At 38.1% G+C, this 144,179-nt stretch overlaps 1 protein-coding gene across 2 annotated transcripts; it reads right to left on the reverse strand.

Annotated features, from left to right (window-relative positions):
* Positions 1–9,141: 9,141 nt before the first annotated feature.
* FUT9 (fucosyltransferase 9) lies at positions 9,142–116,847 on the reverse strand. 2 transcript variants are annotated; one of them, XM_043890507.1, is made up of 2 exons: positions 116,775–116,847; positions 9,142–10,242 (listed from the first exon to the last, which is right to left on the reverse strand). In XM_043890507.1, the coding sequence occupies exon 2, from the start codon at positions 10,232–10,234 to the stop codon at positions 9,155–9,157; it is 1,080 nt and encodes a 359-aa protein (XP_043746442.1). In that variant the 5' UTR covers positions 10,235–10,242; positions 116,775–116,847; the 3' UTR covers positions 9,142–9,154. The 2 variants fall into 2 exon arrangements, with proteins under 2 accessions (XP_043746442.1, XP_043746443.1); XM_043890508.1 differs by lacking the exon at positions 116,775–116,847 and adding an exon at positions 65,165–65,260.
* Positions 116,848–144,179: the final 27,332 nt, after the last annotated feature.

Consider the following 144,179-nt stretch of genomic DNA (forward strand, 5'->3'; position numbering starts at 1 on the left):
ATCCTTAATTCACTCTTCCTTTCCTTGTTTCTTGTCATCATTTTTCTCCTTTTTGAGCTTTGTGAACTTCAGTCTACCTGCAGACTTGCCAGCTCTTTATTTTTTCCCTTTAAAAACATAATACACAAGTTGTTTTGGATTCAGAATAAACCACAGTATTCCAATGAAGATGGTAAATCTCAATAATTCCATTCAAATAATTTTGACCAGTTGCATTTTCTCCAGCAAACATTACTTCTTACCTTCATCTGACACAAGATTTATAGAAAAAATTTACAATGATTCCACTAACCTTGACTCCTGCTGAACCCAACCTTAACCAGAAAAAAAAAAAAAAAAGGAGAAAGATAAAAGAATGGGGTGGGTGGAGGGGGAGGGGAAGACACACAAATAGATACATTATTTGTGAAGGCTGCCATCATACTGATTGCTCTAGAGATTAAATTTTTATTTTAAGAGTTAAAAGGCATGGTGCTATTTTCACAGTTTTTTTTTTTTTTTTTCCCCTGTCTCTATTTCCAATGGATTACACATAGTTTGCTAATCTTCCAGGGCAAGAGATTTTATTGATTTGAATATAGAACATCTACAAGCTAAAGGAGACTTTTTGTTTTCTTGATGTTCTTTGTCCATGGATTCATTATGTTAAAAATATGTAAAATATGTGAGATATGTCATCTGTTATCTAAGAAGTGCTCTGCTCCCAGTTTTATACAGACAACCAGATATTCTCATTTTGCTCAAGAGCTTTTGAAAACCAGTGTATGAAAGGCCTGATCTTATTACAGTCCCTGGAGACACATATCCTACATTGGATGATAGTGAGCTCTCTTCCAGCAAAATTGCCTTGGATGAGGATGGCATCTTCAGGATTGTCTCATCCGAGGAACCAAAGGTGGCTAATGAGGCCCATCTGAGGTCAGGGGATGCGCTGTTGTAACTCTGGCACATATTTCTTGCATAATGAGTAGTACTGGGTTATTAATTTAGGCTGGGTACTGTTTCTGCCGAGCCTGCTTTCCCATCTCCTGCACTCATTAATCAAAATGGAATGCAGTCATGTGTAGAAAGCCACCACTGTTAATATACCTCTGTGTAGAAATCGCTTTTAAAATTTTTCAGATAAAACTTATGTTTTTCACAATGAGATTTAAGCAAGCTCTAACAACATTTTTTAAATATACTCTTAATTCAACAAATTGGTTGCCAGAAAACTCAGAAAAATGACTTAATTCAGTTTTTGAAATTTTCTAATGTATCTGAAATGATAAATGTTTCTAATACTTTTTAAAGCAATACAACTAGAAACTACTTAAAAATACTATTCTGAATATCATTTTTCTACACATTAAAAATTTTCCTTAAGTCTAAGTTTTTGTTTTCTTATAGTACAACTTAGAAATTGTGCACACAAACAACTGAGATTATTCATGTCAAAACTCTTTTTATTATGCAACTAGCAATTAGAGGAGTCTTAAGCACACTCTGGCTAAGAATTATTTTATTTCTGCACCACTAAACAAATATATTCCTGCTTATTGAATGTATACCCTAATATTTTAAAGGAATCTTTTAACATTTTTAAAAAACTTTATGAAAAGTAGAGACTTGATTCTGTTTCCTAACTTGTAGTTCTGTGGCTACACTACTGGACAATTGAAATGAACGATTAAGTCAAGTTGTTGAATATTTCTAGGCACCTTTCCTTACCAGATAATGATCTCTGAGAATCTTCCTGATATTCCATTAGCTGATTGAGCCATGCCAGGTAAATTGACTATTAATTTACTGATTGTTCATAAGTATGGAGAGAAAACTAGGTTTGCTTTGGGTTACAATGATTTTAAGAAATTATGTGTATGTTTAGTAATGCAAATAATGCCTACATACTATGACTGTCAGCTCCCCCACCCCATGCATTACAGAAAATGTGGATGCACACTTCCACACTGTTTGTTTCACCTCTCCTAAAGAGTATTCCTTTGGCTTCCTTAAATTTGCAATGATTCTTATACACTGTCTTCTTAATGTTTTCAGAGTCTCAGAAATGAGATTGTGGAAATAATTTTGGATTCCCCACAATGATCTTTCATTATAGTGGTGGTGGTGGTTTAGTCACTAGGTCATATCTGACTCTTGTGAGCCCATGGACTGTAGCCCCCCAGGCTCCTCTCTCCATGGACTTTTTCAGACAAGAATATTGGAGTTGATTGCCATTTCCTTGTCTAGGAGATCTTTTCAATCCAGAAACTGCACTGCAGGCAGTTTCTCTACTGCTGAGTCACCCAAACCGTATTAATCGGACGCCTTGTATGGTCACTTAAATATCATTTCATTTGTCCTCACACACACTAAAAAAACATCAGGAATATGTTATCTCCACATGCATGTTACTGCCACATGCAAAATCTGAGGCTAAGAGAAGTCATATAAATTGCACATAGTGAATGGAAGAGCTAAGATTCAACTATAAATCTGTGGTCATCAAAAATCCATGTACTGTACAATATAAACTTGTTGTTTATTGTGTACATCACAAGAAAAGATAGCCATTATTTTGTAATGTAACTTTAAATGGCATACGTCTATAAAAATGTTGAATCACTATATTGTACATCATCTACTACATGTATGCATGCATGCCATGTTGCTTCAGTCATGTCTGACTCTGTGATCCTATGGACCACCAGGCTCCACTGTCCATGGGATTCTCCAGGCAAGAATACTGGAGTGGGTTGCCATGCCCTCCTCCAGGAATTGAATGAATCCAGGAATTGAATCTTCATCTCTTATTGTAAATCAATTTGCTATACTTCAATTAAAAGATTTTATGCATTATACCTTGCTACTATTTTCCAATTGCAAATTACTTTCTACTCATCAAGCAAGGACTTTGGAATATGGGAAAGCTTATCCTTTATGTGTCTCTTAAACACATATAGCAGATAAGCAGATCACAGAAGCTTAAGATTTTATGGCTATAAAGAATTTTAGTAATCAGATAGTCTAGTCCTTTCATTGCAAAATATATACATGAAGTTATAACCCAGAAAGAGAATGAGAGGTTTTTTCCAAGATATATAACCTTTTCTTATCCTAACCTTTTCTTATCCTACTAATTCCTCCAGGCCAAGAATTGTTTATGTCTTTGGTGTAGACTGGTGGCTTCCAGAGGTGGCATCACCTGTGGAGACCCTGCATGGAATAATTAGGCACAGACAATGCTTTGGATCTTGAAGTAGAGGAATGAATACTTTACGGACATATTTGAAAGATTCCAGGTGAACTCAAGAAAGGTGATAGCTCCTATCAACTGAGCAATAGAATACTTCCCACTTAAGAGGTGGCTAAGAATCAGACTTCAAAAGCGAGAGTGTATCAGAACCATCTGGGGAGATTTTAAAAATACAAATTTCAGCTCCCATCTCAGACTCAGAGAATCAGAAGCTCTGCATTATTAACACTTTTTAAAATGACTCTCATGAAGTTCCAAAGACATGTGTGTGTTGGAGAACCATTGTCTTACGATGGCTCACAAAATATAGCATGGAACAATCTAACTTAGAACATGCATTAAAAGCATTTTTTTTAACTTACATGAAGAGATTCCAATTGCATTAGCTGGACCTAGGAATCAGTATTGTTCATAAATACCTCTGGTTTTTCTAAGTCAGGTGACCCAGGAACCAGGCTTTTCACTAATATTGACAAAGGCAGCTACTGTTTGAGAGGTTCTTTTAAAATTCTTCTTTAAAATATATTTAATTTAAGTCAAATGAATAAATGTATATTAGCCATGAGTTTAAAAAGTAGCTCAATTGTCCAGATGTATTCAACCTGGCTTACTCAAATTAGCTCCCCTATTTTACTGTCACCTGGGAATTGACTATGCAGGTCCACTACCTCCTTGAAATTTTTGCATCAGTAAAAAAATTTTACATTATTCTGGTAAGAATGTGGATAGTATAGAAAAATCTAAAATATTTTAAAATAATGCCCAATATATGGTTATTTTTCTGCAGGCAATTAAGGTCTCAGAGAATAGTGAGTACATGAATTGCAAAGGAAGTTAGGTAGAGAACTAAGATGAGGAAAGAGTTAAAAGAAGCAGGCTTAGTTAATTGAGCACTTGCTATATTCAAGCACAGGATTAGGGTTCTTTCCAAATATTAGATTAATAATCAGTTTTATACTTTAAATACCTATTCAGAGAAGTAAAAGGCAAATCTCTTGGAATATTTACCTTTAAAATATTATTTTATAATGGTCATTGGAATTGCATTTGCAAACACACACATACATCTATTTAGATCTTAGATGAGACAGTAACAGAGGTAAAAGGAACATTACAAACAGCAAGGTCCAGAGAGGTTAAGTGGTTTTCTCAAATTATAGTTTTTTGGACCAATAACCCAGCTAGCACTACTCATATTTCTGATTTAGCAGCCAAAGTCTCATTTATGTTGCGGATGCGTTGCGTGTGTGCTCAGTTGTGTTTGACTCTTTGTGACCCCAAGGACTATAGCCCACAAGGCTTCTCTGTCCATGGAATTTTCCAGGTAAGAATATTGGAGTGGTTCATTTATGCTGTAAGCTGCTTTATATAATGCTTATGGATATGAATTCATTCAATATGAATTACTGAGAGGAAGAAGACTTTTGGTAGTAGTGGAGCTTACCCATTTGTAAAATGTTACAAAATCTCTAGATGAGAGACACCAGGAAAGAAAAATACCATCTTAATTGACTGATGTTTGTGATATTAAAAAAAGTGCAGTTAGGGAGGAAAGAAAGATATTCCTCACAAGCATAGTTTGGGAGAAACTTGCTTTATATTCTGCTTGCATTGTATATTCTTCTTAAAACTAATTATTCTTCCTATTAGAAACAGGTAGTATGTTAATATTTGAAAAGAATGTCAATATGTTCCAAGTTCTTAATCTTTCTTGCACTGTTACTTCTTTGGGGGTCGTAGAATGCAGTAAGACTAGAAAGACCTTAAAATGTCTTTCTTTTGCATTCAGGCAGCAAACTGACCAATGAAATAAGTATATCACCTCAGGTGGGTACCAAGAAGCCGGAACTCATCACATTTAAAAAAATATTTTGCATGTTCTCTAATGCCATGTTTATTCATTCAACAAATATTTGTTGAGACCCTCCTGTATATTAGGCACTGGATTTATTTTTTAGATCCTAAAGTTTATTGTGTTTAACAGCTTGATTATAGTTAATGTATTAAGAAATTCCCTTAAACGAGATCAGAGTTTAAGGGCACTGAAAGATATGATAAAGCATAAAGTCATAATGTAAGGATCTAAGCCTTGTTTTTGTAATTAAGTCATACAAAGACATTTTATGGATGATTACCTCAAGACTCATCGAATCTAGTTTGAAAATAGGTAGGCAAAAAGATCTCAAAACTATAGTTTCCAATTCTTTTCATATTTAACCCCCAAATGAAGGCAGGAATTTAAAGGCTCAGCAAATAATTTCTAAATATTTGGTTAATTTATACCTCAAATGCTCTGAGCTTTCTAAGCCCTCACAACAGAAGGCATTTCTATACATTCTGGGATTATCAGAATTTATGTAGTAAATATATGATTTTTAAGTGGATAGTGGTTTCTTATTTAGATAATTCTTTTCAGTTTGTACTTCATGTTGTCAAATTTATGGCTGTCATAAACTATGACTGTCTTTTTTTTTTTTCCAGATATGCCCTACTCCTGGATTTGGAGAATTAAGTACATGTTCTTATTAATACAACCTATAATAATTAATATTTATATTTCTTTACTAGTAAGGCCTATAGTGAATAACATTTAAATATTTAGATAATTGAAAGTAAAAGATTTTTGATATTTTTAAATAAAACTTTTTGAGTGGACTTTTTTTTTTTTATATTCAGTTTACCTCCTGGCAAGTTTGTTTTTATAACCAGCAGTTTTACCAAATCTTTATCTTTCACCATGAGATATCCTTAAAAAGTATTGCAATCCACAGGATTTATTAAAGAAGTAGCAGAGAAATAGTCACCATCTTGAGGGTTGCATTTCACTTAAAATGTAGTGAAAGCCTACTTCCCTCTGCTAATGCTCAACTCCTAAGATACTTAAACCAGAAAGAATTCTAACAAGTTCCATGTTTTACTGACCATATGTAAATATATTTTTTAAGTCAAAGTGCTTCCACATAGAGTATAACATTCTACAACTCCTAATAATACCAATAAGATATTCACATTTTTAGAATTGAGATGTACTTCAGTGATAAGAATATGATGAAAAAGAACACAGAACTGAGGGAGATAGTACTTTGAAATTCTAATCTTGGCTATGTCAATATAGCTCTGGGGTGTTTGTGTGTGTGTATGTGTGTGTGTGTGTGTGTGTGTGTGTGTGCAGTATGTGAACATATGTCTTAAATAAATATTATCTTTGAATCTAGTTACCTCATAAGTAGAATGAAGGGATTTACTTGTAAACATTGCTATAATTTCCTCTAGTCCTAAAACCCATTGATCAATGAACATAGAACTGAAGTTGACTCATTCATTTTTGGCACTTCAAATTAAGAAAACTTATTCTTTGGAAATTTGATGATGGATTTTTAATATATAGATGTGCTAGTTAGTCACTTAGTATTATTATTGCCTTAGCTTGAGCCATATTATCAGAATATAATTATAGTCTCAGACTGAGAAAGAGACCAAACTCATAGTTGACAATAAGTAATTATTAGTAATGCATTCTTTTTAGATCCCTACAATTTTTAGTAGGTCAAAAATATAACAATGTAAACAAATGTTTGAATCTATCTGAACATGATGAAATAAATGAGGGTGGAAATCTTTCCTTATCTAGGAGGGCATCTACACAGACATGCCATTTCTGGATGCTATCCAATTATAAGAGATAATATGACAGGCATCTTCCATTGGGTCAAATGAATAAACAAAGTTTGTGGCTCAGAAACTGGTCAAATAGCTACAGTTGGAGAAATTTATTATCTTATTTTCATTAAATCAGCAGTGACTCATATAAACTGCATTGAGAGTAATATGTGCCTACACATAGACTCAAAGGAAGTTTTCCTTATCTCTCGACTTAATGGTAAGTTCCTTTAAGGCAGTGATGGTACCTTGTTCATCTTTATCTCTGGTTAGGGCCTTGCCTGACACAGGGAGCCTGTTCAATCATGGGTAAAAGAATGAACCTGAAGATCAAACAGGTCTTCAACCAATGCAGTAATTTTCCTCTGTTCAAATCCTTCTAGTGGTACTGAGAGCTCATTTCCTCACAAGTCAGACTGTATTGTTGGACATAAACTCCTACTTTCTGAATTCAAATTTGCCTCTCTGTCTATCTTCCAGTTGATGTAGAAAATTGTGGATTTGAGTTCTACTGATGTAGAGGACTATTAGAATAAGTCACAAATAGACTCAAATATGTCATCAGTACATTCTAACACTTTTGATGGGTTTTTGATCTGACTGGAATAAAGTCATTAAAGACTCTTTTGGGAAATGCTTTCTTTGAGAATTCTTAGAGTCCCATCTTTTCACATCTACTGTTCTCTGCTTATATCCAGTCCTTAACCTTATGGAGGAGAAACACTGTGCAGCAACGGCAATTTCAGGGGTGAATTCTCTAAAAACCTAGTGTAATGAAAGTTTACTCTGGTTCTGTAAAAGCCTGAGGGTGATGGTCATATCGCCATTTATGGATAATTACAAAAATGGATATAAAACATCATCTCAAGTTAGCAACTCTAGACTACAGCTGTCTCTTTATTGGAATAAGCAAAGCTTTTCTGATGACATTGAATGTCATCCATTTATTAATTCAACAAATATGCATTGAGGTCTCATTTTGTGTTAGCATGTATTCCCTACTGACTCCCACTTTATTGTGTTTAACATTTTATACTTAACACCTTGATGACAATTTTATAGCCAAGTTGCTCAGTTGTGTATGACTCTTTGTGTCCCCAAGGACTATACCGTCCATGGAATTCTCCAGGCCAGAATACTGGAGTGGACAGCCTTTCCCTTCTCCAGGGAATCTTCCCAACCCAGGGATCAAACCCAGGTCTCCCTCATTGCAGGCAGATTCTTTACCATCTGAGCCACCAGGGAAGCCCTAATTTTATTTAGGCTCTTTTGAAATAATAGGACAAACATCTAAAATATTATGTCAATTTAGATGCCAATATGGTATAAGGAAAATGTTTTAGACATTGGGCATTTGGAAAAAAAATTTTAAATTGATATGTTAAAAACTGTACATAAATGTACCATTTATAAACATGACATATCTACACTTACCCTTTTCCCTTGTCATTTGATGAGATTATTTGTTTTATTATAATAATGAGTGTTAAGATCAGGAAGAAAACTATCTTAGCTTTTCTTAAGTGTTACTAGGATTATTTCCCAGGCACCAAAAATCGCCCCAAATTGGATATTTAAAAATACTTAAGTAATTTAGCTTAATATCATGAGAACAAGTGACCGTATTTGCAAGTCAACTTAATGAAAATAAACGAGAAGCCTAACAACTTCCTGAAGAGAACAGTTCTGCTCCACTCTCTGGCTTATTCACTACATGAATAATTCTGCATTCACAAACATAACAAACAGGTGGAAAACAGATCAAATAGACAGAGCTATACATTGTTCAACTTCAAAGTCAAAGAGGCTAGAATTCAATTACAAATTGATTCTCCTTTGCTTCGTTATGCCAACTTGGAACTAGAGATGATAATGTTTAATGAAAATATTTCATATTTGAAGATATGTGTCTTCATTCACCAAGTGGATGAAACAAATGTTCAGTGTAGGAGCAACAATCAAATCACAGTTACATTAGAGATAACAACAAAAATGTGAAAAAAAGAGGTTTACAAATGATAGAGAATAATAAATTATTTTTCAGTGCACATAATTAGGTATATATAAGATAATTTAAAACCAAGTGGAGTGATTGCTGATGCTGCGCTCTTAAAAATCTCCATCAAAATATACATGTCACCCGAGAGAGTGATACAAATAAATTATGACATGAAAGCAGAATAATGTCTCTTCTCATCCTTAAAACCTGGATAATATCTCATCAAAATGATTTGCCAAATGTGCAAATGATGGAAAACTTTAATTCCAAAACCATTTCTCTAAATTACCAACGGATTTATACTCTTGATGCCTTTTCACATGGTCACAAGCCAAGCATGCATGTGATTCCCAAAATCGAGGAAGATTTACTGTGAAATCTTTCCTCCAGTTAAAGTAACTAAGGTATAATTTATTGTTTTTGTCTACTTCCTTCAGATACTTAGCTAGCTCACTGGGAGAGTTATAATCTTCCACATGAATGAATGAATCTGCTGGAATATAATTCTCATAGTTTTCCCTAGATGGCCCCAAAACAACAGGCACAGAGCCAGCCAGAAAAGCATTGTAGAGCTTTTCTGTGATGTAATCTTTGTGGATTGAGTTTTCAAAGGAAAGATAAAATTTGCAAGTAGATATGGTAGGAATCAAATTTTTATCAGTCACGTATTCTCCAAATGCTTGCCCATAGGTATGGATTTCAATGCTTTTGCTTAGCTCATTGTAATACTTGACCCTGGCATGCTCAGGGTTCCAGTTACTTACAACCCAGCACACTAACTTCTCTTTGCTTGGCACTTCAAACACGAAGGGGTTTGTGCTCACGGTCAAGAAACCATAAGGCACTTGGATATCTGAGTCGCGGCGATAAGTCAGCGTCAGGTTGAACAGGTGCTCTATGCCACTCTTCTGTGGTGTGTGAGTCGGTGATTCCAAATTCATCCAAATCCATTTCTGGAAAGGTGGCCTCGCCTGCTGAGGTAAATTGGTCAGATCCCAACTGATGTCTCGGTGGTGGATCAGAACTGCGTGAGACTTGTTGTACAGAGAACGGTCTGTCGTGAGATGGCATCCTTGGATGTTGAACATTGCTTGGCAAGATGTAAGGTCAAAGGTCTGCCCAAATGGCCACACCCAAATCAGAATAGTAGTTTCATTAAAATCACCAGTTTTGGTGGAGAAGAAATTTTTCATTTTCAGCACTGAGCTGGCTGACTCCATCGGGCTGAAGATCCAGCTGTTGGTGGGCTTGATGTAAATGAACAGACACACCATGAAGCAGGCCAGGATAATGCAGACAATTAAAAATGGGCGGAGAATTCCTTTGGATGCTGAGGTCATAATTTTTTCTGTGAAACAGAAAGGGAAAGATAGAGGAGTAGGTAGAGGTAGGGATGAAGAGTTAATCACAAATACATTTTGAGATAAATAGGTGGTACATCCTAAAATACACTTAATCACAAAATCAACTACATTTTCTTTTCCAGTGTTACCAAAAACTAAACATGGTGTCTGCTCAATAAAATCAAGTTGCAAGCAGTACCTGTTTCCTAAAAGCTCACTCTCAACTAGGCTTGGTGACAAGCACTTTGAACACATTACCCCTATCAATGAGGTCTTTTATCACCTCTTCTTTGCAGAATGAGGAAACTGAGGGCCAAAAATAGGTAGCTTACCCATTGAATTATTCTGTTTCTTGCCTTCTAAAATCCTAACACGAGCATCAGTAATCCATTGAGGTGCATTGGCACCTCAAGTTTTACTGTCTTGATTTCTCTAATCTCTGCCCTTATATAAGTGAGGGCTTCCCTGGTGGCTCAGTGGTAAAGAATCTGCCCGTCAATGCAGGAGATGTGGGTTCAGTCTCTGGGTCAGGAAGATGCCTTGGAGAAGGAAATTGCAACCAACTCTAGTATTCTTGCCTGGGAAATCCCATGGACAGAGGAGCCTGGTGGGCTACAGTTCATGGTGCTGCAAAGAGTTGGACACTATTTAGTGACTAACACTACCACCATTTACCCATGAGTTAAATTTTGATCAGTTTCCCTTAAGAAGAACAATACCTGACACTTATCTGGGGCTCATTAGTGCCATGCATTAATATGAGGACTTACATTAACAATATATGTATTAATTTATATATTTACACAAGTGTGTGTATCTCTTTGTAAGTATCTGTACTAACTCATTATATTCTCATCTCATTCATGAAGAAACTAAGGTCCCAAATGGTTAACAAACTCCAAAGTCACGCATAGTAAGTGGCAGAGCATTCTTTTAAACCCAGGCTCTGGGTCCAGAATCTGGGCACTTGATGACTGCATTTTTATAATCATTGATTCCGTAGGCTGCAGCTAGAGAACACAATCATCTTGATGATGCCAGAACGTAAGCTGCATGAGAAGCTTTGTTTCTCACTGCTATATCCTCATCAACAGGTTACACTAGGTGCTTAATAGATGCTTAGAAGATGCTATGAATACTGCATAAATGAATAGGTGGATTGCTGAGTATCTTGGGTGGATTCTCAAGGTATAAGCATTGGTAACTAGATAAGTAAAAATAAACAAAATACGAATGAATGAAATTATACTTAGTTGCTTTCTTGGTATACTTAACACATATCACTCTATAAAATGAAATGACTGACAGGTATTCTTACCAGTAGTTGAGCAAAATTTCCCAGTTTTGACTCTCTTTGTTGCATCCCAAAGTTGGCATATAGTACATTTTAGTCCCACAACACTATTTGACCAAATGGGAAAAACTGATGGCTAGGCAGACACAATATTCCTTCCATTATGTGCCTCTCAATTTTCCTGCTTCTTGGGCATTTTGAGTTTCTTGAGGTTCTTCTTGTTAACTCTGCATATCGTCTATCCTCTCAACTTTCCACTGGTATTGGGGTCAATTACTAAACAACAGAGCTGTTACTCAGTAACACCTGCTTTGTACAGAAGCTGTCAGAAAACTGCCTCTTGGAGCCAAATTGACTTTCCCTTGACAAGAACTTTTTCACCTATTCCTCATTACTAAAATTCAGTTGGACACCTAACATGTCTTGAATTTCTCATATAACCTATATTTAAAGGACTTGCAGTTTGTTACTATAGCTTTCACCAGAGACAGCAATACATATAAACATAAAGCTAATTTTAACAATAAAGAGTATAGTTTAAAGACTACAGCATTAAAAATAACAGAAACTTCAGTAAAAGTATTACTTGTAAGAATTAGCATGTGTATAATTGCATTCTCCATAAAGAGACCTTTGGTCATACTTTAAGAATGATCTACTGAACATTAGAGGATAGAAGAACTTGGAAAACAAAAGGTTCAGGTTGTGATTTTCAAACCATAACTATACTTCAATGTATTAGGGACAGAAACGTGAAACTAAGAAGTCTTTTTCAAGGTGTGGTAATTCCACTTTTGCATGTGTGTGTTTTGAACCTTAATGGAAACAACAGGAATATACCTGGAAAAGATATAATTTGAAAAGATACTTGGAGCCCAGTATTCTTAGCAGCACTATTCACAATACCTGAGACATGGAAGTAATCTAAATGTCTGTTGAAAGATGAATGGACAAAGAAGATGTGACACATATATACAATGGAATAGTACACAGCTATAAAAAAGAAAGAAATAATGCCATTTGTAGCAACGTGGTTAGACCTAGAAATTATAATACTAAGTGAAGTAAGTTAGACAAAGACAAATATCATACGGTACTATTTATGAATCTAAAAAATGGTATCAAAATATCCTATTTACAAAATAAAAATAGACTCACAGAAATAGAAAACAAACTTATGTTTACCCAAGGTGAAAGGGAGGCGGGGATAAATTAAGAGTTTTGGATTAACAAATAAACAATGCTATATATAAAATAGATGAACAACAAGGCTCTACTGTATAGCACAGGGAACAAAACCTATAACCGAAAATAATCTGAAAAAGAATTCACTTCAGTTCAGTTCAGTCACTCAGTCATGTCCGACTCTTTGCAACCCCATGGACTACAGCACACCAAGCCTCCCTGTCCATCACCAACTCCTGGAGTTTACTCATACTCATGGCCATTGAGTCGGTGATGCCATCCAACCATCTCATCCTCTGTTACCCCCTTCTCCTGCCTTCAAATTTTTCCAGCATCAGGGTCTTTTCAACTGAGTCAGTTCTTTGCATTAGGTGGCCAAGTATTGGAGTTTCAGCTTCAGCATCAGTCTTTCCAATGAATATTCAGGATTGATTTCCTTTAGGATGGACTGGTTGGATCTCCTTGCAGTCAAAGGGACTCTCAAGAGTCTTCTCTAATACCACAGTTCAAAAGCATCAATTCTTCGGCGCTCAGCTTTCTTTATAGTCTGACTCTCACATCCATATATGACCACTGGAAAAACCATAGCTTTGACTAGATGGACTTCTGTTGGCAAAGTAATATCTCTGCTTTTTAATATGCTGTCTAGGTTGGTCATAGCTTTTCTTACAAGGAGCAAACATCTTTTAATTTCATGGTTGCTGTCTCCATCTGCAAGTGATTTTAGAGTCCAAAAAAAGTAAAGTCTGAAACTGTTCCCACTGTTTCACCATCTGTTTGCCATGAAGTGATGGGACCAGATGCCATGATCTTAGTTTTCTGAATGTTGAGTTTTAAGACAACTTTTTCACTCTCCTCTTTCACTTTCATCAAGAGGCTCTTTAGGTCTTTGCTTTCTGCCATAAGTTTGGTGTCAGCTGCATATTGATATTGCTCCTGGCAATCTTGATTTCAGCTTGTGTTTTCTCCAGTCCAGCGTTTCTCATGATGTACTCTGCATAGAAGTTAAATAAGCAGGGTGACAATATACAGCCTTGACATACTCCTTTTCCTATTTGGAACCAGTCTATTGGTCCATGTCCAGTTCAAACTGTTGCTTCTTGACCTGCATACAGCTTTCTCAGGAGGCAGGTCAGGTGGTCTGGTATTCCCATCTCTTTCAGAATTTTCCAAGTTTGCGGTGATCCACACAGTCAAGGCTTTGGCATAGTCAATGAAGCAGAAGTAGATGTTTTTCTGGAACTCTGTTGTTTTCTCGATGATCCAGCAGATGTTTGCAATTTGATCTCTGGTTCATTTGCCTTTTCTAAGTCCAACTTGAACATCTGGAAGTTCATGGTTCACATAGTGTTGAAGCCTGCCTTGGAGAATTTTGAGCATTACTTTACTAGCGTGTGAGATGAGTTGCAATTTTGCAGTATATGAGCATTGTTTGGCATTGCCTTTCTTTGGGATTGGAATGAAAACTGACCTTTCCCAGTCCTGTGGCCACTGCTGAGTTTTCCAAATTTGCTGGCATATTGAGTGCAGCACTTTCACAGCATCATCTTTCAGGATTTGAAATAGCTCAACTGGAATTCCATCACCTCCACTAACTTTGTTCGAGTGATGCTTCTTAAAGCCCACTTGACTCCACATTCCAGGATGTCTGGCTCTAGGTGAGTGATCACACCATCATGATTATCTAGGTCGTGAAGACCTTTTTTAGATAGTTCTTCTATGTATTCTTGCCACCTCTTCTTAATATCTTCTGCTTCTGTTAGGTCCATACCATTTCTTTCCTTTATTGAGCCCATCTTTGCATGAAAAATAACCTTTATATCTCAAATTTTCTTAAATAGATCTCTAGTCTTTCCCATTCTATTGTTTTCCTCTATTTCTTTCCACTGATCACTGAGGAAGGCTTTCTTATCTCTCCTTGCTCTTCTTTGGAACTCTGCATTCAGATGGGTATATCTTTCCTTTTCTCCTTTGCTTTTCACTTCCTTCTTTTTTGTAGCTATTTGCAACGCCTCCTCAGGTAGCCATTTTGCCACTTTGCATTTCTTTTTCTTGGGGATGGTCTTTATTACTGCCTCCCATATAATGTCATGAACCTCTATCCATAGTTCTTCAGGCACTCTGTCTATCCAACCTAATCCCTTGAATCTATTTATCACTTCCATTGTATAATCGTAGGGGATTTGATTTAGGTCATACTTGAATGGTCTAGTGGTTTCCCCTACTTTCTTCAATTTAAGTCTGAATTTGGCAAAAAGGAGTTCATGATCTGAGCCACAGTCAGCTCCTGGTCTTGTTTTTTCTGATTGTATAGAGCTTTTCCGTCTTTGGCTGCAAATAATATAATCAATATGATTTCGGTTTTGACCATCTGATGATGTCCATGTGTAGAGTCTTCTCTTCTGTTTTTGGAAGAGGATGTTTGCTATGACAAGTGCATTCTCTTGGCAAAACTCTATTAGCCTTTGACCTGCTTCATTCCATACTCCAAGGCCAAATTTGCCTGTTACTCCAGGTACTTCTTGACTTCCTACTTTTGGATTCCAGTCCTCTGTAATTTAAAGGACACCTATTTTTGGTGTTGGTTCTAAAAGGTCTTGTGGGTCTTAATAGAACTGTTCAACTTCAGCTTCCTCAGCATTCCTGGTTGGGGCATAGACTTGGATTACTGTGATACTGAATGGTTTGCCTTGGAAAGAAACAGAGATCATTCTGTCATTTTTGAGATTGCATCCAAGTACTACATTTTGGGCTCTTTTTTTGACTACTCTGTCATTGAAAAAGAATATACATATATATAACCTTAGTCTGAAACTAACACATTATTATAAAGTAACTATACTTCAATTTTAGAAAAGATAGAAAGAAACAGGGATATACTATGGACTATTATACAATACTTGCCTAAAAGTTTAAGATAGAACAGAATAGTTAGATTTGTAACTTGCCACTTGGTCTTTATTCCGAGTTTGCAGTCACTACGCTCCTCTTCAACCCACCTCTCTATTTCACACTAGCTAGGATGTGGGGTTGGAAGAGGTTCTTCTCTTATGCCATTATGAGTCCTTGGGTCAACATGTTTGATAATCCCTATCTGTTACCTTTTCTATATGTTGTGCAAATTCATAATCAAACTACTTCTGTTAAGGCAAAACTTTTTAATCTTCAGTAAAAATGCATAAAAATCACAAACCCTTTGAACAGAACTTTGGATCTATTTAGGTATCTAGAGATCAACTCAGATCAACCCCAAAGACCTAAATGAATCACCAAAAATTGATAAGTGGATTGAAATTAGAAATGATTTAAAAAAGGATTGCCATATATAGTCACATTGCAACTTCTTTCATGTTATACAAAGTAAAAAATTTTAAGGTGCTTCCTATAGTGTCTGGACCATGCTGCTGCTGCTGCTAAGTCACTTCATTCATGTCCGACTCTGTGCGACCCCATAGACGACAGCCCACCAGGCTCCTCCGTCCCTGGGATTCTACAGGCAAGAACACTGGAGTGGGTGGCCATTTCCTTCTCCAATGCGTGCATGCATGCTAAGTCACTTCAGTTGTGACAGACTCTGTGTGACCCTAAGGACAACAGCCCACCAGGCTCCTCTGTCTACAGGATTCTCAGGCAAGAGTACTGGAGTGGGTTGCCATTTCCTTCTCTGTCTGGACCACAGAAAGCACGTGTTTGCTATCACATTATTATTTCTTGTTAGTCAAGAATCAGAGTTCTCATAACAGCTGAAATTCTTTTGGAATAATAGATTCTTTCTGATTTCTGTGCAAATTATTACTATTTCTAACTACATACATATAATCTCCCCTAAGTACAAAACATAACTCATTAGTATTAATGTCTGGATAAAATACATAAGGAAACAAATTATAGTTAACTAGCAGCAGAAGCAGCAAGCAGAGTCTTTCAATAGTTCATGAAAACAGCCTTTTCACAAAAGGTTGCTTTGTAAGCATATTGTGTTTAGATTCTGTGGCAGATATTTCCTGGTTTTTACTGTCTGGCAACCACTCACTTTTCTTCTGATAATAGCATCCCAATTGCCTATCAGGATATACCTCTCCTCTCCTGTGTGCAATCTCTGTGACTTTTTCTCAACCACTGTTGAGGAGGGACGCCAGATCATTCAAACTCTCTCTCTCTGGGACTTTAAAACTTGCATGTAAGGGCCAAGAGAGAAAAATGTTGGAGATAATTAATCACAGTGGAGTTCCCTGAGAAGACTTATATAAACTCTGCTACCTGCCAACAAGGAGCTACTCAGGACCCTGCCTTCCTGGGCTTGGTTCTTGAGATATTCCTTCAGTTCCAAGAGCTACTCCATAAGCACAATAATTTTCTTTTTGTTTACATTAGTTATAATTGATTATATTTCTTGAAACAAAGAAATCAAAACAAACAACAAAAACAAGAGCCCTAAGCAAGCCAAAAATGGAAAAAAAAAAAAAAACAAAAAACCCCAAACCCAATTGATTCTGTTTTCTCCCTTTTTTCTTTCTGCAGCATATGAAGTATCTAACTTAAATCTTTCAAAATATATCCACAATTATCTGGATCATGGTGGAGAGTTCTGATAAAATGTGGTCCACTGGAGAAGGGAATGGTAAACTACATCAGTATTCTTGCCTTGAGAATCCCATGAACAGTATGAAAAGGCAAAAAGATAGGACACTGAAAGATGAATTCCCCAGGAAGGTAGGTGCCCAATATGCTACTGGAGATCAGCAGAGAAATAACTCCAGAAGAATGAAGAGAGGGAGCCAAAGTAAAAACAACACCCAGCTGTGGATGTGACTGGTGATGGAAGCAAGCCTCTTTACTGATGCTGTAAAGAGCAATATTGCATAGGGACCTGAAGTGTTAGGTCCATAAATCAAGGCAAATTGGACGTGGTCAAACAAGAGATGGCAAGAGTGAACATGGACATTTTAGGAATCAGGGAACTAAAATGGACTGGAATGGGTGAAATTAACTCAGATGACCATGATACCTACTACTGTGGGCAAGAATCCCTTAGAAGAAATGGAGTAGCCATCATAGTAAGCAAAAGAGTCCAAAATGCAGTACTTGGATGCAATCTCAAAAACGATAGAATGATCTCTGTTCATTTCCAAGGCAAACCATTCAATATCACGGTAATCCAAATCTATGCCTCAACCAGTAATGCTGAAGAAGGTGAAGTTGAAAAGTTCTATGAAGACCTACAAAACCTTCTAGAACTAACACCAAAAAAGATGTCCTTTTCATTATAGGGGACAGGAATGCAAAAGTAGGAAGTCCCTTGTGGCTCAGACGATAAAGTATCTGCCTACAATGCGGGAGACCCAGGTTCGATCCTTGGGTCGGGAAAATCCTCTGGAGAAGGAAATGGCAACCCACTCCAGTACTCCTGCCTGGAAAACCCCATGGACGGAGGAACCCGGTAGGCTACAGTCCATGGGGTTGCAAAGAGTCGGACACGACTGGGCGACTTCACTTCACTTCAAGAAGCACCTGGGGTAACAGTCAAATTTGGCCTTGGAGTACAGAATGAAGCAGGACAAAGGCTAATAGAATTTTGCCAAGAGAACACACCGGTGATAGCAAACACCCTCTTTCAAGAACACAAGAGAAGACTCTACACATGGACATCACTAGATGGTCAATATCGAAATCAGATTGACTATATTCTTTGCAGTCAAAGATGGAGGAGCTCTATACAGTCAGCAAAAACAAGACTAGAAGCTGACTGTGGCTCAGATCATGAACTCCTTTTTGCCAAATTCAGATTTAAATTGAAGAAAGTAGGGAAAACCACTAGTCCATTCAAGTATGACCTAAATCAAATCTCTAATGATTATACTAGAGTGGAAGTGAGAAATAGATTTAAGGGACTAGATCTGATAGACAGAGTGCCTGATGAACTATGGACAGAGGTCTGTGACATTGTACAGGAGACAGGGAGCAAGACTATCCCCAAGAAAAAGAAATGCAAAAAGGCAAAATGGCTATCTGAGGAGGCCTTACAAATAACTATGAAAAGAAGGGAAGTGAAAAGTAAAGGAGAAAAGAAAAGATATACCCATTTAAATGCAGAGTTCCAAAGAATAGCAGGGAGAGATAAGAAAGCCTTCCTTAGTGATCAGTGCAAAGAAATACAGGAAAACAATAGAATGGGAAAGACCAGAGATATCTTCAAGAAAATTAGAGATACCAGGGGACATTTGATGCAAAGATGGGCTCAATAAAGGAAAGAAATGCTATGGACCTAACAGAAGCAGAAGATATTAAGAAGAGGTGGCAAGAATACATGGAAGAACTATCTAAAAAAGATCTTCACGACCCAGATAATCATGATGGTGTGATCACTCACCTAGAGCCAGACATCCTAGAATGTGAAGTTGAGTGGGCTTTAGGAAGCATCACTACTAACAAAGTTAGTGGAGGTGATGGAATTCCAGTTGAGCTATTCAAATCCTAAAAGATGATTCTGTGAAAGTGCTACACTCACTCAATATGGCAGCAAATATGGAAAACTCAACAATGGCCACAGGACTGGAAACGGTCAGTTTTCATTCCAATCCCTAAGAAAGGCAATGCCAAAGAATGCTTAAACTACTGTACAATTGCACCCATCTCACTGGCTAGTAAAGTAATGCTCAAAATTCTCCAGGCCAGGCTTCAACAAGACATGAACTGTGAACTTCCAGAGTCAAGCTGGATTTAGAAGAGGCAGAGAAACCAGAGATCAAATTGCCAATATCCACTGGATCATTGAAAAAGCAAGAGAGTTCCAGAAAAACATATATTTCTGCTTTATTGACTATGCCAAAGCCCTTGACTATGTGGATCACAATAAACTGTGGAAAATTCTTAAAGAGATGGGAATACCAGACCACCTGACCTGCCTCTTGAGAAATCTGTATGCAGGTCTGGAAGCAACAGTTAGAACTGGACATGGAACAACGGGCTGTTTCCAAATAGGGCAAGGAGTATGTCAAGGCTGTATATTGTCACCCTGCTTATTTAACTTCTATGCAGAGTACATCATGAGAAATGCTGGGCTGGAGGAAGCACAAGCTGGAATCAAGATTGCTGGGAGAAATATCAATAACCTCAAATATGCTACTGACACCACCCTTATGGCAGAAAGCAAAGAAAAACTAAAGAGCCTCTTGATGAAAGTGAAAGAGGGGAATGAAAAAGTTGGCTTAAAACTCAACATTCAGAAAACAAAGATCGTGGCATCCAGTTCCATCACTTCATGTCAAATAGATGGGAAACAGTGGAAATAGAAGCTGACTTTATTTTTTTGGACTCCAAAATAACTGCAGATGGATACTGCAACCACGAAATTAAAAGATGTTTACTCCTTGGGAGAAAAGTTATGACCAACCTAGATAGCATATTAAAAAGCAGAGAAGTTACTTTGCCAACAAAGGTCCATCTAGTCAAGGCTATCGTTTTTCCAGTAGTCATGTATGGATGTGAGAGTTGGAGTATAAAGAAAGCTCATCGCCGAATAATTGATGCTTTGAACTGTGGTGTTAGGGAAGACTCGAGAGTCCCTTGGACTGCAAGGAGATCCAACCAGTCCATCCTAAAGGATATCAATCCTGAATATTCATTGCAAGGGCTGATTTTAAGGCTGAAACTTCAATACTCTGGCCACCTGATGCGAAGAGCTGACTCATTTGAAAAGACCCTTATTTTGGGAAAGATTGAAGGCAGGAGGAGAAGGGGGAGACAGCGGATGAGATGGTTGGATGACATCAGCTCTATGGACATGAGTTTGAGCAAGCTCTGGGAGTTGGTGATGGACAGGGAAGCCTGTCGTGCTGCAGTCCATGAGACTGCAAAGAGTTGGACATGACTGAATGACTGAAATGAGTGACTGATGTCTAACTTGGGCTTCCCTGATGGCTCAGCAGTAAAGATCTTGGTTTGGTCTGGGTCAGGAAGATATCCTGGAGGAGGGCATGGCAACCCACTCCAGAAGTATTCTTGCCTGGAGAATCCCATGGACAGGGGAACCTGGCAGGCTACAGTTCATGGGGTCTCAATGACTCAGACACGACTGAAGTGACTTTGCACACATGCACCCATGATGTCTAACTTAATGATTAGTAATCTCTTTAGTCAGGCTCAGATAACAATTGCTCCCCATATAACCATTATGGTGTTTCCGTTCAGTTCCGTCGCTCAGTCGTGTCTGACTCTTTGCGACCCCATGAATCACAGCCCGCCAGGCCTCCCTATCCATCACCAACTCCCGGAGTTTACTCAAACTCTTGTCCATCGAGTTGGTGATGCCATCCAGCCATCTCCTCCTTTGTCGTCCCCTTCTCCTCCTACCCCCAATCCCTCCCAGCATCAGGGTCTTTTCCAATGAGTCAACTCTTCTCATGAGGTGGCCAAAGTATTGGAGTTTCAGCTTCAGCATCAGTCCTTCCAATGAACACCCAGGACTGATCTCCTTTAGGGTGGACTGGTTATGGTGTTTAGCATCATGCTATTAGTATCTAGGATTCTGCAAAAGTCTTCTGAACACTACACTGTATGTTCATAATTAAAATTGCCCCTCCAAAAAAATTGTGAGTTTTCTTTTTAGTGTTGTTTTGCTTTTACTCTTCCTTACAATTTTTATGCTAAAATCCTTTACAAGAATAAAAATATAAGCTTTCTATTTTCTACACTATATATTGAGTTATATTCTGCCTCAAAGTACTGTAGAACTTTATATATTCATCGCTTTACTATCAAAGACTCCCTTGACACCTCACATTCCACTAAACCTTTCTCATGGGAATTCCCGCTCTGAGTTTCCACAATTCTCTGCATTAAGTTCCTGAGCCAAATGCCTCCTGCCTTTGGGAGAAAAGCCATTTACTCTTTGGCAAGGAGACACCGGTCAATTCCTGGAATGCTATCAAATTGTGAACCATTTTCAAAGACCTTTGGATACAATCTCTGGTATTTCTAGGCATATGCTTGTGTTTTACTTCTTCCAAACACCAGAGAAGCTGCCACCAAAATATGCCAGCTTTGGTCACCAACGCTTTCCCTGAGTATTTCTTAGCATATATTCTGACAGAACTAACAGTTTCCTGACCTATTTCTATAGTGGTTTCATTGATCTTACCTCCAAATACTCAAAGACTCGTCTCTACCCCCTGCCCCCTGCCCTCCCCCACCACCTCGGCTTTCCTTTTTGTCTCAGACATTTGTTTCCATTGGAGTGCAAGCTGCCAACTGTCCCCTCTGCACTGTACACTTTTTTATCTTGGGAAGTTTCTACATTCAGTCTCTGAAATTTTCTTTTCAATTCAGGTGTTAACTTTTTTTTTTTTTTCAGTTTGATCTTTCATCTGCTTTCTTCTCCCTACTTGTAATCACTAGTTCTTAATCACTGTCTTGATTCCCTTTAGAAACTCTATTTACCAGCTTTGTCTGCAGCTAGAACAATCAGATCTGACCCTGAGCCCAAGTGCCACCTACACATAGGAACACCCAGACAGGACAGGGGCTGGTTTCTGGCACTTCCTCAGAACACGCTTTCTGGCTTCCCTTGAGGTGGTCTTTTTATAATTTGTCAGCACAGTGTTTTCTAAGGGCTTCCCTGGTGGCCCAGACAGTAAAGAATTCGCCTGCAATGCAGGCCTTGCTGCTTGATCCCTGGGTCAGGGAAAATCCCATGAAGAAGGGAATGGCAACCCATTCCAGTGTTCTGGCCTGGAGAATTCCATGGACAAAAGAGCCTGGCAGGCTACAATCCATGGGGACGCAGAAGAGTTCGACACAACTGAGTAACTCACACAACGGCAGCAACAGGGCTTTCTATAACTGTCGTCAGAGTTTAGAACACAGCAGCCAGCCACCAAAGGTCAAGAGGCCTTTGAAACAACAACAATGAAAAAGTCAAAATTCTCATTTTGGACCAATACATTACTATGTGTTTCTGACTCTGAGAGTTCCTTCCTTTCCAATGACAAAGTAGAACAATTAACTCATTGGAATTTTCTTGATGTTTTCCTTTCCTTTAAATCCACACCCAACCCAGCGCCAGACTTGCCAATTTTGCCTCCTCAATGTTCCTTAGACTGGTTGACTTCTCATTTCCCCAGGTTAAAATGCACATCATTTCTTGTATGGACCATCATCATTGCTTTTTTAAAAGGTCCACTTGGCACTCACTTTTGATCCTTTCAGTTCATTCACAATGCAGCAGACCAGTGGTTCTCAAAGTGTGTTCCCAAAACCAGAAAGGTTAGCATTAGCATCTCCTGTGATCTTGTTAGAAGTGCAAATTCTCCCTCCCAAATCTAGACATATGTAATCAGAAACTCTAGGGTGAAGTCGAGCAATCCATTTAAAAAAGTCCTCCAAGTGATGCTGGCATATACTTTTCAAACCATAGATCACAAGTTATACTTCTGTTTAAGTATTTCATTGGCATGAATTCCAATTGCTTTTAGGATAAATTTAAAAAATCTTAATGTGGCTTAAACAGTTTTGGATAATGGGGACTTTGCCTCAGTCTCCACCCTTAATGCATGATCCTTTTGCATTGTCTGCAATGCTGTCCTTGGCCTTCTTGCATGGGATCATTACACCAGCTCTTCTGTCTCCCTGGACAGTTTCCTGCTCTCTTTCTTGATTTACTTTTTCCTTTCCAGGTCCAGCTTCGCTGGTGGTTGCTTGTGGAAGGGTCCCGGACAATCTGCCAACACGCCCACCGCCCCCCCCACCCCCCCCACCCCCCGCCACTGCCCAGCACACACACATCTAAGTATGTATCTCAACCATGTGTCATCTTTACACAGCACTTAGACAGTAGCAAGTTTACCTTTACTTGCGTGGGTATTTGATAAATATTTTGCCTCTGTTCTACCTCAAATGTTAACTTGTATGGTAGCCATTGGGTGTTTTTCCTCACTATTTAATCCCTAGTGCCTAGTCAGACCTGGCATATCTTTGCTCTCTACAAATGTTTTTAGAGTGACCACACAACTAAAAATTACTGAGCATTTGCAGGGTTCTGGGCACCAGGCTAAAAGTTTTATATAGATTTTATCATTTTGCACTCAGGAAAAATATACTTCTCTTTGTTAATTTAACAAATAAGTATGCATCACTGTCTCTGTGACATCATGGTTCTAAGCACGTAACAAATATTAACTCCTTTAGATCTCACAATTCTCAGATGAAACATACTCTACAACTATATTCATTTTTACAGATGAGGAAACCCATGCCTAGCTATCTGTCTCATGTCATACAGTAAGTGGTCAGTCAAAATGTGGACACATACCTGTCAGTCCAGTGGTTAAGACTCCTTGCTTACACTGCAAGGGGCATGGGTTCGATCCCTGGTTGGGGAACTAAGATCCCATATGCATGCAGCATGGCCAAAACAAACAAACAAGAAAGATGTGGACTCTAGTGGCTTGACTCCAAAGTGTGTTGCTTTAAAAATACATGTTAAGTATTGAGGTTCCAGCTGATAATTGCAGAGAATGCCTTGAATTATAGGAATAAAATTTTATGACATATATTATTCTGGAGCCATTGTTCATTGGAATAAACTAGATTCATCAACACTTCTCTCCTGACTTTTATTCTAGAAAACAATGTCTGGAGACAGTGGATCTGGAGTACTAGTAGTTTAGGTTACTCTCCTCCTGCTCCTAAGAGAGTGTGGAGAGGTAAATCAGAGCAAGGGTGAGTCTAGGACTTTCTTTTTTAAGATTTGGGTGTTTATAAAGCAATTTAAGAAATACCAAGGATATTGACACATTTTTTATTTGCTAATCCAAGGCCTCTCTGATAATTATATTCCTGTTAGCCATACTCTCTTTCAGGTGAATTCCGTGTGTGCTGCTTTGTTGACTTAGCTTTGAAATTCAACTAACTTCAAAGAGTTAAACTGGTTAAAAACAATAAGGGTAGAGAAAAGAAATCATTTAAATAAAAGTTTCAGTTCTATCCAATTTTGTCCACATAATGTCCTCAGTTAATATTTTTAAAGGATTTACAAGTATTTATTTTAACCATTCCTTCAAACTTGATATGGAATTCCTTCTCTATAAATTTTTATATTCTTAATTCCCTAGCTCTCACCAGATTACTATATAGGGCCATATGCTTTGAATCACCAGTTTGATAGTTTGATTTCCATCAGTTTTACTACTAGGAATGTCTCTTCCTCAAGATGTCCCTCAACTGTTCCTGTGAAAGACACCCTAGTTTCATACGGACCCCAACTGGTCTGGCAGTAGCAGCCCCCATTTACAGTTTGTCTTTCTTCATCAAGTGGGTCTACTAGTTTGAGAATCTACTTGATGCAGCCTCACTTCTCCTCCTAATCACCCAATGTGTGGACCTAGAAACACAAATGCAGATTTTCCCTGACCTTGAACCATCTGAGTACCAGTTTCCGGGTTCATGTCGCAGTTGGAAAACCAGCTACTTGAATCAAGCTTGGTCGCTGACTCCAGTATTTTTGAATGCACTGAGACACTCACAACATCTCTCCCAGACCATTTCCTTCAATTTCTGGTCCTTTGTCTGCTAACATTATAGGCTTTATTCTAGTTTACAGAGCAAGTGAGTGAATCCACAGAAAATAAACAGCTTTGTCTTCCCTGGCTATTTCCTATACCCTTATCCCCAACATTAAATTCTTGTTCTTCCAGCTACAAAAAACAGAAATGGAAACAAAAACAGAATACCATCATGCATATCAAAGGATGTTAACAGATACTAAGAAAGAGGCTGTCAGAATGAAAGAGAGAATATCTACCTATAGACAGAAGCATTGTACTAGATGGGGCATTGCCATGACAACAGTTTCTGCACCACATCAAATTTTGCAGGCTGATCATCTTTTGAACTCATGTGAAACTAATTAGCACCAGCTTTACTGGGATTAAATAAAAACAGATCACTGTAGTTAATGAGGAGCTTCTGAAACTTCAAGTTAAATCTACAATAAAAGAACTGGCCAGTAAGAACTAAAACAGAAAGAATGAGCCATAAGAAGTCAACAGTTTAAGAGACAATATGATAAAAGCGTGGCTAAGAAGATTACAGAAAAAAAGAAAGTTGCCAGTTTAATCAACTTGCAACTGAATAACTTGAAAATCAACTGATTGATTAACATATTCAACAGAAGAAAATATTATTAGAAGGACGGTAGAAAGGAAGAAATTAGGAGTAAAAATGCCTGGGGTGAGAAAATTTTAATCTTGGAGATATAAGTACTACAGTCCTTGGAAGTGAAACAGAGCAGGACGTTATGGTCCTTCCCCCTCATGTCCTCTGCCTGCCTTTTGTCTGTGGAATACTTTAGTCATATAATAAGTTTAATGGGAGAAACGAGAACATGCAGAAAGAAAGGAAAATAGTCAAAGGAGACCAAATAATAATAATAATGTACTCATTAAGCAGAGTCAAGGACTTTTCGTTCCTTCTCAAGGGCTATAGATAATCTTCTGAGCCATATCCTGTGAGCTGTCTTATAGATACTGAAACCCTCACAAGGTGGAGAAGTTAAATACATGATGACCAGACTTTTCTCACAACATGAGCTGCCACAGTTCCAAGAAGTAACCTCAAAGAAATGGAAACAAACTAGATGTCAGGCGAGTGAGTGTATGCTCCTTGGTTTTGTCTCGTCACCACAAAGACTTGGAGCGATGGACATTAAAGCCTTCAGCGTGTCACAGCTCTTGGGTCTTGGACAAAATGTGTTATAGCTCTTAGACAAATCAGTGTTACAGCTCTATTTTATTTAAAAGTTAGCAGGAGAGTCCATCCTCAAAGTGTGAGGGCATGCCAACCCAAAGACGCAAAGAGAAGAGAGTGGAGGAGCGCGCCAGTGTGCCGGGGGGAGGGAGGGGAGAGGGAGAGAAAGAGAAAGAGAAAGAGCACATGAATGCGGGGGTTAGAGAGAGAGAGAGCGTGCGTGCGCACTTTGCTTCCTCCTTTTATATGTTTTTCCCTCCCCTTGGGTCTGCCCTATGCAAATTGGGCCAGCCAGGAGTGCTGTTTGTTCTACCTGAAGTTCTCACTCTGGTCCTCAGATCTTCCTTTGTTCTATTTTTGCGGGCTTTTCCCTTCCATGTCTTTTAGCCACTGCCATTTTGGACTCCTGTTTCCTATTTTAACTACCTAATATCCCCCCCTCAAGAGATGGGAGGCCCAAATCTTTGGGAATAGGGGTGTCGAGGTCATTCTGGCTAATTCCTGCTGAACTGGGTCAGTGAGGGGTATTGGGCCTCCCCCTCTTGCTATTCTCAAGCCTCAGAGTCCTCGTAGCGGTGTCCATCTAAGGGTGAGTGATATTTTCTGTGGTGGGCCATAGTTTCATATCTTTGTTGAACTGGCACTGCATGTTGTAGCTTGTTGACCTGGGCAGAGACAAAACATGTTAGACAATTGATAATACATGGAGCAATCATAAGCAGCATCAATATGGTATAACAAGGACTAGTATCATTAGCCAATTCCAAATTCACATTGCTAGGATGGCTCAAGTCCCTCCCTGTTCAGGGATCAGAAGATCTATCTCCTGTCTGTTTTGGAGTACAATCCCTGCCAAGCTGTGTTGGCTCTTTAGAGCTATCCTGAGAAATTTTATCCCCAGAAACCAGATTTTGGGGGTGTTCATTAGAATGGCACTCATTTGTAGTCCTGAATAGGTATCTGAGATCTCCCAGTGGCTCACAGGTGTATTGAGTGTCCTCTTCTGTTTTCTTCCATGGCTTGACTTGTGAGTAGTGAATCCAGGAGTCATGTCCTGGTACCTTGACTGCTGGTGGCAGAGGCTTAGCTTCTATGATCTCAAAATTGGAGACTACTACATATCCAGCTCTTCTTTTTCCATCTAAGACAAAGCTGCTTCCATCAGTGTACCAGATTTCCTCAGGATTGGTCAGAGGATCTTCTGACAATCCTTCTCGGGGTTTTGTTCAGTGGTCCAAGGTTTCTAGAGAAGAGTGAAAGGGGAGAGCATTCGGAGATAGGCAGGAGGGTGGCTGGGTTAAGAACCTCACAAGGGGATATAGTGAGGCCTGGATTTTCCATTAGCATCACTTGATATCTGAGGATTCTTTGATCAGACATCCATAAATGGCCTTTCCCATTTAGGAGTTGCTTTACTTGGTGGCTGGTAAAAATAGTTAGTTTGCCCCCAAAGGAGAGTTTTAAAGCATCTTCTATCATGATTGCAATAGCTACAAGATTTCTAAAGCAGGGGGGCCAGCCTTGGGCGGTTGGATCTAGTCTCTTGGATAAGTAAGCTACAGGTTGGGATTCAGATCCTAACCTTTGAGTTAACACTCCCAAGGCTATTCCCTCTCTTTCATGGACATAAAGTTGGAATGCTTTTTCTGGGTCTGGCAACTTCAAGGCAGGTGCTTGAGTTAAGGTCTGTTTTAGTGTAGCCTCTGCCTTCTTTTGAGGAGTTCCCCACATCAGTGGGATTGAATCATCCCGTCCCTTTACGTTTTCACATAAGGGCTGGGCAAATAGACCATAATGGGGTATCCAGACTCTACAATACCCAGTTAGCCCCAGGAAAGCTCACAGTTGTTTTTGAGTCGTGGGGGAGGGCAACTGGAGGAGTCCTTGTACCCGATCAGAAGACAGCCTCCTAGACCCATCTGTATTCTGAACTCCCAGGTAAGTGACATTTGTCTCGACCATCTGTGCCTTAGCACGGGAGACTTTATATCCCCTTTCTGCCAAAAAGTTTAGAACCTAAATTGCATGTTGTCGGGCATTTCCCTCATCTGGAGAGCAGATTAGTAGATCATCTACGTATTGTAATATTTTCCCATTAGGTCCCAGGTGCAGATCTAGGAGATCCTGCCTAAGGGCCTGTCCAAACAAGTGGGGGCTGTCTCTGAACCCATGAGGTAATACTGTCCAAGTCATGTGTTGGTGTTTTTCTCCTGGGGCCTCCAACTCAAAGGCAAAAAGATATTGGGATTCTTTAGCCAGTGGTATGCAAAAAAAAATGCATCTTTGTGATCCAAGACTGTAAACCACTTGGCACTGGCTGGGATTTCTCCCAAGATTACATAGGGATTGGGTACTGTGGGATGGAGGGGGACTACAGCTTCATTTATGATCTGGAGATCTTGAACCATTTGCCAGGTTCTGTCCCTTTTCTTTACTGAGAAGATTGGGGTGTTACATGGCGAACTGGTGGGGACCAATAGCCCACAAGCAAGGAATTTATTTATTAAAGGCTGTAGTTCCTCCTGAGCCTCTCTTTTGAGGGGATATTGTTTCCGGTTAGGAAACCAAGTGGGATCTTGGAGGACAATGATGACCGGTTCAGTTTGGTGCGCTCGTCCAGGAATTCCCTCGTCCTACACCTGGTGGTTAATTTTGTCTTTCCATAGTTTTTGGTCCCTCTCTATTGGAGAGGGTATAATGGGTTCTTCAGCAGTAACCAGGAGCTGTAGAGCTCTAGGGACTGAAAAACTTCCCATCACAAGGGTGGCCCCCAATTTAGTGAGTATGTCTCTTCCCATTAAGGCAGTAGGACACTCAGGGGCCACCAGAAACTGGTGGAGAAATATTTGTCCATCCAACAACAAAGAAGTGCTTGGGTGAATCTTTTAGTAGTTCCTTTTCCTGTAGCACCCAAAATGGTACAGGTTTGGGAGGAGAAGGCTCCCGAGTAGGAGATCAAGACACAGTAGGTAGCCCCTGTGTCAACCAAGAAATTCTCTGACATACCTGCCACATCCAGTTGCACCCTTGGCTCCAGCCCCGTGATGGTTATCTGTGACAGGCAGGCTGGATTGAGCGGGCTGCTTCAGTCCTCTTGAACCATCGTGAGGAAAGGCTTGGTGCTTGACCTTGAGGCTCCTGGGTCCCCAGGGCAGACAGCCGCCCAGTGTCCCAGTTGATGGCATTTGTAGCAAGCCGTTTTAGGAGACTTGTCAAGGTTTGGACACTCTTTGGCCCAATGCCCCGCCTGTCTACAGATTAGGCATTTGCCTCGTGCCTTGTCCTTTGGAGTTTGTTATAAGGCTTCCCTGGAGTGTGACCAGCATCTGGGCATGCCTTGTCTCTTTCCTTCTCTCCCTCTCCTGGGCCTTGGCATCCTTCTCCTGTTTTCTGTTATAAAAGGTATTGGTGCATGTCTGGATCATCTCATCTAAAGAGGCAGCAGAGTCCTGCTGCTGTAGTTGTAACTTAATTCTGATATCTGATGCACACTGGGACAGGAATTTGTCCTTTAAAATCACCTGTCCCTTGTAAGAGTCTATGTCCAGATTGGTAAACTTTTGGAGGGCCTCTTTTAGCCTTTCCAGAAAGGCAATGGTGTTCTCATTGGACTCCTGAGTTATTGCTGAGACTGGGCACAACCCCACAAGTAATAGGCTTCCTTCTATTTCCATGGGTGGACTTCCTTAGGGGTGAGTCTTCCTGAAGCTTATCCTATTGCAACCTGAGAGCCAGATGTCCCCGGGTCAGGGTGCAGATCCCCAGGCAGGCTGAGGTGTGACAACCTCCTGGAGATCGAATCCCTGGGCAGGTCGAGGCGTGACAACCTTTTGGGGACCAGATCCCTAGGCAGGCCAAGGCAGGTTGATCTCCTGGGACCCCTGGACTGGAGTTGGGCGTCCCCAAGATCTCCAGCATGACCAGTGCTGGGCAGGATTAAGGGGTTGGATATTATACAGTATTTCCCTCCCAAGGCCAGGTATTTTCTGGTTGTCCCTCCAGAAGATTGTAGAGGCAATATTATGGGCCCAGAGGGGGCTGAAGAAAGGAGAATGAAACAGGAGGGAATGAGGCAGAGCAGAACCTTTGAAAGAATGACATAACACAGGGCATAACGTAAACTGATTAAAATCAGTTGGGTCCAACATGATAAGTCAAATTCAAGTAAACCTTAATCGCCAATCTGTAAGCCAAAAGACATATCCAGAGGTGGCAGAACAGCTATAGTTGAGTTCAGTTCAGTCGCTCAGTCGTGTCCGACTCATTGCAACCCCATGAATCGCAGCACACCAGGCCTCCCTGTCCATCACCAACTCCTGGGGTTCACCCAAACTCATGTGCATTGAGTTGGTGATGCCATCCAACCATCTCATCCTCTGTCGTCCCCTTCCTCTCCTGCCCTCAGTCTTTCCCAGCATCAGGGTCTTTTCAAATGAGTCAGTTCTTTCCATTAGGTGGCCAAAATATTGGAGTTTCAGCTTCAACATCAGTCCTTCCAATGAACACACAGGACTGATCTCCTTTAGGATGGACTGGTTGGATCTCCTTGCAGTCCAAGGGACTCTCAAGAGTCTTTTCCAACACCACAGTTCAAAAGCAACAATTCTTCAGCACTCAGCTTTCTTCACAGTTCAATTCTCACATCCATACATGACCACTGGAAAAACCATAGCCTTGACTAGATGGACCTTTGATGGCAAAATAATATCTCTGCTTTTTACTATGCTCTCTAGGTTGGTCATAACTTTCCTTCCAAGGAGTAAGCGTCTTTTAATTTCATGGCTGCAATCACCCATCTGCAGTGATTTTGGAGTCCCCAAAAATATAGTCTGCCACTGTTTCCACTGTTTCCCCATCTATTTCCCATGAAGTGATGGGACCAGATGCCATGATCTTAGTTTTCTGAATGTTGAGCTTTAAGCCAACTTTTTCACTCTCCTCTTTCACTTTCATCAAGAGGCTTTTTAGTTCCTCTTCACTTTCTGCCATAAGGGTGGTGTCATCTGCATATCTGAGGTTACTGATTTTTCTCCCGGCAATCTTGATTCCAGCTTGTGCTTCCTCCAGCCCAGCGTTTCTCATGATGTACTCTGCATATAAGTTAAATAATCAGGGTGACAATATACAGCCTTGATGTACTCATTTTCCTGTTTGGAACCAGTCTGTTGTTCCATGTCCAGTTCTAACTGTTGCTTCCTGACCTGCATATAGGTTTCTCAAGAGGCAGGTCAGGTGGTTTGGTATTCCCATCTCTTTCAGAATTTTCCACAGTTTATTGTGATTCACACAGTCAAAGGCTTTGGCATTGTCAATAAAGCAGAAATAGATGTTTTTCTGGAACTCTCTTGCTTTTTCGATGATCCAGCGGATGTTGGCAATTTGATCTCTGGTTCCTCTAATTTGATCTCTGTTCCTTAGAACAGCTCTAAGGCACTGTCCAAAGAGAGAGGAGTGGGTGGTTCCCCAATGGTTGGGATGATCCTCCCACTCATTAGCATATGAATTCACCCCACTTTAAAACCTAGCCAGGCGGGAACCCAAACAAATCCACCTCTTACTTATTGCTTTGTCTTTCAGTGAATTTTTGCAATGAGACATTAGAGCCTGAGCTTCATTAGGTCCTGAAGCCAGGCATCCTGGGTTTTGGCTGGGCTCGAGTCCCGGGAGAGAGTTGAAGGACAGGAGAAAAAAGCAGTGGGAAAAACGTGCCAAGGTATCCCCCTCATAGCCTGCCGGAAAATCTGCTAAATTCCTGACCTGTGCTCACAGTTGAGAAGAGAGTGCAGGAGCGCGCCAGCGCGCCAGGGGGAGAGAGAGAGCGAGAGGGAGGGAAAGAGAAAGAGCACACGCACGCAGGGGGAGAGAGAGCCGGAGAGCGCGCGCTTTGACTCCTCCTTTTATAGGTTTTTCCTCCCCCTGGGCCTGCCCTATGCAAATTGGGCCAGGCAGGAGTGCTGTTTGTTCTCCCCGAAGTCCTCACTCCGGTCCTTGGACCTTCCTTTGTTCTATTTTCTCGGTCTTTTCCCTTCCTTGTCTTTTAGCTTCCGCCATTTTGGACTCCTGTTTCCTATTCTAACTACCTAACACTGACTCTGGAACTGATGATCAACTATACCTAAAACAATCAAAATGACGCTGGTCAGAGCACCGATGACCAATCTGAAAATGACCGTCAGAGCTGACTGTGCTGTTTCAGCATGTAGCCCCCTCCTTCTCTCTATAAAAGCTCTCGCCTCACTGGTTGCCAATGGGAGGAGTCAACCTTTAGACAGATGTTCGCCCTTCCCTTCCTTCCCCCCAGTTTGCTGGAATAAAGCAAACTTTCCTTTCTACTAACCTGGCCTGTTTATTGGCTTTGGGGGAGCAAGCAGTCATAAGTCATGCCTTTTGGTAAGAGAACGGCCATATCATGGTGATTCATCTGGCCTCTATGGTTTCTTTCTCTGTAGCCTGAATGAAACATCCTCAAGGGTCACCTGTCTTATTCTGATATCATTCCTAATAAATAATCTTTTGAATATTTAGTTTAACACGTAGTTGGACACTCAGAAGAAAATGTCATTATTTGGTGAACATGATAGAGAAAATAGAGGACACCAAAAGAAAATACTTGTCCTTCCTTCCCCCACAGTGAAAAAGACATCTGTCTTCACATCTACAGCTTATCCCTCCTCATAATTCTGGAATCTGAATGAGTAAAGTGACCTCATTCCATTTATTATGCCTGATTTTTCCTACAGCATCAATTTCGACATATCTCTAATTATTGTTTTCCATTAGTATTTAAATATAATCACATTTCTCTTATCTTCCATTAAAGAACCTTTACCCTCTTTAGGAGGGCACAAACAAAACTTTGTGCAAACCAGGACCCAGAAAAAAGGAGCAGTGACCCCACAAGAGAATGACCCAGACTTGTCTGTGAGTGTCCAGGAGTCTCTGGTGGAGGCCTGGATCAGCAGTGGCTTGCTGAGGGTCGGGGGCACTGAGTGCAGCAGTGCGTGCAAGGAGCCTTTTGAAGGAGGTCAGCAGTGTCCTCATCACCTCCACCACAGTTTGGTCTCAGGTCAAACAACAGGGAGGGAACACAGCCCCACCCATCAACAGAAAATTGTATTAAACATTTACTGAGCATGGCCCCATCCATCAGAACGAGACCCAGTTTCCCCCTCAGTCAGTCTCTTGCATCAGGAAGCTTCTTATCCTTATCCATCAGAGGGCAGGCAGCCTCTTATCCTTATCCATCAGAGGGCAGATAGAATGAAAACCACAATCACAGAAAACTAATCAAACTGATCACATGGATCACAGCCTTGTCTAACTCAATGAAACTATGAACCATGCTGGATAGGGCCACCCAAGATGGACAGGTCATAGTGGACAGTTCTGACAAAACGTGGTCCACTGGAGGAAGGAATGGCAAACCGCTTCAGTATTCTTGCCTTGAGAACCCCATGAACAGTATGAAAAAAGCTAGGACACTGAAAGATGAACTTCCCAGGTTTGTATGTGCCCAATATGCTACTGGAGAACAGTGGAGAAATAACTTAAGAAAGAATGAAGGGATGGAGCCGAAGTAAAAACACCACCAAGTTGTGGATGTGACTGGTGATCAAGTAAAGTCTGAGGCTATAAAGAACAATAGTGCACAGGAACCTGGAATGTTAGGTCCATGAAACAAAGTAAATTGGAAGTGGCCAAATAGGAGATGGCAAGAGAGAACACTGACATTTTAGGAATCAGTGAGCTAAAATGGATTGGCATGGGTGAATTTAATTCAGATGAGCATTACATCTACTACCATGGGCAAGAATTCCTTAGGAGAAATGGAGTAGCCCTCATAGTCAACAAGAGAGTCTGAAATGCAGTACTTGGATGCAATCTCAAAAATGACAGAATGATCTCTGTTCATTTCAAAGGCAAACCATTCAATATCACACTAATCCAAGTCTATGTTCCAACCAGTAATGCTGAAGTAGCACAGTTTTATAAAGACCTACAAGATCTTCTAGAACTAACACCAGAAAAAGATGTCCTTTTCATCATAGGGAACTGGAATGCAAAAGTAGGAAGTGAAGAGATAATTGGAGTAATAGGCATATTTAGCTTGGAGTACAAAATGAAGCAGGGCAAAGGCTGACAATTTTGCCAAGAGAACGCACTGGTCATATCAAACACCATCTTCCAAGAATACAAGAGACAACTCTACAAATGGATATCACCAGATGTTCAATACCAAAATCAAACTGATTATATGCTTTGCAGCCGAAGATGGAGAAGCTCTCTACAGTCAGAAAAAACAAGACTGGGAGCTGACTGTAGCTCAGACCATGTACTCCCTATTGCCAAATGCAGACTTAAATTGAAGAAAGTAGGGAAAACCACTAGGCCATTCAAGAATGACCTAAATCAAATTCCTTACAATTATACAGTGGAAGTGACAAATAGATTCAAGGGATTTGATCTGGTAGACGGAATGCCTGAAGAACTATGGACAGAGGTTTGTGACATTGTAAAGGAGGCAGTGATCAAGACCATCCCTAAGAAAAAGAAATGCAAAAAGGCAAAGTTGTTGTCTGAGGAGGCCTTACAAATAGCTGAGAAAAGAAAAGAAGCTAAAAGCAAAGGAGAAAAGGAACAAAATATATCCCTTTGAATGCAGAGTTCCGAAGAACAGCAAGGACAGATAAGAAAGCCTTCCTCAGTGATTAGTGCAAAGAAATAGAGGATAAAAGTAGAATGGGAAAGTCTAGAGATCTCTTCAAGACAGTTAGAGATACCAAGGGAACATTTCATGCAAAGATGAGCACAACAAAGAACAGAAATGGTATGAACCTAACAGAAGCAGAAGATATTAAGAAGAGGTGGTAAGAATACATAGAAGAACTATCCAAAAAAGATCTTAATGACCCAGATAACCACGATGGTGTGATCACTCACCTACAGCCAGATACCCTAGACTGTGAAGTCAAATGGGCCTTAAGAAGCACATCACTATGAGCAAAGCTAGTGGAGGTGATGGAATTCCAGTTGAGCTATCTCAAATCCTAAAAGATGATGCTGTGAAAGTGCCGCACTCAATATGCCAGCAAATTTGGGAAACTCAGTAGTGGCCACAGGACTGGAAAAGGTCAGTTTTCATTCCAATCCTAAAGAAAGGCAATGCCAAAAAAATGTTCAAGTTACTGCACAATTGCACTCATCTCACATGCTAGCAAAGTAATGCTTAATTTTCCATGCCAGGCTTCAACAGTCCATGAAGTGTGAACTTCCGGATGTTCCAGCTGGATTTAGAAAAGGCAGAGGAACCAGAGATCAAATTACCAACACCTGTTAGATCATAGAGAAAGCAAGAGAGTTCCAGAAAAACATCAACTTCTGTTTTATTGACTCTGCTAAAGCCTTTGACTGTGTGGATCACAACAAACTTGGAAAATTCTGAAAGAGATGGGAATACCAGACTACCTTATCTGCCCCCTGAGAAATCTGTATGCAGGTCAAGAAGCAACAGTTAGAATTGGACATGGACCAACAGACTGGTTCCAAATCAGGAAAGGAATATGTCAAGGCTGTATAGTGTCAACCGGCTTATGTATCTTATATGCAGGGTATATCATGCAAAATGTTGGGCTGAATGAAGCACAAGCTGGAATCAAGGTTGCCGGGAGAAATATCAATAATCTTAGATATGCAGATGACACCACCCACATGGCAGAAAGCAAAGAATAATGAAAGAGCCTCTTGATGAAAATGAAAGAGGAGAGTGAAAAAGTTGGCTTAAAACTCAGCATTCAGAAAACTAAGATCATGGAATCTGGTAGCATCACTTGATAGATGAGGAAACAGTGGAAACAGTGACAGACTTTATTTTTGGGGGCTCCAAAATCACTGAAGATGGTGACTGCAGCCATGAAATTAAAAGTAACTTGCTCTCTGGAAAAAAAGCTATGACCAAACTAGACAGTGTTAAAAAGCAGAGACATTACTTTGTCAGCAAAGGTCAATCTAGTCAAAGCTATTGCTTTTCCAGTAGTCATGTATGGATGTGAGAGTTGGACTACAAAGAAAGGTGAGTGCTGAAAAATTGATGCTTTTGAACGGTGCTGTTGGAGAAGACTTTTGAGAGCCCCTTGAACTGAAAGGAGATCCAACTAGTCAATCCTAAAGAAAATCAGTCCTGCATATTCATTAGAAAGATGGATGCTGAAACTGAAACTCCAATACATTGGCCACCTGATGCAAAGAACTAACTCATTTGAAAAGACCCTGATGCTGGTAAAGATTGAAGGAAGAAGGGGAAGGGGATTACAGAGGATAGATTGTTGGATGGCATCACTGACTCTATGGACATGAGTTCAAGCAAACCCCAGGAGCTGGACACGGAAGCCTGGGGTGCTTACAGTCCATGGGGGTTGCAAAGAGTTGGACACGAGTGAGCGACTGAACTGACTTACTACTGACTGACTCTTCCTCAAACTAGTTCTCTTTTCTATCTTTGCAAATAGTCACATCATCCATATACCTGTCTAAGTCTCCAACTGGAGATTTATTCCTTCCACTCCCTTAACCTGACATATAGTAGATTACACCTCCTCAATTAAAATGCTGCAGCATTTATTAAATCTCACTCTCCTCCATCTTTTTGCAGCTTCATTGTTTAAGTCTGCATCACTTATTTCCTGGATTATATAGTAATCAACTGTTACCAATCCTACTCATCTTGCTTTCCTCCAAAACACTGTGGCTTCTCCCCTACCTCCACCTTCCTTTCATTCTCTCTCTTTCAAAGAAGTTTTATTATAGAAGTTGTGTTGGGGAAGAAGAGATTAAAGCAGCTGGACTGAGATTCCTCCTGATTACCAGGGAGATGCTCCTAGGGAATGGGAAGGAAGGCAGGCAACCTGGTCTAATGTTCTTAAAAACCTGACAACTTGACATCTGGGCCAGCAGAGTAATATTTACTGGAAGGAAGAATTTTTACCTATAAAATACTTTCAGGAAGATGTTCTTGATTTAGAATTGCTTACTGTAAACAAATGTACACTTAAACGGATTTATGAGGCATGGCTCCCTGGAGAATGTCACATAAGCTATACAACTCTCTTAAGTTAAAAGAGAGATGTTTTCCTTTGCACACTGTTTTATGATGCCTTATTTACCAAAACATTTTCAGGTGTATGTCTGAATTTACTTCAAGGGTATCTATTCTATTCTACTGATTTGTCTGTTGATTATAGCATACTTTAAATTGTTTATATAATTTTCCTCCTTATAATTATTTCCTTTAATTGTATATAACCTATTTATTCTTCCAGATAATAATATATCTATTTTCATCTAGCCCATCTTTGAAAAAAATTCTGTTAGTATTTTCGAGAAATATTTCAATGTGTCTATTTAAATTATTGGAAAAAGATAACATACCAAAAGCATTTGTTCTTCTCAATGAAAACATGCTATGTCATTATTTTAAAATGGTTTATATTCTGGGTAAAGTTTGCTGGGATCTTATGTATAGAATATTTATTTCTCTGAGGCATTTCATGTTCTTGCTGGCTTTGTCACTGCTATGTAGAATATTTTTTCTTTCCCCTCATGTTACTTGATTATTTCTGAAATAGAAAAAAAACTAATGATTTTACATTTTTATATCTTATTGAAACAGTTTACAGAACTCATTAATTTTAAGAATTTTTTGTTGATTTTACTGAGTTATCAAGATATATTAGCCTTTGTAAATAATAATATTTTCTTTACAATTTCAATAGGTAAAATACATAGTGAATGGCTTAGAAATTTTGGAATGACATTAAATAATAATAATGGTTGGCTTTTTTGGCACATTTTTATTTGTAAGGACTGTGTCACTTCTGGCCATTTTATAATATAGAGATACTGTTGTCATGTTAAGAAAGTTACTTCCTAGTTCACCTTTAAATCAATTACCAAAGCTAGTTTTTCATTTGTTTGCTTTAATTAAGTGCTTTTTCTTCTACTAAAAGTATCATATGATTTTTAATTAGGTCTTTGATTTGTTATGATATTAATATATTTCCTTATTTAAATCTTCCTTAAATTATTGGCATGCCACTATTTTTCTGTACAAATTAGTACTGACTTTTATTTAGGTATTTTTGTCTACATATCCAGAGGTGAGTATGTATTATTTTGTTATGGGGCTCTCTTCATTAAGTTTTGATACTAAAGCTAGACTATCTACACAGAGGATTAGATAATATAAGCATTGTACTGTTCCGAATACATTCTAAGTACAAATAAATACCAACCATTTTTATTAATATGTTTCAGACATTAGCTTGTATTACTGAGAAACTTTTGTAGCATGAGGATTATTTTTCCTTGAGAATTTGAAACCAATTTATTTATCCCCATCCCCTTCTTTCTTAGTCATTTGATGAGCTCCAATTTCTTTTATTTATAATTTAATTTTTTTATTACTTGAGTTAATTTTGATCATTTGTATTATCCTAGAATTTTCCATGGCATCAAGATTTTAAAATATTAACGTCTCATTGCATGTAGTATGATAGATTTTAAAAATAACAACAGCAGAGCAACAACAATAACCTCCTCTGATTTTGTTCTTATGTCATTTCCCCTGTGTCTAATTTTATTTATCCTTAAAGAAATCAGATGCAACATCACCTTCTGTTATAGACTGATGTTTATGTCCTCCCAAGAGTTCTATGTTTAAGCCTTAATTCCCAGCATGGTTGTATTTGGAGTTGGGTCCTTTAAGGAAGTAATGACAATTAAATGAGGTTGCAAGGGTGGGACCCTGGTCCAAAAGGATTGGTGTTCTTATAAAAGAGACACAGAGAGCTCGGGCTCTTTCCCCTGCCCTTGCAGACCCACACGCAGGCGGTCATGCAAGCACACAGCTAGAAGGTGGCTGTCTGCAACCTAAGGGGAGAACGCTCACCAGGTACCAACCCTGTTGACACCTTCATGTTGAACTGCTAGCCTCCAGAATTGTGAGGAAATACATTTCTGTTGTTTGAGACCACTCCCAGTCTGTGGTTTTTCATTATGGCAGCCCTAGCAAACTAATGTACCTCCTCATCCAAGTCTTTTACTTGTTGACACTTCTTTTATCATCAATGTTTGTCATAGCACTTTATTGTATTGCTCAATCAATACATCTTATATGAATGAAATAAACAAAAACTTACATCCCTCCTTTTGGATGAATAAACTCACCATTCAGTTACTTGTGTGTATATGTTAATGTGACCGATTGCCTCTAGGTACATTATGACAATCCTGAATGTCTTCCCTTTGGAGTCTGAGGGCCAGTAGGTGCCAATGTCATCTATTTGTCTCTGTCTAATTTTAAAAGTAATAGTCCAAAAGTAGTACATACAAAGGTAACAAATGAGTCACTCACTTTGTGTTCACCCATGACTCAAACTTGTTTCTTACTTTTACACAAGTGCTAGCTTGTATCTTTCCCACTCCAGTACTCTTGCCTGGAAAATCCCATGGACAGAGGAGCCTGGTAGGCTGCAGTCCATGGGGTCACGAAGATTTGGACACGACTGAGCGACTTCACTTTCACTTTTCACTTTCATGCGCTGGAGAAGGAAATGGCAACCCACTCCAGTGTTCTTGCCTGGAGAATCCCAGGGACGGGGGAGCCTGGTGGGCTGCCGTCTATGGGGTCGCACAGAGTCGGACACGACTGAAGTGACTTAGCAGCAGCTTGTATCTTTAAACAACTGCGAAAAGGAAGACCACCCACTGTCTTGTGGCCCCTGTGTGGAACATGGCACATCATTCTGTGACTGAGAACATCTGCTCTGCACACAGTAGGCCATTTCCAATGCTGAATCTACCTCTTGCTCTCTGTGAAGCTATGTAGCAATATCCTCAACCTTTCCATATGTCAGTTATTCATCTAAAAAATAAGAATTCCAACCCGTCAGACTTGTGCATGTAAGCTGAATTGACACACGTAAATTACCTGGAATGACCCCTGACACATAGCAAGCACCCAGTAATTACGGAAACTGTAATATTTGCTACGTACACATGTGCAGGGCCTAAGACATACGTTTTTTCCATTAATGAATATAAAATTGCCACATACAGCAGTAGCAATAATACATTTTGCACTTCCTCTGAAAGACAGAGTTGCAGAGGATTTTTCATGGTATAACCTAGTCACTTAGCCACTGAGCAGTCAGTCAGTCACCTCTAACAAAAAAGAAAGTGGTATTTTGCAGGATGAATGTGTCACTACTTGTCATCGGCCACAATGCAAAAGGCAATTTGCTCCATTTTAATTTGATTTTGTTCCATCTTTTAGAGTAATTACTGGACAATTATTTTGTCATAAGCTGTATGCTCAATAGGCAAATCTGGCTTCATGAGATTAAGAAACTCATTTTCTCTGATGTGCTTTGCCCCTCTTTGACCTTCAGTTTCTGAAAACATATTTTTCAGGTGTTCTCTTTAGAACTGATTTTTTTTTTTACCCTTTTTCGTTTTCCTGTCACTGTTTCTCTTTACTGAAATTCCTTTTCTCTTACAGCCAGCAAGCTAACTGATCCCAAGCTTTGCATATAGCAAATGTTCATTAAATATTTTTTTAAGTTCCTGTGTTTATCTAACATGGTGTCATAAATGGAGGCACAATGAATGTCATAAGTGGCCTTAAAGAACTCATAAGCCAAAAAAAAAAAAAAAAAAAAAGAAATAGTAAAGTAAGACACAGATCCTGCTGGATAATATATACTTTAAAATATTTTATCTTAATAAGAAAGACTCCTCCTCTGGGCCCTCATAGCTATTCTGTATCTCTCCAACATGGCACCATCTACTTAGAAGGGTGGTTATGAAGAAACATGAAGTAACAGAAAACAGAGTAATAGTTTGAAAGTTCTGTGCACATTTTTCTTTTCCAACTTTCTCCATGCATACCTTTATCCTAGCTGACCTGCCCTATCTATCCTATCTTGGGGGTGAAGTGGGGTAGGTAAGTTAGGATTTATTTGACAAGAAATGAGAACGTAATTTTCAGCTTCTGACAAGTAGTACCAGATGCAAGTTCGATTACTATTTTGAGAGGAGATTTTTCAAATGTATTTATTCTGTTTTTAACATATCAAGGTCTAAGATTGAAACAAGTTCTCTGGGCTTTGGCTTAAGTCGGCGGTATCAGATAATTGAGGTGTGATATTGAAATCAGAGGCAAGAAGGGAGGCCTCTTAAGAACCACAGGAAGTGTCAAAGTCAACTTGATCAGGGTGGTCAGACACCTGAGATCTTGAGGGACAGGTTCTCCAAGCATCTCTTGGTTCATCTCCAATATAAGTGGATGAGATGCGGCTGGGAAGCTTGAGGGAGGGGTGTCATGATGTGGTGAGGTGGCCCCGCTGGTCAGCAGAGCTGATTGCCTGGTCTGAGACTCGGTGGCACCCACAGAACCCTGAAAGTTCTCAGTACTTGAGAAGTTGAAGGAACCCATGGCAACCAGACTGCTTCACTGCGTGTCATTACTGGTGATGATCATATTTTTAGATAAGAAAATTTAAACATTTTTATCTGCTTGTTTGGACCTCTTCCCTCCCCTCCAGTGTGCTATGTACATCTGCATTATGCATTAGCCAGACCAGCCCAATGGCAGAAATACCTGCTCAACCATAAAGATCAGTTTTTCTTTTTCTGCTGCCAACCATGTAACTCCTTAGAAGACAACATTTCTTTCTCAATCGCATAAATGGGCATGCTCACCCTCTTCCATGGAAACATTTTCGATGAACTTTACAAACAATGCTGATATATCATTTCTCTTAAAGACAACAATTGGTTGTTGTTGACCAGAACAGACTGGTCAGATGGCCTGGGGAGATACCGGGGTGCACCGATTGTAAGGTCTTAGCTTAAATACTTACTTATGACCTTATTAATGTTACTATGTCATATTCTGCCTATTTAACAAGATTGTTTCCTGCATTACCAGATGTGCGACTGAACCTCTGATAAAATTAATAATGATTCAGTTCCGTTCAGTCACTCAGTCGTGTCCGACTTTGCGACCCCATGAACTGCAGCACGATAGGCTTCCCTGTCCATCACCAACTCCCAGAGCTTACTCAAACTCATGTCCATCAAGTTGGCGATGCCGTCCAACCATCTCATCCTCTGTCGTCCTCTTCTCCTCCTGCCTTCAATTAGGGTCTTTTCAAATTAGTTAGTTCTTTGCATCAGGTGGCCAAAGTATTGGAGTTTCAGCTTCATTATCAGCCCTTCCAATGAATATTCAGGACTGATTTCCTTTTGGATTGACTAGTTGGATCTCCTTGCAGTCCAAGGGACTCTCAGGGGTCTTCTCTACACCACAGTCCAAAAGCATAAATTCTTCGGCACTTGGCTTTCATTATAGTTCAACTCTCACATCTATACATGACTACTGGAAAAAGAATAGCTTTGACAAGACGGACCTTTGTTGGCAAAGTAATGTCTCTGCTTTTTAATATGCTGTCTAGGTTGGTCATAACTTTTCTTCCAAGGAGCAAGCGTCTTTTAATTTCATGGCTGCAGTCATCATCTGCAGTGATTTTGAAGCCCCCCCAAATAAAGTCTGTCACAGTTTCCATTGTTTACCCATCTATTTGCTATGAAGTAATGGGACCGAATGCCATGATTTTAGTTTTCTGAATGTTGAGTTTTAAGCCAACTTTTTCACTCTCCGTTTTCACTTTCATTAAGAGGCTCTTTATTTCTTTGCTTTCTGCCATAAGTGTGGTGTCATCTGCATATCTGAAGTTATTGATATTTCTATGATGATTAGGTGACTTGAAAGAAATAACCAAATATATAGTCCTATAAGATCAATGACTGAAGTAGTATAACTCTAGAGACAAAGGAGCAATACCAGGGAGTCTTATCTTGGACCATCACAGGCTAGTAAGACAAGTGGTTCAAAGACTTTTTGGATACTGTCAACAAGGCTAGTCCAGTAATAGCACATTGAGTGACTTAACAAGGTAATCCTAGCCTGATTTGGGAATGAGCATTTCTAGTACTGTGGTACAAATTGGTCACAAAATGCCTCTCAAACATCCATTGAATGCAGACTGAAATGGAAGGGACTTTAAAATAAAGACTAGCTCACCCTCCAATTCTGTAAGAATCAAGTCATTAGCCACTGCAGTCACTGACCTATAGTACACCCTGAAAGGAATTCAGGGTGAAGATCAAAATGAGGCATTTTGTGTTCTAGGAAAACTTACAGAGCTGACCCTTAGATAGTTAGATTTCTCTCTCTTTCTCTCTCTCTCTCTCTTTTTTTTTTTTTTAACACACAATGAGCTTTATTGTGCAGTGTTTGGACAGGGGTGCATAAGAGGGAAGGTTTCTCATGGCGTGAGTCCATTCAGAGGCTATGGTAAGTGGGCTAGTCCCAGAAGAGGAAGAGGGTAATAGACCTTCTGGGGCAGAGGGAGATAGAAATGGGAACCTATGTGTCTAAGAGATGTCAAGATAGATGTTTTAACTTGAAAATTTTAAGGACCCAGCTCCTTATATCTTCCTAAACAGAAAGAAGCAATGAAACCATTGACTAAGATATCTGAAGCTGAAGCTGAATACTTTGGCCACCTGATGTGAAGAGCCAACTCCTTGGAAAAGACTTTGATGCTGGGAAAGATTGAGGGCAGGAGGAGAAGGGGGAGACAGAGGATGAGACAGCTGGATGGCATCATCAACACTATGGATATGAGTTTGAGCAAACTCTGGGAGACAGTGATGGACAGGGAAACCTGGCATGCTGTTTAGTCCATGGGGCCACGAAGAGTTGGACATGACTTCAATTGAACAAAAGTATCTGTTCTCATGAATAGCAGTAACTTTCTACCAAGGTGTGTGCTTGACTCAGCAATCCCACCACTGGGCATAGACCCTGAGAAAACCATAATTGAAAAAGACACACATACCCCAGTGTTCATTGCAGCACTATTTATAATAGCAAGGACATGGAATCAACCTGGATGTCCGTGGAGACAACCTATACGTCTGTCAACAGAAGAATGGGTAAAGAAGTTGTGGTACATATATACAATGAAATATTACTCGGGCATACAAGGGAATGAATTTGAGTCAGTTCTAGTGAGGTGAATGAACCTAGAGCCTGTTACACAGAGTGAAGTAAGTCAGAAAGAGAAAAGCAAATTATTGCATCTTAATGCATACATATGGAATCTAGAAAAATGGTACTGATGAATCTATTTGCAAGGCAGCAATAGAGACTCAGACATAAGAGAACAGATGTATGGACACAGCAGGGCCAGGGGAGGTTGGGGTGAATTGAGAGAGTAGCACTGGAATGTACACATTACTATATGTAAAACAAAGAGCTAATGGAAAGTTGCCGTATAACACAGGGAGCTCAACCTTGTGGTCTGTGACAACCTAGAAGGGGGGGATGGGGTGGGAGATGGGAGTGAGGTTTAAGAGGGAGGGGACCTATGGCTGATTCACACTGATGTATGGCAGAAACCAACACAACATTGTAAAGCAATTATCCTTCAATTAAAAATAAAATTTTAAAAAAGATGTGTGCTTGACTGCACATACACCTTTGTCAAGATCTAATATATACTGCCCTCCCCTTAGCTCTTTGGGAAGTTTCTCAGAGCTTTCTGAATGACTGCCTCCCGGGTTATGATCCTCAACTAAAATTTTCCATCTCTTTCTCAGATGACTATTGATTAATTTTTTGTCAACACTGGGAACAGAGTCAAACTTAAACCTTCAGAGCAAGCCAGAAGCAGGTAGATAAGAAGCATGGCCCTGAGGCTGGAAGGTGTCAGACAGAAAGATGCTTTCCCATTTCCTCTTGCAAGGAGGTTTTATATGATGTTTTTGAGAAAAGAAGAGGAAAGGAGAGAATATATAAGAGAATAAAATATTTCAATTGATAAAAACAAACTGCTTCAATCAAGGGGCAGCCAACTATATGCCTGGTGGTCAAATCTAGCCATTGCCTATGTTGTAAATAGAGTTTGGCTGAGAGCAACCACATCCATTTATGTACTGTCTATGGCCACTTTTGTGCTATAAGGACAGAGCTGAACAGTTTCAGCAGGGATCCTATGGTTCACAAAGCCTGAAATATTTATTATCTGGTCCTCGGCAGAAGACATTTGCAACCCCTGGTCTAAAGCATCAGGTAGAATTTATTTTAAAATGTAATGTGCAGTTATTTCTCTTGCTATTTGATAGCTTGAGTGGAATTCTAGAGTTCAGCAGTGAACCTTCTCTTTACTGCTAGTAAAATATATGTTAAACTAAGTGCCCATGACATCTGTATATAATTATCACTGCTAGCCACAGAGTAGGTATAATATTTGGTGACTGGATTTATATTATTTTTCTCTGCTTTTTCAAGATAACTATATTTCTTAGCAGATACTGTAGTGTTGGAAACGTATTTAGTTGAAATAGAAGGTGAGAGTGGGATGAGGAGAAAAAGAAAATAGAGTTCCTTGTCTTTACTCAATGAAGGCAGAGCTGAGCATGCTGGCAGTGAAAGAGGTGGGGCCATGGCCTAGAAGCACCGTAGATTTTCTCTTTGAGGAGCTCTAGGATTTATTTCGGAAACTACAGCCTCAGGGAAGTGGGAGCCAAGGGGGCACTCCTTTAGTCTTAAATAGTCTCTGTAAGAGTCATGATATCTTGTTGAGACATTTTCTCAGTTCAGCTTCAAGGAAGAAGTCCAGAGACTTAGTTAACTTCTAACTCTTAAGGTAAGTCATGTTTGGCATATCAACACAATAAGTCCATGGCAAGGCTTTGTGTCAGATGCTGAAACATTTTGGAATAAAAAATTCCTTTGGATACAAGAAAACTTTAGAACTTTATCCTTAAAAAAAAAGTAAGAAAAAAAAAAAAACTCATGTATACGAAATGGTTTGTATTCCATTTCAAGGGACTTTTTTGTGGGATTATTTCAGGTTAATTTGTTCAGAACTGGGCATGTATGGAAGTAATACCATTATTCACAGATCACTTTCTGTGAGTTCTTCTTATCTTCCCAATTTATTTCTATCTTCTGCAACCTCTCTAACCTACTCACAATTTCTGTATTGACTTTATCACTCCCCCGCTCCCCGGTTCCACATAAAAAGTACAGTGATAAAAGGAGAAAAATAAGATGACAATGTGTATATCTTGTCACTGTGGCAGTGGTCAGCTTTTTTAAATTTGAGGACCCTTGTATCTACTTCTGGGGTTTCCCAGGTGGTGCTAGGGGTAAAGTCCCTCCTGCCAATGCAGGAGACATAAGAGATGTAGGTTCAATCCCTGGGTCAGGAAGATCGCCTGGAGGATGGTATGGCAACCCACTCCAGTATTCTTGCCTCGAGAATCCCTATGGACAGAGGAGCCTGACGGACCACAGTCCACAGGGTTGCAGAGAGTTGGACACTTCTGAAGTGACCACTGCACGCATGCACACACATGTCTATTTCTAGCCAGGAGAAAACCCTGGCAGATACTATTTTGTTTAACCTGTGACTTCAAGTGATCCTACACTGAACTAATGAAAGATAATTGTTCTGTTTCAAGAAACTTCTGCTACAGTGGAGAAGGGTATTTTTTAGGTATAATTTTCATTTTTCTTGATGCAATTTGAAACCATTTAATTTGTTTATTTCTCTAAGTAGATGGAAAACATCTGACCAACCTTTTAACAGAGATTCTTATATTCTTGATAATAGTTACTAACAACCTTCAGCTATCCTTTCTTCAATAGTAATCTAAGTTTCTGTAGTATATCTTCATAATGATTGGCTGCTCTTTAAGTACAAAGCTGTGATTGTTAGGACATGAATATCAGTTTTTTGCCAACTAAAGAATGTCACTTGCCGTCTGGTTCTATAAGAATAAAGTCACTAGCCACTGCAGTTTCTAACGTTTAACACACCCTGAAAGGAGTTCAGGGTGAAGGTCAGGAATTAGGTACTCTGTGCTCTGGGAAAAATTGGTAGAATAAGGCTTCAGATAGTTAGGTGGTTTCAGGAGAAAATGTTATGAACCCAATTTCTTATATCATCTCATACCCAGAAAAGCACTAAAATCATTAATAAGAGATATCTGCTCCTTGTAACTAACAGCAACAATTTTGTGACTAGCAGCAACCTTCTACCAACAAGTATGCTTGATTGCACATATTCCCTTCACCAAAATCATATATACATTGATCCGCCCTAGCACTTTTTAAAGACAATTCCTCAAAACTATCTGAGAGGTTGTCTGCCAGACTATAGTCCTCAGTAACCCCCCAATAAAACTGAACTCACAGCTCTCACATTGTGCGTTTTTTTCCTCCAGTCAACAGTTTTGGAAACCACGAAGGAAACCAGAGCAGACTTCTTTCCTTTGCCTGAACTCTGTGAAGATCTGATCCTCGGTATCAGCAGAGGCTTCTTGTGTCCATTCACCTCCTTGGAGAGTCCAGAAGACTTTCAGTGAGTCTTTCCTGGTTCTCTGATCGGTACTGCTCATTTGAGAGACAGTGAACAGTCTAAACTGGGTGATAGGTGAGGGGCTGGCCTAACATTTTTCCCAAATGTGGGCATATCAGAAAGCCAGCCTCCAATAAACACTCCAGTCAGGTTTATGCATTTACAAAACTTATACTTACAAGTAGTTACTTGAGAATTAACAGGCAATCTTGCATTGAAAATGGCCAAAACGCGGCTCTTTTACCGCATATGCGGTGAAGGAAAGTCAGCTTTATAAAACATCTTCTTGGAATTCTGACCCTGAGGGAACAGGTTGTCAGGGAACGTTTAACAGGAGGATTCCTACGTGCTGTTTCTCGTAAATCCTCTGTTCCTTATCAGTTCCTGGCAACAGGAATGAGTGGAACGGCTTGCCGCTCCCAGGACTGAGGTCATAGGATGAGACACATGCATGAATCTCCTTCAGTAAACATTCTCCTTACGACAAAACTGCTTAGTCTCAATCCTCTTTCTTGAGATATGAATTGTCTCCTGACCTTGTGACCATTGTTAATCCCTTGTTCCCTTGACAAGGGTTGCTACATGTTTGGTTTTCTGATCTTTATCATTGTCGAAAGAAATTCCTTGTACAATAGCCTATATACACTCACAGAAAGATCATTAAAGCATCGTTGCTCCACCAGAGGCTTGGGTCCCCGTGTCTTTCTTTCTCTCTCTCTCTCCCTTTCTCTCTCTTCCTCCCTCTGGCTAATTCTCTGGAGCATGGAAACCCACCGAGCTCATTCTCCTGCCCAGGCTTTCAAGACCTCCTCGAGAGGGCGCCCTGTGCCTTCGTGAGTGGTGCAAGCCCTGTTGTAGGGTTTTATTGGTTGTCTGCGTAACCCAGGGAATATTAGCTTCTTTCTCTCTTTCACTTTCTTATCGCCGACTCCGGACCACCAGGTTCCGGTCCATTAAAGGACTGCAACAAGTCTTTATAGAAAAACTTGCATTTCTCTCCCCATGCTTTGTGATGCAAATGCTCTCTCTACTAGCGCTTTCAGGAACATTCATCTTACCTAGATCATCTCTAACTCCCGAGACTGAGGGAAAAAAACCAAAACACACACAGAGAGAAACCTGTCTTTTTAAACTTGTCTTGTTCCAACTGTTACTATAAACTGCTCAGTCACTTCAGTCATGTCTGATTATTTGCAATCGCAAGGACTGTAGCCTGCCAGGCTCCTCAGTCCATAGGATTCTCTAGGCAAGTTTACTGGAGTGGGCTGTCATGCCCTCCTTCTGGTGATCTTCCCAACCAAGGGACTAAAACTGTGTCTCTTGCTAAGTTTAAAAAATGAAGCTATGAGATTTCTGATTGTGTCTGTCTATGTGTGCATTGTAAATACATGTCTACCTCCACCAGCTACTACTAGAATTAATTTGTGAATGAGTGTTATTTGTCTTAAGGAAAATTAAGCAATTATATAAACTCTCAGAAATATAAAAGAAACTAACCCAAATGAATTTCAGTTTCCAATGAACTTGGAAATATTCAGTATTAAATTAATGTTTGGTATTGAAGTTAGTTAAAATTTGTTGGCTTAATCAACACAACCATGCCTTTAGAATCATCAATAATAAATACAATATTTTTATTGTAGCTAGGTTTACTGGAAGTTAAGATTTTATATCTGTTGCAAATGTCAGCAAGAAAAATAAATTGGTATGGTGAAAACTTTCATAAATATATGTAAATGAGAAAAGACTTTTTAGATAAGCTCTTTTGGAATAATTATGTTTTAGAAATGTCTACTTAAAAATATTCTCTCCAAATATTTGGTAACTTGAAACTTTAGCATTTTGTCAAATTAAGTTAAATGACTGATGCTTATTAAATATCTAGGTCATTCCCAAATAAAATAAGATACTGAAATATTAATCACTGAACACTAGCTTTCTTTTACAGAGAAATTAAAGATATTTATGAATATTAATAAATACCTTTGGTGTCACACTGATTTTTTTCTAAGAAAACATGTTTTTAAAAATTATTGATAATATAAGCTTGATAATATATGAATTCTAATGTAAAATTGTTTACTTTTCACTAGAAATTGTAAGAGTTGAAGATTCTAATTTAAATATGTAATTAAAGCTACTAGAAATAATATGGGAGACATTTCAGTATACAAGGGAAATAGGATGTGTGTTTCCAGTAAAAGAAGGTATGAGAAAAAAAAAAAACATTTTGTTAAGAAAAAGCAGGCAATTTGCCTTAAAGCTGGCTATTTCTAAATAGGAGAGAACATGCATTTGTGGTCAGTCATGTCCAACTCTTTGTGACTCCATGGACTGTAGCCTGTCCATGGGATTTTCCAGGCAACAATATTGGAGTGGGTGGCTACTTCCTTCTCCAGGGGATCTTTCTAATCCACGAATTGAACCCATGTCTCCTGTTTCCTGCATTGGCAAGCAGATTCTTTACCACTGAGTTACCTAGGAAGGCCATGATAGAACATGAGGAACAAATTAATGTGGATATAGAAAGCTGTAGAAGGTTTGTGAGATGGACAAAAAACCTTTAGGATGGTATTGTTAGGTAGTTAGAATAGGAAAAAGGAGTCCAGAATATCACTACCTCAGATATGCAGATGACCCCATTTTTATGGCAGAAAATGAAGAAGAACTAAGAGCCTCTTGATGAAAGTAAAAGAAGAGGGTGAAAAAGTTGGCTTAAAGCTCAACATTCAGAAAACTAAGATCATGGCATCTGGTCCCATCACTTCATGGCAAATAGATGGGGAAACAGTGGAAACAGTGGCTGACTTTATTTTTGGGGGCTCCAAAATCACTGCAGATGGGTGACTGCAGCCATGAAATTAAAAGACGCTTACTCCTTGGAAGGAGAGTTATGAGCAACCTAGACAGCATCTTAAAAAGCAGAGACATTTCTTGCCAACAAAGGTCCGTTTAGTCAAGGCTATGGTTTTTCCAATAGTCATGTATGGATGTGAGAGTTGGACTTATAAAGAAAGCGGAGCACTGAAGAATTGAAGCTTTTGAATTGTGGTGTTGGAGAAGACTTTTGAGCATCCCTTGGACTGCAAGGATATCAAACCAGTCTACCCTAAAGGAAATCAGTCCTGACTATTCATTGGAAAGACTGATGCTGAAGCTCCAATACTTTGGCCACCTAATGTGAAGAGCTGACTCATTAGAAAAAACCCTGATGCTGGGAAAGATTGAAGACAGGAGGAGAAGGGGATGACAGAGGATGGGATAGTTGGATGGCATCACTGATTCAATGGACATGGGTTTGGGTAGACTCTGGCATTTGGTGATGGACAGGGAGGCCTGGCGTGCTGCAATTCATGGGGTCGCAAAGAGTCAGATACGACTGAGCGACTGAACTGAACTGAAAAGACAAGGAAGGAAAACGCCTGCAAAAACAGAACAAAGGGAGGTCTAAGGACTGGGATTGAGGACCTCAGGTAGAACAAACAGCACTCCTGGCTAGCCCAATTTACATAGGGCTGGCGCAGGGGGAGGGAAAAAAACATATAAAAAGAGGAGCCAGCGGCCGGGGGTCTCTCTCCCGTGTGTGATTGCACTCTCTGTCTCTCTTTCTCTCTCTCTTCTCTTCACGTTTTTTGGGTTGGCATGCCCTCATGCCTCAAGGATGTATTTTCCTTTGTTTTCTAAATAAAACTGAGCTGTAACACGGAGCTGTAACATCGTCTGAGAGCTGTGACATGCAGAGGGCTTTAACGTCCGTCGCTTCAAATTTTTGTTGTGACAAGACAGAACCAAGGAAATTACACAATCCCCTGACAGAATTCTATGTGTGGTCAGAACTGATTAAGAGTAGAATAACTTTAAATGAGTTTTAATGTTAAAGGCAAAGTGGTGTAAACCTGAATTTCTTTTCCCTATTAAGAGGACAAAGTTTTCTTAAAATATCAATCTGTTTTTGATAGCAGATTTTAAATTTTCTTTACCTTTAACTGGTAATCTGTTATAACATTCTATATTTGCCTTTGAAATCTTTTATTGTTACTTTGGTTAAGTGAATGAGCATCATTTTACAGTGATGTATGATCCTATTTGACTAGTGTTTTAAATCATTTTGATTTTATTTTTTTTTGATGAATTTCCCCAAATCAAATTGTAATGAAGTTCCTTTGATCTCTAGCTAACTGGTATGCTTCAAAGGGCCCCTAACACATAGCTCCAAAGGGACATATTAAGCTAATTAGTCTCATCAATTAAATCACATGGGAAGCATTGTCAAATGAGTAATACATCTTCTTAGGTTATATTGTATGGGTAAATATTATTTACCTAAATATTCTAGAAATTATATGGAATTTCTAACTATTTGGTATGTCTTGGAAAAATGTTGTGATCTAGTTATCAACAAAAAATGTGTGTCACAGCAGTAATCAACTTTGTTTACCAATTGCGTTGTAATCAGGTCTTTATCTTTGCCTTCTCAAGTCTTTGGTCAGTCATAGACAGTTTTCGTTTTACTCTGATGACTTTGCAAACATGCTCCCTCTTCAAGAAGATTCATAGCAAGGACTTTTTTTTTTTAAAGTACAGGTTTCTTATAACTTTCAAACCATACCACTGAATTGGATAAGATATCAAAGAATTCTAATGGGAAACTTGACTTCATTAAACTGTTAACTAAAAAGGATTAGTTATATAAAACTGAGTGTATTGGTGAATATGATAATCATTTTTATGGTTTCTGTCTGAAACATTACTGACTTTTAACCTATATTTTCCAGATATAATTATAATTATACAAAGTTAATTATGACTTACAGCAATATGGTAAATTGTACCATTGAAAAAAGAATTGAAATATATATCTTTTCTCTCTACCCAATCTCTCTAGAGATTTGAAACTCTTAGGTTTCCAATAGCCTTATTGAGTGAATAAATAAGGCCACCTCCTGACAGGTGCAGGAATCTCAAGAGACTGAGAATCTGGAGAAGAGAGGAATTCATCTAAATCTGTAGCTATCACAGGTGGAATCTGATGACCCACCCTTCACATGGCTTTTCTGGCCTTGAAAGTCCTTTTAAAGATTCAATCTGAGATTCCTTATAAAAAGTTTCAGCAAAGTCAATTTTAAAGGAGCCCGTATGATTAATTGCACTTATGTAAATAATCAGGCCAAGTTTATTGAAACTAGGCTTATTTTGCAAACAAATTAGTCTTAGTTTGGCTCTGTTTAGTAGAAATTAGGGTGATTTTAGAGAGAAAAAGTTTATGTCAGTAGATATTAAATTCTAATTTTGTTAACCTAGATTTGTATTTACCAGCATTCACTTCCAAGATAGTTTCCTGTTGTTATGCTATATTATTGCAAAATTTAATCAAATTATTAAAAAGACTATTTTTTTTTCTGAAACTTATCTCAGTAATCTATCTTTGGATGAAGATCAGGTGCTCCATGACCTGCAATGAGGAGATTATGCCTACTGGAAAAAACATAATTTAAAGGACTATCTTCAACCTAGATGGAAGGACAGGTACTCCTAACTAGCTCATGCAGAGTGAAACTGAAGGGAATTGACTCTTGGATTAGTATTTCCCACTTAGGAAGGACCTCTACACTGGACTGGTCATAGAGAGAACTGTTGACCTTTAAGTCACCTTAAAACAACTCTCAAACAGAGGAGTAACCACACCATGATAAGATCACAACATCAAAAGTAGAGAGCTATCCCAAGATGCTGGATTTGACTCTTATGATTATTTCTAGTGTTTTCTTAATTTCTTGGGCTTTCACAAATGTATCAAATGTTTTTCTATCACGAGCACAATCTTATGAAGAATTAAAAAAATTAATCCAGTTGTTGGGTTTATGATCAATTAACTATATCTAGTATTTCTGGGTTAGCTTTCTCTGCTCCAAAGCTCTAGTTGGATGGTCCTTAGGGAATTTATTCTAGAAGAAAGAAGATGTAGCTCTATTGGGCCACTCTTGATATTACTATTAATAGCTCCCTCACTTGGCCAATCAATCATACTTGCTCTGACCATGGCCATAAATATGAATTTTCTTTAAGGTTGCTTAAGCTCAATCAGAGCAAAGCTAAGGTTTGTCCAAAGAATATAACCTTCCTCAGTTGCGGGGTAAATTTATATGGCTAACACCAGGCTATGGTCATTTAAGTTTACGGCTCCTCTTTGTTGGGGGCAATTAAACCATACTAAGGATAATCAGTCTAATACATTAGAAAATTGGGCTAGGTGCTTAAGGGCAATGTCAACATATCATTTGCCTTAAAGATAAAGGCTTCTGTGGGAGAAGGTGAAGGTAGGATGTTTCGAGAGAACAGCATCGAAACATGTATATTATCTAGGGTGAAACAGATCGCCAGCCAGGTTGGATGCATGAGACAAGTGCTCCGGCCTGGTGCACTGGGAAGACCCAGAGGGATCGGGTAGAGAGGGAGGTGGGAGGGGGGATCGGGATGGGGAATACATGTAAATTCATGGCTAATTCATGTCAATGTATGACAAAAACCACTACAATATTGTAAAGTAATTAGCCTCCAACTAAAAAAAAAAAAAAAAACCTAACTCACACACACATACAAAAAAGATAAAGGCTTGTATGGAACAGACTAAGTCAGACAAGCTGGGGATACTGGGCTGCACTAATGAAAGTGGCTTAAATGTTAGCTATAATCTTATTAATGTTACTAGCTATAATGCTTGTATTCTGCCTATTTTACAAAATTTTTGTTTCTTGCACAACCAAATGATTAACTGAGCCTCTGATAAATGATAACTAGGCAGCTTGAAACAACTGACCAAATGTATAGTTCTATATAAGATCAATGATTGTAATAGTTTAAGAGTTAGGAAGAAGCAACAAGAGGGAATCTTATCCTGGACCATAACAGACTAGTAAAATAGGTATTCCAGAGACCTTTGGCTCATGTTAACAGGGTTAGTCCAGTAATAGGGTTAGTGGGTTACAGGGTTAGTTCAGTAATAGCCCATCATGTGACCTATCCTCCCCTGACCTGGAAATGAGCATTCCTAGCACTGTGGGACAAACTGATCATGAAATTTCTCCCAAATCATGGTTGAACTTACGACCATGAGATGGCAGTGCCAACTAAAGAATGTCACTTGCCATCTGGTTCTTTAAGAATGAAGTCACTAGCCAGTGCAGTTCCTAATCTTTAATACATCTTGACAGGAGTTCAGAGTGATGATCAGGAATGAGGCCCTCTGCATTCTAGGAAAAACTGGCAGAACAGGCTTTCAGACAGATATTTTCAGGAAAAAATTTTATGAACCCAATTCTTGCATCTTCTCATACCCAGAAAAGCACTAAAATCATTAATGGAGACATCTGCTTTTTGGAACTAACAGCAACAGTCCTGTGACTAGCAGCAACCTTATACCAATGTGTGTCCTTGATTATACATACCTCCTCCGCCAAAGCCAGATACACAGTGACCTCCCACCCCCACCCCCAAGTAATTCTGGGCTGTCTTCTAAACTATAGTCCTCAGTAAAGCCCATATAAATCTGATCTTACGGCTCTCACACTGTGTTTTGTTTTGTTTTTTAAGTTGATATGTTTCAGACAGTGGTGAAAGTTTGCATCCACCCAATCATATCTTTTATACTTCAATCTCTACTGTGATTGTGCATTTTAAGAGCGGGACAAGTACAAGTCTATAAATTCCAAGAGATTTATTAGATCACGGGATTCCATATTTCCTGTCTCAACCAAAAATTCCTCATTTTAGAAGTCCTATTAAATACTTGTATTAATCTTATCTGTATTCAGAGGATAAAATTCTACATTTCTCTTTAGAAAAGAAGAATCAATGGTCAACACAAATTATTAACTACTTCGTTAGGCAAATGGATTAAAAATTTTTTAATGACAACAATGTGGTAATCATTTTTATTTAAAGACTTAAAATTCTTAGTAATGCTATAAAATGATAGCAGATCTCCTGAAATAGTAGTAGGAAAAAAACAAAAGAAAATCGGTAGGATTTTTCTTTTAAATGTTTGTAATACATGTTAAATGATCATATTGTAAACATAAAAGACCAGGTGTTCTATCCTGCCAAATGCATACCTTTGTGAGAGAGATGCAAAAATATTTTTATTTAATAAATATTCATTAATTTTTGCTTTGTTTTAATGCATAGACTTTAAATGAAGCAAGAACATAGTCAAGAAAATCTCTAGTGAACAGAGACTTTGAGAAAAGGACACACTCAAGTCCTACCTCCCATCAAGTTAATGTGGTTATATGTAGTAGACTCATCAATGAATTCAATACATATGATTTGTTACCAAGGTCATGTTGAGCTCTATTCAAGCTGCTGTAGATACAGCAAATAAAGAAGATAAAGTCCTCTTCTTTCACATTGCTAACACTTTAGTAGGGAATGATAGACAATACAATAAAGACAAGTAAACAAGACAGTATCAGTTAAGGCAAGTTATTTGGAGAAAATAAAATATACCACTAGAGAGTGACTGGTGCCTACACAAATAAAATGATATAGAGATATTTAAGGGCAGACATATTAGAAGAGTAGGGGCCAGCTCTTCAGTGATCTGAAAAAAAGCAGCAGAGAAGAACTAAAGGAAATAGAAAACACCATTGCAACTGGGCAGAATGCTGTGTGCCTTGTGGAACTGTATTCTTCTCCACAACAAATACATTTCCTGCCCCTCTCTACCAGTCCAAATTCAAACCTCTCATTTTCTACAAATACTTTTCCCAATTCATAAAACCATCTATTTTGTCTCTCTTAAAAATTTTTAAGTATCTTTCAGTGGTACTGGAAAACCAATGCTAAATAAACCAATGCAAAAATAAATGCTTCTGCGTGGCTCTCTGATGTCCTCAGGGTATATAATCATCTCTTCAAGAATGAGAATTGTGTCTCTTTACTTATTTTGTCCTCACAGTGATAATCCTTACAACATATGACATAAACAGATTAAGAATCCTGAGACTTGTTTAAGATCTACCAGGATTTGCCATTTAATCCTGGAATTCTGATTTACTCATTAGATTTTCTACCTCTAAAACAGTTTTATAAAAAGAAGAAGGAATGCGTCTGGGGATAATAAGTGCAGTACCTTGCATGTAAGAGTATAGTAGTTGAAGCTACTCAGATTGAGCATATTTTCCAGTGCATTCTAGAGACTTAAGCCTTGGTGTAAGGACTTAAATTTGCTTCTTAACTGCTGTTGTCAGTTCTCAGCCTTAAACTTTCAATGATTTTCTAGTGTTTTTCAATAGGATCTTCTTTCCTTTATTGTCAGTTTTTGGCAGCAATCCCTAAACATTGGTAGTTTTATGCAGAAACTTACATTAGAGGCTCTAACCTTCAAGAAAGATGATTACAAAGGTTACAACCCCTGCAAAGATTACAGGGGTTTCATAGTTAATAAACTGAACATGCCTCAGTGATGTAGTGCTATTTTCTAAGTACAGAAACCAAACAATTATTTGAAATTGTATCCAGATCCATATTCAATCTTGAACAAGCATCTTGGCAGGAACAAAATGCATAAAAAATGTGTATGATAGCAAATGACAGTGCCCCTAAGAAAGACATTAATGTAAAACTTTCATTCTAGTTAGTTCCCACTGATGATTGAGGAGATTTTTTTTTTAATCTTTAGAATCATCAAATAATAGTCAAACAAAAATAGTATCAAGTATTAAAAAATATTATTTATCCTGCTAGGTGTTTTAGGAGAGGATCTCAGGATAGTGCTTTAGGTCACTTGTCTAAATTACAGGTTGGGATAAACAGGGGAAAAACCAAGAATAGGCATTCATTGAGTTGATAGGAGCCCCTGAATAAGGTATAGGGATTCAAAATTTTGCTGTATGGACTCTCTTAAAAGGTGTGTGTAGGTCTTTAAAGTTTTTAATGTAAAAGATATCTGTATTTTGTTTTTATCTGATTCCAGAAAATAACTGTCATACATCTGAGATAAATATGCTACTCTCAACATGCCAGAAAATTTGGAAAACTCAGCTGTGGCCACAGGACTGGAAAAGGTCAGTTTTCATTCCAGTCTCAAAGAAGGCAATGCCAAAGAATGGTCAAGCCATTGTACAGTTGTGCTCACTTCACATGCTAGTAAGGTTGTCCTCAAAATTCTTCAAGCTAGGTTTCAGTAGTACATGAACTGAGAACTTCCAGATGTACAAGCTGGATTTCAGAGAGGCAGAGGAACCAGAGGTCAAACTGCCAACATTCACTGGATTAAGGAGAGAGCAAGGGAGCTCCAGAAAACATCTACTTCATCTTCATTGATAATGTTAAGGTCTTTGACTGTGTGGATCACAACAAATGGTGGAAAATTCTTAGAGATGCCAGTACCAGACCACCTTACCTGTCTCCTGAGCAACCTGTGTGTCAAGAAGCATCAGTTAGGACTAGACATGGAACCTCACCTGGACTTGAGGTTTGAGAATGAGAAATCTCACTAGAGATTATTTTGGAACACAACACTGGTTCCAAAGTGGGAAAGGAGTATGACAAGGCTGTATATTGTCACCATGCTTATTTAACTTTTATGTAGAGTACATCATGGGCTTCCCGAGTGGCACTCATGCTAAAAAAACCCAGCTACCAATGCAAGGGACACAAAAGAGGCAGGTTTGATTCCTGGTTCAGTAAGAAGCCCTGGAGGAGGTCATGGCAACCCACTCAAGTGTTCTTACCTGGAGAATCCCCACTGACAGAGGAGCCTGGCTGGCTGCAGTCCACAGAGTCACACAGAGTTGGACATGACTGAAGCGACTTAGCATGTACAAACACAAATCATGCCAAATGACAGGTGGAAGAATCACAAGTTGGAATCAAGATTCCTGGGAGAAATATCAGCAACTTCAGATATGCAGATCAGTTCAGTGCAGTCGCTCAGTCATGTCCAACTCTTTACAACCCTATGGACTGCAGCACGATAGGCCTCCCTGTCCATCACCAACTCTGGAGCTTGCTCAAACCCATGTCCTTCGAGTCTTTGATGCCATCCAACCATCTCATCCTCTGTCGTCCCCTTCTCCTCCTTCCTTCAATCTTTCCCAGCATCAGAGTCTTTTCCAATGAGTCAGATCTTCACATCAGGTGACCAAAGTATTCGAGCTTCAGCTTCAACACCAGCCCTTACAATGAATATTCAGGACTTATTTCCTTTAGGATTGACTGGTTGGATCTCTTTGCAGTGGGGACTCTCAAGAGTCTTTCCCAACACCACAGTTGAAAGCATCAATTCTTTGGTGCTCAGCTTTCTTTATACTCCAACTCTCACATCCATACATGACTACTGGAAAAACAATAGCTTTGACTAGAGGAATCTTTGCAGGCAAAATAATGTCTCTGTTTTTTAATATGCTATCTAGGTTGGTCATAGCTTTCCTTCCAAGGAGCAAGTGTCTTTTAATTTCATGGCTGCAGTCACCACGTGCAGTGATTTTGGGGCCCAAGAAAATAAATTCAGTCACTGTTTACATTGTTTTCCCATCTATTTGCCATGAAGTGATGGTATCAGATGCCATGATCTTTATTTTTTGAAAGTTGAGTTTTAAGCCAGCTTTTTTCACTCTCTTATTTCACTTTCATCAAGATGCCCTTCAGTTCCTCTTTGCTTTCTGCAATCAGGCAGAAACACAAAAACAGGATGGCATTTGTATTTCTGAGGTTTTGATATTTCTTCCAGCAATCTTGATTCCAGCTTGTGTTTCATCTAACCTGGCATTTCGCAAGATGTACTCTGCATATAAGTTAATTAAGCAGGGTGACAATATACATCCTTGAACTACTCCTTTCCCAATTTGGAACCAGTCCATTGTTCCATGTCCAGTTCTAACTGTTGCTTACTGACCTGTATACAGATTTCTCAGGAGGCAGGTCAGTGGTCTGGTATTTCCATCTCTTTAAGAATTTTCCAGTGTGTGTTGTGACACACACTCAAAGGTTTTGGCATAGTCAGTAAAGCAGAAGAGGATGTTTTTCTGGAACTCTCTTGCTTTTTCTATGATCTAATAGACGTTGGCAGTTTGATCTTTGGTTCCTCTGCCTTTTCTAAATCAAGCTTGAACATCTGAAAGTTCTCAGTTCACATACTGTTGAAGTCTCACTTGGAGAATTTTGAGCATTACTTTGCTAGCGTGTGAGATGAGTGCACTTGTACAGTAGTTTGAATATTCTTTGGCTTTGTCTTTCTTTGGGATTGGAATGAAAACTGAAATTTTCTAATTCTATGACCATTGCTGAATTTTCCAAACTTGCTGGCATATTAAGTGCTGCCCTTTAAGAGAATCATATTTTAGGACTTGAAATAGTTCAGCTGGAATTCCATCACCTCCATGAGCTTTGTTCATAGTGATGCTTTCCTAAGGCCCACTTGACTTCACACTCCAGTATGTCTGGCTCTAGTTGAATGATCACACCATCATGGTTATCTGGGTCATTAAGATCTTTTTGTTATAGTTCTCATGTGTATACTTGCCACCTTTTCTTAACATCTACTGCTTCTGTTAGGTCCATACTGTTTCTGTCCTTTATTATGCCCATCTTTGCATTAAATGTTCCCTTGGTATCTCTAATTTTCTTGAAGAGATCTCTAGTCTTTCCCGTTCTCTTGTTTTCATCTATTTCTTTGCATTGATCACTGAGGAAGGCTTTCTTATCTCTCCTTGTTATACTTTGGAACTCTGCATTCAAATGCATATATCTTTCCTTTTCTTCTTTGCCTTTAGCTTCTCTTCTTTTCTCAGCTATTTGTAAGGCCTCCTCAGACAGCCATTTTGCTTTTTTGCAGTTCTTTTTCTTGGGGATGGTCTTGATCACTACCTCCTGTACAATGTCAGGAACCTCTGTCCATAGTTCTTCAGGCACTCTGTCAGATCTAATTCCTTGAATATATTTTGTCACTTCCACTGTAATCATATGGGATTTGATTTAGGTCATACCTGAATGGTCTAGTGGTTTTTCCTACTTTTTTCAATTAAGTCTGAATTTGGCAACAAGGAGTTCATGATCTGAGCCACAGTCAGCTCCCGGTCTTGTTTTTTCTGATTGTATAGAACTTCTCCATCTTCAGCTGCAAAGAATATAATCAAGCTGACTTCAGTACTGACCATCTGTTGAAACCCATGTGTAGAGTCTTCTCTTTTGTTGTTGGAAGAGTGTGTTTGATATGACCAGTGCGTTCTCTTGGGAAAACTATGTTTGCCTTTGCCCTGCTTCATTTTGTACTCCAAGGCCAAAGTTGCCTATTCCTCTAGGTATCTCTTGACTTTCTACTTTTGCATTCCCACCCCCCATGATGAAAAGGACATTTTTTTTTTTCAGTATTAGTTCTAGAAGGTCTTGTATGTCATCATAGAACCTTTCAACTTCAGCTTCTTTGGCATTACTGGTTGGGGCATAGACTTGGATTGCTGTGATATTGAATGGTTTGCCTTGGAAATGAATAGAGATCATTCTGTCGTTTTTGAGATTGCATCCAACTACTGCATTTCAGACTCTTTTGTTGACTATGAGGGCTACTTCATTTCTTCTAAGGGATCTTGTCCACAATAGTAGATATAATGGTCATCTGAATTACAGTCAGATAATGCCACTTTAATAGCAGAAATTGAAGAGAAACTAAAGAGCTTCTTGATGAGCATGAAAGAGAAGAGTGAAAAAGTTGGCTTGAAATTCAACCTTTAAAAAACAAAGATCATGGTATCTGGTCCAATCACTTAATGGCAAATAGAAGGGGAAAAAGTGGAAACAGTGACAGATTTTATGTTCTTAGGTGCCAAAGTCACTGAGGACAGTGACTGCAACCATGCAATTAAAAGATTCTCACTCCTAGAAGGAAAGTTATACAAACCTATACAGTGTATTAAAAAGCAGAGACATCACTTTGCTAACAATATCTGTATAGTAAAAGCTGTGGTTTTTCCCAGTAGTCATGTACAGATGTGAGTTGGGCTATAAAGAAAGCTAAGCACCAAAGAACTGATGATTTCAAACTGTGGTGCTGGAGAAGACTCTTGAGAACCCATTGGATAGTAAGGAGATCAAATCAGTCAATCTTAAAGGCCATCAACCTTGAGTATTCACTGGAAGTACTCATGCTTAAGGTGAAGCTCCAAAACTTTGGACACCTGATGTGAGGAAACAATCCATTGGAAAGGCTCTGATGCTAGAAAAGATTGATGGCAGGAGGAGAAGGGAGCAGCAGACGATAAGATAGTTAGATGCATTAGTGACACTATGGACATGAGTTTGAGCAGACTCCGGGAGATGGTGGAGGACAGAGGAGCCTGACGTGCTTCAGTCTAGGGGGTCACAAAGATTTGGACACAAGTTAAGTAACTGAAGATCAACAGCAATAACATTTGAGTTAAGGTCCCAGTGGTATACAGAGAATGACATAATGACGTGTTTGGGGGCCCCTGCCAAGGAGCTGAAGAGAGTCTAGACTGCACGGGGAAGATGTGTGTCACAGACAGCTCTAGTTCCGTACTTCACCATGCTCCGAGCCCCACCTGCAACTCAACCTCTGCTGCAGTGAGGCGAGCATCTCCATGCACCCCTCCATTGGCTCTGGAAGATGCAACCCAACAGTTTCTTTCCTTGGGTCACATAGCTACCAATTACTGCTCAGAGACTTCTTTAACATGTTGAGTGCGGGATATTCTTGGTATCTTGCAAAGCATTCAGAAAAGCTGGACACTTAATATCTGAGGAGTCAGCCTGTCCAAAAAGTGATGGGAATGGACAGATTGAAAGGCTTTTGCCTTTCAATCCCAAAGCAAACAGCTCTGACATTTCATAAAACTTCTGTGAATGTGTCATAGGCTGAGGAATGGTCACTTGTTTGGTGGCCAAATTGGTAATACGCCCTAGAATCAACTTTTGCATTTTTCCTTTTTCATCTCCTTTCCTGTTCCTTAAGCTCAGATGCTCCTCACAATTGTTGACAATCAAGTCTTTGTCTCAGGCTCTTCAGGAGAACTGGAAGTAAAACAGTGGGATTATAGGAAAAGAAAGAGAAAAAAATAAAGGAAGAGGAATTAACCATGTATTGCCCTTAAAACAGTAGACAATTGATTTGTGCCCTAAATTAAAGCAGCAAGTAGCTTAGAGCAAGTGAGAGGGTTTTATAGGTAACTGGGATTTTCTTTGAATTTCTAATTGACTCAGAGCACAAGCCCCCAATGCCCCATTCTCTAGGGTTTCAAATGTGTGGCCTGAATGGAGACCTAGAAAAGTATATTTCCTTCTAATCCCAAGATTGTTTGTCATTATTACATACTTCATGAATTTTATTAATTTACAACAGAAACCATAGGAGCACCATTATCTTCAACCTGTGAGGCAAGGATTCTGACAGTAATATTATTTTCTTGTTTTATTCCTACTCATCAGTTTGTGTTTGTGTGGAGAGAGAGAGACAGAGAGAGATTTGGTTCTAGTTTAACTGTTTTTAACTAGTTCATTGGCTATTCTTTGTATTTAACAAAAAAGAGACAATTTCAATACAATGTAGTTCATGACTCATATATTAATGTGGTCTATTTTCAGTTTATGGTTGATATAAATCCCTTAATAAATATTAAGATTTATTAACATTAAATTGTATTTATAACCTATTTAAAATTTTTGCAAAATGTAATTTTACGTTTCTGCATTTATCGAATAAAGCATTTAATTGTCATGGATCACAGCATGAGTTTGACCTACTGAGGACATCACCAACTACTTATACTCCATTCCCATGAAATTTAGCATCTCCATGAGATTTGTGTGGAAATTCAATTTTCCTGTATTATTCCACATCACTGACTTATAAGTAAGATAAATCTTAAAATGGCAGGGTGAAGTTGAGTTTCTTAGGATATGATATAGGCCCATATGTTCTATGAAATATTTTATTTGTAATTCCATTAGACATTTCAAAACACATCAAAATGAAAACATTTTTCAGTATCTAGTTTAATTGGAACTGCAAATGAGTCCTATTTGTTTTCGGGGTTGGTTTTCTTTCATTAAGTCAGAATTACTTGTTTTATAAATACATGTGGAAACAAAGAGCCTTTTCAAAAGCTAATGAAAAAAATCACTCACTCGACTTTATTCCATATTTATATGGCTGTCAGAAAGAAGGAATCTTTCATTAACCTTCACCATAAGAAATTCATTTCTCTGTCTCAACACAATGAAAACTTTAATATAAATTTTTTCAAATCAGTCAAAATCATAAACATTTTGAAGAGCAAATGAAAAAAAAGTTGTAAATATACACCATTAAATTTGAACACGAGAGAAATAAAGTTTTATTTACAATGCCTACCCATTTTAGAATATTTCTTCATTTAAAAAATCTAACAAGAAAAATCAGATGTCTAAATTTAAAATGATTGTGTATCTCTTCAATAAATAGAAATTCTCCCCAAGAAATAAGTCTAATTCTAACCTTGATTAGAAAGAAACAAACCAGAGCAAAACAAAATCATAAACAAAAACAAAACCAAATTTCTATCTCTGTCTCTTACACACTCACATACACACACACACTTAGCAATAGTAGAAAAAACCAGTGACTTTCTATGAGCTATAATTTTGCTCTTTATTTAGCTTTACTGAGCTTGCATTTATTAAGTACTTACTATGCGCCTATATTCTGCTGAGTATTTTATTTAGACTGTTTCATTGAATCCTCAAAGAACTCTATCCTCCATGATAATGGCATTATTTTACTATACTTAACTGGGGATGAATTTAAAATGCAACTGAAACCATCAGCACAGCTTAATTTGAAATTCGAATGGACATAATTATACTTGCTACATGTTCATCAGAATTTCCATGGGCAATAATACTAAACTGCCCCTTGGCAGATCAGTTATTCACTAGCACAATACAGCAGTTTAAAATATCCTTATTCAGCACTCCGTGGGTCACTGTAGTGAACACTGGGATATCACTCAGCATCCACCTCTAGTGACCTTGGCATTCACTTACTTCCCTTGTTGCTGGGCCTGTTGGCTACCGGCAGGTCATGGCAGAATCCCTCCACAGCTGAGAACTTCTCCCAGATTTGCTCCTATATCTACTGTCTTATCAAGGCAAGAGTACAGAAACCCCTAACCAATTCAGGCCCTTTTGAAGGGCTATCCCATCCCTAGAGCTACAGCTTACCCGCATGCCAACAGGACTGAAGGTATAAAATCAGTGGATTGCAGCTGAAAGTGCTGCAGGAGGCAGGATCCGTCTAGCAATAGCTCTGAGGGAACTCTAAGAGAAACAAAGACAAAGACAGAAGAGGAGGCACAACCAGGGCACGTGCAGAACGTAAGCACGCTGGCGCTATAGCAGAGGACAAATCCCTACAGCTCTAGCAACCACCAGTCAACTCCAAGCCAGACGGACGTGAAACTTCACACCAAAGACAGGGATAAATACGCTGAGTGAAGCCAGAGCGGTTAAAAAATAGCTTACCTATTAAAAAAGCAAAGATAATAATTAGAGTGCACTTTATACCAAAAACCTGATAAGCATGAATCGAAAGAAGTGAAATATTTAGTACTAAAAAAGAAAAAAAGAAACCACCTCACCATCCTAGAATTCTAATTCCTGAGAAATTATTTTTTAAAAAGTGATAAAGACATAAAGATTTTCTCAGACAAACTAAAACTAAGGGAATTCTTTGCCAGTAGACCTGCCCTTCAAGATATGTGAAGAGTGCTTTCAAGATTATAAAAAATGATTATGTTGGAAACTTATACCTACATAAGGAAAGGAAGAGTGCTGAAGAAGGAAAAAATGAAAGTAAAACACAATTTTTTATTTTTATTATTCTTAAGCTAAAAGATAACTGTTTAAAGTAAGAATAGTAAAAATATATTGGGTGATCTTAGCATGTGGGTAAGTAAAATTAATGACAATTGTGTCATGATGGACAGGAGGGAGGACTTGGTAGTGCTCTTATAAGTGATCTTCACTGCACATGAACTGGTATAGTGCTATTTGAAAATTGATTTATATTATTAAAAATGTATAGTGCGAACTCTAGGACAACTACTAAATTGTTTTCTAAAGAAGTAAAATTGATATGCTAAGAAAAGAGACAAAATAAAGTCATGTCCAATTAAAATCCAAGAAAAGCAGAAAAAGAAGAGATGGAAAAAGAAACAAAGGGCAAACGCAATGAATAGAAAACTGTAGCAAGTGCAGTAGATGTTTACCCAGTTATATCAATAATCACCTCAAATGTGAATGATCTAAATGCACCAGTTGAAAAAACGAGACTCTATATTATGTTGCTTACAAAAATCCTACTTTAAATATAAAGACTCAGCTTAAAAGTAGAGGAACGCAGAAAGATATGCCAAGCTAACAATAATTAAAAGAACACTGAAGTAGTTATCTTAACCTCAAACACAGTACTTCATGTTATTATGGATAAAGATATATGTTATGCAATGATAAACTTCCCTAGTGATGATAAATGACTTCCCTAAATATAGATGATAAATGATAAAGGGCTTCCCTAGTAGTTCAGATGGTAAAGAGTCTGCCTACAATAAGACCTGGGTTCGATCCCTGGGTTGGGAAGATCCTCTGGAGAAGGAAATGGCAACCCACTCCAGTATTCTTGCCTTGAAAATGCTATGGATGGAGGAGCCTGGTGGGCTACAATCTATGGGGTCACGAAGAGTTGGACATGACTGAGTGACTAACGCTGTGATAATAAAGCAGTCAATTCACCAAGAAATCGTACTGGGAGAAATAAACCAACACATGTTTATTTTGGGGGACTTGAATATCTTTGTTTCAGTAATTGATAGATTAAGCAAGTAAAAAATCAGTAAGAATGTAGTTGATCTGAATAGCACCATAAATAGCCACACGTGGCTGTTCTGTATAGTAGAGTTCTATTCTCTCGCTACTCAAAAAATGGTCTTTGGATCAGCAGCATCGCATTGCTCTGGTGCATGCATAGTTGCTCAGTTATGTCCGATTCTCTGCAACCCTCTGGACTGTAGCCCATCAAGCTTCTCTGTCCATGGCATTTTTCAGGCAAGAATACTGGAATGGGTTGCCATTTTCCTCCTCTAGGGGATTGTACCAACCCAGGGATTAAACCTATGTCTCCTGTGTCTCCTGAATTGCAGAAGGATTCTTTACCTGCCATGCCACTAGGGAAGCCCACTTTGCTATGTGGCTTGTTAGAAATCCAAACTCTCCAAATGTATTGAATCAGAATTTTCATCTTTAGCAAAACACTCAGGTGATTTGATATGAATGCAAGTTAAAGTTTGAGAAGCACTGATTATGAGAAAACTGAAGCATTCTCCAGGATTAGACTAGGACATCTATTACTGTGAATCATTCTAATGATTATTTCTATCCATTGGTAAATATCATTGGATCACATTTAGAGATAAGAAACAGTAATGATAAGAAGTATTGGCATCTTCTGGAAGTTTTAAGCAATACATCTTTATTTCTAAGGGCAATCATGTTTGCAAGCTTCTAAAAATACTTTCATGCTGTTCATGGGGTTCTCAAGGCAAGAATACTGAAGTGGTTTGCCATTCCCTTCTCCAGTGGACCACATACTGTCAAACCTCTCCACCATGACCTGACCATCTTGGGTGGCCCCACATGGCATGGCTTAGTTTCACTGAGTTAGACAAGGCTGTGGTCCTGTGATCAGATTGCCTAGTTGTCTGTGATTGTGGTTTCAGTCTGCTGCCCTCTGATGCCCTCTCTCAGTGCCTACCATCTTACTTGGGTATCTCTTACCTTGGACGTGGGCTTACGCTGGGCTGGAGGAAGCATAAATTGGAACCAAGATTGCCAGGAGAAATATCAATAACCTCAGATATGCAGATGACACCACCCTTATGGCAGAAAGTGAAGAAGAACTAAAGGGCCTCTTGATGAAAGTGAAAGAAGAGAGTGAAAAAGTTGGCTTAAAGCTCAACATTCAGAAAACTAAGATCATGGCATCCGGTCCCATCACTTCGTGGCAAATAGATGGGGAAACAGAGGAAACAGTGGCTGACTTTATTTTTCTGGGCTCCAAAATCACTGCAGATGGGTGATTGCAGCCATGAAATTAAAAGATGCTTACTCCTTGGAAGGAAAGTTATGACCAACCTAGACAGCATATTAAAAAGCAGAGACATCACTTTGTCAACAAAGGTCCATCTAATCAAGGCTATGGTTTTTCCAGTAGTCATGTATGGATGTGAGAGTTCGAGTATAATGAAAGCTGAGCACCGAAGAATTGATGCTTTTGAACTGTGGTGTTAGAGAAGACTCTTCAAAGTCCCTTGGACTGCAAGGGGATCCAACCAGTCCATCCTAAAGGACATCAGTCCTGGGTGTTCATTGGTAGGACTGATTTTGAAGCTGCAGCTCCAATACTTTGGCCACCTGATGCGAAGAGCTGACTCATTTGAAGACACTCAAGCTGGGAAAGATTGAGGGCAGGAGGAGAAGGGGATGACAGAGGATGAGATGGCTGGATGGACATGGGTTTGGGTGGACTCCAGGAGTTGGTGATGGACAGGGAGGCCTGGCATGCTGCCGTTCATGGGGTTGCAAAGAGTCAGACACGACTGAGCAACTGAAATGAACTGAACTGAAAAATACTTTCTACCCAAAACTACTTATAGCTGTGCCTAGAGTAGATTATGCACAAATATTATACACATTATCCTTGCTCAAATCATATTTTATTTGTGGCAATAGCTCAGATATATGAAGTGAATCTTCTGAATGATCACACATATCAGAGTCAGAGGAAGAGTCACAGGGGTGGGAGAGTGATTAAAAAAAGTCATAGATTTATGAGATCATGTATACAATCAAGAAATGTAGAAGAGTGGATGGCCTACATAATACAATATGATATCAGCAAACAGTTTCCCAAGTAAAAAGAAAATGGATATTTTTAGTGAGTGGTAGACACTGAAATGCCAAGCCACGCAGAGAACAGAGCCCATGAAATATAGGGAAGAGGGTAAAATAAATAAACTGTGGCATTTGGCCCTCGCTAACAGATACAACTACAAGAAAGAACAAACAGCATACACTCTGAAGAGCTGTGAGGAGGCATGAGAAAAATTGAAAACATTTACAGTAGAGCAAACTGCCCTGAAAAACCCCAGCATCCTCAGAGGAATTGCAGAATCTTAAAGTTCTGCAGTACCTAAACGGTCCTAAAAATATTTGGTGAAGCAAGCAAACTACATCCTAATACTTGTCTCAGAGAACATCACGGTCTTTAGCAGGTGGCTTTTGTGACTGAGTCCCAAGCTGAACACACCACTGTGGTACAGCCCCAGAGACTCTGCCATTTATCGAGGTCCCAGCCTTGAAAAGGTCCCTTGCCACCAGGGAACCTACACATGCAGCAAAGCCCAGCCAACTCTCCAGAGGTGCCACAGGCTTACAACCTTTCTTATCTGCTGAACAGATGAAAGGGTCCCTCATCTTTGTGCACTGTCCCATTTTGTCAAGTATTTTAATAACTGATTAACTGAGCCTATTTTGCTGGGTCTTGATGGCTTTTGTATTTTACATTGAGACTTCCTTTAAATTGCTGGATGTACTTGCTAAGAAACCATCAGCAAATCATCATACTGCTGAATGATATTAGATCTTCTTAGATAGAACTCATTACTAAATAGTTTCCCTGAAGATTAGTATAATGCCAGATAAGCCAGTCTGGAAAAAAATCTCTAAACATTCTACCGAGCAAAGATTTGCAAACCAGTCATAAGTTTAAGCAGAAGGACTTGTTTGATTTCTTGAACATGATAATATTTTTATTTTCCTTAAAAAAGAAAAAACATTTATTGTTTGGAAACATTTCCTTATCTTAGATTTTTGGCATATTTTACTAGAGCTCTAGTGGATATAAGCAAGTGCTTTGAATGATAAAGGCATTGTTTTGTAAATGGTATTGCCTGTTATTTGTGTTCCAAATACAAGATTCTGTCAGTAGAATGCTCTTCCTATTTCAATCTGGCAAGTCCACACTTTTGCTGCATCAACTGGTGAACTTACTCAGAGGAAACAGTGCTAGTCCTTTGTGATATTTCACTATCTTACTGTGTGACCTCCTTGGCTCTGGATATCACTAAGAACATAAAATTTTATTACAAAAGAGACTCTAAAAGAAACCTAACACATTATGCAGACAATATATAAAAATTTAGAGCACTGCAGTTATAGTGTTCAAATATTGCTTGTACGTGCTACAATTTTTAAAGTCAAGTGTTTTCAAAGTTTGGAGAATCCTATGATCTTCCTGGGTGTCAAAGGATGACCATTTTTATGATTAAATATGGACAAACTGGATTAAAAGATGCAGAATTTCAACAACTGGAATGCATAAAAAAGACCAAATTCTACACCAACATTCTAGAACAAAAACATGTTATCTGAAATTAAAAACTCATTTGATATGTTTAAGAGTACACTGTGTTTGGAGTAAAAAACTAAAAAAAAAAAAAAAAATCTGCCAGCACAAATTCTTGGAATGGTGAACACCTCTCTTTCATACCCCATAATAAAAGGCATAGAGGAGTCAGTGCATCTTCTTAGAGATACCTGGCATTCACTGTAATATAGAAATGATAGGGACTACTCTATTTTGTCTATATGTTGTAGTTTTTATTTAACAGAAATATGAATTCATAGTATAGCTAAGTGTGTTAAGTTGTGTTTAGATCCATAAATATTTTTATGGTCCACAAATATTCCTGTTCACATTCCAGTAGTCACCTCCTGTACTGAAGCTATTTACTCTTCTTTCCAAGTAAGTTAAATCCAATATGTCCATGTTTGTATCTATATCAGTATATTCATATCCAAACGTATCTATATCTATATAGCGATAGGAATAAAACCTCTCCTTTGAGCTTGATCTTTCTTGTGTTAATTTTTGTTTCTCTACTGTGTCACAAAATTAAACTAATCCAGATTTCCCTTTACTGAAAGAATATATCCCTTAAGTATATATTCCTTCTATATATCCTATAGAAGTAGATGGAAGTTATCTGGGGATTCATAGTTTGCTTTTCCACAATCATAATTTAGGAACATTAATATTGTTTTTCTTTAACTTTCCTCTTCTTCCATTCTTTCTTCTCTTTCATTCTATTTCCCTTTCTTATTCCTTCCCTCTCTTCCTTCCTTCTTTCCTTCTTCCTCTCTTTCTTTCTGTCTCTCTCACACACACACACTCTCACACTCATGAGCATCATCATCACACTAAGTAAATAATACATAGGATTAGAGAAAAATCCACATGTATTTTGGATTTTTCCAAATACATGGAAAAGTATTTGTATTCCAAATACAAATACATTTCCAAATACAAATACATGTATTTGTAATACAAACGCATTTATAGATAGATCTACATTTTTACTTTCTCATGGTATTTAATACCATTAAAGCCCATTTCCACAAACAATTAAGAGCTAACTATCTATGATGGTGAAATTATTAAAAATTATTAATAATCATTAATATACATTATTAGGTTGTCTTTCCCACATTTTTAACTGATCTGTGACAATTCAGTGAATTATCGAGTTGAACAAATTTTTATCATTACATATGAACAATCTAATAAATAATGCCTTAAAATTTTATAGCACTGAATACTTTTTGAAAGCTTTCTTATATATTATTCCAACTACAGTGACCAATTATTTCACTGGGTTGACCCAGTCTATTACTGAAATCAGTAAACAAAACTTTTGTTATTAAACTAGAAATACAGTCAGTGTTAGAAATTAAAGCTATTGATTCTGCAAATGAAGACAGCATAACTATACATCATTCACTAAATAAACAATTAGTTGCTTCAAGGACTAGGTAATCCATAATCTTATACAAAATTTCCTTCCCACTTCCAATATTTCATAGAGACACAATCTTATCACAGACACAAGTTTCAGAATTCTCAATAGTACTACCCACATCATTTTAAGCTTGAACCATCTTTTAAGTTGGAAACACAGTATGCCATTATTTTTTAAAAGGTAAGTCAGAAAGCCTGTATAGATAAAACTAAATCTTTTATCTCTAGGTAATTAAGAAGTGTCCCCATGATTCTTCTACCCTTCTCTAATTTTATATAATTTTCAACCTAATTCAATTTTGTCTTTTTAAAAATTATATAAATTTAATATATCCAAGGAATGATCAGTGAATATAAAACAGAACAGAAACTAGTAGCTAAAGCAGTAACAAAAAGTATATGCTTAACTTTATTGCTTTATGCTTAAAGCATAAGTTAGTAGTGCAATTCACCAAGACTATACATTATTTCTAAAGCCAGTAGTAAATGTATTTGGAACCCTGTTGATGTAACTCTCACTTAAGAAACTATAATGACTGATTCATCCAGTCATTCATTCAACAGACACTGGTTTTCTATTAAGCCCTAAATTAAAGTACTATGATAGGGATTGAGATAACAGAAAGATGACTTGGGTTCTGGCTCCAATAGAAGACAGTTTAAAGCACAGAGTAATTTGAAATGCCATGGGAAGGCTTTTTATGAGTGAAAGAGAACAAGTCAGAAAGATTTAGTCAGCATATTTAGCCTGAATATGAAAACCTGCTTGAGGGAGGCATTTTTACAAATTGTACATATTTAAGGGGCTTCCTTGGTGGCTCAGTGGTAAAGAATCTGCCTGCTAATGCAGGAGACCTAAGAGACCTGGGTTCGATCCCTGGGTTTGGAAGATCCCCTGGAGGAGGAAATGGCAAACCACTCCAGTATTCTTGCCTGGAGAATCCCATGGACAGAGGAGCCTGGTGAGCTACAGCTCATGGGGTCGCAAAAAGTCAGACATGACTGGAGCGACTTCACATGCACACATACATATTTAAAACATCTTACAGACCAATAGTTCTAGCAAGGCATTTGGACTTATAGAACTCACCTTAATAACTTATACTTCAATTGCTCATGTCCTATCCCATTCTATGATTTTGGAAGGGGATTCTTGAAAAGAGTTGTTTTTAATTATTATTTTTTCCTTTTGGCTCAACTTAATGGTTGAGTGCTTTTGAACTGCAGTGTTGGAGAAGATTCTTGATAATCCCCACTGCAAAGAGATCCAACCAGTCAATCCTAAAGGAAATCAGTCCTGAATATTCATTGGAAGGACTGATGCAGAAGCTGAAACTCCAATACTTTGGCCACCTGACTCATTTGAAAAGACCCTGATGCTGGGAAAGATTGAAGGTGGGAGGAGAAGAGGACAACAGAGGGTGAGATGGTTGGATGGCATCACTGACTTGATGGGCATGAGTTTGGGTAAGCTCCAGGAGTTGGTGATGAACAGCGAAGCCTGGAGTGCTGCAGTCCATGGGGTCACAAAGAGTCGGACATGACTGAGTGACTGAACTGAACTGAACTGAATGGCTGAATGCAAAACCAAGTATGTGCAGAGTGTAAAGCCAAGGATGCTGCAGATATTTATGAATAAGTGCTTAAAAATAAGTTTAACAAATGATACTAACATTTGGAGGATTCAAGTATATGTAAGGAGAAAGGAGGGAGAACTTGAGTTTTATTCATTAATGGTAGAATAAAGTCAGGGGTGATGTGTGAGGGTGTCACTTGGGGCGATGAGCCAGAAAATCTAATATCATGGAAACAGCAGACTTAATTAGAGATACTTTAAGTCTTCCCAGAATATGTGATCATCAAAAGATAAGATCAAGCTCCTCATCTGAGATCTGGTCTCACAGTCAAAGAAGTAGTGGTTACGGAAATCAAGAGCAATCTCCTTTGCCTTGCAAATGGTTCCCACCTGAGAGACGTTAATATCTCTTTTGTGAGGTCATAAGTGTTACTAGATTGATATTTTATATATAAACATAGAAAGATTAACTGACATTGTACAGTGTTTACTAGTTCAGTATCACACACTTACAGAGTAAACAAAATTCTTCTCTCTGGCACATACATTATGATATGGGGATGATCAATGACTACTATGATTTCACTCTGTCTTGGAAATATATATTAGAAATGGAATCTGCTAGAGTATGCCTATTTATTTATTTATTTAGAAACATGATACATGAAATATAAAGTTAAGGCAAATAGTATTATGAAAATTGTGGTAAACACTAATCGTATTTTCTTCTGAACAATAGGCTACAGAAGTACTACTTAAAAGTCATCATTAATAAGGTCATGTCTCATTATCTTTTTAATAATATTTATTTTATGAGTGATACTTAAAAATTGGATAATGTTATTGATACAAATGAAATTTCAATTTGGAGAGAAAAAGAAATATTCATAGAAATCATATTTGTTATAAATATATTTCTTTCATCTGCATTATATCATTATGGGAAAATCTCTATATTTCTTTAATGAGCTTGCATCTAGAGAGAAGACAATTTGAAAAGAAGCAATCTTTGGATTATCATAAGAAAAAAATGGTCTGTATTAATAGGGTATTAATTAAAATTATAATTGCAAGACTGAATAGTTCTAAGAAGAGGATTCATTTCCTGTTTTGGAAAATATCTATATAAAATATATAATATTTTAAAATAATCATTTGAATTGGATATCTAGTCATCATTGGCATTTATGAGGTTTAAATGTTTAAATCCTTTTATACCATTTTTGCTTCATTTAAGAGTTATTAAAATCTTGAATGATTTTTATTTTTTTATTTATTTTTTTTAATGATTTTTAAATGTCATCATTCGTCTAGAATAAATTCTAAATGAAATAAATTCTATTAAAAAAACTAGAATTTTTAAAATAACTGACATAAACAGACTCAAATCAAAGGACTTTGTTCAGCCTGATTCATAGCACATTCCCCAAGTAGTTATTAGGCAAGCCCGCCCAAGAAAAAAGAAACAAAAAGAAATTCACTAGAATAACAGAAAAATTATAAAAGACCCAAACATCTTTACATTTTTGCTTATTTAACACCTACTTAACAGATTTTGAGGAGCTCAAAGACCTCCTCTGAGATACTTTCAGTGATTTTGGTAATAGGCTACTGTCAGTACAGACAGAACTTGCACATACATTTCATAATTCCATAAGGAAATGAAGGCTAAGGTATTGATACTATTTTATAGAATCAGAGAATGAATACCAATCACAAGATCTGGTTTAACCGTATAGCTAGTCATGCTTTCTGTAAGGATGAGTATAGTTAAATCAGTTCTTTGGGGGACAAGGTTTTAGGTAGGAGCTTTGCCTTTAAGTTTTCTCTCTCTTTTCTTTAACAACAAGCCAATCCAACTTAATGGGAGCTGAGGGAATAAAAGAACATTTCAAACTGGCTTTTCCTGCCCATAATTTCATTTAATAGTAGTTCTTTAGATATAGGCAGTCACAATTTAAGATCCAAATCATGGTGCACAGTAAAAAGGAGATCTTTCATTTCTATTTTACAAGAACTGAGCCTATGATGAGATGAAATGAAAAGATATAGTAGTTAAAAAAAAAAAAAAAAACACAACAAGAATGTCCCCAAGGCTCCATGGAGAAAAGATAAGCTAATAACAACAAAATTAGAAAGAGATCATTGCTACAGGTATGATAACTCATAGATCTGATCCTCAAAATATTTGCAGGTTGGAGGGAAAATTACCAGTCCTGGACCAGGATAAAAACTTAAAAAGTTTCTAGGAGCGTTACATATCCCATTGGTGAAGAGAAATGTAACAGCCTCACCAAGAATGAGAAGTATCACTTGAATCGCAGCAAAGTAATTACTTCCTTCTGTAAAATTAGCTCCCCTCGCTGCAACCATAAGACACTAAATTAAACAGAGGGGAGAGACAGCTTGGTTTTATAGGCTCCTGTTACATAAAAAAGCATAGCCAACTTCAGGAGAAAAGTCCTAGATCAGAAATGGTTAGAATGCACCTAACAAAGGCATGGTAAGCAACAAAACTGGAAATGAACGGCTTTAACAATCAGATACAGAAAGTAAATAACCCTCCTACATTAGTTTGCTAGAGCTGCCACAACAAAAGACTAGAGACTTGCTGACTTAACCAACAGAAATTAATTTTCTCACCATTCTAGAGACTGGAAGTCCAAGATCAAGGTGCCAAGAGGACTGGTTCTCCTAAGGCCCCTCTTCTTGGCTTGCAGATGGCCCTCCTCTGCCGCCTCTTGACAGTTGTTCCCTTGTGGGTGCCCTTGATGTCTCTTCCTTATTTATAAGAACAGTAATCATATGGGATTAGGGCCTCACCCTAATGACCTCACTTTAATACCACTTTAAAGACCTTATTTCTGAAAAGGTTCTCTATGGGAAACTGGGGATTGAGACTTCAACATATAACTCTGGGGTGGACACACTATCGCCAGTAACAGCTTCTTCAAAAGACAAGAAAAAACTTTTATAGTAAATCATTTGACTCTTAAGTTTTCTTTTCTCTCCTAACTCCCAATTAGTAACTTTCCAGATTTCAAAGAAATCTAGGAAGAAGTTTTTAAAATCTTTATAAGCTTGCTAAGAACACACACACAAAAAAACAGATGCTACAGGCAGGAACGGCTTCCCAGGTGGCACAGTGGTAAAGGATCCACCTGTCAATGTAGGAGATACAAGACACGTCGATCTGATCCTGAGTCAGGAAGATCCCCTGGAGTAGGAAATGGCAACCCATTCCAGTATTCTCGCCTGTAGAATCCCATGGACAGAGGAGCCTGTGGGGCTATAGTCCATGGGGTCACAAGAGTTAGACATAATTGAGTGACTGGGCACATAGATAGGAAAGTGAATCCCAACTGCTGTAGAATTGAGAGGTCCTCTGCTCTGCTAATTGTAGGCAATCTTCCTGTATAATAGAACTTTTTGTGATAAAAATGAGCCCATAGAAGTGTTAAGCAAGTATGGATAAGTACTGAGACTGTCATGGACTTCACATTACATTGCAGACAAGCATTTTGGAGGACTGTCCCCATGGGACAATTTCCATGAAGTCTAATCCAATTCCAACTCCTATTTTACAATCTGTATACATAGGACTTGTTTAGTTACAGCGACTCATTCAGAAATAGACACATGAACTACTTTGGTCCAAGCAGGATGAAGCCCAGTATTTCTGGCTACAGGGAAAAGAGATATTCTTTCTTTCTGAATAATATGTTGGGTGGAAGTAATCTTTACAACTGCAGTAACCATTTTGCAACCACTGGAAAAGTAAGTCTAAGAATGAAAATTAAGGCAGAAAAAAAAATAACTGATAGAATTATTAAAACCAAAACAAAACACTGAGTTAGACTTGATCAGACTGTTTCCAAAGACCTCACCTCTTGATTCTTGTTATTAAAAGGGCTTTCCTGGTGGGTCCGATGGTAAAGAAACTGCCTGCAATGCAGGAGACCTGGGTTCCAACCCTGGGGCAGGAAGGTCTCCTGGAGAGGCAAATTTCTAGCCACTCCAGTATGCTTGCTGGAGAATTCCATGGACATTGGAGTCTGGCAGCCTATGGGGTTGTGAAGCCTTAGACTGTACCCAACAAGCTCATATCTTGATCCTTAGGTTATGTAAGCTAACAAATTCTTTTACTTTTTAAGAGTGCTTACTCCTTGGAAGGAAAGTTATGACCAACCTAGATAGCATATTAAAAAGCAGAGACATTACTTTGCCAACAAAGGTCTGTCGAGTCAAGGCTATGGTATTTCCAGTGGTCATGTATGGATGTGAGAGTTGGACTGTGAAGAAAGCTGAGTGCCGAAGAATTGATGCTTTTTGTTGGAGAAGACTCTTGAGAGTCCTTTGGACTGTAAGGAGATCCAACCAGTCCATCCTAAAGGAGATCAGTCCTGGGTGTTCATTGGAAGGACTGATGCTGAAGCTGAAACTCCAATACTTTGGCTACCTCATGCAAAGAGCTGACTCACTGGAAAAGACCCTGATGCTGGGAGGGATTGGGGGCAGGAGGAGAAGGGTTCAACAGAGGATGAGATGGCTGGATGGCATCATCAACTCGATGGACATGAGTCTGAGTAAACTCCAGGAGTTGGTGATGGACAGGGAGGCCTGGCGTGCTGCGATTCATGGGGTCGCAAAGAGTTGGACACGGCTGAGCGACTGAACTGAACTGAAGAAGAACATTCTGTTATTTGTAATCAAAACCATCTTTACAAATATATCTTATAATTTCCAACTAAAACCTAAGAGTTGTTTATTTTCTTTTTTATCTCTGTTGCAACTTAAGAAGAACTATAATTTTTAAAAATAAAACTTGGTTAGATAATTATAACTATGTAAACCATTAAGAGAATCAGAACTGAAAACTCAGACAGTGGGTCATCAATTGGGAAAATGATTTAACTACCCTATGCCCTTGTACTTCTTTTATTTTTACCAATATCCAACTCCAAGGAATGTGATGAATATTACTAAAGTGCTAGCTTGTAAACTACTTTAAGATATTTATAATTAAAATTTACAGAGTAATACCAAGTATAATATTAGTATATGGAAGTATAAATACTGTGACAAATAAGATTAACCACTGGGTTGAAAAGCCTCTATTCTACTTTCTTCCACTTTTCACATTGAAAATGAGTCCTGAAATAAGGTTAATGGGGTAGAAATAAAGTGTTTGATAATCAAATCCAGAAATGAAACATAAACATAGGAACTCCCCCTCCAGGAATATTAAGAATCCAATCATTCTCTTTCTAGATTGAGACTGACTTCTAATCATTACTAGCAAAAGAAAGGTTTCTAAAAGTGGGAAGAAATAAACTGCATGGCATATAGACATAAAGACATTTTATATGTATAAAGTCATGTCCAACTCTTTATGACCCCATGGATTGTAGCCTGCCAGGCTCCTCTGTGCATGGGATTTCCCAGGCAAGAACACTGGAGAGACTGCCATTTCCTACTCCAGGGATCTTCCTGACCCAGGGATAGAACCCGGGTTTCCCACATTGCAGGCAGATTCTTTACCATCTGAGCCACCAAGGAAGATCCATATATTACAAAACGATCACCAAATAAGGTTAGTTAACACATCTATTACCTCATATCATTATAATTTTTTAGGTATGGTGAGACCTTTTAAGGCCTACTTTCTTAGAAAATTTCAAATATATAATATAGCTAAATACTTTTGTGAGTACCCCCATTGGAAATCCAAGTAATAGACAGGAAAAAAAAACGACAGGCTTATTTTAAGGCACTCTATTTTATAAATGAGAAGTACTAATGATCTCTCTATTATGTATAGAGTTCTGTGTTGATTTAGCATTCTTCCTAACTAGATTTACACAGATTCCCCAGGAAGTATTAAGATGCACTTTGCCTATCCTCTGTAAGGCAAAGCTCAGCTTTCACTGAACCATACATATGGGAATAAAAACACTTTTCGTACTATTCTTTTCAGGTATGGCTTGGAATGCATTTCTAGCAACGTTCCTCTGAAAAAGCAATAATTCCCCATTTACAACTTTATCAACTGAATGGGCTGTAATATTAAATTATTTGTAATTGGTAGATTTTTCATAGACAGAGTCACACAGCAAATCACAGTCTAAAAAGACCATATAGAATGACTCAGAGTGCGTGACCTTAAGTAGATAGGCACATCGGTAAGTCCTAATGCAGCCCTCCATCTTAAATAGTGTCTAAAGAGCAGATTGGGGCTTCCCTGGTGTCTTAGATGGTAAAGAATTCATTTACAATGAGGGAGACCCAGCTTCAAAAAAAAGGGTAGATCGCTTCAGGACATTTAAAGATACTGTACGAAAATGGTCTTAATGACTTGGATAACCATGACTTTGTGATCACTCACTTAGAGTGTGAAGTCAAGTGGGCCTTAGGAAGCATCACTATGAACAAAGCTAGTAGAGGTGATGGAATTTCAGCTGAGCTATTTCAAATCCTAAAAGATGTTCTGTGAAAGTGTTGCACTCAATATGCCAGCAAATTAGGAAAACTCAACAGTGGCCACAGGACTGGAAAACGTGTTTTCATTCCAATGCCAAGAAGGGCAATGCCAAAGAATGTTCAAACTACTGCACAACTGCACTCATTTCACATGCTAGCATGGTAATGCTCAAAACCCTTCAAGCGAGGCTTTAACAATTTGTGAACTGAGAACATTCAGATATATAAGCTGGATTCAGAAAAGGCAGAGGAACCAGAGATCAAACTGCCAACATCTGTTGGATCATAGAAAAAGTAAGGGAATTTCAGAAAAACACCTGCTTCATTGACTACACTAAAGCTTTTGACTGTGTGGATCACAACAAACTGTGGAAAATTCTTAAAGTGATGAGAATACCAGACCACTTTACCTATTTCCTGAGAAACCTGTATGCAGGTCAAGAAGCAGTAGTTAGAACCGGACTAAACGACGGACTGGTTCAAAATTGGGAAAGGAGTGTGCCAAGGCTCTATATTGTCACCCTGCTTATTTAACTTATATGCAGAGTACATCATGCAAAATGCTGATCTGAATGAAGCACACAGTGGAATCAAGATTGTTGGGAGAAACATCAATAACCTCAGATATGCAGATGACACCACTCTAATGGCAGAAAGTGAAGAGGAACTTAAGAGCCCCTTGATGAAAGTGAAAGATAAGAGTTAAAAAGCTGGCTTAAACTCATCATTCACAAAACTAAGATCATGGCATCTGGTCCCATCACTTCATGGCAAATAGATGGGGAAAAAATTGGAACAGTGACAGACTTTATTTTCTTGAGCTCCAAAATCACTGTGGATGGTGACTGTAGCCATGAAATTAAAAGATAATTGATTCTTGGAAGAAAAGCTATGACAAACCTGGACAGCATATTAAAAAACAGAGACATCACTTTGCTGACAGAAGTCCATATTGTCAAAGCTGTGGTTTTTACAGTAACTATGTACGGATGTGACAGCTAGACCATAAAGAAGGCTGAGCGCCAAAGAATCGATGCTTTTGAACTTTGCTGCTGGTGAAGACTCTTAAGAGTCTCTTGCTCAGCAAGGAGATCAAACCAATCAATCCTAAAGGAAATCAACTCTGAATATTCATTGGAAGAACTGATGCTGAAGCTGAAGCTCCAGTAATTTGGCCACTTTATGCCAAGTGCCGACTCACTGCGAAAGACCCTGATACTGGGAAAGAACAAGGGCAGGAGGAGAAAGGGAATGCAGAGGATGAATGTGATGGTTGGATGGCATCACTGATTCAATGGACATGAGTTTGAGGAAACTCCGGGAAGATAGTGAAGGACAGGGAAGCCTGGTGTGCTGCAGTCCATGGGGTCACAAAGAGTCAGACACTACTGAGCAACTGAACAGCAACCAGCCCTCCCAGGGCTGTGGTCCAGTGAGAGAGAGGGGCAGTGAAACGGCCCGGTGAGATTAATATGAGGAGTTCCCAGAGTAGAGACAGAGTACTGTGGAAGACAAGGACATCTGTGTGCATACCTAGGCCACTGTTGTCTACTGAAAAAAAAGCAAACCTAAAAGTTGAGAGTTATGCTTTATTCGGAGGACAAAGGTGAGCACTCAAGCCTGGGACACAGCATTTCAGATAACATTGAGAAACTGTTCCAAAGAGGTAAGGGGGAGAGCCAGGATATACAGAAGTTTTTTTTTTTTTTTGCAACAAAAGACCAGATTGATTACTGTTAATAAAGGAAAGCCAGATATTTCAAGTTAAGGAATTTAGTGCTTTTCTATATATGGTAAGATACAAGAGCCTGGGGTCACTGAAATCATTCCTTTGATGTGCACCTCAGCTACCTGGGGCCAGTGCCCTAAGTTTTCTCATCCTGAGTCTTCTCAGGGTGCACCATCAGGGGTAGCTGCAGTGGTTGACTGCTAGATGGGCTTGGCAGTGGCAGCCCGTTTGTCTCCATCCTGAGTGCCTGCAGGGATCACCCTCTGGACAGCTATAATGCAATGGACTGATGGCTGCAACATCCTTCCTTACTGATATGGCAGGCAAGTTTTTTGCTCACTCTTCAAATCTTAACTTCAGGGGTCAGATCTGAACTGAGTGTACAGACTTCGGTGTCACCAGCATATACACTGTGTAACAGTCATAACCACGACAGAGGAAGAGGCTGACCCACTGAAGGGCCCGTCTCCAAAGAGAGAAACCTGGGTGACATCAGGCTTTAAAATGCAGGCTCCGTCCCTGCGGTTTCTCACATTATACTGCTCTCACCCTAAGCAAAGCTGGGAACAGTTTCAGTGGCATTAAATATATCTGATAAATTTTCAACAGGCTTTGGCATCAAGTGGACCTGTGAATAAGAGTGCTCCTTGATCCTTTTTTGAATGCTTCTCAACTTCAGCTCTCTAATTCATTGCTTGTATTTTTTCAAGATTGCCATTGTCTATTTCCAATTATGAAGCTTGAGCAATCCTTTTTTTTTTTTTTTTAAAGAAACTGGCTCTGGTAATAAAAAACATTTTCAAAGTTCACAGTTATGTCTCAATTATGTAACTCCTTTTATATCTTTGGTTGCTTCCTGGAGAAAGAAAAAGGATAAAAATCGCTTCTTAGGTCCCAAATCTCCTGGCTGTAATCAAAGCTCATGATTGATGATGATAGTGAATCTGTATATAACAAAACTCTCTTCATTGCTCTGTGTAACAGGTCTCTTGAGAATTTAGAGTTTTGTTCTACATAACTTTGTCAAGAGAACTAGCATATGCATGTGCTCCGAGGACATTTACAGTGCCCTGAAGCAAATAGGAAGGCAAGACTGATGTCTTTACCTAATAACATCTTTCGGGAAGTCTAGTCTCCTTAAAGAATGTCTGCATTTGATCTGATAACAGGCAAACAATTTCACTTCACCTTAGGCAGTGAAGACAAGAAAGGAAAGTATAATTTCTCCCATTCTCTTTGATGGATTTTCTTTTCTCTCTGTTAAAATGAGATTATCTCCTTTAGACAGAGTCATACATCTGGGGGGGAGCTCTAAATTTCTATTATTTATACTCTATGACCTGACCCATGGAATGAGGCTCATCTGAAGTAGAAGTTACCCCAAGTATTACTTGCTATCTAGTTTATTCAAGGCAATTAAACCTCAAGGAAGCAGGGGTCTCCTCACTTTAGAGTCCAAATTTCACATCTATATTAGCCTTCAAATGACTTTAGCTTAAAACATTTTCTTGCTGTTACCAAGTCTTTGAAAATTGCATAACCAAAATATCAATTAATGTTCTATGTGCTATCTGCAGATCTAAATTATGGAATCGGACTTTTCCTTTCTGTAGCCTCATTTATAAAGGTAGGATCATCAGAGAGCTGCTATTAGTGGCACAGCTCAGATCTCAAGATGAATTAAGTAACTTACTATTATAAAACTTCAAAATTTAAAATAGGAACAAAGAAAGAGTTGTTTGAGTCTTCTCTTGCCTTTTAACCCAACCCTAGGAAATTACATGCTCCAACAACTCAAGCATAGAAAGCTTTTCACTGTTCATGAATTTGGTGTATGTTGGAAGGAGGTAGGCGGTCTTTCTATTGTGTGCTACGTCGTGGAGGGCAGGTCAGTTTTTGGTGGCTCGTGGAGTAGGTGCAACTCTGACCTCTTTAGCACCACCTCCTTCAATCCATCCTACACATGGCTACCAGAATAAATCTCCAAAGCACAGTTCTTGTGCTGTCATTCCCCTCCTCAAAACCCTCTATGCTTGTCCAAGTCTGGTGATTACAGGCTGGGGCAGGTATCCAAGGAGCTCCATCATTTGGTGCCTTATTGCCTACTGTTCTCTGACATACATGGGCGATCCTCTCAGTACACGCCTCACACGTCCCTCATCCCTGGCTTTCCCCCACACTGCTCTCTACTTGGAATGCTACATCTAACCCCACCCTCTAATTTCCACACTCTGATAGTCCAGGCCTATCAAAAATGCCACTTTCTATACAATGACTTCTTTTTCTAAATATAAAACTGCAACATCTTTAATTCAGATTTTGCCTGGCATAATGAATACATATTTTACAGTGTAACAATGAATATGCCCTCTAACTGTGTAAAATTATATTAGGTGCATCACTCTTTACTTGGTTAAATTGTTGTTTTTGGTTTTGCTTTTACAACTTCTTGATCCCTGATCACTTCTTTTGCATTCTCATGGTGCTTCATCTGAAAGTCTCTAGCTTACATTCTTTCTTTCCTATATTGAGGTTACTACTGGATATGTCTTGTCTCTCCTAAAAGAGTCAAGATCCAGGTGGGCAGAGATTTATCCATCGCTCTATAATTATAAAAAGTTCAAGCCAAGAAAGGCTTGCTTTTGATGGGACTCACAGCTGTATTTTTTCTAGCAATGTCCATATTCCAATAAGGTTTATTCTTGGCTCTGCTGAGGATTGTGAATAACTGAGTTATGCCTGATGTTGATAACACAAACCTGATTTAAGGCAATCAAATTAGGCAATCAACTTAGTAAAAGAAGAGTACTTTTTTAAGAAGGGTTATTAAGTGAAGACATTTGTTTTAGGCATTAAGAAAATTTGCCTATTTTTGGTTGCAAGGCATGATGGGATAAATTTTAAGTCAATATTTCCATTTTGTCCCCCAACTGTTCCAATGTAGTTTCCAGCAGAGTGTTTTTTTTTTTTTTGGTCTATCTTAAACTCTTGCATGTCATCTAAATTCATAATCATGTTGTTCATTAAACCAAAAGCACTCTGGTGGTGGTAGAAGAATTAAATTCAATTTAGCAAAAATGCATAGAGTACTGACTGTGTAAGATGATGTTAGGGAATTATATAATGAAAGCAGTCTATTTACTCAAGTGGTTCAAAATTGAACGATCCAAGTTTCCAGTTAGTCACACGAAAGCAGCTGTAGAACATTTGGTCAGAATTTGTGGAATGTATTGCATTAGAATGAAGACATTAGATTTGTTTAAATCTTCATTTATTATTATACACATACTGTGTGTGTGTGTATGTTCATGTGTTAGTTGCTCAGTCATGTCCAACTCTTTGCGACCCCATGGAGTGTAGCCTGCCAGGCTCCTCCATCCATGGAGTTCTCAAGGCAAGAATACTGGAGTGGGCTGCCATGCCCTCTTCCAGGGAATCTTCCTGACACAGGAATTGAACCTGGGTCTCCTGATTGCAAGCAGATTCTTTACTGTCTGAGCTATCAGTAGGAGTACTTATTTGATTTTTTCATATTTAAATGTCTTTTCAACTCTATTGCAAAATACATACCCAGAGAAATCCAGATTTGGGGCAATACAAAATTGTTACGACCTGAGCTTCCCCATGGCTACTCTGGGCTTTCAAATATTATGTTTACCATCCTCAGAGAGTCAATGAAAGCATCAAGAAGCCAGAAACCAACAGCCTTCTGAGCACCTTTCCTTAGCTCAACTGATTACTAAAGCAAGATATAATTTTTAGTAAAAGCGAAATGGGTAAAATCTGAAAGGGCTAGCATTCTGAGTCTGCTTTTAATGTGCTACAGATCACTTATCCCTTATCCACGTCAGTGGTGGGGCTTTTTTGATGACTGTTTACTCAGCAGTCTCCCCAGTGGCTCACCAGGTAAAGAGTTCACCTGCAGTGAAGGAGATACAGGAGATGTGGGTTCTATCCCTGGGTTGGGACAATCCCTTGGAGAAGAGCATGGCAGCCCACTCCGGTATTCTTCCTGGAGAATCTTAAAGAACAGAGGAGCCTACGGGCTACAGTCCATAGGGTCACAAAGAGTTGGACATGACTGAGCTTGTTAACTCAAGTTCTGATTATTTGGTTTTGGTGGGGGTTGTTGATTAGCTTTTATCCTTCAAACTTCCCAGACTCTATGGAGCCCTTAGATTTGAAATAATTTTGGAGATAGGAAGGACTTGCTGATCTATTTAGCCCTAGTTTTTAACTCTCCAGGTAGGATTCTGAGACATAGAGCAGTTAACTGCTCAAGGTCATTTTGTAATTGACCATGACTAGAACTTTTTTCATATTTCTAGCTTAGTAACTGATTAGTCTACTAGGAGAAGCAGTTAGAAAGAATTCCAGTTATCATCAGCTCCCTGAGGTATGTGGTAGGTTAAAAATGGTTTTTAATGAAGGACCAGCCTTCAATTAATCTCACATGTGCTGTTCACCTTCAATACTCCACCCCTCCCCCAATATAAATGTTTCTTTTGAAAGCTTCTCTTTGTAGTTGTCTCTAAAACTAATATTCCCTTCAGTGCTCTTTATCCCGTGTTCAGTGGTCCTTTTACCTTTATCTTTGGTGTAAAACCATATCAATTGTACTTTTTTGCCCTAAAATATTAAGTGTATCTCAGTCACAGAGTATCTTTTATCTAGCGCAGCTGTGATATCTTCAAAGTATTCCTGCAGATTAGTTATGCAAGCCTGGATCTACCTTGACTAGCCACCTTCAAGTGATGCTTTAGCATTTTGCATGAGACGACTGTTTGACGAACACCCTGGTGTCTTCATCATTTCAATTAATACAGGAGGGTTGGAGAGAGAAGAAATTTTCACTGGAGATACTACTAGTGAATCTTTGTATTGTTTTCAGATGTTAGAAATCTTCTGTCTTCTGCTTAAGATTTATATGTTTTCCATAACTTGGTTTTTCTCAGAAAACACATCAATATCCCTAGTATTTCTGTATCCTACAGTTGCTTATCCTTTTGTTTTGCTTTTGCATAAAGATGAGAATAGTAGGTACTTTTACACGTTTGGGAGAAAAGACTGCTATTCTGATATTGGGAAAGAAAAAAAAGGAGCATTGCTTTATCTCCTATGTGAAAAGGTAAATTGTGTTTGTACTGATTGTTACTCTTTGGCCTGTGAATTCTTTCCTCTCTATTTAATTTCTGGAAGACAGGCATTTGCTTGTAAGATACTTTATATTTCATTATGAAATAATAAGAGAGCTCAAGCAAGCTTGATTAAATTACAGCTATCCAAAGAAAGAGAATTTTCAGTTCCAAATTTAGTGTTGTACAATAGGGCCTGTCAATTAAAAGCAATAACACCACGGTTGGAGCAGACCCATGAGCATATTTAGCTGGCTCCTGGACGCATCCTTTGAAGTAAATTTAAGCTTCATTTTATCATTTTATAAAAAACTAAATCTTTCACCAAGTAGTAATGCTGTTCTATGGTGACATGGAAAAGTATGAGAAGGTTCATAAAACAGACATTTAGAGATATCCCTTTTTTCTGTAACAAAGTGGCTCCAAAATCAATTTATTCCTCTTTAATGTAGTTCCAAAGAAGTAAAAGTAAAGAATATTTACCATATGCATGCTACATCAAGAGAATTTTTTTACTATCATCAAATGAATTTGTTCTTTAGGTATTTAAACTGGATTATAAAGAAAGGGTCTCTTGCGTTTTCCTTTGTAGGTTCCAAATTTGTCATTTTTGTCTTTTAATTAGAGCCATATTTTAGTTTTGCTGCATAAAAGTTCAGTTCAGTTCAGTCGCTCAGTCGTGTCTGACTCTTTGCGACCCCATGAATCGCAGCTCTCCAGGCCTCCCTGTCTATCACCAACTCCCGGAGTTTACCCAAACTCATGCCCATCGAGTTGGTGATGCCATCCAGCCATCTCATCCTCTGTCGTCCCCTTCTCCTCCTGCCCCCAATCCCTCCCCGCATCAGGGTCTTTTCCAATGAGTCAACTCTTCGCATGACGTGGCCAAAATATTAGAGTTTCAGCTTCAGCATCAGTCCTTCCAATGAACACCCAGGACTGATCTCCTTTAGGATGGACTGGTTGGATCTCCTTGCAGTCCAAGGGACTCTCAAGAGTCTTCTCCAACACCATAGTTCAAAAGCATCAATTTTTCGGTGCTCAGCTTTCTTCACAGTCCAATTCTCACATCCATCCATGACCACTGGAAAAACCATAGCCTTGACTAATGGACCTTTGTTGGCAAAGTGATGTATCTGCTTTTTAATATGCTATCTAGGTTGGTCATAACTTTCCTTCCAAGGAGTAAGTGTCTTTTAATTTCACCACCATTAATAAATACTTTCCAGTGTTGATTGCATACTAAATACTAAAGTAGACAAAAAAGCTTTTGAGTTGCCTACAAACCAGCAAAGTGATAGGATACAAACAAAAAGGAAATTGGAATTGTCTTTGGAACTATGATTTTCTTAAAATATATTTCTGAATCCTATGTAAGAGCTACCATGTTGGGCTACTTAGAGAAATGTATAAACTGCCTGGTCCACAGTAGTGCCTCCATTTAGAAGCTCACATCTGAAATAGATCATTTCTCTTTTGTTCAGAATCAGCCAGTTTCCCAAGTCACTATGCTTAGAAATCAAATCCTTACTGTGACCTTGAGACCTAGCAGGTCTAACAGAATAGTACCTCCCCCACCCACGTTCCATCACATCCTTGCCATCTAACTGATGTGTTCTTTCAACACAAACTTCCCAGGCATGAACATGCTTCAGGGCCTTTGCATAACTGCCTAAGGGCTTTCACCTGATAGCTATGAGGGCAGCTTCCTTACTGCATTCAAATCTTCACTCAAAGCTCTTCCTGGTGAGGTCTTCTTTGACCATGATCTTTAAAATGAAAACCCACTCCTACTTCACATTTTCTATATATTTACCTTCCCTCACATTTTTTAACACACAACACACTATATACTGTACTTATTTATTTTTTCATTAACCTTTTTCAAATAGTTGGCAAGATCCTTGATGGAAACTTTGCCTTTCACATTATCTGCTATGTTCCCAGTGCCTGAGATGCTGCCTGCCACACAGCCAGTGCTCTGTAAATATCTGCTTAATGGACGAAAAATAATACAAAAAAAGGTGTGTTCACTAACAGCTATGACACAATAAATAATTATGAATGCACAAAAAGAGGATGGACTTAGTCCATTAAATTATGCAATTATACTAATCAGTGTTTGGGGACGGCCTTCAGCAAGTGGAATTCTTTCAATCTCTGTTGTATTTCTGTGAAATGGGATTATGTGATTAATAAAGTGCCTTCTCCCTCCTATAAATACTGATGGCAGAGTGCTACTATTTCTTTAGATTTTTTTAAATTTTAAAGAGAAGCTAGGAATATACCTATTCTTTTCTGAGAGCAATTATGAAAATGCATCTTGAATTGTTATGAATAATTCTACTTTAAAAATATACAATGTTTGATAATAGATCTTAAATATGAAATTAATTTCTTCTTTTCTAATCAGCCTCTTCCTATTTGGAGTCTTAATAGCTGAAATAACAGAGATCCATCGTGTTTTTAATCAAATTAGCAAGCAGATTTCCTCCTTTATTGCCCTTCCATAAAAATCTATTTAGCATAAAATAAGGATGCTGTAACATTTCCAGGCAATATTTGATTATGTACAGAATTAAATGCTTCCAATTCTAACCAATTATTGGAGGGTGCATCTAATTATATCTTTGCTGCTAATTCAGCAATCTGTTTTTCCAGTTGTTTCAATCTGGCATATCACTCTTTTTTTCCTCTCAGCAGAAAAACCTTCTAATAGCCCTGCATAGCATCGATCAAGCAATTTCCCTAAATGAATAACTGGTGTTCTTTACAGGCAACACTGGAAGCTGCAAACAAATACCATCATTTGTTCAACTGATTGGAAAAACTATCACAAAGGAAGAAAGAGGATTAGAAAACTACTGCCCACAGTAAAAGTCAGAGATGTGAAATGTGTACATGCATGTGTAGGTGAGCACACGTGTGTGCAATACAGGCTAAGGTCCTCTGTTGTGAACACATAGTCAGGTGACAGTATGGAAGGACAGAGGAGTAAACAGGAGACTCCGATGGGAGGGGAAGAGCACGCTCATTAAGAAGTTCACATCACTGTTTATGTGCAAAACACCAACTCTTCACTGGCTGAAGAGTTTCGGAGACGAGTGCACAACCAGAGTTAGCTATCTTCAAGAGGCAAATAGCAAAGTGGAGAAGATGGGGAGGTGGGGGAGGAATCTGCTTAAATTATTTAGATGATGTCCTTTCAGTAACCTCAGTCATAAGGTTCCTTCCTGGCTTCTAACAGGGCAGTATGTTTCCCTGGAAATAATAACCCACTCCAGACACTAGCCTGGGAAATCCCATGGACAGAGGAGCTTTGTGGACAACAGTCCATGGGGTCTCAAAGAGCTGGACATGACTGAGCGACTGAACACCAACAGACTGGAATGCTGAGTTCTAGGAAACACTTCCTAAATCTCCAGAACTTTTCTGCCCACTCCAGCTTAATACCTATAGAATCTATGCTCAACGTTTCTATCTTAATTATTGAAATAAATTAAGTTTTCAGGTTCCTCTGGAACCCTTGCCTTAAGTCCTAGGTTCATACTTGAGGCTCCTCATCCTCCTGTACACTACCAGCCTTAGAATCCTTTCTCCTTTAACCATGTCACCACCAGTGACATCCATCTGAAAGCTCTACCAGCATCTTCAATAGCCAAGGAGCATGACCTGTGGCTTTACTTTGGAAATCTTAACACTCAAATGTCCTATAACTTCTTAGACTCCCACCTTTCTCATTTTCTCACTTCCACTATATGTGCTATCGAATTTGCTTGAGCCGTAAACCTTCTGATTTCTACCTATTCCTTCCTTTCTTAGACATTATCTCATCAAAACTATCAGCTCCTTGGTACTGTGATCCTGGGGAAGTCCAACAGGTTTCTCATTTCCTGCATTCAGACCACTGATCACTTATAGAGAAAATCACGCAACCAAGTAGCGTGGTGTCAATACAGACCCATTGTTCCTAACTCAACTGCGTCCTCAATAGCCTGAAAAACAAAAAAGCCCCTAGTCACTCATCCATTCCTCAGAGTGGCTCCTTTATAATCCTCAAAACTTTTCTAAACCCTCTATGATTTAAACTTCTTTTCATTCCTCAGTCAGTTCAGTTCAGTCACTCAGTCATGTCCGACTCTTTGCGACCCCATGGGCAGCAGCACGGCAGGCCTCCTGGTCCATCACCATCTCCCGGAGATTACTCAAACTCATGCCCATTGAGTCGGTGACGCGATCCAACCATATCATCCTCTGCCGTCCCCTTCTCCTCCCACCTTCAATCTTTCCCAGCATCAGGGTCTTTTCAAATAAGTCAGCTCTTCGCATCAGGTGGCCAAAGTACTGAAGTTTCAGCTTCAACATCAGTCCTTCCAATGAACATTCAGGACTGACTTCCTTTAGGATGGACTGGTTGGATCTGGTTGCAGTCCAAGGGACTCTCAAGAGTCTTCTCCAATACCACAGTTCAAAAGCATCCATTTTTCAGTGCTCAGCTTTCTTTATATCCCAAATCTCACATCCATACATGACCACTGGAAAAACCATAGCTTTGACGAGACAGACCTTTGTTGGCAAAATAATGTCTCTGTTTTTTAATATGCTATCTAGGTTGGTCATAACTTTTCTTCCAAGGAGTAAGCGTCTTTTAATTTCTAGGCTGCAATCACCATCTGCAGTGATTTTGGAGCCCAGAAAAATAAAGTCTGTCACTGTTTCCCCATCTATTTGCCATGAAGTGATGAGACCGGATGCCATGATCTTAGTTTTCTGAATGCTGAGCTTTAAGCCAACTTTTTCACTCTCGTCTTTCACTTTCATCAAGAAGCTCTTTAGTTCTTCTTCGCTTTCTGCCATAAGGGTGGTGTTATCTGCATATCTGAGGTTATTGATATTTCTCCTGGCAGTCTGGATTTCAGCTACTGCTTCATCCAGCCCAGCGTTTCTTAAGATGTACTCTGCATATAAGTTAAATAAGCAGGGTGACAATATACAGCCTTGACGTACTCCTTTTCCTATTAAGAATCAGTCTGTTGTTCCATGTCCAGTTCTGTTTCTTCCTGATCTGCATATAGATTTCTCAAGAAGCAGGTCAGGTGGTCTGATATTCCCATCTCTTTCAGAATTTTCCACAGTTTATTGTGATCCACACAGTCAAAGGTTTTGGCATAGTCAATAAAGCAGAAATAGATGTTTTTCTGGAACTCTCTTGCTTTTTTGATGATCCAACGGATGTTGACAATTTGATCTCTGGTTCCTCTACCTTCTCTAAAACCAGCTTGAACATCTGGAAGTTCACGGTTCACGTATTGCTAAAGCCTGGCTTGGAGAATTTTAAGCATTACTTTACTAGCGTGTGAGACGAATGCAAATATGTGGTAGTTTGAATATTCTTTGGCATTGCCTTTCTTTGGGATTGGAATGAAAACTGACCTTTTCCAGTCCCGTGGCCACTGCTGAGTTTTCCAAATTTGCTAGCATATTGAGTGCGGCAGTTTTCATTCTTAGCAGAAGAAATTGCCTTCTACTCCAAAGAGAATATAAAATCTGACAGATGAAAAATACTTTGATATTATGCATTTAAACTTCAGTTATATGCTGAACTTATTTGCAAAACAGAGACACAAATGTAAAGAATAAACTTATGAATACCATAGGAGGAAGGGGTGATGGGATGGATTGGAAGATTGAGATTGACAAATATATACTACTATATATAAAATTTCATTCCAATCCCAAAGAAAGGCAATGCCAAAGAATATTCAAACTACCGCACAATTGCACTCATCTCACACGCTAGTAAAGTAATGCTTAAAATTCTCCAAGCCAGGCTTCAGCAATACGTGAACCGTGAACTTCCAGATGTTCAAACTGGTTTTAGAAAAGGCAGAGGAATCAGAGATCAAATTGCCAACATCCGTTGGATCATCGAAAAAGCAAGAGAGTTCCAGAAAAACATCTATTTCTGCTTTTGACTATGCCAAAACCTTTGACTGTGTGGATCACAATAAACTGTGGAAAATTCTGAAAGAGATGGGAATATCAGACCCCCTGACCTGCCTCTTGAGAAACCTATATGCAGGTCAGGAAGAAACAGTTAGAACTGGACATGGAACAACAGACTGGTTCTTAATAGGAAAAGGAGTACGTCAAGGCTGTATATTGTCACCCTGCTTATTTAACTTACATGCAGAGTACAACATGAGAAACGCTGGGCTGGAGGAAGCACAAGCTGGAGTCAAGATTGCCGGGGGAAATATCAATAACCTCAGATATGCAGATGACACCACCCTTATGGCAGAGAGTGAAGAGGAACTAAAAAGCCTCTTGACGAAAGTGAAAGAGGAGAGTGAAAAAGTTGACTTAAAGCTCAACATTCAGAAAACTAAGATCATGGTATCCGGTCCCATCACTTCATGGGAAATAGATGGGGAGACAGTGGAAACAGTGGCTGACTTTATTTTTCTGGTCTCCAAAATCCCTGCAGATGGTGATTGCAGCCATGAAATTAAAAGATGCTTACTCCTTGGAAGGAAAGTTATGACCAACCTAGACAGCATATTGAAAAGCAGAGACATTACTTTGCCAACAAAGGTCCGTCTAGTCAAGGCTATGGTTTTTCCAGTGGTCATGTATCGATGTGAGATTTGGAATATAAAGAAAGCTGAGCACTGAAGAATTGATGCTTTTGAACTGTAGTGTTGGAGAAGACTCCTGAGAGTCCCTTGGACTGCAAGGAGATCCAACCAGTCCATCCTAAAGGAGATCAGTGCTGCGTGTTCATTGGAAAGACTGATGTTGAAGCTGAAACTCTATACTTTGGCCACGTCATGCGAAGAGTTGACTCGTTGGAAAAGACCCTGGTGCTGGGAGGGATTGGGGGCAGGAGGAGAAGGGAACAACAGAGGATGAGATGGCTGGATGGCATCACCGAGTTGATGGGCATGGGTTTGGATGGACTCTGGAAGTTGGGGATGGACAGGGAGGCCTGGCGTGTTGTGGTTCATGGGGTTGCAAAGAGTCGGACACGACTGAACCTTTAACAACAACAGGAACCTACTGTATACACAGAGAACTCTACTCAGTGCCCTGTGGTGACCTAAAGGGAAAGACAACCTAGGAAAGAGGGGATATGTGTGGATGTGTGACTGATCCACTTCTCTGTAGAGCAGAAGCTATCACAACATTGTAAAGCAACCATATTCTAGTAAAAATTAATTTAAAAACTAAAACACAGTGCAGAATGGGAAAAAAAAAAAAACCCACCTGTTATCTTTATGTGTGTTTATCATTACCCTTTTTCCTTTAGTCATTGTGAAAGGTAAATCCCCCAAGATCTTGTCCCTTCCTGCCTTTTCATATATCTGAGTTAATCAAAGACCCCTTTGCCTATATTTTCAGTGTTTTCCCTCTTTCCTGGCCCTCTCCCTCCTTAAGTATAGGATAAAAGAGGAAGAAAATCATATTCTCTACCTATGTCTCTGCTGTTTACTATCTTGTCATTGTCTTTCCTAAGTAAATAATTGCTGACATTTACTATCTCCACTCCCTCATCTCCCACCTAATCATTTATCTGGCTTTTGCCTGGTTGTGCTGGCCATGATCACTAACAAGTGATTCATTACTAAATCCAGTGCACATTTTTCATATATTTCCAACTTATCCTTTATGTCTTACTGATAATTACTCCCTTGTTCTCGATACTCTCCCTACACTTAGGTTCTATGACTCTGCTCACTTATGTCTTTCTACCTGAAGAGTCTACTTAGTTATTTAACACATTTGTTGCTGTTGTGTTCCCTATTGTTCACATTCTGACTACTGTCTCTGAGTGCCTTCCTCCATTCCAATTGCTTTACCATCTATTTGCTGGTATACATTTGTAGCCCGGGTCTTTTTCTGGAACCCCATGGTTCAACTATACATGGGAAATATTTTTCTTGATTTTCTGCAGGTAACTCAAACTCAACACACATGTAACAGATTTTCTATTTTAGCCTGTTTTTGATGATCCATTTTATGTGCCTGATCTTAATAAGTGGCTCTAATATCCACTAACATCCAAAGTACCAGAAGAGTAAAAGTGTCAGTCCGTTAGTTGTGCCCGACTGTTTGCAACCCCATGGGCTGTAGTCCTCCACGCTTCTCTGTCCCTAGAATTCTCCAGGCAAAAATACTAAAGTAGTCCCTTCTCCAGGGGATCTTCTAGACCCAGGGATCAAACCCGGGTCTTCTGCATTGTAGGCAGATTCTTTACTATCTGAGCCACTAGGGAAGTCCTAAGGATCAGAAACACCACATAAACTTGACTCGCTCTCGAATTGTAATCTCTGACATTCAGCCAATCTTTAAATTCTGTTATTCAAAAGTATATTTCCTTTCTAATATACTTTTAATCTTTTACATCTTTGCAATATGATTGTAACTAGTATGTTCATTTCCTTTTTCTTTTGATTATGGAAAAAATTCCCTAAATAGGTCTCGAATCCATCCTTCACATTGCTGCCAAAGTGGTCATTCTAAAAAGCTCTAAGCTTATCAGAGAAGCACAAAAGGATCCTTCATAATTTGGATGCTGTTTGCTCCTGCAGTCTTACTCATATTGCTCTCATAATATTTTTGTCAGGCATTCTTTCTATACAATTAACTAGAAATTTTTATAAGCTAATAGAAACTTAGAGGATACCATGGTAGGCAACATTCCTGAAACTTATTTGATAGTGGAACACTTTTTTTTTTTCATAGAAACACAATTAAAAACCTCTCAGAACTAGCAGTTTTCCAATATTTGATAAAATGATCCAGTAATCTATATATTTTATCTGGACTTTATCATCAGGATAAAGATTGCTAAAAGATAAAAACCAACAAGAAAAGACATATATCAGAAGAAATTTTTAAATCACTGCTTCCATATTGTGTTATAGGTAACCCATCACAAACATAATAACTTTGGGGTAATGTGAAAATCACTTTAATTCTAATCAAATAAACAAAAATAAAACTGTGTTTGTCTAGATTTAGCAAACAATATATTGTAGAAAAGCTCTTCTTTATTGTTCAAAGATTGAAGTTTTGACTTAATTATTACCTGATTTTTAAGGTCAATATAAGATATGATATATTTCTTTTATCATTCAGGTATAACTGCATTTCTGTAAAGATTTTAGGTGTATAATGCATAGTATACCTTAGATATTTGAGCACTACATGAAGAATGAGACCATTCTCAGTGGTAAAAGTAACTCATAAAGTCCTGTCTGGCACATAAATGCTAATTTTAGCCACTGTGTAATTTATTTTAAAGTTGGAGATTGAGATTTACATTTTCCACACTGAAGGCAATCAATAACCGGCAGAAGAATTTTTGTGACAGGATGACTTCTACTTTCATGGTGTTTCATTTATGTTATACTTTTTCTCTGAATTTTTATCTGAATGTTTCAAACTAATATGAAATATTCCTGAAAGAGAAAATCCTACTTTAAAGGAGATAACATGTGCCACAGAAAGGACAGGCTTTCTTGATTAGTAGAATTCATTTGAAGATACTTAAAAATGTCTGTATATTACAAGGATAAGTGGTGTAAGAGGTAGACAGGAAGGATGTGAAAGGATAACTTATTAATGAAGCCAACTCAGTCCTGTCTCTGGCTGCCAGAGCTTCTGGATTGCTGAGATACTATACAACGCTGTCATTGCAGCCTGTTAATTGTATCCTCAACACTGTTGCTAACCATCTTGCTAACAGTTTTTGTTGTCTCTCTGTTTTGGAAGTACCATTGCAATTTCCCTTTTTTGGGGTAAAATCAAAGTATAAAAAAAAAGTAGGTGCTTGGACCCAAGAATATTCCTTCATATACCTTTCTTTGGAAGCTATCATTTTTCATTTCAACATTCTGCTCTATTTTTCTAATGCAATGAAAGAAAATAATACTGTATGAAAGAAAGTAAAGAACAAAAATAAGCGAAACTCCACCTTTGCTTAGATTATCCTGCTTCTTTTATGTAAAGACTTTAAATACATCTTTCCTTCTCTGCAAAGTCATTTTGCCCAAGCATACAGTATTACCCAGTTCTGTGTTAGAAAACTAATGCTACCCTATTGAGTCAAGAGAGGGCTAGACTGATTCAAAACTGATGAGGTCTGTGCCTTTTAGTAGCGTATCATTGAAAAAGACAATAAGACTGTAGATGAGTATGTAGAATTTCCATTAACAGAATAAACAGAGTGAATAGTCCAGTTGTTCAACAGATGAGCCATCATGAGCACACATTTTCCTTCTTTTTGTTGTCTCTGGGATGCTCCATAGATCTTAGATTACAGCTTTAAGTAGCCCATTATCATTACATAGGCTTCCTAGGTGGCACTAGTGGTAAAGAATCCCCCTGCCAATGGAGGGGATGTGGGTTCAATCCTTGGGTGGGGAATATCCCTTGGAGGTGGAAATGGCACCTCATTCTGATGTTCTTGCCTGGGAAATCCCATGGACAGAGGAGTCTGGCAGGCTATAGTTCATGTAGCCACAAAGAGCTGGACATGACTGAACACACAGCCCATTATATACAACTTTTAAAATAAACTTTTAAATTCAGGGTGGTTTTACATTTACATAAATGTTGCAAAGATAGTATAGAGATATTCTGTACCAATACACCCCAAATCCAGTTTCCCTTATTGGTAATGTCTTACATTACTATGGTTCAGTAGTCAATCAGTATTGAACCAATACTGATACACTGTCATTCATTAAATTTTATATTCTATTTGAATTTCCTTTGTTTTTACCAAAAGTTCTTTTTCTGTTTCAAGATCTCATCTAGGCTACCACATTACATTTAATCATCCTGTTCTTTTAGGCAATTCTTTAGTATGACAAATTCAAAATTTCCTTATTTTTAATTATCTTGACAGTATTGAAGAGCACTGGTCAGACATTCTGTGGAACATCCCTTAATTTGGATTATTTGATATTACTCTCCTGGTTAGACTGAGGTTACAGGGTTTTGGGGAGGACGACCAAAGAGGCAAAGTATCATTCTTATCACATCATTCTGATGATACAGGCTATCAACCTGACTTATCACTACTGCTGTTAACCTCTATCAGCTGGAAGCTCAGATGGTAAAGAATCTGCCGGCAATGCAGGAGACTTGGTTTTGATCGCTTGGTTGGGAAGGTCCCCCTGAGAAGAGAATGACAACCCACTCCAGTACTCTTGCCTGGAGAATCTCATGGACAGAGGAACTTGTAGGGGACTCCTGTCCATGGGGTAACAGAAAGCAAGACATGACTGAGCTGGAGGTAGGCTTGTCAGGTTTCAACACAGTTAAGTTCCTTTTCCCCATCACCAGGCTCTAATGTTTGGAAGGAAGTCATTACATCAGCTCACACTTATGGAGTTGGGAGTTATAGTCTCTCCTTGAGGACGAAGCATCTACAATAAATTATTTGGAATCCTTCTGAACAGATGTCTTTTTTCCCTTGTTTACTTATTTAATCATTTATTCATATAAGTATACAGTCAAAGATTCTCATTTATACCCTGGATTATATGCCAGAGTCCTTTGGACTGCAAGGAGATCAAACCGGTCAATCCTAAAGGAAATCAATCCTGAATATTCACTGGAAAGACTGATGCTGAAGCTGAAGCTCCAATACTTTGGCCACTTGCTGTGAAGAGCCAACTCATTGGAGAAGACCCTGAAGCTGGGAAAGACTGAGGGCAGGAGGAAAAGAGGGTGCCAGAGGATGAGGTGGTCAGATAGCATCACTGACTCAGTGGACATGAGTTTGAGCAAACTCTGGGAGATAGTAAAGGACAGAGAAGCCTGGCGTGGTGCAGTTCACGGGGTCGCAAAGAGTCAGACACGACTTAGTGACTGAACACCACCAACAACAACATACCGTGATACTATAGTATTTCTTTTGTTAATAAAATGGCTCCATTATATGCTACTCAAAGTTGGCCATGGGGATATCTTTCGGTTGGCTCCTTTGTACCTTTGATAGCTCCCCATTCTTTTTTTTTAACAGTACCTTTTTAAATTGGAGAATGTATTAGAATCTCTTTACATTTTGAAGGAACAAGCATTGATTAGATATTGGAGTATGAAAAGTAATCTGGGGTCGGTTTTTATCAAGGAATACAATCGACAAAGAAACATGTCCCTTGACAAACGATCTGTCAGTCAAGGAAATGGACTATTATGGGATACATTAAAATTACAGTACTCTCCCAAATGAAAACATATACGAATGGAAGAATTGAGGACAGACGTAAAAGGCAAATGAGAATACCGGCACTTTGAGAAAATAAGTCATGTCTCATGGTTTCTATCACTACAGTGCCTCAGACTGTGCCTTAAATTAATAAGCTCTTGATAAATATTTGCTGATCAGTCTAAGATAAACAAGAATCTATATATTTGCTTGATGCATACAGAAAACAAGAAAAGGTAAATGTCAAAGATTTATAAATGCTGTCTTAAATTTCCATGTTCCCGTACTTTATTCTATTTTTCTGGTATGCAGTATGTATTCTGTAAAGATAAAATCTGGTTCATAGGTTATATTTAAACTTTATACTCATAAGTCATATGAAAAGTCACACTAAGTTTTTTACATTGATTGAGTACAAATTGATTATTTGTGAAATGTGAGAATAGCTTTTGGTTTGAGAGTACCATCATAATTATTTCTTTTTTCCTATCATTCTAAAACCTCCAAATGTTCCCAAACTCCTACACAACTCTGCCACACTTAAGTGATTTTCTACACTTTTTGGAATAAAATTTGCTCTCCTCTGAATTTAAAAAGCATTGGGATAGCATCCAAGGGCTGTGAAGAAAATATTTCTAAGCATGACATCAGTCTTTCAGCATCTGTAGACCACTTAATGGATATTTAGCAGGCAAAAAGATTGTTAATTTTAGATACACGAAAATGCTTATCACAATTAAAAGACAAAGGTAAAATGTAATAGACCATAATACAATTGTAACTGCAATAAGGGTGATGCCTTTCATTTCTATCTCAAGGATAAATATGTTCTAGAGCATTTCATTTCTTAGTATTAGATCTAAACTTTCAATTATATCTAATAAGATTTACAGCAAGCATTCAGAGGCCCTGTTAGATAGTTTTGAATACTGAGATCCAACCTCCTGTGTTTCATTCAATATTAAGACAACATAACATGCTCAAAACTAAAAGGTTAAATGATTCAGCTCACTCAACTGTTAGGAGGTCAAGGTTAAATAAATGAGCTTTCTAAATTACTCTTTGATGGTACTTTAGTCTGAAATAATTTCTTTATGATCTAATGCAGCATATGGATGTCATTTTTAAATATGCCCAATAAAATACCATCAATATAATTCTCAGGTGATAAAGAGATAAAGAGGATAGGAGACAAAGAAAAACATCAAGTTTTAGGGAAAGTCCATCTACAAGTAATCAGGTCTTTTGCATGATTTTCTTTTGGTCTTGTTAAGGGATCCTGTTATCTTCATCTTAGAAAAGTCATTTTTCTAGCAATGAGTTATTGGTTCTGGCTATGCTAGATACTGAATATATCATTAAGATGTGCTGCTTGAGCAAGTCGCCAGAAGTCACAGAGACAGCAATACTAGCCATGGGAAGAAATGTTTGCTCCATCTCTCTCATTTCAAAAGAACTTCTCCCTTCAACAAACAGTATACTGGAGAAGAGGAAAACCAGGATTTTAAATTTAATGTGTATATCTTTAGACAATACATATAGTACCCTTAATTTTATTATACTCCCAATGCTCATTATTACCATTATTATTGATGTTGAACTATAGTCAAGATTAATTAGGTTGGTTGGTCAACTGGTCTCTGGCCCAAAGCAGTTTAAGTATTGGCATTAAAGCGCAACCTCTGGCATTTGCTTATTAGCACCCTTCCCTGGGGCACAATAACTGGTAATTATGCATCTTATTTATTTCTAATCCCAGTAAAATTTTGTCTGAGGCTCCAATAATTCTCCAAAGAATAATAAGTAGGAACTAGAGACATATCTCTTCTCTACTAGTGCATACTTTCGGTGAACAAAATGCCCCTCATGTATATCAACAATATATCTACTAACAATATGTTATACTACCCACACCTGAGCTTTCAAACCATCAACTAGCAAACTCAGACAATGAGAGTTTCTCTTCAACACTGTCCGCAATTTATGATATGTGATATTCAATAAAGTCATCTGATAAATTTTACCAATAATTTGTCCTGCTTTCTTTCCACCAAGAAACATGCAAGTTCTTAATTTTGCAACTGGTTTTATAAACGCCTCAGCAATTGTGTGATTTGTCTTTTTTTGCAAATGCCATGAAATGTAAATCTGTCATGTGGCCATTGATGAGGTTTCATAATAGACCATGCACTAGGGACTAAGGACAAAATGAACTGCAATTGTCCAATACAACAGAATTTAGGTTATTCATTGAAAATTAATTAAATTTTCTGGAAACATTAATAAACAATATAAAAATTAAGATGTGCCTATAAGAGCAGGGTATGTACTGGTTATATACTTTTTTTTTAAATCAGCCTCTGCTTGTTTTAATTCTAGTTTTGTGTAGACTTTTATAAAATTATTCAACTGAATTAATCTTCAGTAACTTTACTTGATATATCTGTTTAGTCGTGTCTGACTCTTCGTGACTCTATGGATCCTAGCCGGCCAGCCCATGGAATTCTCCAGGCAAGGATACTGGAGTGGGTTGCCATGCCCTCCTCCAGGGGATCTTCCTGACCCAGGGGATCGAACATTGAGTCTCTTATGTCTCCTGCATTGACAGGTGGGTTCTTTGCGACTAGAGCTGCCTGGGTAGCCCACTCTATTCGATAAAACAGAGTTAATGCTGGTACATGTCTCACAGGTTTTTTTGTAATTAAAATGAAATGCTCTTAACACTGTGATTATCATATAGTTGCCATTCAACAATTGGTGCCCATAGTTTGAAGGACACAGGAAAAATATTTGAAGGACACAGAGCTTTGTAAGATAGAAGCATTGTTAACAATGTTCTTGAATGAGTAATTGATTAAAATTAAGTCCAACAAAGAACAGAATACTATATAATGCTAAATACATCATAATACAAGTCTATTGACTTATGTATTGATATAGAAAACATCCAAGATATAGTAAAAAGACAAAAGAAATGTATAAAACTCTATGTTATAATCCTATCAAAAGAATCTATTAGCTCTATCTATGGACAAAAATACCTATAAAATCTAGACCAAGATATTAACATTTTTCTTTATTTTTCTACTAACTGCATTTTTAGAATGAACATATGTTAATTTTATAATCAGAAAAATACTCTATTTTAAACATATTTTTCTATCATTCACATCTCTTTATTTTTCTCTTGTAACACTCTCCAAAACTTAAGTGTCTGATATTTGTAAATTTGACAATCTCATATTTTGTGGTCCTTCTCTACTTAGGAGTTGTGAAAAAGAAAGTACTTAAACATATTAGTCTGAAATCATACAAAAAATTACTCCTATTTAGTTCAACTATGAAGTTTTTACAGTAAAAATTTAAGTGAAACTATTACTATCCACACTGGACCAAAACTTACAAAAAATAATATCTCTTCAAAGATCAAAGATAAAAATTTATTTTTCCCTTATTGTTATATATCCCTTGTCCCCTTGTTGTTTAGCTGTGTCTAATTCTTTGCGAGTCCATTGACTACAGCATGCCAGACTCCCCTGTCCTTCACTATCTCCTAGAGTTTGCTCAGATTCATGTCCACTGAGTCAGTGAGATTACTAACTTTGCAAATAATATTAACAGCGTACATAAACTATACAAGCATACAAAATCAGGTAAAACAAAACAGAATCTTAGGTCAGTCTATAAATTAATGCTTTGTATTCCCTCCTGTAGAGATGTAGAACAGTTAAAAGTTGTTGAAAATTTATTACCCCTGAGGCCCTATGTATGAATTATACAACTTAATTCTGTTAACTGCCTGAAGATACAGGGGTAGATTAATCATCATTTCATAGATAGGTTGTATAGCCTCATGTGGTTAAATAACTATCCAGGTTTCCTCAATCAGCAAGTTGTAGAGTTGCGGTCTGAGCCCTAGTAATCTGCTTTAATCGTTTTCTAAGTGAATTTTAAGGAATGTTTGTATTATTTTAAAAAGTCAACCAACTCCCCAAGTGTTTGCAGTGATTTCAATTTTTTCCTTTTCTAGGTTTCACTTTATCCAGTACTCTTCTTATAGCCACTTTCATAGTTATTTAAGTAAAGTGTCACAGAGTAAAGGTAGTATTTAAAGCAAAGGATTGGCTTCTCTATATGGGAAACACTTCTTAAAGAGTTCTTCTTCAGTGCTAGTTTTGGGGGGGTCAATGGCATTTAAAGTTTATGACTATGACCTATAATAAGCTGTACATTTTATATCGGTACTCAGTATATGCATATATACACATCCCAAAACAAACACAAATGGTCCATACTATCCATCAGTTCAGTTCAGTTGCTCAGTTGTGTCTGACTCTTTGTGATCCCATGGACTGCAGCATGCCAGGCTTCCCCGTCCATCACCATCTCTAGAGCTTGCTCAACTCATTTCCATCAAGTCAGTGATGCCATCCACCCATCTCATCCTCTGTCGTCCCCTTCTCCTTCTGCCTTCAATTTTTCTCAGCATCAGGGTCTTTTCAAATGAGTCAGTTATTTGCATCAGATGGCCAAAGTATTGAGGCTTCAGGTTTAGCATCCGTCCTTCCAATGAATATTCAGGACTAATTTCCTTTAGGATAGACTGGTTGGATCTCCTTGCAGTCCAAGGGACTCTCAAGAGTCTTCTCCAACACTACAGTTCAAAAGCATCAATTCTTTGGCACTCAGCTTTCTTCACAGTCCAACTCTCATATCCATACATGACTCATATCCATACATGACTATCAGAAAAACCATAACTTTGATCGGACAAACCTTTGTCAGTAATGTCTCTGCTATTTAATATGCTGTCTAGGTTTGTCATAGCTTTTCTTCCAAGGGGCAAGTATCTTAATTTCATAAATATGAAAGAATATTAATAAAAAGAAAAATGCTTGGAACCAAACAGAATTACATGTTTGCTTTTTTTTTTTTGCATATGTGCTATTCATTGTGGAATAAGCATCTGCAAACAGAGTTTTGTTCAGGGTGATGTTTCACAACATTTTTAAGAGAATTTTTAAGGTCCGATACATGCTTCTTACATTTTAGCACAAATTCTATTAAACTATCTCAAAACACATTATACAGTATTTCCTTCCATCAAAAGTATGTCCAAATCACTCAAAACAAGATAACAAAACAAGTTTGACTATGCATAAATGACCAGCAAAAGTCGTGATAAGCCCTCCAACGGTCACCCCTCCCCATTCTCTAGTTCAGGAATAATTTTCAGCTTTTTTGAGAAGATATTGAAGATATTCTCCCATATTATGTGTCTTCTACATTTTAATTAATCTTCCTCTATTATGTGAACAATGGTTCTGCTGTGGAATGTATACATACACCCAGCAAATACACTGTGACATGCAGCTAAAATCAGAGAATACATTCTATTTGAGGCAAAGGAACTGACATTTTGCTTATTTTCAAAAACAGATTATAAATGCTTCTTAGGAAAAGAATAAGCAGATATGTAAGACCTTGAAACACTGTTTTTTGCTTAATTCCCTTGAATGATGTTGAATATTTACAAAAAATGTATAATGAAGAAGAAAAGAATTCCCATCCCAAGCAAATTGTTAAAGCTTATAGAAAAATATGTGACAAAAATATAACATAAAACAAAAGACCTTCATCTTTCTTCAAATATCAAGTGATGCAAATGCTAGGGTGGAGAAACACAATGCATTATAGGGAATTTGGGGATTTTGCAGGGAGGAAGCAAAGAAACACAAACAATTGATAGATGGCATCATTTGCTTTGCTCCATTTCATGCTGGGACACAGGCAAATCTGCAGCATTTAAGAGGCTTGCTCAGAAGAGAAATGGAGACTATGATAACCTCTTCATAAGACTATGGTGATAGTCAAAAATAACTTAGTGACATGTTTTTAGGCAATTAACAAATTTTAGATCACCAACCCTTTCCTAATTTCTCGCCATACAAGAGGGAAATGGTTACTTCTTTGGGAACCGGACAGAAAATTTTCCCTATGTTATAGGGTAGAGGAAAAACATGATTTCTTTTGGTTTCTGTGGCATCTGAAAAGTAATAGGAAATTCTTTCTCAATATTGATTTCTTTGGGGGGATTTGTGGGAGTGACTCCCAGAAGACTCAGGGAATGAATTTGTGGAAACTAGGATTCCCTGAAGGATCCTGAAGTTAGAAAACAACCACATACTTCTGTTGAAGGTCAAGAGGCAATAGAATCCGAAGCTGTGTTGATTGAGTTTTTCCCTCAGAGATGGGAATCTGAAGCAAATGCCTGATTTCTTCTTTTGGTTAAAGAATTACAATTAAGCTCAACAATGATCTAAAACAAAGGGGTGTGTGTGCATTTGGGGGAGTGTAACATCACCATCAAATTCAGACATCATCACCAAATTCAGACTTAAACTAAAGAAAATATGGAAAACCACTAGACCATTCAGGTATGACCGAAATCAAATCCTTTATGATTACACAGTGGAAGTGACAAATAGATTCAAGAGGTTAGATCTGATAGACAGAGTGCCTGAAGAACTATGGATGGAGATTGTATAGGAGATGGTAATCAAAACCATCTTCAAGGAAAACAAATGCAAAAAGGCAAAACAGCTGTCTGAGGAGGCCTTACAAATAGCTGAGAAAAGGAGGGAAGCCAAAGGCAAAGGAGAAAAGGAAAGATACATCCATCTGAATGTAGAGTTCCAAAGAATAGCAAAGAGATAAGAAAGCCTTCCTCAGTGATCAATGCAAAGAAATAGAATGGGAAACAATAGAATGGGAAAGACTAGAGATCTCTTCAAGAAAATTAGACACCAAGGGAACATTTCATGCAAAGATGGGGACAAGAAAGGGCAGATTAATAGAAGCAGAAAATATTAAGAAGAGGTGGCAAGAATACACAGAACTATACAAAAAAGATCTTAATGAGCCAAAACCACAATGGTATGGTCACTCACCTAGAGCCAGACATCCTGGAATGTGAAGTCAAGTGGGCCTTAGGAAGCATCACTACAAACAAAGCTAGTGGAGGTGATGGAATTCCAGTTGAGCTATTTCTAATCCTAAAAGATGATGCTGTGAAAGTGCTGCACTCAATATGCCAGCAAATTTGGAAAACTCAGCAGTGGCCACGGGATTGGAAAAGGTCAGTTCTCATGCCAATCCCAAAGAAAGGCAATACCAAAGAATGTTCAAACTACCACACAATTGCACTTATCTCACATGCTAGCTAAGTAATGCTCAAAATTCTCCAAGCTAGGCTTCAACAGTACGTGAACTGAGAAATTCCAGATGTCCAAACTGGATTTAGAAATGGCAGAGGACCCAGAAATCAAATTGTCAGCATCCGTTGGATCATAGAAAAAGTGAGGGGATTCCAGAAAAATATCTACTTCTGCTTTATTGACTACTCCAAAGCCTTTGACTGTGTGGGTTATAACAAACTGTGGAAAATTCTTAAAGAAATGGGAATACCAGACCACCTAATCTGCTTCCTGAGAAATCTGTATGCAGGTCAAGAAACAACAGTTAAAACTGGACATGGAACAATAGACGGGTTCCAAATTGGGAAAGGAGTACGTCAAGGCCACTTCAAATATAAATAGGGAAGAAGAAGGAAAGGAAAAAAAGTTGAAAATGAGGAAAATGAAGCCACCCCTTTTCTGTTATTGTTCATTTACTTTTTTTAAGATTCCACATGTACCTGTCTTGCTCTGCCTGACTGATTTCACTAAACATCACACCCTATAGGTTCATCCATGTTGTTGAAAATGGCACAAATTAATCCTTTTTTATTCCTGAAACCATCCATTGGTTTAGGGATGCTTAGATTGCTTCCATATTTTGGCTATTGTAAATAGTGTTACTGTGAACACTGGGTGCATGAATCTTTTAGTTTTTAAGCCACAGTGTTATCTGTACAATTCTGGATAGCTGAATTTTGGGAAATAGTCATTCATGGTATGTTATCTTCATTTTTTGGTCATTTTGCTTCATACAGATTGTTGGTCGGGGACTGAAGCAACATAAAATTTAAACTGGAAAAGGAGCAAAATATTGTGGAAAAGGAGCTTGTAGTGACATTTTTGAATAAAAGGAAACTAGGAACTCATGGAAAAAATTTTAGCAACTCATATTATTGAAGATTTCATGTAAGGTCTTCCCTGGTGGCTCAGATGGTAAAGAATCTGCCTGCAATGCGGGAGAAAAGTGAAAGTGAAGTAGGTCAGTCGTTTCCAACTGTTTGCAGCCACATGGACTGTAGCCTAACAGGCTTCTCTGTCCATGGGATTTTCCAGGCAAGAGTACCGGAGTGGGTTGCCATTTCCTTCTCCAGGAGATCTTCCCAACCCAGGGATGGAACCTGTGTCTCCCGCATCGCAGGCAGACGCTTTACCCTCTGAGCCACCAAGGAAGCCCCGCAATGCAGGAAACCTGGGATCAGTTCCTCGGTTGGGAAGATCCCCCGCAGAAGGGAATAGCTACCCTCTCCAGCATTCTGACCTGGAGAATTCCATGGACTGTATAGTCCATGGGGTCGCAAAGAGCTGGACATAACTGAGCGACTTTCACTTTTCATGTAAGTTAGGCACTGGGTTTTGTATTAAGGTCTGTCATTTCATATAATTCTCAGATCAACACAGTGAAGTTGCTACTATTATTGACTCAGTTTTACAAGCAAGGATAACCAGTCTGATGTACTGATTCCCTGAATAGAGTCAGGGTAAAAAAAGATTAAATTTTGAGGAACTTCTAAATCAGTGAGTCCAGAAATGGCTGGAGAGTAACACATGTAAAGGTTGTATTATCAAGGGAGAAAAAAGACAAAGTTTCAAGGGCTCCTCTGACACTGCACAAGAGACAGCTTTAGAAAGAGTCGGGAAGATAGCATCTGTTTTATTCTTATACTAAGTTTGAAAACTTGCTCCTGGTGGCTCAGTGGTAAAGAATCTGCCTGCAATTCAGGGGACACCAGAGATGTGGGTTTGATCCCCGGGTCAGGAAGACCCCCTAGAGGAGGAAATGGCAACCCAATCCAATATTCTTGCCTGAAGAATCCCATGGACAGAGGAGCCTGGTGGGCTACAGTTCATGGGGTCGCACAGAGTCAGACACGACTGAACAACTAAACAACAACAACAACAATTCAAATTGTATAGAAGAAAAAATGAGTGCATTGCCTGAATGGTTTCTGTATCCTTTAAGGAGGAGTATGTAAAGGCAGGTTGAATAATAATAATTTTAGCAATAATAGAAGTGTTTGAAAGTTTCATTCATGCTCATTACTTGCAGTGAATCTACCAGGACACCTCCATTTCTGACTTTTGAGAGGCATTTTCATAAAAGAATAGAAGTCTGTTGTTTTTCAGGCAATTCATTTCACAAAGTTAAGCCCCTGTCTAATATAATTTTTGCAAATATATCTCCCAAGTTTTCAAATAAAAATGTTTGGTTTATATTATTTGTTTTGTTACCCTAAATTTTGGATACTTATATAGCTGAGTCTGTTACTTTTAAAATATATTAATTTAAATTTGTCCCAAGTAGTCTTTATAATTATTGAAAGAAAAAGTAGTTTCTAAAAAGAGAAATTATTACCTCTCAGGCTAAATAATAACCTGAAACTTCATAAAAAGTGTTTTATGAATTATTTAGGCTAATAAGCCTTGACCCTTAGATCTAAATTCCTTGCTCAGTTATTTAATATTATTATAGATGATTGTTCTTTTCCCTTTTAGTCATCAATTTATATTTTGCATTGTCTGCCTGATAATGCTCTAATAAGCCCTACAAAAAAATTAAAGAATGCAGAAATGGCACTGTCTCCGCTCCATGGAATTTATTTAAATCAAATAAGTATGTTTATAATAGCAAATGACAAGAGTTCAAGGTGTAGTTTGAAATTATGAACACGTTTATAGAGACCATATTCAGTCTCCTAGTTGGAAGCAGGGGCAGAGAATATTTTGCTTTCAAATGCCTCAAAGTCTGATAAGTCACTGCATATAATTGATCATTTTCAATGTCTCCCATCCCCAGCAGAGCATAAGGGGTGGCATAAATATGTTTCTGTTTCACTGAGTAACCATTTTTCAAGTTTCAGAACCTTAGCAGCCTTTGCTCTGAAAGTCTCTACCCCAACAATATACTTCTCCTTTCCTTAAGTTAGCAATCAATTCAGCTTTGTGGTTTTGTGTTTAAGGTATTGAAGATGATTTTCATTTTTTTTAGCAGCTGAATACCCTGGAAGTTAACAACTTGTGTAACAGTTTTGGAAAGAATATGTGTAGTCATATTCTTTGCCTTGATAGTTTAATTTCTAGGAATTTGCCCAAATAGACACTCTGCATAATCTTATACAGTTTTGCATTTAATCCTTTTAACTGTTCTACAATATAAATCCTATTTTTATTTCCATTTTTTCATTTGATGAAAGGAAAGCTAGGAAGATTTAGAACCATTTCCAGTCACATATCTAGTATACTCTGAATATTTAGAGACTTGCTCTTAAGCCAGAATTCTACTTCCTCTGTTAGAGAAAAAGATTCAAAATGAAGACAAAAGTGTTTGATAAATATAGGTATTTGAAGTAACACCACCAACACCCAAATATATGAAAAAAGAGCTAAGTAAATACTCATTATTAGGACATATAAAATAATGGATATGTTAAAATGTTTATGATCTGGTATTGAAACAAAATCAGAGCACAATGATAATTATACTACATAAAGTTGTGATACATATGGATTAGAAATGAAACAGACAAAAGGCTATGTGAATTTCTGGAGTGGTTAGATTCTGAGTATAATACATCTTTTTGAGCTTTTAAATATTGCTTTAATGTTTGTATAACAAAATAAAGGGCTTCCCTGGTGGCTCAGTGGTAAAGAATTTGCCTGCCAATGCAGAAGACACAGGTTTGATACCTGGGTCAGAAAGATCCCTGGAGAAGAAAATGGCAACCCACTCCAGTATTCTTGCCTGGGAGATCCCATGGACAGAGGAACCTGGTGGGCTACAGTTCAAGGGGTCGGAAAGAGTCAGACACGACCTGGTGACCAAACAACAGCAAAAGTAACATAGATATAAATAGCAACCTCTGCATTTGAGGTTTCTAATCAATTACTCCATGCTGTATAAAAAAATTTCAATGTACCAAAGATTTCTAAGAATTCTAGGGATTATATAAATTTCTGATTATTTGGTGTTCTGAATTTCTACAGTGGAGCTTTTCCAATTCTACCATAAATGTTCCTTTCTCTCTGACTGCTTTGACCTGGATATGGGACTCATCTCTTAATTTCCCCCTAAACTTCAAAAAAGATATAGTTGACAGGTAGTTCTGAAATTTTAGATGGAGTGGTATTTTATCATAGCAGTATAAACAAGTTAATGTTGAATTAATACTACTTTCCTAAAATTCTTCTAGCTGTCTAACACATTGCTTATTTTCTGTTCCTTGAAGACTTACTTATAAGTTCTCCTAATTTTACCTTGTAAGGCAATTTTCCATCTTCAACCTCAACTCAGCATAATGAATATGTGATATTGTGCACCCATAAAACCAAAGGGGCATATTCCAGATTTTACCCCTTAGCAGCACAGAGATTTACTGTGAGATAGATTATGACATTCCAAACATAAGAAAGGAGCAATCATTATATTCATTTTGGGGGGTTTAAACGACATTAATTTAAAGTCTCAAATTTTAAATTAATATCCTACTGTGCTTTGACTACAATTGTGCTCAATAGCATTTTATTTAGAAATTCAATGCTTCAAATATTTTTAAGTATCTATTATTCAACAGAAAGTATAATAGGAAGGCTTAGTACAAAAGAGACAGGTCTTACAAAAAGGAATCCTTCTGAATAACCTCTTAAATAGCAACAACAACAAAAACAAAAATGAAATAAGGCTTTTACTATGGTTGAAGGGATTTCGATTAGAAGACAGAAAATAGTGAGAGCTGTTAGCATTCAAATATGGCAGAGAGATAGATTTGGGAATCTTCTTTCAATGCATTTTTATGCATTGTAACAGATATCAAATGAGAGTTAAGCACAGGATAAACCAGATTGACTTTTGCATTTGTGTTCTCTACCTACTATACTACTATTTGAGGGTATAAAACATGTTTTCTATTGGTGTATCTTCTTTTATTACTTATCATCCTCTCATATTCAAGAAGCTTTTCAAATAGCCTAATAAAGTATTTTCAAATTACCTAATAAAATAAGTTCCCTTAGAAGTCTGCATTGTGATCGCAAAGCAATAGGGAGAAAGTCTGATTTACTGATAAGTGAGAGTATGCTATAAATTTTCTTCATTTTAAAGCTGCCTATAGATGATGAGATCACTCCTACTCAGAGAAATTGCAGCAGACAGGTATAATGATGCAAGTACTAAAGAAAAGGATCACAATGTCTAAGGGTATATGCTTTGCTTTATAAAGTAAATGTATTTCTTCCTAAATGCTGTATGGAAATCTAATGAAGCTGTACCAGAGAAGATTGTTATCTAAGAAAAGACATGATAAATGTTTTTGTGAGATAATCATTTTATAGTTAAAAAAAATCATTACTAAGTTTATGCATTTTGTGAAGCTTTTTGATTCTCATCTTAGATTTCCTTGATGTTAAGGCAAACTGTATCTAATATAGCATAAGGAATGTAGCAAGAATTAGTTCCAATCTAGTAGCTTAGGGCAGATTTTGAAGTTCAACAGAAAGACATTTCATGTGAGATTTTTGGCTTTGCGTGTGTGCTAAGTCACTTCAGTTGTGTCCAACTGTTTGCAACCCTATGGACTGTAGCCTGTCAGACTTCTCTGTCCACGTGATTCTCCAGGCAAGAATACTGGAGTGGGCTGCCATGCCCTCCTCCAGCGAATCTTCTCGTCCCAGGGATCGAATCCACAGTTCTGACATCTCCTGCATTGGCAGGTGGGTTCTTTACCATTAGTACCACCTGAGTAATATTTTCTTAATGAAATAAAATTCATTATAATGTCACTTACAGAATAGAGCTCGATCATCTCTGGAATTTAAAAAGCAAGAACATACTCTGACCAATAAGAATATTTCCATACAGCGTGGACTTTACAAAGCGGTACAAAAGCCAAAGGATTAATTTAAGGAAGGGGCGATCGTAGGTGCTCAATCCTTACAAGCTCTCCGCCTCTAGGCAAATCACTTATCCTCTCAGAGAGCTCTTTCTTTCCTTACTTAGAGGGAGTTCGGAATTTCCTACTTTACAAGCTTACTGCAAAGCTGATGTGTATAAAGAAAACTTTATAAAACTCTTAAAAAAGTGTAAGAAAATTTGGACCTCATAATATTATTATTGTGTCAAATAAGGTACATAAGCCCTTAATTATCCTAATTTTAAAATGGCATTAGAGTTATTTTGGCCACTTACTGGTTTATTTGGTATCTGAACACCCAGCCATTTATGTAAGTAAAACTAATGTCTCTATGATTAGTAAGATAGTATTGCCAAGAATATAGAACTAAATGGCCATAAAAGAATTAAAACTTTGAATGGTTTTAAAATTAAATTAAAACTTTGAATCATAACTTTGAATGGTTCAAATAGTGTGAATTGTTAAAAATGTGAATATATGTAAAGAGTTCTTAAAATTCTTAAATTTTAAATCATGATTGAACATTTTATGGCAAATAGAGAACAGAGGTTCTTAATGACTTGGAATAAATGGAGAAAAATGGCAAAATATAATTACACTGAGGTAGAAAGGATGAGATTACACAGAAGAAGGCACTTCCTAAAGTAGGAAGCAATGAATCCTCCTGTATCTCTATTTGGCAAACACTCATCTGTTTCCTGTCTCTATGTTTTATCTTTTCTGGAATTTCATACATATGGAATCATGTAACATTCGGTCATTTGTGTCACCCTTCTCTCACTTACAAAATACATCAAAGATTCACCCATGATAGTGCATGAATCAGTCATACTTCCCTTTTCATCACTTTGCCAACAAAGGTTGTATAGTCAAAGCTATGGTTTTTTTCAGTAGTCATGTACGGATGTGAGAGCTGGACCATAAAGAAGGCTGAGTGCCAAAGACTGATGCCTTTGAACTGTGGTTCTAGAGAAGACTCTAGAAACTCCCCTGGACTGCAAGGAGATCAAACTAGTCAATTCTAAAGGAAATCAATCCTGAATATTCATTGGAAGGACTGATCCTGAATATTCATTGGAAGGACTGATGCTGAAACTAAAGCTCCAATACTTTGGCCAACTTATGCAAAGAGCCGACTCATTGGAAAGGACCCTGATGCTGGGAAAGGCTGAAGGCAAAAGGAGAAGAGGTAGGCAGAGGATGACATGGTTGGATAGCATCACCAACTCAATGGATGTGAATTTGAGCAAACTCTAGGAGAGAGTGAAGGACAGGGAAGCCTGGCGTGCTACAGTCCATGGAGTTGCAAAGAGTCAGACACAGCTTAGTGACTGAACAAGTATTCTATTTATAGGTGTACTACAGTTTGTTTATTCAATCATCAGTTGGAAAATACTTTCATTATTTTGACATTTTGGCCATTACAGATAAACGTGCTATAAATATTTATATATAGGTTTTTGTGTGAAACTATGTTTTTTTTTCAAATCACAATTTTATTTTCTAGAGAGTATGACAGTATTCTTAGAAGATTCCAGAGAATTTTTAAAAATGCAGAGTTCAATGAGGTTGGATAAAAATAAACATGCAGAAAATCAATTATTTTTTTATCTGTAATTCATTTAGAAAATATAACTTTAAAATATTCTCCATAGCCATAAAATCCTTAAGTATGCTAGCAATAAACCTGACATGTTTTAAATTCACTTGGGTAAATACCGAAGAGTGAGAATGCTGAATCATATGGTTAAGTGCACGTTTAATTTTAAAACAAAATGACAAAGAGGTTTCCAAAGTGCAGTACCATTTTGAATTTCCATCAATGATAAATTAAAATCACTGTGGTTCTGCATACTCATCATCATTTCATATTGTCAGATTTTTAAAAAAACATGTATCCTTTTAAAAGCTCTCTAGTGGTATCTCATCATGGTTTTAATTTGTAGCTCCCTAATGACTAAAGATGTTAAACATCTTCCCATATACTTATTGCTTTTTCACATATTTTCTTTGGTAAAATTCAGATCTTTTACCACTTTTAAAATTTTATATTAGTTTTTAAGAATTCTTTATATACTTTGGGTACAATTTCTTTATCAGATATGTCATCTACATGTCTGAAGCTTATACTTTCGTTAACAGTATCTTTCACAGAATAATTTTTAAAAGGTATATTTTGTTTGGTTTTTTTTTGCTTTTGGTTCACATTTTAATTAAGAATGGTTGTGCTCAGCTAATGCCTTTAGTGACAAAAGAGTATGTACACTGAAGCAAATAAAAAGTGAACAAATTCCAGTGTATTACAGTTTGAAGGTTTACACCTTGTATATTTTATTAACCATAATTTCTCATAAATAGCTGATTCTATAAAATTTTTAAGTTAGAAGTATAGGATCAGATAACTTCTCAATAAGGTTTTTGAAGTTATATGCTCCTTTGACGTGCTGAGGTTCACCTACAAAATCTATTAGGTAGCAGAATTACATCATTAAATCTGTAGTTCTCTGGAAAAGTGGTCCAATATGGCAGCTACTAGCCACATAGGACTTCCAAGTACATAAAATGTGACCAGTGTGACTGAAGCCATGGCTTTTATTTGATGAGTTTATTTACTTTTTAAATGAATTAAATTTTATTGCAGTACAATTGCTATGCAGCGTCGTGTTAGCGTCTACTGTATAGCAGGCTGAGTCACCCACACATACACACATTTCCCTTCCCTTTTGGACTTCCCTCCCATTTAGACACCACAGTGCAATAAGCAGAGTTCCTTGCGCTATACAATATGTTCCCATCCATTGCCTATTTTATACATAGTATGAATAGTATATATGTTTAGGTTTAAAAACTGATGTTCAATTTAGTTATTGAAAAAAAAACTTTCAACTATGTATGGGACAACTTGGCTTTGCGAATCTTTATCAGCTGTAAATTTTATGAAATCAAAATACAGATCAAGTATACCCAGTAAAAATTTAGTATCAAAATTGAGATGTACTATAAGCACACATTGGATTTGAAAGACTTAATATTAAAAAAAAAGAATGCTAAAAGGACCATTAATAGTTTTTACATTCATCACACATTAAAAAGACTGTATTTTGAATATATAAGGTTAAATACAATATATTACTAAAACCCATATTACCAGCTTCTTTTTACTTTTTAAAATGTGACCTCTAGAAAAATGAAATCACATGTGTCTCACATTACATTTTATTTAGAAAGCACTGCTTTAGAACCACATACTGTGTATTAAAGTGGTATTTTGTGTCAAAAAGCATTCAGTGTTCTGAAATGACATGCTAACCGTCTGCCCACTGCTACCTCCAACTCCCATAAAATAGTCAGGCACCCTTGTTATCTTGTCTTCTTGAAGCAGGATCAAGAGTCAGTAAGTTCCAAGTCACTTTTGATAGATTTTATAACCTCAGGGGCTCCAAAAAGGAAAGGACTAGAAGACGGCAGAGTAAGGCTTACCCTGGGCCTTGCAGGTCTCACAGGGTCAGGCGCTGTCCAGGAACGGCGTCTCCTGATGCCCTAAACATGCCATAAATTGGGCAGCATTCTGATGACTCAGGGGCTCCATTCATGGCTTACTTTCTTCTGAGGAAAAAGAGGCTGGACTGCCTCCTCTCCTTCCCACTGCCATGGGGTAGTACTTTCTCTTAGTACTTCTTAAATCACAAACAAGGAATAGCACCCCAGCCTTCCACCTTTCTCCTTACTTTTCAGCATTATCAAGCTAATAGTCAGAGGTTGTCTGAGAGTAAAAGTTATTTTTATTCTTTTTATTTAGCTTATCAATAAAATCGTGTGCATATATATACACACATATATGTGTATGCATGCATACACACACAAACACATACATGTGTATATGAATGATTTAGTGGTATAGGTATTATCTTGCCAAAACTGAAACCAGTTTTTAAAAATATAACTAATATAGAAAGAAGTTGATCTGACTTTGAAATATTATGCATTATAATTTTTAAAAGATATTTCAAGAAATTGTAATATCTTAGAACAAAATTTCACAGGTATAATATTTAATGTTTCTTTTAAAAAATAAAGAACAGTATAGAAATCTTAAAGATATTAAGTATAATAATTATAAAAATACAACTAAACACACGGGTATATTATTCTGCCTCATATGACATAACTATGTAAGTGTTAACCTTGATATAATGTTAAGTCCAACATCTCGTCATATAAGATAAACTTCTGAAACTATTCTTTACTTAAGATCAATTTTAGTTTGTAAACTTTTATTTTATTTTCCATTTATTTTTATTCGTTGGAGGCTAATTACTTTACAATATTGTAGTGGTTTTTGCCATACATTGACATGAATCAGCCATGGATTTACATGTGTTCCCCATCCCAATCCCCCCTCCCGCCTCCCTCCCCATCCCATCCCTCTGGGTCTTCCCAGTGCACCAGCCCTGAGCACCCGTCTCATGTATCCAACCTGGGCTGGTGATCTGTTTCACCCTTGATAGTATACTTGTTTCAATGCTGTTCTCTCTGAGTTTGTAAGCTTTTAAACAATCTAAGTTACCAATAAGTTCCAACTGAACACATTTCTCTCAGAATCCAGCCAGCTTGGGAAAGTAAATACATACTTACACTGTAGAGAACATATCATGGGGAGCACATAGACAGCTGTCAAGCTATTCCACTTGATGATAAAATTCTTGAATTATTACATTCTAAACCTGTTGGGACAGAGAGAGAAAAAACGAGCTAAATATGCTGGGTTTACTATATACGTAGCTAAATAACCAAAGAAAACAAAAAGAAATAATATACCTTATAAACAGAAACATAGATCTTTATGTATTACTGTGTCATTTTCCTATATTCATTTGTGATTTTTTTTCATTTTTAGGCAAATGTTATTGGATTATTTAAGTCATGTCAATATATAGGCAGACCTCAGAGAAATTGCAGGTTAGGTCTCAGAACACTGCAGTAAGGTGGATGTTGCAATAAAGCGAATCACACTAATGTTCTGCTATACCACTGCATGTAAAAGTTATGTTTACCCTATACTGTAGCCTGTTGTGTGATAGCATTATGTCTAAAATGCAATGCACATACCTCAATTTAAAAATAATGCTAAAAAATGCTAACGATCATCTGAGCCTTTAACGAGTCAATCTTTTTGCTACAGTAACTTCAAAGATCACTGATTATAGATCATCCTAACAAGTATGATAATATTAAAGTCTGAAATATTGGGAGAATTACTGAAGTGTGACAGACAGATGAAGGGAGCAAATAACGTTGGAAAAAAATGGCACTGACAGGCTTGTTTGATGCAGTATTGCTACAAACCTTCAATTTGTAAAAATCTCAGTATCTGCAAAGTGCAATAAAGCAAAGCAAAATCAAATAAGAAATATTATTAAAAGAGCTATGCCTGGACAATAAGAAATATTATTAAAAGAATAAATGGTGTCATTAAAACTTTAAGGAAATGAATACATTAACTATAGTTCATGGTCTCTATTTTTCATGCTTTCTACTTAAAGACTAAGTTGTGTCTAAAGCACACACATAAAAAACAAAATGTTACTAAATCATCTGGATGTTTATTATTATCTGGATGCTTTTCAAAACAAAGACCAAGTTTTTAGATGATTTGTCTGAACATCTTTAATTTTCACCTTAATGGATGAAATCTCTTTTATGGTCTGAACGTCGTATCCCTCCCCCTTCAAATTCTTATGTTGAAATCTTAATGGTATTGAGAGGTGAGTAGGTCAGGAGGGAGAAGCTCTTACGAACGGGACCAGTGTCTTTGTAAAGGAGAATCCAGAGAGCTCCGCTGCCTTTCCACCAGATGAGAACACAGTGAAAAGTTGGTACCTATGATCCAGGAAGCTCTCACCAAACACCCAATATGCCAGCCTTCAGAACTGTGAGAAACAAATGTCTGTTGTTGATAAGCTACCCAGGCTGTGGTATTAATACTTTCTTATAGCTGTCCAAATGGACTAAGGCACTTGCCCTCAAACATGATTGGGTATAAATGAAGCAAGTGCTTTCAAACCTTATTAAATTTCTTATTCAGTAATGAATGAAGATATTAGCTCTAACACAGAGTGGGAAACCTACCCACTGACATTCATCTCCCCAATGGCGAGCACAAATGTCATCCATCTATGGAATAATTTCGAGTACAATAAAAAGTGGGTTTAGTTTTCTCTTTAAAATAGTGCCTCCTAAAACCATTATGGGAATTTATACACTGTCAGTTTTTTTTCTTTGTTGTAGAACATACTCAAAGAAGCCTCTCATACTTACAGGTAACAAAAATTGGTGGTTAGGTATCTTTATACTCAGTACACACACACACACACACATACACACACACAACCACAACCATATCTCTTGTTCCTACTGAATACCTACCAAATACCTAACTTTTTTTCTTCCTGAAATCAGTAGATTTGAAAACAAAATTCAAAAAATAAATAAATAAAATAAAATTCAGTCAGATTTCTTTCTGCATTTACCCAAAGTCTTGGCTTGTGCTTAATAGTCTTATTTGGATGTTTTGCCTGACTTAAGCACATTTCTTCTTTTATTTACACTTCAGTAGTGGATGCAAACACATTTAGAGAGAAGCAAAATGCGGAGAGTAGATGTGGCATTTCTGCTTGTCTTTTAACGCCAAATCTCACCTAATTGTTATCTTTTCAAATCTATGAGAAAGTAGATGAAAACTCATCTATATTTTGTAATATGTGTTGAATGCTCTTTTAGGTTTGCATAATTGTCAAATAGTCATTTAATAATAGGGTAAGGTAGGTTTTACTATCCTCATCTTATAGGGTTCAGATAATTCACACAACTTGTACATATTAAGAAGCTGAAAGGTATTATAGCTGGGAGTCAAATTCAGCCCTAACTTCAAAGTATCTACTCAACTGTGTTTTCCCTTGCATACGGCTCCCTGAGTACTATAAGATAATTCTGCCTAGATATCTATGTTCAATACCACTTGAGTCTCCAATCTGAAACAAAAATTGAGATATATTTTAAGACAGATTAAGTTTCTCTGTTGAAATTCTATATCTTGTGTTTAGAGTTGTTAAATGAGGAACTCTACAAATACAATGATTGCAAATAACATATGTAATGTGTTGGTTATAAATTAAGACATAAAGGACCAATACATCTAATAAATTAAGAAAAATAGAGAAGGGGGATTTACACGTTTGTCAATGGTTTCAGATTCATACTTGAGCACCTGTGAATTTTTTTTTACGATTTTCTGTCTCAGCATGAAATGCCATTCTTGCTGTGTTTTTAACCACCCAACATATTATTTGATGCTTTTGAAGTGAGCATGGCTGAAAAGTCACAAAAATCAAACATTTAGAATCCTATCTAGAATGAGAGCAAATAATGACAACCAAGAAGTACATATGTCCATGTGTGTATTTCAAACCTGAATAATGATACAGTATGCTGAACAAATAACACTCAAGGTATGGAGTTACTTTTATATGGCTATTATTTTTTGTTGATAAAGTTTTATCTGAATAAAGTTATTATCTCTATTATCCTTTTTGAATTACATGTGAGGAAACCATTACTCTCTTAAATTTCCTACCTTTGTGTCTAACCCAGTCAATTACAACAGATTTTCTTTTCTGCATACCTAGAGACTTATTTTTCTTCCTAGAGCAGTCAAGGCATCTGCTTGACATGGGGTAGAGGTGGGGACAGACACTTAGCTTCTGTCATTTATAACACTATTTTGATGTATGGCTTAAAGTCAGGCAGTCTTGAGAAGAATTTCTAAATTCCTTTTGTTCCCTCTTACACATAGAGGCAAGGCGTGGTGGATTAGTCTATCATTTGGATGTTTTGCCAAGATCCAGAGACTTAGTGAGGATGAAACATTAAGGTGACTCACAGATTTTTGCTCTTCATCTTGATGTTTGTTTTACTAGGTTTGCACGAAACAAAACTTTATATAAAGGAGTTTCAATCCTGTAGAGAGATCACTTCAGTTCTGTAGACAGGAAGAAAGCCTTCTTTACCTATTCTTACGAGAAATGCCAGAAGAGGGGGAATGAAGAAGGCCCCGGGGGACGGAAGGGGAAAGTAGCTGTCGCAGCTCTTGTTTCCTCCTGCAAGTTTGCTGCTTGTTTATCGGTTGTGCTGGGTCTTCACTGATGCGTTCGAGCTTTCTCTAGTTGCAGGAAGTGGGGCCTCGTCTCAAGCCGTGGTGCATGGGTTTCTCATTGTGGTCACTTCTCTTGTTGCAGTGCATTGGCTCAATAGTTGTGGCATCCGGGCTTAGATGCCCTGTGGCATGTGGAATCTTCCTGAAGCAGAGATCAAACCACTGGATCACCAGGGAAGTCCTCCCCCCAGCTTTTTGAGCTCAAACCTCCAGGGGAGGAAGCTTTAGAAACTCCTGGTTGAGAGAATTTGAAGGGCTTCTGCTTATGGGTTTGAGAAGAGATTGTTCCGCTGTAAAATCCAAAGCCGAGGCCTGGCTGAGACCTAGTAATATCATGAGACCAACGGCCTGAAGAGGCCCAGATCACAATCCCGTCTCCCTAGGTTACTGTGTGGCATGGATAATGAATTGAGAAAAATTGAGCCTACTGGGAGCAAAATGAGCCAGTCACAGGTTGCAATAAAGTAAGGTTTTCAGCTTTAAGTAGATGGCAGAAGAGGGAAGTAGCAATACATGTAACAGCAGAGACTCTGATGGGCCTGGAAGCCAAGATCCCGGGCAGACTGAATTTGCAAGGCCATTGGGCAGACAGAGCCGAGAAAAACCGACTGTGAGATGTGTCAGCAGAGGGTGGCCACCACAGGACTGGGGGTCACGCTGAGTAGAGAGAGTCAGGGAAGGGGGGCCTCCTGGAGGAGGAGAGGGGACACTAGGGGCAAAGGGCCAGGACAGAAACAAGCAGAGCATATGCAAGGAGGCAGGGAGAAAGCAACAATGGCGTGGCCACAGCATAGGCACCCAGGGCCCAGGGGAGGGCGGACTGGCAGAGTTGGAGGTTGATGGGCAGATAGTGGCCAAGTGATACTGCGCCCCACAGGCCACTCCAAGGGGTTCAGACTTTGTGATACAATGGAGTTAGGAGAGGTTTGACCAGGGGATTATCATGATCTGACTAAGATTTTAAACGATCATTTGGAATATTCTGTGACTAGTATAAAGACAAGTCCAGAAGCACTAGCCTTCAAAGAGTACTGCAGTAGTTGAGATATGATGGTGGTAAATTTGGGGACAATGATAATGAAGAGAAATGTTTGGATATTGAATATATTTCAATAAAGTATAAAATCCTATTCATTAATTTCACTGTTTCACAAACTTAAATGTATTTTTGAACCATTTATTGTAGAGCAGTATTTTTTTCTTTAACAAAGGATGAATAGAAAAATACAAATTACTTAGATATTTTATGTAGGGTACTTCAGTTAATTAGGGTAAAATTCACCAAAGGGGAAAAAGAGACACACTCTTGCTTTAAATGATATTTTAAAATTATTGTTGAACCAATTGATTAAGAATCTATAAATGATTAACCAAAATACCATATGATTCTTATAAATGAAAGAATAGGAAAACAGCCAAGAGGAGCACTACTTTTCTTATAAAGAAATTATTTTTTAAAGTATTCTGAGTGATGTTAGAAACATCTCTGTTATATTCAAAATTGAATTCCATTAATAAAGTAAGTTCCTTAATTCAATTCACTAGATGTGATCAAAAGGCAGTGAATTTTAAACAAATAAAGACAATTACTGTATGCAGTTCATAGTAATAAATGAAATATGCTGCCAGAAGAGGTCGTTGAGCCAATTCCTGTGGTCGTACTTTAAACAGAATTTTATGACTTCAGAACCAGCAGGCTGGGCCTTGAAGTCTGTTTTAATTCAACATACATTTTTCTAAATGCATTCTATATAACAGCTGCTAGGTACTATGGCTAAAAGGTTGACTAAAACACTCTCCTGCCTTTGAAGGGTTCTTAGTCGAGAGGAGGAATGGAGGAAAGAGAAATGAAGAAACTTGCACAAAATGTCTGGCTAGGGGCACAAATGTTGCAACATTCAATTTCACTTGGCTGGAGCTTAATAGAAAATAGGCTTTGTAAAGTGAATGTTGAATGATAACTAGGCAGTGCAGTATGAGCAAAGATAAGGAGGACAGAGATAATAAAGTTCATAGTTCGGGACTAAGAAGAATCTGGGAGATAGGCAGCATGATGAAGAGCAGGCAAGAAACAGCAGAGGTGAGCAGAGGTGGCCATTGGAGACCCCTGGTCAGGCTGAAAGCTTGAACCTCATTAACACTAAGAATAACACCTCCTAGGAATAAAAGAGTGCTTACTCTAGACAGGCACACTTTTAAGCATTTTATGTACATGTTCTCATTCAATCTTATCAACTGCCTAGAAAATGTTATCACAGTTTTAAAGAAGAATATGAAGCATAGAGATGTTTAGCAATTTGCCCAAAGTTATGCAACTTCCAAATGGTGCCACTGGACAGGGACACATGGAGACTGATTTCAGAGCTCCGCTATTGGTCACGCAGATCTGTCTTATGTGATCAACATGGGATGGTGAGCTGCAAGGGTTTTGCTTTCTTTTTTGCATAATATACACAGAAAAGGAGAAATATTTTCTCACAGTACAAGATGCTGGTTTGTTTTTTATATTAAGTAGAAATGGAAATAAGAACCCTGAAACTAAAAGCACAAGGCCAAGTAAGGAGGCAAGCGGAGAGGAAGGGAAACAATACATGTTCCTTGAGAATTTTACTGTGGGGAAATTCCGGGTTAAGTGGTTTAAGGCCATGTTGTCCACACCTCTGCAGAAGCTGGAAGAGAGAAGCGCTAATGGAATAGTGTTATTTGTGCTTGCTTCTATGTAGCTCCTTGGTTATTTTCATTGTATCAGTTCATTCACATGTTGCACTTTTCTCTTCTTCCCTTCTCCCTTCTATAGCTGGCTTGAATGACCTGTCTGACCCTTATTCCTTATGGGAATATGACACAGATTCTTATGAACTGCAGTGAATGGGACCAGAACTGATTATGAGAGATCCTTGGCCGTGACAAATGCAGACTCTTCCACTTGCTGAGCTGCTATAGGAGATAGGGAATTAGTAGCACATAGGACATTAACAAATATTAGGGTCTCGAGGACTCAAAATATTCTTATGCTTGGAATACACACCGCAATTGCTATACTAGATGTTTGAAACTGACTTGTCCTGAGTTATACCTTTATTTTATCCATAGAAATATCTTTCACCATGCACTGTTTGAGGAGGGAGAGTTCCTTTGTTCTCTTAAAACCTGGCAGAACCCTTCAGGGCAAACCACTGAGCTTCTCCCACCTGGGGCTTGAAGCAGCACCAGAAACCTCATTGTTTCGGTTTGCTTCCTAGAGCATCCGTTTTACTCAAAGATTTGAGGACATTTTTTTTATTCCACAATAGAGATATGTCATACATAATGTATCATGTACACACATTTTTAAAAGATTTCTTTATTTAACCAAACTTCTATTAAATACCTATTATGACAGGTGCTTTTCTGGTTATTGGGAATGGAGCAGTTATTCCCACATATTTATGGTTATCTTATGCTGGTTAGTGAGAAAAAAACATAATATGTTTTAACATGTGTATGAAAAATCTTTTTTATTTCTAGTTTTATTGAGAAATAACTGACATGCCTTACTGTATAAGTTTGAGGTATATATATATATCATGATGGTTTAATTTATATATATTGTGAAATGATTATCACAATAGGTTTATCTGACACCCATTATCTCATATAAACATAAATAAAAATAAAAGAAAGAAGAAAACATTTCCCCCTTGTGTTGAGAACTGTTTTGATATACTCTCTTAACAGCTTTCCTATTATAAACAATAGTCATCATCATCATTGTTGTACATTACATCTCTAGTAATATTTATCTTATAACTGGAAGTTTGTACCTATGACTAAGTTATGTTTTTTGCTTTTTTTTTTTTTCTTAGATTCCACATATAAGTGAGATCACACAGTATTTGGCTTTGTCTGGCATATTTCACTTAGCATAATGCTTTCCAGGTCCATTCATGTTGCTGAAAATGGTAAGATTTCTTGATTTTTTAAATGGTTTAATAATATTTCATGATATATCTTTATCAGTATATCTATATCTATACACACCATGACTTCTTCATTCATTCATCAGTGGACACTTGTTTCCATGTCTTCAATTTTATAAATAATGATGCTATAAATATGGAGGTGCAGATATCTTTTCAAGTTGATGTTTTTCATTTAATCCATTGTGAGTTAATTTTTTTGAATGGGGTATGAAAGGGATCCAGTTTCAATGATTTCATATGTGACTGTCTAATCATCCCAGCACCATTAATGGGAGAGACTTTCTCTATTGAGTATTCTTGGATACCTTGTCAAGTATTAGCTGACCATAAGTATATGCTTTGGTTTATTCCTGGGATCTCAATTCTGTTCCACTGATCTATGTGTCTATTTTTATAGCAGTGCATACTGTTTTGATTACTATAGCTTTATAGTATAGCTTGAAATCCAGAAGTGTGACGCCTCCTGCTTTGTTCTTAGGATTTGCTATTTGGGGTTCTTCGTGGTTTCACATAAATTTTAGAAGTGTTTTTTTTTTTACTTCTGTAAAAAATGTCACTGAAATCTTGATAGAGACTATATTGAACGTATAGATAGCTATTGGTCATGTTGTCATTTTAACAGTATTAATTCCTCGAATCCATGAACACAGGACATATTTCCATTTAATTGTGTCTCCTTTAACTTTTTTCATTAACAACTTGTAATTTTCATAGTATAGATTGTTCACCTCTTGTTTAAATTTATTTATAAGTATTTTATTGATTTTTATGCTACTGTAAATGGAATCAATTTCCTTAATCTTTTCAGAAAATTTGTTGTTAGTGCATGGAAATGCTACTGATTTTAGTCTGTTAATTTTGTACCCTGCAACTTTATGGAATTTGTTAATTAGATCTAACACTGTTTTGGTGTTGCCTTTAGAGTTTTCTGTATATAAAACCATGTTATGTGCAAATATAGACAATTTTAGCTCTTTCTTTTCTATTCTGATGTCTTTTATATCTTTTTCTCACATGATTGCTCTATTTAGGACTTCAGTTCTATGATTACTAGAAGTGGTGAGAGTGGCACTTTTGTCTTGATAGTAGAGGAGTATCTGTCAACATTTTACCATTGAGCATGACATCTGCTGTGGGCTTGTCTTACAAGGCTTTTATTATGTTAGGATACGTTCCTTCTATGCTTCTTTTGTTAAGAGGTTTTTTCATGTAGGGTGTTGACTTCTGTCAACTGCTTTTTGTGTGTGTGTCTACTGAGATGATCATGATCCTTTTCTTACATTCTGTTAATGCAGTGTATTATAGTGATTAATCTGTGTATGTGAAACAATTCTTGTATCCCAGAGATGAATCCCACTTGATCATAGTGAATAATCCTTTTAATGTACTGCTGAATTTTGTTTGTGAATATCTTATTGAGAATTTTTGCATCTATATTCATCAGAGATATAGGTCTATAGTTTTCTTTTCTAGTAGTATCATTTTTTGGTTTTAGTATTAGAATAATGTTGGCCTCATAAAATGACTCGAAGAGTGTCCCCTTCTCCTTGATCTTTGAGAGTAATTGATGTAAATTATTCTTTAAATGTTTGGCAAAATTCAGTGAAGCCTATTTGGTATTGGATTTTTCTTCATTGGGAGATATTTGATTATTGACTCTTATCTCCGTACTAATAATTGATCTATTCCTATTGTTCCTATTTTCTATTTCTATGGGGATATTTTTTATATATATAATGTTTTGCCTTCAGAAGCTGGAGAAAATCAATCGAACATTTTGATTTAGACTGTGGACTAGTGAACTGTGCACTAAAGAGCCATAAAAGGGTAAAGTCTAGGATGTTCCACAGATACTCCTCTATTATATAGTTCCAGTCACAGCTCCTCAATTCTGTTATTACAGTGTAAAAGCAGAAAAAAAATACATAAACTCATGGCTGTGGCTATATGCTTGTTAAACCCTCATTTGCAAAACTAGCAACAGGTCAGATTCAGCTCATGACCATAGCTTGCTACCTTCTGGTTAGAACAAAGTCTTTTTTTTTTTTTTTTTTAATTTCACTGAGACTGGGTCTAAAATGGTTTGATTTTTTCCTATCCTTAAATTGAATCAAAAAAGTTTAAGCACTCCATCTCCCCATTTCTCTAGGTCTGCAAAGGGTCTGGGGTAATTAATACAAAGAATGATAAGCCCTGACTTGTGATGTGACAGTCTTGAGAGAGGCAAGTTAGCCATTAGCCCAGGGGCTTCTGATGGACATGATGAGCATTGGGCTGAGCTCCAGTGATTGCTCCCAAGAAGCAAGTACAGATTCAGATGTACTTGCTTGTTCAGATGGTGTTTTGATTTCTGATGCTACTTGTTAAAACTTTCCCTGGAAGAGGGATCTGAAAACAGGAGATAGGAAGTAAAGTCATGATAAAGATTGCATGATATTTATATCCATCTTCAGTCACACTTATCCAGAGGGAGAGTGATGTCTCACTGGAACCAAAGATGGGAGAAAGGCCAGGGACAGATGGTTGATGACACTATTTCTTTTCTTTTTTTGTCCATGACAATAACACAAAAAATGGACACTTTCCTTTTTAAGAACCTGTTTTGAGAGCATTCAATGAGATTGAGCCAGGTAGATGTGATAAGGGAGGGTTTTGTTGTTATCTTCTGGAAATCCCATCACCCCCACAACACACCTTTTTTCTAACAATACTGAAGAAGACATTAAGAAGGAAGCGGGACAGGGAGGGAAGGAGGACAATATGGAAGGAGAGAGGAGGGAAGGGAAGGGATGCTGCCTGCTCTCTTTGGCCAGGACCCCAGAACTCTGGGAGCAGTGGGTAGTGGCTAGGCTTTCTCTCTTCTTCTACCGGTTGGATAACTTCCTCTGGAAGAAGCTGACAGTCCTGAATAGGTTCATCCCATGTACTGCAGAGCCCAGAGATCACCAGTGTTGACAAGGTTAAGAGCAACTAATCTGTCCCTTTTAATCCTGGATTCTCAAATATTAATAAGCTTAAGAATCATCTAGATGGCTTATGAGAAGCAGATTCATGAACTACTTTTCCAGAGATGTTGATAAGTGGGTGCAATGTACGGTTTAGAATTTCCATATATAACAAGCCCCCTATTTCCCAGTGGAATTGTGGCAGATGTTTGGGGTCAGTTCCAGAGTGTTCAAACATTTGAATAAAAGGGACAATAGAAACTCATGATTATTTAAATAACTATTAAATGTTTTTCTTGAGTGCAAATTAATTGCATGAAAAATGAATGTTTTTCTATACATTTTAATGATAAGACTTAAGTGGTAGCATTTTAATTCAGACTAAAGTCTCATGGGAAATTAATAATCAAAATAATAATTTTTAACAGAATATGTTTTTCTTTAACCAACAAAAAAGAAAAGTTAAACCTAACAAAATATAGATAGATATTTTCATACCATGGTTACTTAATTCAGAGAAATGTATTTTTTCTTTCTAAAGTTTAAATTGATGAAAGGGTTTTAAAAATCAGAATTTCTTATTAAATTCTCTTTCTCAAAGAATGTTCTTGGAAAGAAGAAGAATTTATTCCAATTTTAACTGTAATTACTGCATGAACTATAACGATTTGAGCTGTATACTGATAGCATGCAATATAGGAATAAACCAAGTTATTAAAAAAATGAATGTCTTCTTTGGAGAAATGTCTGTTTAGTTCTTTGGCCCATTTTTTGATTGGGTCATTTATTTCTCTGGAATTGAGCTGTAGGAGTTGCTTGTATATTTTTGAGATTAATCCTTTGTCTGTTGCTTCATTTGCTATTATTTTCTCCCAATCTGAGGGCTGTCTTTTCACCTTGCTTATAGTTTCCTTTGTTGTGCAAAAGCTTTTAAGTTTCATTAGGTCCCATTTGTCTATTTTTGCTTTTATTTCCAATATTCTGGGAGGTGGGTCATAGAGGATCCATTTTTCAGAATGCAGGGTGATTTTACACAAAATTGTACTCCAACTCATTGTGTACAAGGAGAAGCATTTTACTTCAAAATCCATCCATCACCTCTTGAATCATTTAAAACCTGAATTTTAGGATTTTAATGGCCTAAGTAAAGATACCACCTTCCTCTGTCCTTAGCCCATCCGGGCTGAGTGCTCCATGACTTTGAAAGAACATTGACTTTACTAAGCAAGGAAGAAGAACCCAGATTACCTGATTTAAACTTTGTAAAGGCTTTTACTTTGTTCACACTTAAGAAGCATTTTGAAAGGAAAGAAATCCACACATGCTGAAACCATTTCCGTTTGTGTAGCTTTCTGTTGCCAAAATTTTTGCATGAATGTCTGTCATGTCTTTTTATACATGTCTTTTATATATGGACCTTATATGGGGACAATCTAAATCCACATTCGCATTGGAAAGTTCAAATGAAATATAAAGCCATTATTCATATAATTTGATATAAAGAAAATATTCAAATGGTTATCATAAGAGGAAAACATTCTAAAGGTAAATGAAATAAGCTACAAAATCTAAATTTCTGCATATCTCCTCTTCATTTTGTAGCTGATCCACTCTGGTGAGTGGGTAGGTAGGTAGTTGAACATTTGGCATTGGCTTTGCTAGGACTTCCTTAGTGGATCAGATGGTAGAGCAGCTGCCTACAATGTGGAGACTCGGGTTCGACCCCTGGGTCGGGAAGATCTTCTGGAGAAGGAAATGGCAACCCACTCCAGTACTCTTGCCTGGAAAATCCCAAGGAAGGAGGAGCATGGTAGGCTGTAGTTCAAGGGGTCGCAAAGAGTCAGACACAACTGATCGACTTCACTTCACTTCACTTGCTGAGGATAGAGCTGGAAGGTCTGAACAGAAAGCAGGTACCCAGGAATGCTCTTATCATTCCCAGTCTATTCATTATTGAAGCATTTGTATTACAAAGTCCTTAGTAAAATAAAAATGAACCCCAAAGTTATTCTGACTTTGGTACAAATTGATTTAATCAATGGATCTGGTAGTCTTTCTAAACACCTAGTCACATGGCTAAGATTAGCCACCCACACCCACTTCCCCCCTCCTATGGTGGATTGAACTGTGTTCCTCACAGATTTGTTGGTCTTAAATCCCAGTAATTGTTCAGTCATTCACTTGTGTATGGCTCTTTGTGACCCCATGGAACTGCAGCACACCAGGCTTCTCTGTCCATCACCAACTACTGGAGCTTGTTCAAACTCATGTCCATCGAGTTGGTGATGCCATCCAACCATCTCATCCTCTGTCATCCCCTTCTCCTCCTGCCTTCAATCTTTCCCAGCATCAGGGTCTTTTCCAATGAGTCAGCTCTTCACATCAGGTGGCCAAAGTATTGGAGCTTCAGCTTCAGCAACAGTCTTTCCAATGAATATTCAGGACTGATTTCCTTTAGGATGGACTGGTTTGATCTCCTTGCAGTCCAAGGGACTTTTGAGAGTCTTTGCCAACACCACAGTTCAAAAGTATCAATTCTTCTGAGCTCAGCTTTCTTTAAGGTCCAACACTCACATACATACATGACTACTGGAAAACCATAGCTTTGACTATGTGGACCTTTGTTAGCAAAGTAATGTCTCTGCTTTTTAATATGCTGTATAGGTCGGTCGTAACTTTTCTTCCAAGGAGCAAGCATCTTTTAATTTCATGGTTGCAATCATCACCTGCAGTGATTTTGGAGCCCAAGGAAATAAAGTCTCTCACTGTTTCCACTGGTTCCCCATCTATTTACCATGAAGTGATGGGACCTGGTCTCATGATCTGCATTTTTTGAATGTTAAGCCAGTTTTTTACTCGCTTTCACTTTCATCAAGAGGCTCTTTTGTTCCTCTTCACTTTCTGCCACAAGGATAGTGTCATCTGCCTATATGGGGTTACTGATATTTCTCCCGGCAATCTTGATTCCAGCTTGTGCTTCATCCAGCCCAGCATTTCACATGATGTACTCTGCATATAGGTTAAACAAGCAGGGTGACAACATACAGCCTTGACGTATTCCTTTCCCAATTTGGAACCAGTCTGTTGTTCCATGTGTGGTTCTAACTGTTGCTTCTTGACCTGCATATAGATTACTCAGGAGACAGGTAAGGTGGTCTGGTATTCTCATCTCTTTAAGAAGTTTCCACAGTTTGTTGTGATCCATGCAGTCAAAGGCTTTAGTATAGTCAATGAAGCAGAAGTGAATGATTTTCTGGAATTCTCTTGCTTTTTCTATGATCCAACAGATGCTGGCAATCTGATCTCTGGTTCCTCTACCTTTTCTAAATCGAGCTTGAATATCTGGAGTTTCTCGGTTCACGTACTGTTGAAGCCTAGCTTGGGGAATTTTGACCATTATTTTGCAAACATGTGAGATGAGTGCAGTTGTGTGGTAGTTGGAACATTCTTTTGCACTGCTTTTCTTTGGGATTGCAACAGTCCTGGGAGCTACAGTGTGCTGGCATAAGTCCTTTTGAAGGAATTAACCATTATAGCCATTAGTCTACCATAATCCAGCCTCAGGCCAAACTACAGGGAGGGATCACAGCCCTACCTATCAACAGAAAGTTGGATTAAAGATTTATTGAGCATGGTCCTGCCCATCAGAGCAAAGCCCAGACTATCCCACAGCCAGTCCCTCCTATCAGGAAGCTTCCAGAAGCCTCTTATTCTTATCCATCAAAGGGCAGACAGAATGAAAACTACAATTACAGAAAACTAACCAAACTGGTCACATGGATCACAGCCTTTTCTAACTCAATGAAACTCTGAGCCATGCTGTATAGGGCCACCCATGATGGATGCGTCATGGTGGAAAGTTCTGACAAAATGTGGTCCACTGGAGAAAGGAATGGCAAATCACTTCAGTATTCTTGTCTTGAGAACCTCATGAACAGTAACTGTGAATGGGACCTTATTTGGAAATAGAGTCTTTGCAGATGTGATGAAATTAAGATGAGGTCACCCTGGATTAGGATGAACCCTAAACCCAGTTACTGGTGTTTTTATGAGGAGAAAATAAAAATTGGAGACTCAGAGACACTTAAGAAAGGAGGTCACACAGTATGGTACTGTCACAAAGACAGAAATATAGATCAATGGAACAGAATAGAAAGCCCAGAGATAAATCCATGAACCTATGGACACCTTATCTTTGACAAAGGAGGCAAGGATATACAATGGAAAAAAGACAACCTCTTTAACAAGTGGTGCTGGGAAAACTGGTCAACCACTTGTAAAAGAATGAAACTAGAACACTTTCTAACACCATACACAAAAATAAACTCAAAATGGATTAGAGATCTAAATGTAAGACCAGAAACTATAAAACTCCTAGAGGAGAACACAGGCAAAACACTCTCCGACATAAATCACAGCAAGATCCTCTATGACCCACCTCCCAGAATATTGGAAATAAAAGCAAAAATAAACAAATGGGACCTAATGAAACTTAAAAGCTTTTGCACTACAAAGGAAACTATAAGTAAGGTGAAAAGACAGCCCTCAGATTGGGAGAAAATAATAGCAAATGAAGAAACAGACAAAGGATTAATCTCAAAAATATACAAGCAACTCCTGCAGCTCAATTCCAGAGAAATAAATGACCCAATCAAAAAATGGGCCAAAGAACTAAAGAGACATTTCTCCAAAGAAGACATACAGATGGCTAACAAACACATGAAAAGATGCTCAACATCACTCATTAGAGAAATGCAAATCAAAACCACAATGAGGTACCACTACATGCCAGTCAGGATGGCTGCTATCCAAAAGTCTACAAGCAATAAATGCTGGAGAGGGTGTGGAGAAAAGGGAACCCTCTTACACTGTTGGTGGGAATGCAAACTAGTACAGCCGCTATAGAAAACAGTGTGGAGATTTCTTAAAAAACTGGAAATAGAACTGCCATATGACCCAGCAATCCCACTCCTGGGCATACACACCGAGGAAACCAGATCTGAAAGAGACACGTGCACCCCAATGTTCATCGCAGCACTGTTTATAATAGCCAGGACATGGAAGCAACCTAGATGCCCATCAGCACATGAATGGATAAGGAAGCTGTGGAACATATACACCATGGAATATTACTCAGCTGTTAAAAAGAATTCATTTGAATCAGTCCTAATGAGATGGATGAAACTGGAGCCCCTTATACACAGTGAAGTAAGCCAGAAAGATAAAGAACATTACAGCATACTAACACATATATATGGAATTTAGAAAGATGGTAACGATAACCCTATATGCAAAACAGAAAAAGAGACACAGAAATACAGAACAGACTTTTGAACTTTGTGGGAGAATGTTAGGGTGGGATATTTCAAAAGAACAGCATGTATACTATCTATGGTGAAACAGATCACCAGCCCAGGTGGGATGCATGAGACAAGTGCTCGGGCCTGGTGCACTGGGAAGACCCAGAGGAATTGGGTGGAGAGGGAGGTGGGAGGGGGGATCGGGATGGGGAATATGTGTAAATCTATGGCTGATTCATATCAATGTATGACAAAACCCGCTGAAATGTTGTGAAGTAATTAGCCTCCAACTAATAAAAAAAAATAAAATAAAATAAAAAATTAAAAAAAAAAAAAAAAGAAAGGAGGTTACATGAAGCCAGAGACAGAGATTGGAGTTAGGTGGCCACAAACCAAGAAACATCAGGATTGCTGGGAAGCACCAGAAGCCAGCTTAAAACTCAATATTAAAAAAAAAAAAACTAAGATCATGGCATCTGGTTGCATCACTTCATGACAAACAGAAGGGGAAAAGTGGAAGCAGTGAACAGATTTCCTCTTCCTGGGCTCTAAAATCACTGCAGATGGTGATTCCAGCCATGAAATTAGAAGACAACTGCTTCTTGGCAGGATAGCTATGACAAACCTAGATGGCATGTTAAAAAGCAAAGAGATCAATTTGCCGACAAAGGTCAGTATAGTCAAGGTTATGGTCTTTCTAGCAGTCATGTACGAATGTGAGAACTGGGCAGTAAAGAAGGCAGAGCACTGAAGAATTGATGCTTTTGAATGTGGTGCTGGAGAAGACCCTTAAGAGTCCCCTGGACAGCAAGGAGATCAAGGAGATCAATCTAGTCAATCCTAAAGGAAATCAACCCTGAATACTCTCTGGAAGACTGATGCTTGCTAAAGCTGAAGCTCCAATACTTTGCTCACTTGATGCAAAAAGCTAACTCTTTGGAAAAGACTCTTATGCTGGGAAAGATTGAAGTCAGAAGAAGAGGGTGACAGAGGATGAGATGGTTGGATGGCATTACTGATTCAATTCACATGAACTTGGGCAAACTCTGGGAGATGGTGAGGGACAGGGAAGCCAGGCATTCTACAGTCCATGGGGTTGCAAACAGTTGGACATGACTTGGCATCTGAACAACAACTGGAAGTTGGAAAAGGCAAGGATTGATTCTTCCTGGAGATTTTGGAGAGAAGTTGGTAACACTTTGATTTTGGACTTCTAACTTCCAGAATTTTGAAAGAATACATTTATTTTAAGCCACCCAGCTTGTGATAACTTGTCATGGCAGCCTTATGGAATTAACAGATTCCTCATAGAGTTAATTCATATTTGGATAAGGCAGGTAGCTGGGACAATGCTGTAGTAATGACTCCGTGAATAACAAGAAGGATTAAGAATTCTGTTCGCCTGGGAAAGGACAATTGAGAGCAGAGAGGAAGAAAGGAAGTATTGTTGAATCCTCTGTGCTACCACAGTATTATTTCATATTGATATCAAAGTATTTCCCTTAGTTTACCCTATAAGTGAGTTCTCAATATTCTATTTTCCCATTAGATTCTTAATTTTTTAGGTCATTGACTAAATTATTTATGATGTATTCTTGGAATCTATAAAAGTACCTTAAACATAGTTTTTGTTCAATATTAATATGTATTAGTTTCCAATTCGAACTAGTAACTTCTTTCCAGACATTAACATGTTAAAAAAATAGAAAACATGCTCAACCTCTAATGTACCCAACACTACCAAAACATTCCTCTGATTTTCCTTGGAAACGTTCTTTTCTATGTAAATATAAGATGGTAAAAAGAAAATCACTTTTACCCCTGTAATATTGGGTTATAAAGCTATGGAATCAATGTTCTCCCAACTTCTGTATTTGCAGAATGAACTACAAATACAAGATTTATTGGTATTTCATTGACCTTTCTGTTGCAGACTGCATAAAAATCTCAAGGGCTAGCTTACAGTTCAATTAATAAAGATAGCACATCAGGTACAAGGTCACTTTGCTCTTCTTCTATTGAGTTTTTCAGTCTATAATAGATATTAATTACTCAAGCTGTGTGCAGGAACACTGGATATTTCATCAGCAAGGATCTCCTTACAACTTGGCTTTGATGAAAAAATGGATATATTTCTGGCCATCAAAAAGCCATCATAAGATAATGGCATTTTAGTCTCCAAATACATGAAAAAGTTTATTAGTACCAGGCAAGGAACAGAGAGCTCAATGTACATTGTATACACAAGACTGCATAAATATTCAGTATCTGATGATTTTGCTGCATTTTATCATTTTCATATGATTTTAAAGGAGGTACTCCAGGACACTAGGGGGGGTCTATGAATGGAAACATTGGCAACTGTTCTCTGAAGAGTGTTAATGAGGCACTGTTTCTGACACTTAAAAAAATTCAAAAGGTACAGTATAAAAGAACGAAAAGGAGAATAAACATGATAGCATGGACAATTTTAGCTAAAAAGGATGAAATTATCTTTTTGTAATAAAACCAAGTCACACATTCCATATGTGCATGAATTTAAAATAGTTATAATGTTTTAAATGAGACACACAAAGAGATGAACTGGTTTGTCTATTACCACAAATGCTGTGAGTTATTTTTAGTGATTTACATCCTAGAATAAGTCCAAAGAAAACTGTACATGTTATATAGGACTCCACATATTAAGGTAGCATATGAGAATCTATTACTTACGCATCAGTTTGACAAATATTTATTGAATAACAACTGTGCACAAGATTCTGGGAATGTAAAGGTAAAGAAAACGTGCACTTATTCCCTGAAGACCTCACAATATTTAGGGAAACAGATACAAAAGGACCTTTGGTATGTTGTGGTAAGGACTATGACAGGGATTCACACAATTTCATGGGAACAAAAGGGAGGCTTGTACATCTGAACATCAGGGTAAAGTTTCATCTGAATCACCTGGCTTTCAACAAAGCATTGGAAATAATTCCTAAGATACCATTGTGGTTAAGATGAATATAATGGGTATAGACAGTTTGTTGAATCTTTAGCTGATAAACCTTTCCTAACGAATAAGTTCAGTTCAGTTCAGTTCAGTCATTCAATCGTGTCCGAATCTTTGTGACCTCATGGACTGCAGCATGCCAGGCCTCCCTGTCCATCTCCAACTGCCGGAGTTCAGTGAAACTCATGTCCACTGAGTTGGTGATGCCATTCAACTATGTCATCCTCTGTCATCCCCTTCTCCTCCCACCTTCAATCTTTCCCAGCATCAGGATCTTTTCCAATGAGTCAGCTTTTCGCATGAGGTGGCCAAAGTATTGGAGTTTCAGCTTCAGCATCAGACCTTCCAATGAACACCCAGGATTTATCTCCTTTAGGATGGACTGGCTGGATCTCCTTGCAGTCCAAGGGACTCTCAAGAGTCTTCTCCAACACCACAGTTCAAAAGCATCAATTCTTTGGCACTCAGCTTTTTTATAGTCCGACTCTCACATCCATACATGACTACTGGAAAAACCATAACCTTGACGAGATGGACCTTTGTTGGTAAAGTAATATCTCTGCTTTTTAATATGATGTCCAGGTTGGTCATAATTTTCCTTCCAAGGAGTAAGCATCTTTTAATTTCATGGCTGCAGTCACCATCTGCAGTGATTTTGGAGCCCAAAAAAATAAAGTCAGCCACTGTTTCCACATCTATTTGTTATAGTGATGGGACCAGATGCCATGACCTTAGTTTTTTGAACTTTGAGCTTTAAGCCAACCTTTTCAGTCTCCTCTTTCACTTTCATCAAGAGGCTCTTCACTTCTTCTTCATTTTCTGCCATAAGGGTGGTGTCATCTGCATATCTGAGGTTATTGATATTTCTCCCGGCAATCTTGATTCCAGCTTGTATTTCATCCAGCCCAGTGTTTCTCTTGATGTACTTACTCTGCATATAAGTTAAATAAGCAGTCTGATAACATACAGCCTTGACGTACTCCTTTCCCGACTTGGAACCAATCTGTTGTTCCATGTCCAGTTCTAACTGTTGCTTCCTGACCTGCATACAGATTTCTCAAGTGGCAAGTCAGGTGGTCTGGTATTCCCATCTCTTTCAGAATTTTCCAAGTTTGTGGTGATCCACACAGTCAAAGGCTTTGGCATAGTCAATAAAACAGAAATAGATGTTTTTCTGGAACTCTCTTGCTTTTTCGATGATCTAGTGGATGTTGGCAATTTGATCTCTGGTTCCTCTGCCTTTTCTACAACCAGTTTGAACATCTAGAAATTCATGGTTCATGTATTGCTAAAGCCTGGCTTGGAGAATTTTGAGCGTTACTTTACTTGCGTGTGAGATGAGTGCAATTGTGCAGTAGTTTGAGCATTTTTAGGCATTGCCTTTCTTTGAAATTGGAATGAAAACTGACCTTTTCCAATCCTGTGGCCACTGCTGAGTTTTCCAAATTTGCTGGCATATTGAGTGCAGCAATTTCACAGCATCATCTTTTAGGATGTGAAATAGCTCAACTGGAATTCCATCACCTCTTCTGGCTTTGTTCATAGTGATGCCTCATAAGGCCCACTTAACTTCACATTCCAGGATGTCTGGCTCTAGGTGAGTGATCACACCATCATGATTATCTGGGTCATGAAGATCTTTTTTGTACAGTTCTTCTGTGTATTCTTGCCACCTTTTCTTAATATCTTCAGCTTCTGTTAGGTCCCTACCATTTCTGTCCTTTATTCTGCACATCTTTGCATGAAATAGTCCCTTGGTATCTCTGTTTTTCTTGAAGAGATCTCTAGTCTTTCCCATTCTATTGTTTTCCTCTATTTCTTTGCACTGATCACTGAGGAAGGCTTTCTTATCTCTCCTTGCTATTCTTTGGGACACTGCATTCAAATGGGTATATCTTTCCTTTTCTCCTTTGCTTTTCGCTTTTCTTCTTTTCACAACTATTTGTAAGGCCTCCTCAGACAGCCATTTTGCCTTTTTGCATTTCTTTTTCTTGGGGATGGTCTTGATCCCTGTCTCCTGTACAATGTCCATAGTTCGTCAGGCTGTCTGTCTATCAGATCTAGTCCCTTAAATCTATTTCTCACTTCCACTGTATAGTCATAAGGGATTTGATTTAGGTCATATCTGAATGGTCTAGTGGTTTTCCCTACTTTCTTCAATTTACGTCTGAATTTGGCAATAAGGAGTTCATGATCTGAGTCACAGTCAGCTCCTGGTCTTGTTTTTGCTGACTGTATAGAGCTTCTCCATCTTTGGCTGCAAAGAATATAATCAATCTGACTTCAGTGTTGACCATCTGGTGATGTCCATGTGTAGAGTCTTCTCTTGTGTTGTTGGAAGAGGGTGTGTGCTATGATCAGTGCGTTCTCTTGACAAAACTCTATTATCCTTTGCCCTGCTTCATTCTGTACTCCAGGGCCAAATTTGCCTGTTACTCCAGGTATTTCTTGACTTTCTACTTTTGCATTCCAGTCCCCTATTATGAAAAGGAAGTCTATTTTGGGTGTTTGTTCTAGAAAGTCATAGGTGTTCATAGAACCATTCATTTCAGCTTCTTCAGCATTACTAATTAATTAATGAATCAATGTCAAACTGCAGGAGACCTCTGGATTACATTATTAGACCGTCCTTTATTTCATTTTTAATCAAGTATTTGATTCCATGATATTACTTAAGGCATATTTAATAAATTTAGGGATGACTCTAAATGGAAAGCTGAAGTTAGTAGGCTATGTAATTTACAAAGAAAGTGGAAAGTGGGTTGAAACCGAGAATGGAATTAAATAGTAAAAATGTAGTTAGGTTTAAATTTCTACTGAGGAACAGTGGAATGGAATTCCCAGCTTAATGGTCTTTCATGTAAAAGAGATGTTGTGTTTTAGGTAAATGAAAGAGAACTGTGGATCATGGGTGGTAATAAAGTTGCCTAGAAAGTTAATGGAATCTTGAACTGGAAAAACTATGTATTTCAGGTGAAAAAAGGCAAACAGCTTGATCCTCTCTATCACCAAGCAAGAGCACTGTGCTTGCTATTATGAACGGTGAAAAGTGGAGAATCATAAAAGGAGGATGATTTGAAAATTGCAGGCTTTGGAAATCATACTTTAGATAGTTGACAAAATGGGAAATGTTTTGAAAAAAAGATCTAAGGGGCAGTAAGAGGCATCTAAATTGACTAATTGTTCATTGCATCCATTTACTCAATCTACAAGGCTTCATTTCTCCCCTTTGTTTTCTTTTTTAAAGTGTCAGTGTACCAGACACTTACTGGAAAGAGGAGATGAATCAGACAGTCAACCCCTCTCTTATTCTAGCACAGTATTCCTGTTCTTCAACTGGAGGCTTATGGAGGGTACTTAGAAGGCAAGCTCTTCTGCAGAGAAACTGTATGCACAATTTTATACATCTTTGGATTTTTATATGGAGGTGATTCTCTTAAATGAAATGATGCTTTAATAATGTTTAGGAAGCACTTGTCTAATGGAAAAGTCAGATATATTCACAGGCATAATAAAATGCAAAATGAGAATACATTGTGTGGGCTACTATTCTTGGAAAGAAATATGAATCTAAATTGTCTATCCTGAAAAGAAGCAGAACTCTGCCTGATTTCTTTGGCTTCCCTCTCATTGGAAGTTTTTATTTTTGGCAATTTCTGGATATTCCCTTTAAATGATTCTTTACATAAAATTCTCTCATAAAGTAATAAGTTTAACTTTGTTCTAGAGCAAACACTTTATTTTTTAATATGTTTGTTATGTTCATTGAAAGCTATTGTTCACCAGACTCCACCTTCTTTTCACAATCTCTGCAAACATCTTGGCATATAACTTCTACCCTATACATTTCATTCACCAATATATTCATTCATGTACCAAATTTTTAAAAATTATCTTTTATGTAACTGTATGCATTTATGCATATACATATTTAACAACCAGCTCTCTGGGGGAAAAGCCTTGAGTTGGAGGGTTTAGGGATTTCCATGGTGTAAATACCTCTGCAAAAGCCAATTCCAAGCTATGTTTCCCTGGTGGCTCAGTAGTAAAGAATCTGCCTGTCAATGCATGAGACACAGGTTTGATCCCTGGGTCAGGAAGATCCCCTGGAGAAGGAAATGGCAACCCACTCTAGTACTCTAGCTTGGAAAATAAACCCCAAGGACAGAGAAGCCTGGCAGGCTTGAAAGCGAAGTTAGAAGAGAGGCATAGAATGGGCACTCGCCAGCTGGGGAATCTGTTCCAGCACATCGCTATTTAGGTACTTGGCCATAAAGATGACTAGAACTGTTGCTTCTCTCAAGAAAGGCAACTTCTAGTGAGGAAAAGGAGTATGTACATCCACTCAAAAAATATTCTATGTAAATTACATATTAGTTAGGCATGTGCACCCTAGATGCTGACCTGCATCTTCTAAATCTGTATTTCGACCTTGGATGCCTTAGGCAAATTTCGGAAGCTCTGAGCAAATAACTTATTTCTATGAGTTATGCTTTCTTCATCCATTATGTGTGGGGGAGTCCCTTATTCTATAACTATTTCTCAAGTGCCAATTATGTGCCATATACCCTGCTATGTACTGAGGATACGCAGTGGACAAATGGAATAAAAACTCAACTCTTCACTGAGTGTGTAAACTAGAGGGAGAAGTTGCACAATAAATAAAGAAAGGAATAAAAGCTGTGGTGTTCCAGATTGTCATAAACTATATAGAGAAAAATTAAGCAGAGAAAGACATCTGAGGTAGAGTGGAGTTGAAATTTTCAATAAGGTAGTCAAGGAATGCTTTGGGAGGGTGGACTTTGAGAAAATAACTGAAGGGGTGAGGGGGAGAGCCATTGTAGATGCCTGAGAAAAGAATATTCCACGTAGAAGGAATAGCAAGTGTAAAGAATCTGGAAGAAGAACACTCCTGAGTTGCTGGAGGACCTGGGAAAGGGCAGGAGAAGTGAAGATTGTACATTAGATTAGCGAGATTCAGACCATGGGTACAGCTGATTAGGAAAAGTGTTATAAGACTTTGCAAGGACTTCAGTTTTTAATCAATAAGGTAGGAAGTCACTGAAGTTTATGATCAGAGGAGTGATATAATCTGATTGAAACATTTTAAAATAAAATAACCACTGGAAAAGACCCTGATTCTGGGAAAGATTAAGGGCAGAAGGAGAAGGGAATGACAGAGGATGAGATAGTTGGATGGCGTCACTAACTCATTGGACATGAGTTTGAGCAAACTCTGGGAGGCAGTGAAGGACAGGGAAGCCTGGCGTGCTGTAGTTCATGGGGTCGTTAAGAGTCAGACACAACTTAGCAGCTGAACAACAATACCAATCTTCTATTTTAAATGTGGCCCACAAGAAAGCAAAGGCAGAAACTGAGAGAGAAATTAGGGAGCTAGTACTTAGCTTCAGGTGAGAGATCCTGAAAGCATGGAGGAGGCTTAGGATGGGTAAGAAAAAAGAGTAAGAAGTGCTAAGAGTCTAGATAAGTTGAAGGCAGAGAAATCTAGATTTGATGGATGGATGGATGATTTAAGAGAAGGAGAAAAGTAAAAGATGGCTACAAGTCTTTTAGTCTTGCCACTGGATGTAGTTGCCATTTACTGAGTTCACCCTGGCTTAAGGGTGACAAGATTTTCTCTTTTATATATAATGCACTTGAGGTGTTTATTAGACTTCCAATTACAGACACTGTGAAGGCAGTTGGATCGCATGAGTAACAGATTCATGGCAGAATTCCACACTAGACACAGTCTATGAGTCACGAGAGTATAGATAATAATAACAGCAAACACATATAGTGGCAGGCATTATTCTAAGCACTTTTGCAGATATTAATTCATTTAATGCTCCAACAATTCTATGGCACAGTCATTGTTAAGATCCCAGTTTTTACAGATGAGCTACCTGAGGTGAGAAAAGAGAATATTAGATCAAGGTTGCACATCTAACAAAGTAGTTGAGCTGCAATCCAAAGTCAGACCGTGTAGCCCAAAGGTCCGTGCTCTTAGCCATGATACTTAATATGAAATGTGATGAAATTACCAATGGTGTGACTGCAAAAGGCTAGGGTAGGCCAGCATTTAGATTCTGTGGAAATTAAAAGAACCAGCAAAGTAAACCACGAAGGAGTTGTCAGTGACGTATGGAAGACCAGGGGATCAGAGAAATGATATGTGAGATACAGGGAAATGAAAGGGACAATGAGCAATAATTGTGAGCATTACATTAAATTTGTGATGTGTTGAGCCAAGTCTTAACATAGTAAATGCTCATGAAAGTTAGAAGTCTTTGATATTATTCTATTACTTTAAAACCTTTAGTGTTTATGCTGTGTGTGCATGTACATGTGTATGTATGTGGGTAAAAGGTTAACAGAAGACTTCACAGATGATCTGACATTTGAACTAATGTATAAATGAGACACAGATGTATAGAGCAGAATTTTGGACTCTGTGGGAGAAGGCAAGGGTGGGATGTTTAGAGAGAACAGCATTGAAACATGTATATTATCTATGGTGAAACAGATCACCAGCCCAGGCTGGATGCATGAGACAAGTGCTCGGGCCTGGTGCACTGGGAAGACCCAGAGGGATCGGGTGGAGAGGGAGGTGGGAGCGGGGATCGGGATGGGGAATACATGTAAATCCATGGCTGATTCATATCAATGTATGACAAAAACCACTACAATATTGTAAAGTAATAAATAAATAAATAAAAATAAATGGAAAAAAAAAAAAAGAATGCATCATGTATCACAAAAGGGGCATGGGTTTTTCAGGCAAAGAGCAGAAGTAAGGGGTGAGAAAAGGCATGGAGCGCTACAAAAGTGTCTTTCCAAAACCCAGTTCTACATTAGAAAAAGAAACACCACCAAAAAAAGAAGACTCTATTACTTCTTCTTGCCTGCAACAGTTTCCCAAGATATGCTACATTTGAAAAATTCCCTGTTTAAGTACCTTTCAGAAAGTCCTGCTTTAAGCAATGTTTCTTTACTAAACCTGTTTCTTTACTGAAAACTTTCTCAGAGTTCTTTAAGTATATGACATGCAGAATTTCCCAAGCTAGTTTGACCTTATGCTGACCTTTCCCAGCACAGCATCACATTTGAGGAAATACTGATTTAGAGAAGGATGCATACTGTTCCAGGTTTACTAGGTTCACCCAAACTTTTATGTACTTGGCCTGCGGTGCACCAAACCAGGGCTTAAAGCGAAAGTGAAGCTGCTCAGTCGTGTCCGACTCTTTGCGACCCCATGGGCTGTGGCCTACCATGCTCCTCCATCCATGGGATTTTCCAGGCAAGAGTACTGGAGTGGGGTGCCATTTCCTTCTCCAGAGGATCTTCCTGACCCAGGGATCAAACCCGGGTCTCCCGCACTGCAGGCAGATGCTTTACCATCTAGGAGTCATACAAATATGGATTTTCATTCTGGCTCTATCCTTGTGCAACCACAGGGAAATTTCTCAACTCCTCTTTCCCTTAATTTATTCACTTGCAAACACTGGAATGCTAATGTGTATCTTCCTCTGAAGGACTATTATACAGATTAAGATGTGCAAAGTCCCTGCCTTTAAAAAGTTCTTAGCCTCTGCCTTGCACTGTAGCTATGTCAGCTAACCTCCTTCCTCCACATGGAAAGCTCTCTGATGACAGAGTTCCTTAGTTATTTATCACACATTTCACAGAATTTCCATGTTTTTCACATGCATATGCTCAATAAATAGTTGTTAAATTGGAAAGATGGAAATGCTGAAAAGAGCTGCCATTTTCTTTTTATTCACCCTCCATTAAATAGCTGCTAAAATCATACTTTAAAAATTCATTTTTTGTGGATCATCTCATTCACTTAACTTTTGGAAGACAATTTTATTCTTTCTTTAAGAGTGATGATTATACATTCATAAATAATGTAGACATGAAGAAAAGCATACTTCAATTCTAATTTTTGTTGCAGAATATCTTTTCTGTTATATATCCTAATTCCTAATACAGCTTAATTTATTAACTCCATCATGCAATTTCACATAAATATCTATATAGATATAGGCAAGATTATCACATTCTTTCCATTTGTCTAGGAAATGCTCCATTCAATCTCCATGGTTCTAGATGGTGTTATTAATCATATCTATTCTCTCTCATCCATGGAGAGACACCCAAATCATATCCTGGGAAAGATAAACGAGAACATGGAATAATCCACAGAAAGAAAATCATTTCAAAGGGATTACAATTAAAATAAATGAATCCTATGAAAGAAAGGAACTTTGCCATTTCATTCACTAACTTAATAAATATTTGGTAAGCACCTTTAATGTGTAAAAACTGTACTAGGGGCTGCGGATACACTGGTTAGCAAACAGATGTGGTCTCTGATTTTAGTGGGGGTGGTGGTAGAGTACAAACCTAATGGGAAGACAGATACTAATCATCCAACCTCATCAATAAATGAGAAATAATAATTGCTATAGAACACCAGAGGGAAGGAATAGTATGGAACATTACAGGAATAAAATGGGGGAATATGATCTTGCGTCTCCTGAATAACTGAGAAATGAAATGAGAGTTGAAATAGAAATTATGCAGAAGCAATAAGGCTAGACAGTTTCAAACAGAGGCAATG

This window comes from Cervus elaphus, chromosome 28, assembly GCF_910594005.1.
Source record: "Cervus elaphus chromosome 28, mCerEla1.1, whole genome shotgun sequence".
NCBI classification, from domain to species: domain Eukaryota; kingdom Metazoa; phylum Chordata; class Mammalia; order Artiodactyla; family Cervidae; genus Cervus; species Cervus elaphus.

Bases quoted from the DNA above. Each gene is read 5' to 3' on its own strand.
- FUT9 (XM_043890507.1), bottom strand. From the start codon at position 10,234: ATGACCTCAGCATCCAAAGGAATTCTCCGCCCATTTTTAATTGTCTGC.